This window comes from Chiloscyllium punctatum, chromosome 37 (genome assembly GCF_047496795.1).
Source record: "Chiloscyllium punctatum isolate Juve2018m chromosome 37, sChiPun1.3, whole genome shotgun sequence".
NCBI lineage: Eukaryota > Metazoa > Chordata > Chondrichthyes > Orectolobiformes > Hemiscylliidae > Chiloscyllium > Chiloscyllium punctatum.
The window spans coordinates 42,343,961-42,488,139 of NC_092775.1; the positions used below are offsets into that span (position 1 = coordinate 42,343,961).

General features: G+C 40.8%; 1 protein-coding gene across 6 annotated transcripts; it reads left to right on the top strand.

The window, feature by feature from the left end:
- The first annotated feature begins 311 nt into the window (after positions 1-311).
- Positions 312-61,973, top strand: slc17a9b (solute carrier family 17 member 9b). Of its 6 annotated transcripts, none has more exons than XM_072556673.1 (14): positions 312-680; positions 911-1,109; positions 7,788-7,985; positions 14,714-14,853; positions 21,331-21,430; positions 24,983-25,113; positions 25,239-25,335; positions 30,911-31,007; positions 32,733-32,820; positions 39,750-39,802; positions 39,901-40,016; positions 42,430-42,485; positions 53,246-53,275; positions 59,964-61,973. In XM_072556673.1, exons 2-14 carry the CDS (start codon positions 988-990, stop codon positions 60,104-60,106), a joined length of 1,371 nt encoding a protein of 456 aa, XP_072412774.1. In that variant the 5' UTR covers positions 312-680; positions 911-987; the 3' UTR covers positions 60,107-61,973. The 6 variants fall into 6 exon arrangements, with proteins under 6 accessions (XP_072412774.1, XP_072412775.1, XP_072412777.1 ...); XM_072556674.1 differs by having other exon boundaries at positions 312-536; XM_072556676.1 differs by lacking the exon at positions 312-680 and having other exon boundaries at positions 784-1,109; positions 58,555-60,092.
- Positions 61,974-144,179: the final 82,206 nt, after the last annotated feature.

A 144,179-nucleotide genomic window follows, 5' to 3' on the forward strand; every position in this document is an offset into this window, starting at 1 on the left:
CATCAACTATAACTCCTTACTGCCCCTGGTGGCGATATCCGAACTCGTCATCTTCATTAAGGTCTGCTTCCCAATTTAACTAAAATAATTAAAACAAATCAAACTTTTTTTTTAAAAAAGAGCAAAATGTGCCCCCATTTAATATAGACATTGGTATTATTATTGTGTCGCATAATGACACAGTTGATAATTATTGACCGTCTGTGTGTACTGACAAGTGGGTACAAAAATTGCTACAACAAAGCTACTTCTCTTTCAATGATTGTCCAGTCTTGCAACAGTTGTGACATCTCTGCTAGGACTGTATCAACGTTTGCACGGGATTCTAGTATCAATTTTTGTACAGGACATCTCATTTTCCCGCAGGGAACTTGGAAACCCCCACCTGGCAAAAGCGGACATGACACTCAAATGAAACAACGCCCGACGTACAGTAAAAGTTCTTCGGGCGCTAGCGATGCATGTTGTTGTTGTAACCGAGGGTGTTTTTCTATTTCTGCGAGGTTCATTGTGACACACGCCTTTGTAGTCCCACCGTAAGTGATTTCGTTGGTTCTTTGTCGGCAACGATCAAGAAACTGTTGTAATAACAACAAGTTATCATGAGGCAACGTCCGAGAGAATAACATTGTGCTGGGGCCAAAGGCCTCTTTAGTATCAGAGTGATGGCTCTGTCAGAGGTAATTGTGGCTCGGAACTATGATTCTTCACTACGTTTGCTTCCATATTTTGCGGAAGTCCCTAAATTTATTTAGATGTACCCGGAAGTGCTGAAATGGTTTTCGATGTGACACGTATTACTGGCAGATCCGGATCGGAGGAAAAGGAGGACAGTGGAGTTTGGTCTCAGAACGGTGGAGCAATGCTTTTAAATTGAATTGAATTTGTATTTCTGTTTTACTCCAAGCAGAAGTGACTCCGTGGCTGATGTTTGCTGCTTAGCTTTCCTGGAAATCGGATGCTGTTGTTGCTCGGAAACTTCCTTTGATGGCTCATGCTGTACACGATGGTAGCCTTAAGAATAGCACCATGGGCTTCAAGCATTCGGACGAACGACAACGTGTGCTAGGAAATGCCACAACTAACTCCAATGGAAAATTCTGGTCAAAGTAAGTAAGGGACTTATTACCGAGGGACTCCCATAAGTTAAAAAAACCCCTCTATTTTGCCCGTCTACTTCCCGAATAGGTATCAGAAAATAGCAATCGCTGTCTAGACTGTCCTGTTGATCGGTGGGAACTGAAAATCCCGAGAACTCCATGTTTCAAAAAGGGCAGGAAAAACAACCAAAGAAATTATGGACTAATTTGATCTAATGCGGCCAAGTTTCAAAACTTATTAGGGACAGTGTGAGTGAGCGCTGGACAAATATGAACTGTTCAGAGAGAGTCTACAGGGATCTGTAAAGGCTAAATGAAGTCAAACAAATATTTCCTAAATGTGGAAATCTACGACAAACAAAGTAGATAAGAGGTTATCAGGAAAGGTTAAGGATAATATTATGGAGAAGGCTTTTGATAATGTTGCATAACCCAAAAATCGTAAAGCTAGAGAATAGGTGTTGGTAATCGAAATCCCATATTGACAAGACGTATAAAGATGCCACCCATTTGCTTAGCCCTGATTTTAACCAATCAAAGCCCAGTCAATACACAGCGTTAAACATCAGCCTCCGTGAGTCTAAATGCCCTGAAGAAACGCGCACATCAATTCGTAAAGATTAATAAATGTACAAAAGTGGTCAGGAGGGTTAATGTGGTAGTTAAGAAAGAAAACAGAGCTGGCATCATTTCCAGTGTGTTAAGACTGAGAAACAATGAGGTTGTGTTAAATGAAAAGAAAAACTGTTGGAAATAGCAGGTCAATCAGGATTTATGCAAAAAAAGACCTTTCATTGATCTGAAACATTAATAGTACTGTTTGATAGATTCTGCCGTCTAGTATTTTCTACTGTCATTTCAGATTTCCATTGGCCTGCTTGTCTGTTAGGAGTTATGTTAAACTTATATGGAACCCAGCACAACTGAAAGATATACTTTCAACAACAAAAGTTGAACAGACACAGGATCTTTCTACAGAAAGCAAATGGCTGAGGGATTATCTGATAAAGGTCTTTAAGATAATTAAGGATTGCAGTAGACTGGATATAACAAAAATTATCCTACTTTCAGGAAGTCCAAAACTATCAGTTATAAACACAACATAGTCATTAGTACTATGGGAATTTCAACTGAAGCTTTTTTTAACCCAAATAGTATAAGGATGTGTAATATGCTGTCACACAAAATATAACTTTGGCATAGTGACTCAGTGGTTAGCACTGCTTCCTCACAGCACCAGGGACCTGGGTTCAATTCCAGCTTCGGATGACTGTCGGCGTGGAATTTGCACATTTTCCTGGTGTCTGTGGATTTCTCCTGGATGCTCCAGTTTCCGTCCACAGTCCAAAGGTGTGTAGGTTAGGTGAATTGGCATGTTAAATTGTCCATAGTGTCCAGGGATGTGTAGGCTAAGTGGAATAGTCATTGGGAAATGCAGGTTTATAGGGATAGAGTGGGAGGAAAGGGGAGCAGTAGTGGATCTAGGTAGGATGCTTTTCAGAGGCTCCGTGTGGACATGATGGGCTGAATGGCCTGCTTCCACACTGTAGGGATTCTATGATTTAAAATGAATAGCATGAGGAGATAAGGCTAGAGGGATGTTTTGATGGGGTAGGTTAAAAATGACACAACACCAAATTGTGCAATTTTTAACTTTGTCCATCCCAGTCCAACACTGGCTTCTCCTCTAGATGGGGTAAGAGGAAGCTCGTATGGAGCATAAATGGTGGCATTGACTAGTCACCATTAGACAGCCCATTAAGTCTGTTCCACCATTCAATGGGAACTTGGCTGATTTGCTAATCCTCAACTCTACTTTCTGTCATAATTCTTGTTTCTTTTACTGATTAAAAGTCTGTCTATCTCAGCAGCAAATATATTTAATGAGTCTCATCAGCCCTTTACAGTAAATAATTGCACTAATTCTCTCTCCCCTCAGAGAAGAACTTTTTCCTCGACTCTGTCTTAAATGTGAAATTCCTTATTCTGAGATTATGCTGCCGATCCTAGACTCTCTCACAAGTGAAAACAACCACTCTGCATCTACCCTGTCAAGTCCCCTAGATTATTGTATGTCTCAAGAAGGTTATATTTCATTCTTCTCTATTCCAATAAGTATAGGCCCAATCTTCTTGACCTGTCCTCATAAGGCAATCCCTCCATACCGAGTATGATTTGTTTCTGTGCTGTCAACTGTGTGTGTCTTTACTAACACAAATGATATGTAAATATAATTTGACTATTTAAATATAGTGCACTTCCACTTTTACCTTTGCCTGATTTTACAGTGACACTGCCTTTGTTCTAGAAAAGAAGTCCAAATGCAGCACTAGTCTCATTGTTTGATAGAGAATATTTGACAATTTCTTTAACAAACAATTGGCTAGAACCTACACCACTGGTTGTGCAGTTTTATTATGTTACAAAATGTATAATTTAAGAATACTATTTGTGACATTGCTGAAACAGTGGGAGCAAAAAAAACTTTATAGCAGTTGCTATAGGCAGCAATAATATGTTTGGGCCAAAAGCCAAACCACATTATAATTGGGTTTATCAAACCACGTTATAATTGGGTTCATTTCTCTTTACTGTTCCAATTTTACACTTGATAAATCTTACAATCCATTCTTTTCAATAAAATCCATAGGATTGTTCCATTCCAGAAAACAGGACAATCTGGAGGGGTCAAATACTCACTTGTGGAAGACCAGTTAGTCCAGAGGCCATTATTGATATTAAGAAAGATTTTCTGTACAAAGTGAAGTGTGAGTTTGAGAGGTCTGGTGTGAGGTTGTTATGTTGAGGAAGCCGAGGGCAGCACACGCTTGGATTGAAAGAAGTCACTCACTGAGGAAGTCTTAACTTTCCTTTAACACTCTTGATGGGCTGCAAACAGGTTAACCTGAATTGGGGGATGCTCCACTCAGGAGAAAGTTGAAATTTCATCTTGGCATCAATTTGGCCATGGGATTCTGAACTCCAGAGTACACTGTGAGCCTCACCAGCTGCCAAACAATAACATTGAAACCATTAAAATCTTGCTGTTCCAGGGTGTGACAAGGACAGTTAGCCCGACATCAGATCTTTGTGCAGGAATCAATTGTTAAGGAAGTGTTAACTTTAGTGATTAAGATGAGAAAAGCCAGGTGGACCTCATAGAATGTGAGTTCCCTGACTGGGGCTGTTAACCTGGAGCAATTAAGCAACTCTCCCTGACAGATAAGAACAGGAGTGTCAGACATCCTGTTCATTCTGTGAGCTGGCTCTGAGGGAGATGGACCAGTGTCAAAGACTTTCTACGTGTAAGTAAAAGATGACTTTGAGACAGGATACCGGCCTCTGTGGAGTTATTTCATGAACAGTGTGCTTAGAAAATCCCAATAATATTAAAGTCTGATTTAGAAAAGGGTAACTGTGTTTGACAAATCGATTAAAGTTTTGTGAGCATGTAACTAACAGGGTAGGTAAAAGGGTATCAGTTGGTGTACCTGGTACCCAAAAGACACTCAGTAAGGTTCACACAAACAGTTAATAGCCAAGTTAAGGGCTCATGGAGGTTTTTTAAATGTATTTTCATGGATAAAGATTTTGTCCAATTAATCAATGAGCAGAGAAAAGTGGGACATTTTCAGATTGTCAGACTGTGACAATGGAATGCTGCAAGGATCACTGTTGGGTCCTCATCTATTTACAATCTAGATTAATGACTGAAGAGGCAAAGAGTAATATACCTTAATTTTTGAAACAGTATAAAGATAGGATGTAAAAAAGGCTTTGAGGATGATACAGAGAAGTTACAAAGAGATATATATTGGCAAAATGAGTGGACAACAAAATGGCAGGAGGAGTATATTGCAGAGAAGCATGAGGGTATTCACTTGCATGAACAGAAAGGCAGAATTATTTTTAGAAGGCATCAGATTTGTTCAGAGAGACTTGAGTGTGGTTTTACAAGTAACACTGCTGTGGATCCTGGAAATCTGAATTAAACACACTGAGAATGCTGGAGAAACTCATCAGCTTTGGCAGCATCTGTGGAAAGAGAAACAGAATTAATGTTTTGAGTCCGATATGATTCTTCTTAAGAACAGTGAAGTTAGCTTTCCTATAAAGCAAACAATTAGGAACACAAATGCCATGTTGGCCTTTATTGCAAGGGCATTGAAATTCAAGAATAAAGAAGCTTTGCTGCACATAAACAGGACTATGGTGAAAGCACACTTGGAATTCTGTGTTCAGCTTTGATCTCCATTTTTAAGGCAGTCAAACAGAGATTCAATTGATTAGTCCCTCGGATGACAGGTTTGACTTGTAATGAAAAACTGAATAAATTTGGTCCCTATTTTCTGGAAGTTAGAAGAATGAGAGGTGCTCTCATTAAAATATGAGATTTTGAAGGATCTAGACAGTGTAGACGTTGAGAGATTGTTTTTGACAGATGGCATGGTGTTGGAATAAGGAAATGAACATTTCAACAGAAATGAGAAGAAATTTTCTCATTCAGAAGGTTTTGGTTCTTTAGAATGCTGATGTTTGCGGATGCTCCATCATTGAAGATATTTAAGGCTGGGATGGACAGAACTTCTGTCTCTTGGGAAATCAAGGAATGTGGGGAGTGGGCAGATAAGTGAAGACCAGGCTCAGGCTTGATTCTGTAATAAAAGCAAAAATATCTGGAAATACTCTGCAGGTCTGTTATAGCTACTCACTTAATTTCTTTCTCCGCACAGGCTGCCAGATCTGTAAAAAAATTTTTTAAAAGATGTATTTCTCCAAATATGAAGTATTTTATTTTTATGTTGTCATTGTTGCTATTTGGTTCTAGAAACAGTTCATTCCACCTTTCCATTAATATTAACACAGCTGTGATTGAATGGTTATTAACTTGAAATGTGCACTCTCTTTCTTGCCACAGATGTTGTCTGACTCGCTGAGTTTTCTCAGCATTTTAACGTTGTTATTGTTATCAGTAAAAATCCATCAGCTGAGAAGGAGGGCCATCAAAGTTGTATTTGCCTTTTTTATGTTCAGTTGTTTGTGCCTCAAAATTGGAAACTGGACCTTTTCCATAGGAAGTCCTAACCCTTCCTGTGCTGGGAACTACTGACTGGAATTTTAGGTGAATGAGTTGATCCATGGCCAGAGGGGATGCTTTCTGTCCAGTATGAAACCCTCAAGTATTGAAGGAGCTGCATCCAGCTGGTCCGGGTAAAGAGGAGGAGGGCACTTCCATTTTGATTTTTCCTGTCAGCCATTTTAATAACTTGAAAATGGCCAGAGCCCCCAGGGGTGGTTTGTGGATACAGCTGCCTCTATATAAACAGGCGGGGTCTGAAAGGCTACATGGAATGCTGAGCCACTGGCCTTCTGTTAGGATTCTTGATGAAGGGCTTGTGCCCGAAACATCAATTCTCCTGTCCTTCAGATGCTGTCTGACCTGCTGTGCTTTTTGAGTACCACAGTTTTTGACCCTTCTGCTGGAAAATTCCAGACAACCTCTGATATTTAGCCAGAGTCTTACCTTAGTTGGCTTGTCGCTACTTATGGTGGGGAGTCTTTCTGCCCCAAGACTACATTAGAGAAAATGGACAGGGATGGGATAGTGACAGTAAACGAGCACACAGCAATGTGAACTTACATGCTAATCCACTGCCTCTGTTCTTGCTCTGCAATGGACTGAACATTTATCCCCTGAACATTTATCATTTGGGAGTACCTGACACTCGAAGTGATATTGCTCTTTACTGAATCTTTTATTCAATAGTTATTTTCTGTAACATGGTCACTGTTTCCCTTTGTGCCCTGGCGCACACTACCTGTTCACAGTGTGGAACAGTGTGTATCAATGTCAACACAGCATGATGGAGCATTGGATGAACACATTTTGCTAATTGCACTAACCTGAAGCTTAAAGAAACACTCTAGGATTGGACTGGATAATGATTTACCATTTGGGATGTATACTTCTTAAAAAAAGCAAAGAATAAGTTTGCAAATGTTCCCACGTCTTTCAGAACCCACATGATATTTATTCTGTGAGTTTCCGTGCATATGATTAAATCTTTCACTTTTATTTTGAGAATTATGAAACAGATAAAAACATAACTTCAATCTCCTTCAATGAATCAAGCAATTGCTATTACCTAAACTGTACAGAATAGACGATCACTAGTTTGATTCCTGTCAAAGATTGAATGGTTCAATGTTTTCAGTTGAACAGTATTTGAATATTAAGGCTGAGAGGAATAAAAAAAACGCCTGTACCCTTACTGTTGATTTCCGTTTAGGAAAATAAGTGTAGGCTTCTAGACATTATGTAAGAGCAGAACTGGACCTCCCTGTGATGTTGTTCAGTCAAAATATCGCCTGATGTTCATAGTGTGGGTACGAATCGTAGAAAATTTCATTGACTGCAAGGATAATAGGATACTGTAAAAGGTATGACTGGGGAGAAGAGAATAATAGGTATCTCCTCTAGGACGTGTCTACCTTTTATTATAAACAATACAAGTTATGTTTTCAGTATATGAATAATAAAGCATTTACTGTGAAGTCAGTTAATGTTCACATTCATATTCTTTGGAAAAAGAGTCAACATCACTGCTTGCATCACAGTGCCTGCAGAAATGTTTTCATGGTATCTTCAGAATGATGAAAGAGCTTTTCACTTTTTGATTCCAACAGGTTTGAAGCCAAGTCATGGATTGCCTTTTTGTTTGTGGGCACGTGCCTAGTGTATTGTGTCAGAGTAACACTGCCTATCTGCATAGCTACCATGGCAGAACAATTTGGATGGGACAAGACACAGTCTGGAATTGTACTCGGAAGTTTTTTTTGGGGATATTGCCTGACTCAAATTATAGGTGGCCACATCAGTGACAGGTGAGAAAGAGATCTTGTCTTAGTCATGAAACTTCATATTTGGGTACTTGCATGTTGTAAGTCCTTTGTTTTTAAAATATATCATAAAGCAGTATTTTACCTGCAGAATAATCAAGTAAAATGTAAATTTTTTTATCTGCTTCTGATCACTGAGGTTTTGGACTTACGCTATGGGAGAAATCTTTAATTGCTATCTAACCTCAGAACAACAGACTTTTTTGTACGTGTAGATGGTAATTATTTGGCTTGAACATACTGTACTTTGCAAGTAAGTTTAGAAAGTAAACCATATTTAAGAAAGAAATAAATTGTTTTATCATGCACATGCCACCCTGCATCATATTGGTATTTGGTCTATTAATGATATAGACCAGCAAACAACACAGCTTCTTCTTGTGCCATACTTCTTAGAAGCTTTGCATTTCATTTGTTTTTTTGGATGTGAGGTCATGGGCAAGGCCACCATTTAATGTCTATTCCTAACTGCCCTTGCGACCATGATAATAAGCCACTTTCTTGAACTGCTGGAGTCCATGTACCAACCCTAGGAGAGACGCCAGCATTTTGACCAAGGAACAGTAATGTAGGTGCAAGTTTGTGATTTGGAGGTGAATCTGTAGGTGATGATGTTCAGCTCTGTCTGCTGCTCTTGTCTTTCCAGGTGGCAGATGTAAGTTTGGAAGATGCTGTTGAAGGAAATTTGTGAATTTCTTGAATTACTGCAGTGCATCTTAAAGATGGTACCCACTGCTGGCTACTATAGGCTGTGGTGAAAGATGTAAATTTTGGCACCCTAGCACTATCTTCAGTTAGGCAGGTTATTTTGTTCTAGATGGTGTCATGCTTCTTGAGTGTTATTGGAGCTATAGTGGAGAGTATTCTGTTTTTATTGACTGTGCCTTATAGATGTTGAGAAACTAGAGGGTGAATTTAGGGACGGCAAACTCTCAGATTTGCTGCCACAGCCACAGTATTTATATGGGTTTTCTGATTAAGTTTCTGATCAATGATACCTTACAAGATATTGATACTGGGAAGCTTAATGGTAACAATACTGTTTAATATGGAAGAAAGATTCTTAGATTTCCCTAAAAGTCAATACGTGGCATCTGTGGAGGTGGAGTGGGGGGGCAATGCTGAGAGCTGGGATTGTTTCTTGCCACTTATCAATCCACACCTGAATGTTTCTTGATTCTTGCTGCTCATGGGAAGAGACTGCTTCAGTAACTGAGGAGCAATGAATGATACTGAACACAGCAGTAATCAGTGAACATCTCAGTTGTGACCTTTGTGATGGAGGGAGAATAATTGAAGCATTTAAAGTTGATGGTGCTCAACACTGTAACTTCAGGAACTCTTGCAGCAATATCCTGGGTATTAGGTGACTAACCTCCAAAAATGTAGCCACTTTCCTTTGTGTGAGGTATGATTCCAACTTATAGTTTTCTCCAATTCTATTCACTGCTGTTCACCTGCTTCTTAATGCCACACATTCAGTCAAATGATGTCTTGATGTTAAGAGTAGCCAGTAATACATCACCATTGGATTCTTATTCCTTTGCTGATGATTGAGAGTAGACTGATGAAGAGGATTTGATTTGTCCTGTATTTTATAAATAAAAATAAGCACTCAGTGGTATTCATTAGGTTTGAAAGGCCCAATGGTATCCACCAATAAAAGTGGTAGTACCCCCACCAATACAACCTTTGGGAGCCAAAATGATTTGAGTCCCTATTTGGTGATGAAACCCTACTCCATGCAGGACATTTAATTGCAGAACCCCCTCTACTCCCAAAGCGAAAAAGACCAGGAACCATAACTCTGACAGCTAGCAGTTAGTTCAAGTCTGGCAGCTGTCCTTTATTGATCCAGGGAGTGACAATAGCAATCAATAATATACTTGGGCCATTACTAGTGTTTCTTATACATGTACTGGAGAAAGGTAAGTAGACACTTGGTAGTATAGAACTTTGAATTAGGATGAAAAGTAGAAGTACTGTCAAAGCTTTCCATCTTGCATTCATCAGGATAGATACAACATTCCCACCCCCTCCTCCTCTACATTGATTGTATCGGCGCCACCTTGTGCTCCCATGAGGAGGATGAGCAGTTCATCAACTTCACCAACACATCCCACCCCGACCTTACATTCACATGCACCATCTCTGACACCTCCCTCCCCTTCCTGGACCTCTCCATCTTCATCAACGATGACCAACTCAACACTGACATTTTTTACAAACTCATCACTCCCACAACTACCTGGATTACACCTCTTCCCACGCTAACCCCTGCAAAAATGCTATTACGTAATCCCAATTCCTCCGCCTCCACCATACCTGCTCCCAGGAGGACCAGTTCTACCACAGTACACAGCAGATGGCCTTCTTCTTTCAAGACAATAATTTCCCCACCCACGTGGTTGAAGATGCCTTCCACTGCATCTCATCCACGTCCTGCACCTCCACCCTCAAATCCCACCCCTCCAACCGCAACAAGGACAAAACCCCTCTGGTCCTCACCTTCCACCCCACCAACCTCCACAGAAACTGTATCCGCCGACATTTCCGCCACCTACAAACAGACCCCATGACCCGGGATATATTTCCCTCCCCACCCCTTTCCGCTTTCCGCAAAAACTGTTCCCTCCGTGACTATCTGGTCAGGTCCATGCACCCCAACAACCCACCCTCCCCTCCTGAAACCTTCCCCTGCTATCGCAGGAATTGTAAAACATGCGCCCACACCTCCCTCCTCATCTCCATCCAAGGCCCCAAAGGAGCTTTCCGCATCCATCAAAGTTGCACTTCCACAAATTTCATTTATTGTGTCCATTGCTCCTAATGCGGTCTCCTTTTCATTGGGGAGACTAGGTGCCTTCTCACAGTGCGGTTTAGCGAACATCTCCGGGATACCCGCACCAATCAACCCCACCATCCTGTGGCCGAACATTTCAACTCCCCCCTCCCACTCTGCCAAGGACATGCAGGTCCTGGGCCTCACCACTGGACGCCTGGAGGAAGAACGCCTCATCTTCCGCCTCAGGACGCTTCAACCCCAGGGCATCAAAGTGGACTTCACTAGTTTCCTCATTTCCCCTCCCCCCACCTTACCCCAGTTCCAACCTTCCAGCTCATGACCTGTCCCATTTATCCGCTCCACGCTCCTCTTCGACTTATCACCTTTATCCCCACCTTCATCCACCTCTTGCACTCTTAGTTACCTTCTCCCCACCAGCACCACTCTAATCTTGACACAGAAAAGAGCAATAATTGCCTTGCATGGGGAAAGAGCAGTGATTGGTTGGCAAATTCAGGGGATTGTCATGGCAAATGCACCAGGGAACTATTGCCCCACAATAGTTTCTTTTTAAGAAAAAGGCACAATTCATAGACATTTTCATCTTCCCTACAGAGGACAGGTCCCTGTCTATCAATGTATTCAGCTTCCAGCAAATAAAAGTGAGGCGCATGTGAGCCTATCAATTTTAATGCAGTTCTTAGTGTAATTTTTAGCACAATCCAGATTGCTCAGTAAGTTTTTTTAAAAATTTCAGAATCACATCTAATAGAGTCATTGAGTTGTACAGCACGGAAACAGACCCGTCAGTCTAACGTGTCCATGCTGACAGATATCCTAACCTAATCTAGTCCCATTTGCCAGCACTTGGCTCACATCCCTCTCAACCCTTCCTATTCATATACCCATCCACATGCCTTTTAAATGTTGTAATTGTACCAGCCTCCACCACATTCTCTGGCAGCTCATTCCATATGTGCACCACCCTCTTTATGAAAATGTTGCCCCTTAGGTCCCTTTTAAATATTTCCCTTCTCACCTTAAACCTATTCCGTTTAGTTCTGGACTTCCCCCACCCCAAGGAAAAGACCTTGTCTATTTACCCTATCCAAGCCCCTCATGATTTTATAAAACTCTATAAAGGTCACCTCTCAGCCTCTGATGCTTCAGGAAAAACAGCCCCAGCCTATTCAGCCTCTCCCTATAGCTCAAAACCTCCAACCCTGGCAATATGCTTGTAAATCCTTTCTGAACCCTTTCAAGTTTCACAACATCCTTCTGATAGGAAGGAGACCAGAATTGCACACAATATTCCAAATGTGGCCTAACCAATGTCCTGTATAGCCAGAACATGACCTCCCAACTCCTGTACTCAATGCACAGTCCAATAAAGGAAAGCATACTAAATGCCTTCTTCACTATCCTATCTATCTGCAACTACATTTTCAAGGAATTATGAACCTGCACTCCAAGGTCTCTGTTCAGCAACACTCCCCAGGATCCTCCCATTAAGTGTATAAGTCCTGGTCTGATTTGCTTTCCCAAAATGCAGCACCTCGCATTTATCTAAATTAAACTCCATCTGCCACCCCTCAGCTCCTTTGCCCCTCTGATCAAGATCCCATTGTACTCTGAGGAAGCCTTCTTTGCTGTCCATTACACCTAATGTTAGACATTAGGTTTTGAGTTTTATAGGCACAGGCTCATTGAATACCATCATAAACTACCTGTTTCCAACTGCTAAAGGGATGCACTGCTTGAAGCGATCTGCCAGTCATAGGGATGTCTGACTTAAGTGTTTGGCATGGCACCAGCACTGAACACATAGCACATTACTTATTTGTGTGGTAAACAGAATGTCTTTCTCTTGACTGCTGCATCCTGTTAGTGGCTTATACCACTTGTGTTACTACTCAGTGGGCAGACCCACTTTAGGTATTATTTGCCTTTTTGAGATACTGTATTTAACCTTTAGAGTAATTTGAGAAAGACTCTACTTTTTGCATATGATTGTGGAAGCCTTCAGCTCATTTTTGAGTGTATGTGATATACTGCAAACAATGACCTGAATGGAGTAGGCATTATCCCACAGGACAGCTTTATTGCAGTGTATTTCAGCATCACGTTCTGCTCTGCAGAGTGTCCAGTCTATCTCTAGTCCTTAGCGTGCACCTTTCTATCCAATCAAACTCCGTCTCCTTTGATCTCACTTCTAGGGGACTTTAAAATTGTCCATTAATTCTGTTTCATACTCCACAGATGCTACCTGACCCTCTGATTGTTCCCGACTTTTTCTGTTTTATCTCTGGATTAGTGTTAATAGTTTAGGGATAAATATTGGTCAAAGCATTGAGTGGATTATTATGCTCTTCTTTGAATAATGTCCTTCAAAGATGCAGTCTCTGAGCATATTTTTGTTTAACATCTCATTAAAAGTTAGTATGTCTGGCATCACAGCACTCAGTACTACACTGAAGTGTCCTCCTGGGATTACAGTACAGGTTTTTGGAATTGAGTTTCAAACCACAAGCCTCTGACGTGGGTGAGAATGCTACCAAAGAGAGTTGGAATTTGCTTTGAAGGAGCTGTTATTAAAATGCATTATTAATTTTTTGTTTTTAGTTATGTTCTAATATTCCTTTTGTATTAGGTACACATTACACTGTTGCTTTCTATGTTTCTTTCTCTTTGATCAATGCGGGAATATGTTCCTTCTTTGGGTAGTTTGTACAAATCACCAGTTTGAATAATTTTTATTTTCTGGCTTTAATTATTTCCTGTTTTTTCAGTAACAGTGGTGTCAGCCTTTACTGTGGAAGTCTCCATAACAATAGTTCTAAGCTTGGCTGCGTACATACTACTAGTGGAAGCTAAGCTGTAGTGGTGAGGCAGACATTCCAGGACTGCATTCCAGAATTTTCTTATTTTTTATTTCCAATTAACTTGGCTGGTGAGTTGGCAGGGAGAAAGAGTTGTAGAGCTGATCCCAAACCCCCCCAAATATTAAAATTATAATTATAATATTTTTTGGTAGGAAGAGCTGTGAACAGGGCCTTGCATTAAGGTTTTTGATTGATTTCAAATTGTGGATTAGAATCCACATTTCAACTGTCTGCTTGTTCTGAACATCTGAAAAGTTTCCATTTTGGGGTAGCTTGCAGTACTCCAAACTGTCATACCTCAATGTTTGGTGTTGATGACTGTATTTTATTTATTCTCTTAATACAGTTCCAAATTTCAATCAAAGCATTCAACTTTAAATTTGTGATTTTTGACTTTATGAGCGTCTCAGTGCTGCAGACTTTTATTTTCACTGCTTGAATGCTAATCTAGAGGGTCAGTTTGTATGTTTTTAATATCATTTCATTTTATTGTGCAGCCTAATTTTGTTGGAATCGATCTGCCCAAACACATAACTCCCAGGCAGTGAAGATGAAGTTTTATCTTTTGAAACCTTCCAATGTTATTGTAGCTTGCGTGCAACAGGTATAACAACTGGAGTCAACTTAGTGGTGGTGTGGGGGTGGGTGTTGTTGGTGACAGGGATTTGAAAATTTTTCTTGTCTAGCCTCAAGTAAAGAACCATTATATTGTTACCTCATTAGCACCATACCACATTAAAATTTAGGAAAAGAGTTAACTTTTTTTAGAAAAAGCTCTGAAACTTTAATCTGACTTTTATCTTTCCAGATGCTGTCAGATTCACTATCTTTGTACTTACCTCTGCTTTTAATTTGGATTTAATTCGTTTTTAATTTATATTTGTTAAAGGACAGAACTTGTAATTATATAGCACCTATTAATATGTCAGGATGCCATTATAATGCTTTCACATTGTATGGGTTGCAAGTTATTGTCATGCTTTCTCAGTTAAAAAATGCTATATTTTCAGTAAGGTTCACTGACAAACTATTATTTTTTTACACAGATTGGGTGGTGATAAAATACTTCTACTTTCAGCTACTTCATGGGGCTCAGTAATTACACTCACTCCGCTCATTGTTCACTGGAGCTCGACGCCAATCCTTTTCTTAACCTTATCCAGATTCCTTATGGGCCTGTTTCAGGGTGAGTAGCAACAATTGGCGGTGGAGGTGGGAAATGGGAGGGGGATTTTTTTGGAATTTTAAATGTACTGTAGAGTGGCTGAATGCTGCAGTTTGTTATCCCAACAGTTGACTTTGCTAATTTTCCATGTGGCCAGGTTCTGAATCATGTGTACATGATGTCATCACAAATTAAAAGTCTCAACTGGCCTCAGTCAATTGCTGCCTTCATCATAACAGTCTCAAAAGTCCATTCTTTTTCTGTCCAAGTTCCCGAAGAGGCCCAGAGAGAGGATGTGGAAAACCTGGGAATTAACTATTCCAGTTCATGCCTGCCTTGAATTACTTATCCAGGAAGGATGATCTGGGTTGGGCCAGGTCTACCAGAATGTGTAAATAGGGATGTTAAACAAATACAGAGGAACCTCGATTATCTGAACAAGATGGACGGGCACTATTTCATTCAGATAATTGATTTTACCTTAAACAAAGGAAGCCATACTGATCTAATCCTGAGCTCTACCGGAGAATTTGTTTAAATCTATAATTTTAATGAATCTGCCATTTAAACAAACTAATCCTTGCAGTCTGCAAATTACAGGTTAAAATAAAAAGGACTTACCATTACATAAATACTGTAAGTTAAATCCCAGCATTAAACAAGGTCCCGAACAGCTTCTATGATCGCAAGAGCATTTGTCAGTTGCTGGGAACTCAGTATCATGATAGAAAGACAGAAGCACTGCCTCGCACATGCATTTACATTCTCCGCCTTTTTTTAATGAATGCCCTGGTAAACTGAGGGGAATACAGTACTGTAAAACACTTACTTTGTAACAACCCTTACCTAAAAAATATCCAGTTGCGGATGCTTGAGCTGCTAGAGTTTCTTTGTTTTTGCCAGCGTTTTCACACCTTCTTCAATACAGGTAAATCAAATACACTTACCTCTTTAATGTAATTTTTTTGTGGGACCTTGAAATCTTTTCTTTGGATATTCCATTATTCGGATAATCAAGATTTGGATAATTGAGGTTCCTCTGTAAATGGGTGGGTATTTTGTTGATGGTTACAGTACCCAAATGATAAGTAGAAGGGATAAGAACAAAATTCAGAATACAAAAATAAATGCAGCTGCATGGAATCTGTGGTCAGTGGTGAAATGATATTGTTCGCTGCTGACCTGGAAGAAGACTGTCCACAAAAGACTCTCAATTTTTGTGACATGGATTTCACCATTCCTGACATTTCATTTGATTTTGGTGCCAACTACAGGGGATTTCTAGTGTCCAGCTACTGTGATGATATCAGTGGCTAAGCAGCCAGTTTCACTGAAGAATTCTTACAGACGACAAACCAGAAAATGTAGCTCACTGGAAATCCTTCATTTTTACAAACGGAAAAACATTGACTGGGACAAACATACAGGATTAAGGTAGAAGCTAAAATTCCATAAGGAAGCATAAAAACCCATTATAAACCTAATGGTATTTTATGATAATGGAGATATGACATTCACAATCATCAAGTTGGCATTTCAAGACCAAATAAGTTATTCAGTGATTATGATTTAGTTGCACCCTATTCAGATAAGGCATGACATTTCCTGATTTTTAATAGCAAGTCAGAGCACAAGTGTACTTTCACAAAAAGCATGATTTCTAAAGATTTCTATCTGTGAGGGCTTCAATAATGTCCCTTGTGGAGGGACAGGGCTGACTGCCAGCAACCTCCTCATTTCGTATTTTACTGTATACATGCATCCCCTATCATTGGAACCACAAAATATGTAGCAACATCAAAATTCAGAGTGCAGAGAAAAGTGTAGAGAGTCATAATAAAAACCTGATGAGAACGGAGCAAGAGTTCTGGAAAAGACGGGTATATTGCTTTGTTTGTAATACGCTGGACAAAGCATCAACAACAAACAGGAAGGAAGTGGATGTATTAAGAACAGCAAGTGTTGGAAAACCTCAGTCAAAACATTCCACATTCTCTTGAACAATTGCAGAGTTTTCCCTTGATTACCAGAGTAGATTTTTGATTGGCTGATAAACAAGCCTGAAACGATAAGGCCTGAAATTTCCTTTTGCCAAATATTGTTTGCGAGTCATTAACATATGTCCTTTATGATTGTGCCACTTCTCTTAGTGGTCTGGCTTACTAAATCACCAACTCTTTAATGAACACAATTTGAATTATATTCTCAAAAAGTAACAAATAAAAATGAAAGGCTAAATTGGTGAGGATTTTTTTTTATTTGACTTTTTAAATAGAGGGGTTGATGATAAGACCATAGGACATAGGAGCAGAAATTAGGACATTCAGCCCATTGAGTCTCCTCCGTCATTCAGTCATGGTTGATAAGTTCTCAACCCCATTCTTCCGCTTTCTCTTGGTAACCCTTGATACTCAAGAATCTATCTATCTCAGTCTTAAGTATACTTAATGATCTGGCTTCCATAGACTTCTGTGGTAATTAATTCCATAGATTCACCACTCTCTGGTTGAAGAAGTTTCTCCTTATCTCCTTTTTAAAAAGTCTTCCCTTAATCTAAGGCTGTGCCATCAGATCCTAGTCTCTCCTACCAATGGAAACATTTTTCCAACACCTACTTTGTTCAGGCCATTCAGTATTCTTATGTTACAATTAGATCCCCCCTCCTCCCTCATCCTTCTAAACTCCATTGAGTATAGACCCAAAGTCCTCAAATGTACCTCATATCTTACATTTTTCATTCCTGGGACCATTCTCGTGAACCTCCTCTGAACAGGCTCCAGGTCCAGTATGTCCTTCCTGAGATATGGGGCCCTAAACTGCACACTGTACTCCAAATGTGATCTGACCAGAGCCTTATAGAACCTCAGAAGTAAATCCCTGCTTTTATATTCAAGTCTTCTCAAAATAAATGCCATCATTGCATTTGCCTTTCTAACTACTGACCCAATGTACAAGTTTACCTTCAGAGAACCTTGACTAGAACTCCCAAGGCTATTTGTAGTTCAGACTTCTGAACTTTCTACCTATTTCGAAAATAGTCCATGCCTCTATTCTTCCTATCAAAGAGCATAACATAGAACATAGATCAATACAGTGCAGAACAGGCACTTTGGCCCCCAATGTTGCACCGACCTGTGAACTATTCACAGCTCATCTCCCTACACTATCCCATCACCATTCATAACCTCATACTTTCCCACGTTGTACTCTATCTGCCACTTCTTTGCCCACTCTCCTAACTGTCCAATCTTCCTGCACCCTCCCTGCCTCCTCAGTGCTAGCTGTTCCTCTACCTATCTTTGTATTGTGTGTAAATTTTTGCCAGAATGCTCTTAGTTCCTTCACCTAGATTGTTAATGTATAAAGCGTAAAGTGGTGGTTCCAACACTGAGCCTTGCAGAACACCACCTGTCACCAGCTGCCATCCTGAGAAGGACCCTTTTATCCTCACTCTCTGCTTTCTGCCAGACAGCTAGGCTTCTATCCAGCTAGCACCATACCTCTGACACCATGGGCCCTTATCTTACTTAATAGCCTCCTATGTGGCATCTTGTCAAAGGCCTTCTTGAAGTCCAGGTAGATAACATCCATTAGCTCTCCTTGGTCTAACATGCTCGTTACTTCCTCAAAGAATTCTAGCAGGTTTGTCAGGCATAACTTCCCCTTGATGAATTCATGCTGACTTTGCTCTATTTTACCATACACTTCCAAGTATTCAGAAATCTTATCCTTCACAATGGGTTCCAGGATCTTACCCATGACCGAGGTTAGGCTAATTGGTCAATTTTAATTTGTGCTGTTGCATCTGGTGAAATAGTATGTACCTTGGTGTAGTGGTTATAAATCTCAGGCAAAATCTTGATGGAGACATCACACTTAATAATAAATTATTTGTGTAAAAGGCATTTTTCTGGTTGAAGTTAATGTAGTTCCTCTATCCAGATATCACCTCATCAGAGCCACCTCCTTTTTCCTTCTCCTATTCTTTGCCAGTTTTGGAACAGAGCATTTATTACCATCATTGAATAGCTAAAAATTAGTCCTGTAATAAACTTGGATTCCTCAACGTGAAAGGAATGATAGATTGTGTAACATGTCCTAATTTTGCAGCAAGGAACAAAGAAGTGGTAAAGCATACAAAAACAGAAGTTGCTGGAGAAACTCAGCAAGACTGCCAACATCTGTGGAGAGAAAGCAGAGTTAATGTTTTAAGTCTAGCGCATTTGAAACGTTATTTCTGCTTTCTCTCCACAGTTGCTGCCAGACCTGCTGAATTTCTTCAGCAATTTCTGCTTTTTTGTTTTAGATCTCCCGTATCCACAGTTCTCAGGTTTATTAGCAGAGAGATGGTGTTTTGTATTCATTATGCCCACTGCTGCCTACAGAGTTTCCACTGGTTGCTATGTGGAGATGTGCATCTGATGGCAAATCCAATGTGGTACCTTCTACTAGTCATGTCAAGAAACAGGCTGTTTAACAAATCAGTTTGAAGAATTTCATAGAGACAAATAGCTCACAGGTGGATACAGATATGCCTACACTTTCTCACATCTGGCTGCATGCTTGATGGCTGCCAGATACCTGCCTTTGGTCCCTTTTCAGGGAAGTGACTTCTGCGAATGATTGTATTTGCCTGTCAATGGCTGGTAGGCAATTAAATGCATTCTTCACAATCTGCACTTCACTTCCAATGAGGCTTGTGGTCATTTCGGAATGGTGACAGCCTCCAGATGGCAAGCTGGAGTGGGTGGATCTTGCAAAGTTACCCAATATGGAACTGCTGGGCTGCAACAACCATTGCCACCATTGGCCATCCTTTGGAGGACTTTCCCCCCAGCTGTGACAGTCTGGAAGCTGAGCTCACAGTCTGCTTTGCATTAGTCTTTGGAAGCCGACTCCAGCCCCACACAATCTTGTCAACTACTGTGGCAGCACCCCCTTCTCCTGTTGGAAGTGTTGCTGTTCAGAGCCTCATTATTTCTTCCATCAATAGATTCTACCTGCCATCTGATGGTTGGGTCTCCTGGAGGCACCGTCTTCATTCTGTTCTTCCTTCAAAATCTCTTCCCTGGTCCTTCTGTGGACACTTCTGTTTCACCAACCCATTGGGGTTAGGGCTCTGGAACTAAAATCCAGCCTGCAAAGTATAAGTCAGGAAATGTAAACTCAGTAAAAATCCTCCAATGTCATAAATCATGTTTAAAAAGGAAAAAGACTTTTGGGAAATTCAGATGAGATTAATTAGATAGAAGAAGCACAAAAAGTAAAGGAAAAACATTTTTAAAATGTTCTCTAGCATTAATTATCTTCAAAGAGAATGAGACAGCATATATTCTCACTTGTCCTCAAAATTGATTTTACATATGTGCTGACGTATGTTACAAGCACACATTGCTCACAAATGCATCAGCCTTCAACTTCTCTGTTGTCTTCAGTGGGAAACTAGTCAGCAACTAAGTCACGTTTCATGGTTGTATTCATAATTGCAACAGTACACCCTGATGAGGAGCAAGATAGCTCTGGAAACAACACCTGGTTTTGCATGCGTGTGGACAGCAGAATTGCTGTGCTGTTAGCCTCACTATTAATCTAGTAAGAAAATCCAGTCCATTATGTTTTCTTTGCTTTTTGGAAGTTAAAAAGCATTTAAAAACATAATTGAATGTTAAACTTGCTCTTCCTGTGCTGCTTTTTTCTCATGACTCTCTACCCTAATTTTAATGGCTAGTTTATTGTTCCATTGGTATCCCAGCATTTTGCTCAAATGACTATTCTTTGTTTGAGAATTTGTGAGATATTAATCCCTGGAGCTCATATAAATTGACGACAGCTTTATCCTTGCTTGATAACTTAGAGTAGTGATTAAATAGCAGGAGCTGGAACAATGCTGATTTGTTTTCTCTCTCACTTTATACTGAGTTAAAAATTAATTCTAATCAGTCATCTTGCTAATTATGGTTTAGTAATGCACTGCATGGTGTATTCACTAGTGGAGTTAAAGGAGAAGTGCTATTGTACATGTTTTTAATACTTTTTTAAGCAGCATCACCGTTCGTCGTTTTGAAATGCATCAAATTTTATTGCACCATAGCCCAACACATAAATTGAGATAATGTTGGCAGTGATTACAGTGTATGTTAACAGTACAAACATTGTTGCAAAACTAGCAAAACTCAAATCACCGAATAGGGCCAATCAACATAGATAACACTTCAGATTAAAATCCCCATTCCAGTTTGGAGCATAGTTAGAAGCAAGTGCTAAGGTTAGTCACAGAATTGGACCAGAGTATGATAACCTTTCTTCAAAGCTGTATCCTCAGAATGAAGACTCAGCAGGTAGGAACAGAGTCTTGCAAAATTACCTCTTGTATGTTGAGTATCTATGCTTTAATTCTGAGAATATTTTAATTGTTTTGACTTCAAAAAACAATTATATTTGAGTTAAATAATAATTGAATAAAATGTTAAATTTTGTATGTTTCTTGGGAAAATTTAGGTGTGTTTTTCCCATCTCTGTCAAGTCTATTCTCCAATAGAGTGCGAGAGAGTGAACGAGCATTTACCAGCAGTGCGGTGTGCACTGGCTCCCAGGTTGGGTAAGTCACATCTTCCAGGTTTATTGCAAAAAGTCAAGTTCGTAGGTTGGGGTAGAAAAGACACTGTTAGCAACAGATGAACAAACTGTGTGCATTACCATAAAACTGAATTAATCAAATAAGGTTATCACTGGCATCACAAAAAATTAATAGCACACTTAGTTGAAACATTGTAGGCTAGAAATTGCCATAACTATTATTGGTACATTCCTGAGATCCTACTTCTGATACAATGATGTAATTTCCTGAAATATAAAAAGAAATGTGCTGGAGAAACTGAGCAGAATATGGAGAGAGAAACAGAGTAAACATTTCAAGTCCAATGTGCACTGGATTAAAAATGAGCATAAGTTTGGTTCTGAGACTCTAGTGTCCCTTCTGAAGCAGTCACTCAAAGGTACAGACAATGGATTCATGTCGGGCTTTGTTTGCCATTGTCCACTTGGATGAACAGCACTCACCTGGCTCCATTTTTACCTGTCGTGGCTGGAGAATTACCTTTAAGTTCTGACAATTCTACATCACAGACTGATGCATTTGTGGCCCCTTGTCATTCTTAAATGTATGATGCCTGAAAACACTGTCATTGTTCACATATACATTGATGACTCTGAGTTCGATCTCGCCATCACCTTTCTCAACCATTTCCCTCTCCATAGATTGCTTCCCTCATGTTCAATACTAGATGGTCAGAAATGATCATTGACTAAGTATTGGAATGACCAAAATCATTGTCTTCTGTTCCTTCTCAATGGCACATTCTCTCTCCCTGACCACAGTTTGTGACTAATCCAGAGTGTATGCAGCCTTGGTGTCATTCTTAACAGTGCGATGAGCTTCTGCACACATAACCATCACCAAGACTGAATATTTCCACCTCTGTAATATTGCCTGAGCCTTAGCTTATCTTTGGTGATAAGGAAATTTTGAGAAACAGTTCTTTAGGTTAGACTTAATAGTCATTTGGAAAAATGTGACCTGATTTGGAAGAGCCAGTATGGACTTATTGTGTCTAATTAATTTGCTGGTGTTTGTTAACGAGGTAACAGAGAAGGTGACAGAGAGAGTGTCGAGGACAAAGCTGTTGATGTGATATTCGTGGACTTCCAAAAGACATTTGATGTAGTGTCACATAACAGACTTGTGAGGAAAGTTATAGGTCATGCAATGAAAGTGACAATAACAGCATGGATGAAACATTGCCTGAGGGATGTAACGGAGAGAGTAATGGTTAATGAGCAACTTTTTGGGCTGGAAGAAAGTTTGCTGTGAGATCCCCAGTGCCTGTTATTGCACCTTTGCTTTTCCTGATTTTTATAATTGATCTAGGTCTTGGTGTGCAGGAGATAATTTCAATGTTTGTATTTGACAAAACAAAGATTGCAACATAAAATCTGGAAACATTGTGGACAGTGAGGTGAATAGTGTAGACATTCAAAAGGACATTGACACATTGATGAAGTGATAGATAGGAAGCAGATAAATTTAAGTGTGAAGGAGCATGCAGTCATTTGGTACAAAGGACATAAAGAGACAGTGTAAAACAAAGGGTACTATCCTAAAAGGTGTATAACAGCAGAGTGACCTTTTTGTTTCTGTACATCTGTCAGGTATCAGGTCAGGTTGAGAGACCTGTTAATGAATCAAATAGTATTCTTGGTTTCATTAATTGGGGCATGAAGTACAAGAGCCTGACAGTTATGATGATGCTGGTTAGACCTCAGCTGGACCATTGTGTACAGTTGTGGGTGCCACATTATAGGTAGGATATGATTGCATTGGGGAGAGTTCAGAAGACATTTACAAGAATGGTTTCAGGAATAAGACACTCCAGTTATGAGGACAGATTGGAGAAATTGCGAGTGTTTTCCTTGAAGAGGAAAAAGCTAAGTGGAGATTTGATAGAAGTTTTCAAAATGATGAAGGGCCTGGGTAGTGAATAGGGAGAAACCGTTCATACTCATAAATGGGTTAAGACTCAGGGGACACTGTCTTAAAGTGATTTGCAAAAGAAACAGATGCTGCCAGACCTGCTGAGATTTTCCAGCATTTTCTCTTTTGGTTTCAGATTCCAGCATCCGCAGTAATTTGCTTTTATGCAAAAGAAACAAATGGATGGTGACAAAATCTGTTTTCATACAGTGAATAGTTAGGTTATTGAATTCCTCCCTGCAAGAGTGAGGGAGGTTTAGTTGAGGTATTTAAGAGGGCATTGGATGATTATTTATAATGTACAAGGGTTATAAGGAAAATGCAGGAGATTGATAGTAAGTTAAAATATTCAGAGGGCTAGTACAGATATGATGGGTCAAATGACCACCTCCTGCACAGTAACAATTTTGTGATCTGCTACCAGGCTTGGACTATTCCAACAGCCTCCCAAATGCTATTCTTTGTAAATTCGAGGTAATCCAAAACTCACCTACCCATTTCCTAACTCCTAACACATCGTTGATTAAACATCCTTCTACTCCATGACCCACATTGATACCAACTCAAACAATGCCTCTTGTCTTTCTTAATTGTTATCCTTTTTCTCAGATCCCTTATTTACATTGCCCCTCCCAATCTCCATGATCTCCTTCACCCCCACCACTCCTCAAGGTAAATGGGTTTCTTTAATTCTGGTCTCTGAGGAACATCCTTGATTTTAATTCCTTCACCATTTGGAGCCATGCTTCAGCCAGGAAGTTCCTATGCTTTGGGATTCCCTCCCTAAACCTCTCTGTCCTCTATAAGTTGCTGTTTAAACAGGTTTGATTTAGATTTCTGTCACCTAACCTAATATCTCTGGGTTTGGTTTGGTACCCATATATGCCTGATTCTGTTCATGTTAAAGGCATTTCAAAAAGAAAACCGTAGTTATAGTTTCAGTTTTGTTTACATGATATTACCATGAATTGTATTAACGTTAGTACTCTACTGACATTTTTTGATATTCTTCTCAAAAATTAGAATTCATTGCCACAGAAAGCTGTGGATGCCAGGTCATCGATTATATTTAAGACAGAGATAGATAGGTTCTTGATTGTCAAGAGGATCAAAGGTTACGGGGAGAAAATGGGAGAATGGGGTTGAGAAACTTATGATTGAATGGCAGAGCAGACTCTATGGTCTGAATGGCCTAATTTCTGCTCCTATGTCTTATGGTCTCATCATGTCAAATAATTCAATTAAAATAATCAGTTTTAGTAATTGTGTTAAAGGTGTCACTGATCAATAGTTATTGCAGTAAATGTGCCTTGCAAGCGTTACTCGGGCAGGGGAACTACATACAAATTTATGATCATTTAGGCCCTCAAATCTGTCTGCATTCAGTAAAATCATGGCTGATCTCATTGTTTCAAATTCCACATTCCCATTTACCCCTGATAAAATTAGCTAACGAGAATCTATCCACCCTGTCTTAAAAAATATGCAATGATCTCTGTCTCCACTGCCTTCTGAAGCAGAGAGTTCCAAAGCTACACAACCTTTGGAGAGAAATTGTTGACTTTGCAGTGAATAAACGTTTGCCATTGTATGTTGATGACCTATTTTTTTATCCTATAGGACATTAATAATCGGAGCTTTTGGCTCAGTTTTGTTGGACTGGTTTGGCTGGGAGAGTGTGTTCTACTTTTCTGGCATCCCTTCAATTCTGTGGGCCTACTGTATGTGGAAATACTTCCTCAAAGGAGAAGGTAAATAAACATTATCATTTTGTTATCGTTCCTGCCTTATAATTTTATTGTCAATGAGATATTCTGTTCCTTTGTGCAAATACCTTCATATCATTATGACTTTCATAACAATTTATGTCATGTAGACCAGATTATATCTTTGGAAAGTTTGGGCAACAGTCTAGTGAATTCAAAGGACGATAAAGTCGCATGGAGAAAACTGTTTAAAAGTGCTCCTGTCTGGTAAGTGACTGTAGTGCTTTTTTCTGGATGATAAAAGAAAGGAAGAAACAGAATTTTTTTTTGTGTAGCTCTTTTCAAAACCTGAGGTATTAGTATTTCTCAGGACATTAGGAATTGCCCATGGCCTTCTTCAAATTGCACCTTGAGATCTTTTAGTTTGGTCTGGAAAAGCAAATGAAGCACCTGATGATAATAAGCATCTCATCTGGAAGCCGGAACTTCTGATGGTGCAATGCTTCCTTGCTATAGCCCTAAAGTAGTATCTGGATTGTGTATTCAGGGCCTGGAGTGGGCCTTGAACTCATGACCTGCACTTTAATTTAAATATGACCTTAAAATATGACTACTTGTGACAAGAGATTTATTATGATTAAGAAATTTATGTTTTCACTCTCTGAGAGACTTTTATGACATTCTGGAAACTAATAAAATAAGTGTAGAAATTTGGAGATCCTATACCCTGTGTTAAAGTGACCAGAATATGAAGGGAAGCACTATATCTCCAAAGGTGAGTGCTAATGGATTTCTAAAAACCCTTGTAATGTATTTAAATTTGAACATGTGATGGTACAAAGATAAACTATTCAATTCTGCAATAGATATTTAAGAAAATGACATTACAATTAACTTTATTAACAAGTTTAAGTTGTGCTAATTTGCATAGTTACCATATATACCACAAATCTACAAGGAACCTTTTGATTAATCACTTAATAGGATTTTCCTTTCTTCTGTTCTATTTTCTTGCTTTTGGCTTGTATTTTTGAATTGTTGTAAGAAGGGTTGCAGCATGTGAGGGCTGTTCTGTTAGTGTTGATAATCTATTGGTTTCAAATGACATAAATCCTTGTTGAGATGATTATACCCCTTTTAATGTTTACCTTCAGACATCTATATTAAAGGTGCTATGTAATGTATGTTTTGTTGATTATAAAAGAGTTAAGTTGTATTGATCATCTGCCAATTCGCCACTAGATTTTTATTAACAAATATTTTATAGCACAATTCTGCACACATTGGAGATATCACATTATTGCATGTATTCATAACACTGGATACCAATTAGCAAAGGCATAATATTCAAATATTACCAAACAACATGGCACATGTAAAGTAATCTTTGGTGATTTATTTTATCTATAGGAAATGACATTTCAGGAGATGTTGTGATTAAGTGTGTGGAAAAGTTTTTTTAAGTGAAATTTGAACTTCTTGTACTGCATTGTATTACTGAAATAAGATTTCCCTTTGTCAGAAAAGGCTTTGGATGGGGTTTCTAGCCTCTAGATGGCAGCATTTACATTATAATTAACATAGTTACATACTTGCAGAAGCACTGTCGTTGAATTGTTTTGTGAATGAAAAGAATGATATTAAGAGTTTGTATCTGTAGCTCAGTTGTGGCACAGCGATCAGACTTTGGACATTTCTTTTGTTATCCATAATGTTTTAAAGAAAGTTAAAAGACTTTATATGCAAATATGAGATGTAGCATTTCTTCTCATGTATTAAAAAAAGAATACATTTGCCTTTTTTAAATTGATGAAAGAAAGTGATCAAGGGTTAAAGGTAGAGGAAGAATACATACCTAATTACACTATAGACTGTGAACCAAAAGCTCTTATTGTTTGCTTCGCTGCATAGATGTTCTATATTCCACGTTTGAAAGTCCTCTCTGTCTGGTGAAAATCAGGCAGGGTAGTTAAAATGGAGTGGGGAATTTGCCTACTACTCCCCTGCCAAAATTTTAAATCTGCCCAAAGACAGTGATTTTTGTTTATGAATATACAGATCAGACTCTGATAATACAGTTGCCTTCTGTTTACTTTCCTAACTTAAGAGCTAAGCAGTGGCAAGACCTGAAGAACTCTGGAAAACTGCATTTTTCTTCTCACAAATGACATAAAATTCTGAAAATAGGTCTCACAGCATCTGCAGAATAAGAAATAATGTTAACACTTCAGGCTAATGACCTTTTCATCAGAACAAGAAAGAAAAGTAAGATGCAATAGGTTTTAAGCAAGTATTGAGGATGAGAAAAATCGGGAGCTGGGAGAAAGAGAGTCTAATGATGACTGTGAATCCTTTGTTGATTGTTGGAAAAATCCATCTGTTCACTAATGTTCTTCTAGGAAGGAAACTTCCATCCCTCTCTGGTCTGGACTACATATGACTCCAGACCTATAGAGATATCATTCACTCTTGACTGTCCTCTGGAATGGGCAATCAATGTTAGCCTAGCCAGTGACACCCTCATCCTGAGAATTAATTTTAAAAATTAAAAGAGAGGGCAAAACTGATAAAATGGCAAGAGGGCTGAAAGGGCTTTGTAACAGGATTGGGACAAGTGAAAAGAAACAAAAGTTGTATTTGGAGGAAATGCGAATGGAAATGGCAGAGTCAATGCTAACTGCTGTCTACAAAGCAAACAAGAAGTGGGGCAGAGGTAATGATCTGAAATTGTTGAATTTCATGTTAGTTCCAGACTGTTGTAAAGTGCAAAATTGAAAGGCGAGGTGCTCCTTGAGCTTATGTTGAGCTTTATTTAAACGATGAGGCATCTGAGGATAGAATGAATTTAGTGGGAGTGGAGTAAGGATTTAGTATGATAGGCAACTGCAAGTTTAGAGCCACTTTTGTGAACTGAACAGCTGCTCAGCAAAACTGTTACCTTTTCAGTCTTTGGTCTCTCGCATTTTGAGCAGCAACTACTGTAATTTGCTGTTTCACCTGAGAGCAGCTTTTTGGGACAGAAGACCAAAGAGCAGAAACTGCTGGAAAATCTCAGCACGTCTGGCAGCATCTGTGGAAAGAAATCAGAGTTAAAAATTCAGTAGGGATGGGTTTTATACAGAAGATGAGGAGGGGAGAGTGTAAAATGATAGGTGGAGGTAGAGCCCAAAGAGAGAGAAACAATTGGACAGATGAAGGAGTGGGTAAAGATCAGAATGGGGAAATGAATAGTTACTAATGGGGACTATTAGTGACTGGCAATGGATATTGTGGAAGCAGCCTATGTGATGCCAAGATCTGGTACGTGGGGGTGGGGAAAAACATGGAGATGGGTGCTCAAGTCCTAAAATTGTCGAGCTTGATGTTAATTCCAGAAGGCTGCAAGGTCCCCGAACAGAAAGTGAGATGCTATTCTCCCAGCTTACGCTGGGCTTCACTGGAGCACTGCAGCAAACCTGAGACAGAGACGTTGGCCAGAGAACATGGAGGTGTGTTGGAGTGGGAGGAAACTAGAAGCTCAGAGTTTTCTTTGTGGATAGAGCACAAGTGTTCTATGAACTGCTCACCCAGCCTGGGATGCTGGATGGTCTTCTGGATAATGAAATGGGGATAAACCTGAAAGCCATGAATTAAGCGCTCAGCTGTGTTAGAGGCTACAGGGATAAACCTGACATTTTCACCGAAGACTGCTAACTAAGGCCAGAGAGGAGAGGGGATATTGGAAGAAGAGATGGGTGCTAGAGGAAAATGAATGATATTGGTATGCTTTTTCCTCAATTAGGGATTCCTCTCCATTGTGGTCAACAGAACCTGCACTGGGGAAACCAAGTATAGATTGGGTGATCATTTTTAAGAATACTTATAATTGCCTGCCAGTGTGGACATGAGCTTCCAGTCACGTGTTATTTTAATTCTCTGCCCCACTTCGTCTCTCAAGTGTTTGTCTTCACAATTCTACATAATTCATATGAAGTTCAACATAAGTTGAAAGACCATCGCCTCATGTTTTGATTTGACAATTTACAGCCTTACAAACTCAATATTAAAAACAAACTAGAATGACGGGGAACGGGAACATAAAAAAAGGAGACAGGAATAAGGGAAGCAAGGTTGAAAATGAACAATAGAAAAGGAGAATGAAAAACTGGAAGGTAGGAGAAAGGAGGGCGAGCACCTAGAGGGTGGAGAACCTGTGGAATTCTTTATCACAGAATGCTGTGGGGGTGACATCACTGAATATATTTAAGAAAGAAATAGATTTTGAGAAGATAAAGGTGTCAAGTGTATGTTGAGAGAACAAGAGTGTGACTTTGAGACAGGAGATCAGAATAATCATGTTGAATGGTGAAGTTGGCTCATTGGCCACGTGACCTACACCTACCTCTACTTTCCATATTTCAACAAATATAGATCTAAGTCTCTGCACTTTGTTTTTGGGCAACACTTATGAGTGATTCTGTAATCACAATTTACATCTTCTCTGATCATATCTTAGTGTTTCTTTACTTGTTCCATACCCATTTCCTTTTGTCATTGAATCTTTCCTGCCTTCTACCTTATTCCTGACTTTTCTCAGTCCCAGCAAAAGCTCACTAGGTTGCATTCCCATTCATCATTTTATGTTAACCTCAATCTTCCATTCAAGATGAATCTGAGGTTGTGTGTCCAAATACAGCAAGAGATTCTGACTAATACTTTAGTGCACGGTCAGTTAATGGTGGTGCTGCATGAAACAGTTGCTATCATTCATAGAATTATTGAATGCATATATTGATCAGCTGTCAAAAATAAAATCTACATTGATTCCCTGAGTAACTGAGTGACATCTAACTGTTGCAGAATGATGTTCTATCTCTTGCCCCATCTTTGCCTTCTACCATTTGTCATTGACCAACTGAATGAACAATAGCTTCCTTTCTCAAGCATTTCAAAAGTTGGTTGTGTGTGCTGTGGCTGGATTTGTATGTAAAAGCGTAGGAGTGAGAAAAAAACTGTGTGACCCATTGAACTCTCCCTTTTCATTAGTCGGATATGTACAGTCCACATTCATTAATTGACTTCATCCACACCCAAACTTATATTCTTAAAGAAAGATTTGATAGAAATGGTCCTTAACTGGCAAAGATGATCAAACCAAGCTCTACAATATCTGCGTTTGGAAACTAATCATCCTTGGTTAGCCAACTTCCAAAATTAAAGCAACCTGCTGACAAAACAGAAGCTATCTTACTCTCCCCTATCATTTCAGCGCATTAATTGTCCGCAATCTTCCAACTATTCTTAGCTAGATATTAATTCACTGATTTTGCAAAGCTTCTTAATTAAGCATTGACTTTTGTGCTGATGTTGTCTTTCACATCACTAAATATGGGGAGTGGAAGTTGTTTCCTCTATCTATCTGATTGATCCTGTTCATTTTAAACCAATGCCTTGCAGTTCTCTGCTCACATTCAAAATTAAGTAGATGGATTATATCTACAGAATCAATAGGAAAGCATTGTGTTTTTTCTTGTGTTTCATTTCATCCTACACCTTTGTCAACTCCAATTAAAACAACTTCTGTTAAAATATGGACTGAGGTCTCCAATAGTTGTTTTTCTCTCCCTCACGGGGGCGGGGGGTGGAGGGGAAAGCAGTTTCATCCGTCCTTAATCTCTCAAAGCAAATGTACAGTTTTGATCACCTTAGCATTGGAGTTTCATTGATTTTGACTCTCTTTATGATGTCTTCCTTTCTCATTGTCAATTTGATTCAGAGTTATGGTCATTTTCCATCACTGTTACATTTATATGATTTAATCTGTTGCACGTCATTCTTTTAATAATGTTTGTCTTTTTAACAGGGGTGTCATTGTAGCTCATGTTTGCATCAGCGGTACTTTTTTCTGCCTTTTGTCATGGATGCCCACATTCTTCCATGATTCGTTTCCTGAATCTAAGGTGTGTTGTCTCTAGCCTGTGAACTCTATCAAGTTCTTTTATAAGATGTAACAATGAATTAAGTAAATTATATTTCAATTTTAAAAAATCAGAATTTTGTGATTACATGTGCTACTATTTTCTAACTAAAACAGGATCTTCAAAACTAAGGGTTAAAGCAGAAATAATTTCTATCTATCCAATGTTCTGTCCATTCTATCATTATTCTGTGTAATCTGTAATGGTGACCATGGTGATGAGGTTCTGATCTACTTCATAGCATCAAAAGGAAGTAAATCCTTGTGGTTTGGTGTTTCCCCCTCAAGGAAGATAAAAATCCTGAGTATGTGCAAACGGTTTTCTTTTTGGCACTACTTTTTTAAGCATGTGGGTAGAGTTATATTAGCAGAGATTTGAATGCTGTTTCTGTTGAAGAATGTTGCATGCTATATGAAGAACAATGGAAAACCTGGAATAAGATTAAAAAGCTAATAGTTGTACAGGCTCATTTTAATAGGTGGATCTATGCAACTGTGCATAAATATTAAAATTTTAATCATAAAGTTGACCAAATCTTTAAAGTCCAGAATAGCTGTAAAACATTTTTAATTTTAGTAAAGTTAAATCTTCACATATGCTGAACTGAAAAATTGTGATTGAGCAACAGAAAACATTTCTCTGTTTTCTACTTCTAGGCCAGTAAATAAAGGGCAATCTATAATGATTTTTTAGCTTTTTTTTAGAAACTATTAAATCTAATTCTTTATCAGTGCTGATTTTCTCACATCATTGCTACTGAAAACTGGCAGCAGATTTGCTTTATCAATATTGTAAAGTCACCTCTTTTTTTTTGGTCAAGGGATTGGAGCCATATAATTGTAAATTTAAGGAAATAGGTTATTTTTGTTGTTGCCCATCTTCAGACACTGGGAAAGTTAAGGGAGCAATGGGAATATTTTGTATTTATTCCAACATATGGCTGCTTTCTTATGAAAAAAGTTACTTTTTTTTTGCTTCTGTAGCTTTGCAATTGGCTGGAAAACCTATCCACAGAGAGGAAGCAAAATCATCATTTTCACTGAGGGAATTTAAAAGACATGTTGGATTAAGCGTGGCAACAGATTAAGCCTGTAAAATAATTTTTTTGCTTCAAGTTGATTGTCAGATTCCAAGAAGCTACATTAACTTGTCATAGTCCTTGTTAAAGTATCCTTTGATTGTATATAATTTTGGAAGATGTTAACACAGCTGCAGCTCAGACTCTGAGAGCACAATGCAACATATGTATGGAGTTGAAATTTTAAATGCCTTTGTCTATTTACACTTTGCTGCTGGAAGAGATCAACCTTCCTATTTAACATTGCAGTAAACACCTACTTTCCATTATACACTACCACATGCAAGGGGCTTCACCCGCAACACAAAGTCAGAGAACTATCCATGTTGATACAATAGGGTTTTGTATCTATTACAAGACTCCTCATTGAGAATATTGTTATCATTTCTGCATGGGTTTCTCTTTGATTCTGAGATGTACATTAACTTTATATAATCTCTCTTGCGCTTCCTTTGTGATTGGAAAAGAGAATACATTAGTATAACCAGGTGAGCAGCTGACAATATGGGAGTTTTTCTTTGATTATACATTTCTTGGACATTCAGATACTAAGATTGAATGAATAATTTTTGGATTTAATTTGAAGAAAAAGGTTCTCATTGAGACTGCATTCTGTCTTTGTCTTTCAGGGTTGGATTTTCAATGTAGTTCCTTGGGCTGTTGCAGTCCCCTTCTCATTGTTTGGTGGCATTCTGACTGATCATTTGGTCAAGCTTGGTGAGAAATTAGCTTAGCCTTTCTTGTGAAACTGTATGAATAAACAGAAAACAAAATAATCTTCAACTGAAAATAATACAACATGTTTTCAAGGTTGAGTTTTCGTGGAATAATAGAATTGAGGAATTTAATTAAGCCAACATCAATATGACTTGATCTGCTGAGCATAAATTCATGGACCTACGTATATGAATGAGGTCAAATCAGCAACTTTCTAGTTATACATCGCTTATTTTCATATATTGTTGACACTGAACCAATAAAAACATAGGCATACTACTCAAACACACAACTCTTCGCCTCTCCAAGTGTCCCTCTTTTTTTGTGAACCAGTTGACTTTCCCATCACTCAACTCTGCTTCATCCACCAGCTCAATCCTTCCTAAACCCTTAACCTTTAATTAATACTCTTAACCTAATGCCCTTCATCCTCCCCCACCCCCGCCACCCCAGTTTCAATCAATGTTTGGCCTTTCGCACACAACTTGATCGTCCCTTCAGGCTTTGTGCAAAACAATGAGCTATCACTTCGTAATGTTTGTTCAGGATTGGTGCGGTTAGTACAGTAGAATCACGTAAGCTTATCTTGCTTCAGAAACTTCACAAACCACTTTATAATGGAAAACATTGGGTACACAAACATTGGGAGATTTCCTTTCCATTTTCTGTTCCACCACCAGACAATTAGTGCTGTACTGTAAACATTGTTAATTATCCTGTAATAATGAAAATCTAAAGAAACAAATTTCATTAACAAATAGGTAATTTACTGTTCTGATATACGGTCCCAATCTATTTCCAATTTTGCTTGAATAGTTGATCGGTGATGACGTATGCATTCATAGAATGTTATTGGGAGAGCTTCTGAGAACAATAGGTTTCGTATGAAACATGGGAATGTGCAGTCAGCATAATGAATGTTCTGAAATGAAGGCAGCCCTAGGTAGCAGCAACCATTGTATCTTTTATTCAGTTTGAGGGAGAGAGGAGTGGGTCTGAGCCTATTTTACTATGTAAATAAGAACAGTAATGAAAACATGAATGCAGAGCTGGCTAAAGTGAATCAGCAAATTATTTAAAGAATCAGTCAATAGAAATGTACTGATATATTAAGTGGCTATTTCAAAATATATGGAATAGTTTGTTCCAATGAGGAAGAAAAACCCAAAGGATGGGCCTGCCATTTGGGGTTAACTAGGTAGAAGGTGATTAACTACTTTAACCAGGTTATAGGTAGTATCACACCTAAGGAAAAGCGTAAATTGTGCAAAGACAGGAGGCAGGTCAGAAGTTTAGATAGAATATAAAAGAAAACAAAGAACAATCAAATTTTAAAAAGGAGTGTACAAGAGAAAGCTTCTGAGAAATATGGAAAATTTCTATAAAAATTAAACAAAGGATAGAGGTGACAGAGTATTGGTCCCATAGAGAGTCAGACTTGAAAATTAAGAATGGAAAATAAAGAATGACATGAACAGATATTTTGCATCAGTCTTCACTGTAGATGATACAAGTAATATCCCAAAAACAGCGATAGATAAGGCAATGGAAGGGAAGAAGAAGCTCAGGGTACCTCTCAGAGAAGGAATACTGAGTAATTGTTGGAGCTGTGGGCTGACAAGTGCCTGAGTCCCGAAGATATAAAAAGAGATGTCTAGTGAGGGAGTTGGAGCATTAGTTCTAACTTTCCAAAACTTTCTTGAATCAGGGACAGTCCCATTAGATTGGAAGATAGTGATAATTGCAACATATTTGGCCACTCTTCTAGCCTTTCTATATATTTTGTAACCTCATGTTCCCTTCACAACGTACTTTCCTACCTATCTTTATGTCATCAATAAATTTAGCAACTATGCCATCTGTCCCTTCATCTAAATCATTTCCATAAATTATCAACAGTTGAGATCCCAGCACTAGTCCCTAACCATATCTTCATATCTTCCTAACCTGAGAAAAGGCCTATTCATACCTATTGTTTACTTCCTGTTTGTTACTCCATTTTACAAAAAGGGAGGAGGAGAAAAATCAGGCAACAACAGGCCAGTTAGCTTAACAATGTCAAAAGCTATTATGAAAAAAAGGTAAAGTATCATACTTACAAAAGTTTTAGTCAGTTACAGCCAGTCTAGTTTTCTGAAAGGGAAATCATGTTTGACCAATCTATTGGCATTCTTTGAGGAAGTAACCCATAATGTGGTTAAAGGGAAACCAATGGATGTAATGTACCTAGTTTTCCAGGAGGTATTTGATAAAGGGCTGCATCGAAGCTTATTGTGAAAAATAAAAGCTCTGGGGCAACCTATTGACATGGATAGAAGATTGGTTAGCTAACAGGAAGCAGAGAGTGTTTGAGAAAATGTAACAAATGATGTGCCACAGGTATCAATACTGGGACCCCAACTGTTTACAATTTATATAAATGACTTTGATAAAAAGATGGAAGGTATGGTTGCCAAATTTGCTGGTGAAACAATCACAGGTAATAAGTTGTGAAGTGGACAAAAGGAGATTATACAAATAGTAAATGAGTGGACAAAAATGTGACAAATTGAGTATAGTGTGGGGAAATATGAAATGGTCCATTTTGGCAGGAAGGATGATACAGAGGCATGTTATCTAAATGGAGAGAGACTGCAAAGCTCTGAGATGTAAAGCCATCTGGGTGTCCTTGTGCATGAAGTATAAATGGTTTTTATGTGGTACATAAGTCATTAAAAAACCACTAGAATTTATCCTGAAGGTAATTGAATACAAGTAGGGGGGTTATGCTTCAGTTATTTAGAGTACTGCTGATACTGCATCTGGGATACTGTGCACAGTACCCCGGTCACCTTATTCAAATGCTGTAGAGGCAGTTAAGAGATGAATTTACTAGACTATTACCTGGATTGGATGTGTTATGAGAACAGGTAGCACATGCTAGGCTTGGAATTTTGTCCATTATCAACATATTGAGGTGGGGGGTGGGAGCGGTTAACATCAACCAGAAACTGAACGGGACTATAGATACAAGTACTGTGGCCACAGTCATGCAGAAAGCAATCCACCCAAGGACTTCCCAAAGCCTGTCCACCATCTACAAAGCGTAGGTCTGGAATGTGATGGAATACTCCCCACTCACCTCAATGGGTGCAGCTCCAGGAATGTGAAAGAAGCTTGAAAAGCTCACTTGATTGGCACTACATCCACAACATTCACTCCCTCCACAATTGGCACTTAATACCAACAATAAAAATCAATCATATCCTGGCTCAACCCATCCATTCCCGACTGTGTACTTCAGGCTAATGGTTTTTCTAACCATTGTATGGACCGTACAGTGTCCTCAGGTAAGTCAAAGGGTGGAGGGGTTTGCTTTTTAATCAACAACTTGTGGTGCATGGACATTGCAATCCTGGGCAGCCATTGCTCGCCAAACCTTAAATTCCTCACCATCAAATGCCGCCCTTCTATCTACCATGGGAATTTGACCGCTGCTATACTAACCGCTGTGTACATGCTACCACAAGCAAAGGTTGAGGAAGCTCTGGATGTGCACTACTAACACCCTGGAGACGGAACAGTCCGAGGCCCTGTTTATTGTAACTGGTGACTTCAATCAAGCCAATCTAAGGAAGGTGTTGCCCAAGTACCATCAGAACATCACGTGCCCCACCAGGGGCCTGAACATTTTAGGCTACTATTACATCACTGTGAAAGATGCCTACCACTCCATCCCCTGCCCTCGTTTCAGGAACTGTGACCACATGCTGTGTTTCTTCTCCCGGCCTACAGGAAAAGCTCAAGCAGGAGAACCCCTCGAGGATACACATCCAGTGCTGGTCAGAGGAGACACTCTGATGCTGTCTGGAATTGGCTGATTGGGCAATGTTCAAACAGTCTGCAGGTACCTTGAATGAGTATGCCACTGCCGTCATAGACTTTATCAGTAAGTGTGTGGATACCGAGGAAGTCAGTCCGGGTGTTCCCCAGCAGGAAACCCTGGATGAATCAGGACATACAGAACCTGCTAAAAACCAGGTGTGAGGCCTTCAGATCAGGAGACCCACTCAAATATAAGGAATCCAAGTATGACCTTTGCAGAGCCATTAAGATAGCCAAGGACCAATATCGATCCAAACTAGAGACGCAGATAGACAACCGGTGACGATGGCAAGGACTGAATGACATCACAGGTTCGAAAAAGAGACAGTGCATGATAGCAGACGATGACATGTCCCTCCCAGATCGTCTCAACACCTTCTATGCTCGCTTTGAGCAGAATTTCAGTGGAGAGGCAACACCATTTCCGACAAGTCCTGACGAACCTATCCCAACAATCACTGCATCAGAGGTCAGATCAGTTTTCCTTTGTGTGAATCCAAGGAAAGTGACGGGACCAGACAGAGTACCAGGCCGTGCACTCAGAGTATGTTCAGATCAACTGGCAGAGGTCTTCTCTGACATCTTCACCTTCTCCCTGCAGCAGGCCCCTGTCCCTGCCTGTTCAAGAGGGCCGACATCATCCCTGTGCTGAAGAAGGCTCATGCAGCATGTCTCAATGACTACCGCCCAGTTGCCCTAACCTTGGTGGTCATGAAGTGCTTTGAAAGACTGGTCATGGCGTTAATCAACTCCAGCCTCCCCACTACTCTGACCCACTCCAATTTCCCTATCAGAGCAACAGATCCACGTCAGATGTCATATCACTTGCCCTTCACTCCTCCCTAGAACATCTTGACACCAAGAATATCTACATAAGAATCCTACTCATTGAGTACAGTTCAGCCTTCAATACTATTATCCCTTCGAGACTGATTACTAAACTTAGTAATCTTGGATTAAGCCCCACTCTCTGCAACTGGATCCTCAGTTTCCTTACCCACAGGCCACAATCAGTGAAAATGCAGGGCAATGTTTCATCGTCACTAACAGTCAACACGAGAACCCCCAGGGGTGCATACTCAGCCCTCTACTGTACTTACTGTATATTCATGACTGTGTCACCAAATACCAGACTGATGCCATTTACAAGTTCGCGGATGACACCACCATATCTCAGATGGCAATGAAACAGACTACAGACAGGAGGTGGAAGACCTGGAAAAATAGTGCACTGAGAACAACCGAGCTCTCAATGCCGGCAAAACCAAGGAACTCATTATTGACTTTTGGCAGGATGTTACTCATGCCCCCCTACACATTAACAGCACAGAGGTGGAATGACTGGAGAGTGTCAAGCTCCTGGGAGTGGTCATCAACAACAAGCTTTCTTGGACTGCTCATGTGGACGCACTGGTTACAAAGGCCCAACAACTTCTCTTCTTCCTCAGGCAGCTGAGTAAATTTGGCATGAAGGCGAATACCCTTGCCGACTTTTATAGGTGCGCCATCGAGAGCATTCTGTCTGGATATATCACTACCTGGTATGGCAACTGTACCATTCAAGATCAGAGATGGTTACAGAGAGTGGTGAACTCGGCCCAGGCAATCACAAAGGTCATCCTCCCTTCTATAGAATCCATCTACCAGGCCCGCTGTCAAGGAAAGATTGCTAGAATTCTCAAAGATCCATCCCACCCTGCCAATGTTTTTCTACAACCTTTACCATCGGGGAGAAGGTAGAGAAGCCTGAACACACACACCAGCCGGTTTCGTAACAGTTTCTATCCTACTGTTGTTAGAATACTGAATGGACTCACAAACTCTTAGCATTCGCCTGTACCTGTGTTTTTATTTTTGCCGATGTTTACCTATTATTTACTTATCTATGCTATTTAACTATGTGATTTGCCTGTATTCCTCGCAAGACAAAGCTTTTCACTGTGTCTCAGTACACGTGACAATAAATTCAATTTAGTTCAATTCAGAACAGATACACCTCAGAAATTCACCAAGGTGTCTTAGACAGTGCCTTCCAAACTCATGACCACTACCATTGAGATGGACAAGGGTAGCAAATACATAGGAATGCTATCACCTGCAAGTTCTCTTTCAGCCTTGAAATAGCTTTCTAATCATTACAGGAATCGAGGGATGACCCAGGAAGGTAGAATTGAGATTTATCGGATTAGCCATGATCTACTCGAATGGCAGAACAGATATGATGGACCAAATGGCTGATTGCTGCTCCTACAAGTTACGGTCTTAAGCCACTCACCAAACTGACTTGGAAATGTATCTTTGTTCCTTCTGTGTTGCTGGGTCAAAATCCTGGACCTCTCCAAAAAAAATAACATTGTGATTGTACTTACATTGAATGAACTACATTCATTCAAGAAATCAACCCACCATCACCTTTTTAAGGGCATTTGGGATGGGCAATAAAAGCTGGCAGAGCCAGCAATACCCATGTCCTGTGACTTGATTGAGACATATAAAACCCTGAGGGACCTTGACATGGTAGATATGGAATGGATGTTTCCTCTTGTGGGAGTCGCTGTTTAAAAAGTAGGGGCCATTTAAAACAATTTTCTTTGGGCAATTGTCTATCTTTGAGATTTGTGTGTATTTGGAACTCTCTCCTTGAAAAAGTGAGGGAGGTCAGTAACTGAATATTTTTAAGGCAGATGAATGTAGATTTCGGTTGATCAGGGGTTGAAAGATCGTTGGTAGTAAATGGGAATGTGGATTGGTGGTTACAGTCAGCTTAGCTATTATTGAATGACTGAGCAGGTTCGAGGGGCTGAATGGCTGAAATGATTTCCCTGGTGAACAACTAGCTCAAACTTTCTTGTGAAACCATGAATCAACGGAAAGCAATGGAAAACAAGCTTTGGTTTTGGTGTCATAAATGTTTTGAAATATTAACAGGTCTATTAATCACTAAGTTTTAGAAAGGAAAAAGAAACTGTAAATTGAACTGAACACATGGAGGAAAATATTAATGTGAATGCAAAATGTATACAAATATTTGCTAGTAGCGATAATTCTGTCTTTGCATATTACAGAGTTTACTCTTTTTTTAGGGTTTGACACTGCTAAGGTGCGTAAATTAATGCAGGTATGAAGACTAGTAGTTTATTTAAAATATTTTTTAAATTGTTTAACTGTATGAGAGAATACAATTAAAACCAGTTTCTTATATTTTCCTTCAAACAGGTGATTGCCATGGGATTATCCAGTATCTTTACAGCATTATTGAGTTACTCAGGCAGCTATTACCAATCCTTACTGTGTATATCAGCTAGTTTAGGACTTCAGACCTTCAGTCACAGGTAAGCTAAGATTAGATACAGTATATTTTCACATCTTGGGCCATCTTTGACACAGTTTGATATTATACATTGTCGACTTAAGTTATTAGCTTTGACTCAGTGGTTTGCCTGTCATTGCTGAGCGAGAAGGTTGTGCGTTCAAGCCATACCTGATATTATCTGCTCAGTATTCTACTGGCAGATGTGCCAATTTTTAGTAAGTTACAAAACTGAGGCCCAATCTCATGTGGACATAAAAGGTCTTTTCTTTTTATTTTATACTTTATACTTTATTCATAAAAAAACTTTATGTATACATAGAGTCAAATGCAGGTCAGTTCTATACAATAGCATATGAAGAGAACAAAGCAAACATTGGAGTTTGACTCTATTAAACAAACAGACCTAAAGCATCTCTTCCTTGTACAAAAACAAATGCACATAAAAAGATCCTATTGTATTATTGAAAGGTGAGCAGGAAAGTTTTCACAATGCCCTGGCTAATGTTTTCCTTTCCAACAATACCTAAACTAGGTGTCATTTAGATCATAGTTCTTTGTGGAAATTTTGCTATATGTGATTTGGCTGCCCCAATGTTGACAACACAGAGTACATTTCAAGAAGATACTTTGATGCATCTGAAATGCATTTAGGATTTCTGTGCATGTGGCTGGCATTATGTAAATGCAGGTTGCACCTTGATTTTCCTCAGTCTAAACAATAGCTATTATCTTTTAGTATGTGGTGAAAAGACCATACACATACTGCCTTCTTTAACATTTTACCTGGTTTTACCTTTAACATTTTACCCTCTTTAGCTGAACCTCATTTTTTCCAAATCTTAGAAAACCTTTGGGCTCTGAATTGATTTTCAATCCAATATTTCTTCATTTCATCTCGAACATCACTCATCACCATTCTTGCCTCAGTCCATCTAAGACTGAAACCCTGCTCCATACCTTTCTTACCTCCAGATTTGATTGTTGAAATGCTCTCCTCCAATTTGCTTTCAACCAAAGTGCTGCTCCCTGTTTCCTGTGCTGCTTTCCTAAATTCCTGCGCTGACCTGTCTTTCTTCAGTGGGACACCCGCACCTACCAATCCCATCACCCCGTGGCCTAACAGTTCAACACCCCCTCCCACTCTGTCAAACCATTACTACCGGATGCCTGGAGGAAGAACGCCTCATATTCCGCTTTGGGACCCTACAACCACATGCAATTATTGTGAATTTCACCAGTTTCCTCATTTCCCCCTCGCTGCACATTATCCTGGTCCCAAGCCTCTAACTCAGCACCGCCCTCCTGACCTGTCCATCACCTTTCCCATCTATCCATTCCACACTCCTTGACCTATCACCTTCTCCCTCATCTTCATCTACCTATCACATTCCCAGCTACGTTCCCCCCAACCCAACCCCCCTCCCATTTACCTCTCAGCCCTCTGACCCACAAGCCTCATTCTTGATGAACAGCTTATGCCCGAAACATCGATTCACCTGCTGTGCTTTTCCAGCACCACACTCTCGCCTCAGTGGTATCACTGACTTCTGTGTGAGAGCATTATGGATTCAGGCTACATTCCAGAATATAAATATGTAATCTCATCTGACATCTCATCCCTTAGAGGGATTGCTAGATTGTTAGAGGTGCTCTCGCCTTTCAGTTGTTACATTAAACTGAGGTTGCTTCTGCCGTTGAGGTAGATGTAAAACATCTCATTTTAAAGTAAACTGGTATCACATCCAACATTAGTATTTTAATCCTAATCTATTCAATCAGAGGATGTGGGTATTTATTGCTTTCCTATTTCTGGGCATTTGTGTGCAAAATGGCTGGTATGATTGCCTGAGAAAATAACATTTCAAAGATCAGTCATTAGCTGTGAAGTGCTTTACATGTCTGGATTACATGAATAATGCTTTTAACTGCAAGTCTCTCTTATCGAACATTACATTGAGATATTGCGTACCTGATCAGGTGGTCAGGGATAATTCCACGGTATTTTTTTCCCCTCAAACAATGACAGTAAAAAACAGATTATCTGGTTATTTATCGCAGTTGCCATTGTGGGATCTTGCTATTTTCAATTTGTCTGCCACATCCCATAATAGCAAATGCCCTGCAGGAATTCCATTGATTGTAAAGCACTTTAGAATGCCTGAGAATGGTTAAATGTACAACAGCACTAGCTTGTTAGTTTTGTGTAGATAGTAACAAATCATCTTCACAAGTAATTCAAAATATTAAATTGAGTTCTAATTTTGAAATTGAAATTTTGAATAAATGACTAAAGGAGCTATTGTCTAAAGGCTTGCAAATTTTATTTACCTGATCGAGGGTTAGTGCTAAACAGATTTAAGTTTATTCTAGATGAGTGCGTTGTGCAAACAAGTAATGGTTGAAGTATTGTTCTGTTCTCTTTGTTTTCATAGTGGGGTATCTGTCAATGTTCAAGATTTAGCACCATCCTGTGCTGGTGCACTGTTTGGTAAGTAACAGTTACAAAAACATTTGCATAGCTATGCATATCTTCTACATTCTGATGTGATAATAGATATATATCAGAGGTTAATGATCATTCACAAGGCCCAACCATCATTCACCTACTTTCTAATTATGAGTTTACAGTGTGTGAAGTGATGTGTTTGAACCTCCATTTAATCACTTTGGTAAAAAGCATGATAGGCTGAAATCAAAGGACAAAAAGGCCAATCAGTCCATCACATTAGTATTGTCCTCTGTAAGAGCAGTTCAGTTAGTTCGATTACCCCCTCCTTTGTTGTGGTTCTGTTTGCCGAGCTGGGAATTTGTGTTGCAGACGTTTCGTCCCCTGTCTAGGTGACATCCTCAGTGCTTGGGAGCCTCCTTTGAAGCGCTTCTGTGATCTTTCCTCTGGCATTTGTAGTGGTTTGAATCTGCCGCTTCCGGTTGTCAGTTCCAGCTGTCTACTGCAGTGGTCGGTAAATTGGGTCCAGGTTGATGTGCTTATTGATTGAATCTGTGGATGAGTGCCATGCCTCTAGGATTTCCCTGGCTGTTCTCTGTTTGGCTTGTCCTATAATAGTAGTGTTGTCCCAGTCGAATTCATGTTGCTTGTCACCTGCGTGTGTGGCTACAAAGGATAGCTGGTCATGTCGTTTCGTGGCTAGTTGGTGTTCATGGATGCATATAGTTAGCTGTCTTCCTGTTTGTCCTATGTAATGTTTTGTGCAGTCCTTGCATGGGATTTTGTACACTACTTTGGATCAAGACACTCTATACAATCACACAGGAATTCTTGGATATCATCAGAAATATACACATAGACAAGGAAGAAACCATGGTCTCATTCGATGTAATGGCACTGTTCACCTCTATCGACAAAACCCTAGCCAGAGAAACAATAGCCAACCTGCTGGATATACAGAACAGACAACAGGACATTGAACCTATCAACAAAGACGGCATACTCAAACTACTGGACCTGTGCCTCACAACAAAGTTCACATTCAACAACCAAATATATGAACAAATCAATGGCGCACCCATGGGCTCACCCATCTCTGGACTCATAGCAGAAGCAGTAATGCAAAGATTAGAACAAACAGTCTTACTGCAAATTCAACCCAAACTCTGGGTCAGATATGTGGATGACACCTTTGTAATCATTAAAAACACAGAAATAGAGAACACACACCGGATCATCAACGCCACACTCACAGGAATCCGATTCACGAGAGAGGAAGAAAAGGACAACCAACTCCCTTTCCTAGACGTGATGGTAGAGAACACTGAACGGAGAATTCACCACAAAGGTATACAGGAAAGCCACACACACAGACCAAGTCCTAAACTACAAAAGCAACCACCCCAACACACACAAAAGAAGTTGCATCAAGACACTATCAAAAGGGTCACAACACACTGCAGTACACCAGAACTGCAAAAAGAGGAAGAAGAACACCTATACAATGTATTCGCCAAAAACGGATACCCGCGCAATTTCATCAACAGATGCCTAAGGGAAAGACAATGGAATGAGGACATGCCGCAGCCCAAAGGACTGGCCACACTACCATACATCAGGAGCATTTCCGAACTAACAGCCAGACTACTGCGACCATTAGGACTCATAACAGCACACAAACCAACAGCCACTGTCAGACAACAACTCACCAGAACGAAGGACCCAATACCCAGCATAAGCAAAACCAATGTAGTGTATAAAATCCCATGCAAGGACTGCACAAAACACTACATAAGACAAACAGGAAGACAGCTAACGATACGCATCCATGAACACCAACTAGCCACGAAACGACACGACCAGTTATCCTTCGTAGCCACACACACAGATGACAAGCAAAATGAATTCGACTGGACAACACTACTATTATAAGACAAGCCAAACAGAGAACAGCCAGGGAATTCCTCGAGGCATGGCACTCATCCACAGATTCAATCAATAAGCACATCGACCTGGACCCAATATACCGACCACTGCAGCAGACAGCTGGAACTGACAACCGGAAGCGGCAGATTCAAACGACTACAAGTGCCGGAGGAAACAGCACAGAAGCACTTCACAGGAGGTTCCCAAGCACTGAGGATGTCACCTAGACAGTGAATGAAACGTCTGCAACACAAATTCCCAGCTCGGCAAACAGAACCACTACAACGAGAGATGGCATGGTGGGCGGCATGGTGGCACAGTGGTTAGCACTGCTGCCTCACAGCGCCTGAGACCCGGGTTCAATTCCCGCCTCAGGCGACTGACTGTGTGGAGTTTGCACGTTCTCCCCGTGTCTGCGTGGGTTTCCTCCGGGTGCTCCGGTTTCCTCCCACAGTCCAAAGATGTGCAGGCCAGGTGAATTGGCCATGCTAAATTGCCCATAGTGTTAGGTAAGGGGTAAATGTAGATGTAGGGGTATGGGTGGGTTACGCTTCGGCGGGGCGGTGTGGACTTGTTGGGCCGAAGGGCCTGTTTCCACACTGTAAGTAATCTAATCTAATCTAATCTAAAACGAGCACCCGAGCTACAAATCTTCTCACAAACTTTGAACCCACTCCTTTGCTGTAACTCTCAAATTCGTTATCCAAATGCCCTTTAAAAGCCACTATTCAATCTGTCTGCACCAATCACTTAGTGCATTCCAGGTCCTAACTATTGCATAAAAATGTTTTTTTCTTCTGTTGCCCTTTGTTCTTTTTGCTCGTTCCTCTGCCAAAGACAATAAGCTTTATTTCTTCTCTCTTTCTTTCTGTGTCTCTCATCTCTTGGTCTTTCTTGATCCTCACCCCCACTGTCCAATGTTCTCTCAACCTCTTCTCTTTTAGGAAAACAAGTCCTACTTTTTCAGTCTATCTTCGTAATGACCTAGACCTTATTGTTTAGGGTACAGTTTCAAAGTTTACTAACTACACAAAAATTGGAACTACTGTGCATTTTGAGAAGGATAGTATGGAACTTGAGAAGGACATCAATAGTATTGGGTATTGGGTGGACAAATGACAAATGAAACGTCATCCAGACAAGTCTTTCTTTGAAATGAAATCTTTCAGTTTAGATAAAAGAATGCAGTGATATGATATAATATGATAGTTTAGTTCTAAAGAGGATCCAGGAGCAGGATCAGGAGGACCTGGCTGTATATGTGCATAAATCATACAAGGTAGCAGGAAAGTATACATTAAGCTAGGCTTTATTAACTGGGGCAGAGTGTGCAAAAGCTAGGACATTTTGTTAAACTTGTATAGAACATTGGTACAGCCTCAACTGGAGTATTTCATCCAGTTCTGAGGGTCTCACTTTAGGAAGGATGTGAAATTAGTAGATGGGCTGTTGAAAAGATGCATAAGAATGGTTACAGTGGTGTGGAACTTCAGACACGGAGATAGATTTGACAAGTTAGAATTCTTGGAGAAAGGAAGGTTGAGAGGTGGTTTGATAGAGGTGTTCAAAATTGTGATTGGCCTGGACACAGTAGATAAGGAAAACTATCCTCAGAGATAGAAGATTGAGAAACAGAGCACAAGTTTATCAAAGTAGAGTCACTTCAAATCTGGGCATTTCAGTTAGTAGAAATTTACTCCAGTACCCACGAAACTTTTATAGGTATTGTCTTATTTCTTAAATAATTTCCCCCACTTTCAGTTACACCAGTTCACCTATGGATTCAGTGCTGAACTTAAGCACCAGTACAATGTATTATATTTCATGGAAGGGTGAACTGTTGCCTGTCCTAGAACCACTCCTCCACTGATTGCAACAAAGGTTGAAATTTTAAAAAGTGTTTAAAAGGAGTTCTGTATCAGAAACACACCAGCCATGTTTCTTTAGTGAACAAGCACTGTGTGGTTTATTATAAAGAAAATTTATACAAGCAAAGATACAAAGGTTATTAACAAAAGAGTTTGAATGAGCAAAAATATATTAACTACCCTTCTTGAAAACTTGTATGGACACATTGAAAAGTCCTATGTATGAGAAAAAAGACACTGCAAGATGTTATCTTAAAAATACTTTGGCCAAATGACAATTAAACTCAGCAAAAATAATTATTCCTGATTGTTCCAAGTATCAATTTGTAGCGAAAGACATTTTGTATACACTAACTATTGGCACTGAGATAAGTTGCTGAATTGGTGGCTGATTTCTCTTTACTGGTGATAATAAGTTTGATTCCAGAATCTTCTTTTAGAACCCTCCACGAGTGGTGAAAAGGTCTTTAAAGTGTTTATGGGTCTTATGGGTGACACGGTGGCACAGTGGTTAGCACTGCTGCCTCACAGTGCTAGAGACCTGGGTTCAATTCCTGCCTTGGGCAACTGTCTGTGTGGAGTTTGTACGTTCTCCCTGTGTCTGCGTGGGTTTCCTTCGGGTGCTCTGGTTTCCTCTCACAGTCCAAAAATGTGCAAGTTAGGTGAATTGGCCATGCTAAATTGCCCGTGGTGTTAGTTGGAGGCATAAATGTAGGGAAATGGGTCTGGGTGGGTTGCTGTTCGGAGGGTCGGTGTGGACTTGTTGGGGCAAAGGGCCTGTTTCCACACTGTAAGTAATCTAACCTAATCTTAACGTGTTAAAAGTTAATTGAGTGCTTAAATGCCACCTACGTGATGATGTCTTTTGATCAGACTCAAGATGAACTTGTATGAGACAGACCTGAGGCAAATGCATACCTAATAGTCTCTATAATATTGTAGACAATGGTTCATTATGTGTAAATAATTGCAGTGTTGCAATAAACTTCATATTCGAGTCAAAACGTATGGTGCTGGAAGAGCGCAGCAGGTCAGGCGGCATCCGAGGGCATAAGCTTTTCATCAAGAATGTGGAGGGGCGAGGGGGCTGAGAGATAAATTGGGGTTTGGGGGTGGGGGGGAAGGTAAGTGGAAAGGCGATAGGTGGATGCAAGTGGGGGTAATTGTGATGTGTTGGTGGGGAGCGTGGAGCGGCCGGGTGGGAAGGAAGATGGACAGGTATGACAGGTCAAGAGGCTGGTGCTGAGTTGGAGGGTTGGATCTGGGATGAGGTGGGGTTACGGGAGATTTGGAAACTAGTGAAGTTGATGTTGATGCTATGTGGTTGGAGGGTCCCAAGGTGGATGATGAGGCGTTCTTCCTCCAGTTAGTGGGTGGCTTGGATTTGGCAGTGGAGGCAGCCCAAGACTTCCATGTCCTTGGCAGAGTGGGAGAAGGAGTTGAAGTGGTTGGTCACATGGCAGTGGGGTTGTTTGGTGCGTGTGTCCCAAAGATGTTCCCTGAAATGCTCTGTGAGTTGGTGTTCTGTCTCCCCGTTGTAGAGGAGACCACATCGAGAGCAACGGACACTATAGATGAGGTGGGGGGATGTGCAGGAAAATCTCTGCTGGATGTGAAAAGATCCTTTGGGGCCTTGTACGGAGGTGAGGGGAATGTGTGGGTGCAGGCTTTACACCTTGTGTCATGGCAAGGGAAGGTGTCAGGTGTGGAAGGTGGATTGGTGGGGTTGTGGACCTAACAAGGGAGTCCTGGAGGGAATGGTCTCTGCAGAACGCAGATAGGGGTAGGGAGGGAAATATATCCCTGGTGGTGGTGGTATCTGTCTGTAGATACCACTGCTCGAGCCACCGAACCCACCGCGTGCCTTCCAGCTATCTCCCCCAGCTTCATCCCCATCCCCTATTTATCTGTCAGCTCCCTTTCCCCTCCACATTCCTAACAAAGAGCTTATGCTTGAAATATCAACTCTCTTGCTCCTTAGATGCTGCCTGACCTGCTGTGCTTTTCCAGCACCACCCATTTCAACTTTGATTCTCCAGCATTTGCAGTGCTCACTTTCTCTTAATTAATATCACATTATTTACTCAACAAGCGTCTTCTAGTTAGGCCAGAATCTATCCTCTCTCCACCCTGCAGGCACTCTGCCTCTATTCCTGGTGAAGGGCTTTTTCCCGAAACGTCGATTTTCCTGCTCCTTGGATGCTGCCTGAACTGCTGTGCTTTTCCAGAACCACTGTAATCTAGAATCTCACACACACACACACACGCATTGTGGTATACACAGTGACTAGCAATATTTCTAAATGGTGCAAACTAAAAGAAGTTAAACAAAAATAAAGTACTGAAGATACTGGAACTCTGAAATAAAAGCAGAAAGTGCTGGAGAAACTGAGCAGGTTCCACAATATCTGTGCAAAGAGAAACCGAGTTAACTGTTCAGTCCAATCTGACTTCAGTGAGAAAGTGGTAGGTTTGTAGAAAAAAGTGGGGTGGAGCAAGTGGAATAGAAGGGAAGGTTAGAGAGTGTGACATTACAGATTATGTGGGTCACAGAAGAAAGGATAAAAAGAATGATAATAGTTGTAGAGATGAGGGGTGTGTCTCGAGTATGTGTTAATGGAAAAACATCTGTGCTGAAGGCAGAACAAAGAAATCTAGACACTAGGGAGGGGGAATATAAGGGAAGGAAAATGGAGGACATGATGTTCATTGTCTGAGCGTTTTGATCTCACTGTTGAGTCCAGAAAGTTACAAAGTGCCTAAGCAGTAGATGAGATGCTATTCCTCCAGCTTTTGCTGGGTTTCAATGGAACAATGCAGCAGACCTGGCACAGAAAAAAATGGGCATGGGAGCAATGCAGTGTCTTCAAATGGCAAGTGACCAGAAAGTTGCGGTCATGCTTGTGGACTGAGTAGTGGTCTTTCACAAAATGGTCACTCAGTCTGTGTTTGATTGCTCCAATATAGAGGAGTCGGGACATTGTGAGCAGAGAATACAGTAGACTGAATTCAACCTTCTTTCAGTCTATTTGTGACAATGTAACAAAGACTTGGTCAGAGTAAAGAAAAAGCAGACAGACCTGAGGCAATTGTACTCTGAGCCATCTCTTTAGTAATGTAAGTCATATTCATGCAATCTGTAAGCAGTTGTTGAAAATCAATTGAGTTCATATTGTTTACTCATCTAAACACTGTCTTCATCCATGCTAGAATCACTAAAGCCTTGAAGGCACCCACACATACAAAGCTATCTGGTGTGTTTTCTTTTTATGAGGATTTTCAGAGAAGCAGAGAGAGAGTGTGTGAAGGTTTGTTGCTCTTTAACCAAGTTATCTCTGCCAATGTATTCAAAATTCCTTGCATCCACAAACTGGATAATGTGATCTAACTATGACAGTATTGTAGATGTGCAAATTATATAATCCTTACACTGTGGAAGCAGGCCATTTGGCCCATAAGTCCACACTGACCCTCCGAAGAGCATATCACCCACCCACCCTGTAACCCTGCATTTACCATGGCTAATCTACCTAGTCTGCAATCCCTAGTCACTATGGGACCATTTAGCATGATTCTGGATTAGTGGTGCTGGAAGAGCACAGCAGTTCAGGCAACATCCAAGGAGCAGCGAAATCGACATTTCAGGCAAAAGCCCTTCATCATGGCCAATCCATCTGCACATCTTTGGACTGTAGGAGGAAACTGGAGTACTCGGCAGAAACCCACATAGACACAGGGAGAACTCCACATGCAAGGCTGAAATCAAGCCTGGGTGGCTGGCGCTGTGAGGCAGCTACCATTCTCATTGTCATTGTAGTGTCTTTGCTGTTGCAGCCAGTACCTTTTGCTTTGAAAAGTATCTATTTTCAAAAATTCAAGAAATGCATTCAGTTCTATTGTACATTAATATTTGGATCACATATCTTCATAACAAAGTATCACAATCTTCCAAGTTGTCATCTGTACATTTTGAAATTGAGTCTTGTACACCCATCCCTAAATTCTTAATGTACATCAAGAAAAAACATTGGTCTTGATACTGATCAACTACACCATGAATATACTGGACCATTCTGTTCAGACTCACAAAAATGAATGTATTTTCGAGTGACTACCTGGAACTTGATAATGGATTATTTTTCATTGTCATTAGGCAACTGAAATCTACTAAAGATTCCTATATTTGCGCTAATATCTAAAAGCTATTACTCCACAGTGATTACTATACTCAGAACAGCTTTCAGAATCAGGAAAGCCAAAAGAATATGTAGGGAAGACAGAACATAAAGAACTTCCAGTGTGCTATGAATATAAGTTTTGTAAGATCATTCTGGATTTTAAGATTTGTTTTGCTTGCACCAATTGAATTTTGTCCAGTTTACTGCTGAAAGGCAGTTCTAAAATACTAATTTAGTAGTCTTTAGACAGGCTGTGTTATTTTATAATTCAGTTTACACCCCACCAGCACTTGTATAAACTTGTACAAATGTGGAATTTTAAAGTACCAATTTTTCCCTGACTATTAAGCATGTATTCAGTGGTGGGATGTTCATTTTTTCTTCCTGACATCGAACTAATAATTTTATTCCTGCTGAATTAGTAAAATAGTTAAGCTGGTTATTGACAAAGAAAAATGCAGTTGCTGGAAATCTTGGATAAAAAGAGAAAATGCTGTAAATATTCAGTAGGTCTTGCACCAACTGTAGTAATAAAAGTGGAGTTGACAGGCAGTATTTAATGCAGATGATTGAGAGCTTGCTCACTGGTTAGAGAGCCTGTGAAAGCCTTTTGTCCCTCTTTCTGGAAAGACCAGTCACATTAAATGCCAATCAGGCATGTAGCTGGGTAAAGGGCCTTTCCCAGGATTGCAAATGCTGGGGGCGCAGGTCCTGCACCAAGATCAGTGGTCGGCTGCTCTATATTGCTGAGCAGCGTCACCAAGGACACAGTGGCTGCTGTCGGTAATGCATCCACCCAAAGTCAGAATGTAGAAACGACTAGGCCGAGAGAGTCCTGCAGCAGCAGCAGCAGAAAGCTGACATTTATTGGTCTGCCTTTTTGCAACCCATGATCACCCTTGATCAAGACATATACCTTGACCCACCTTGACCCCTCTCCCAACAAAAGCATGTGACTCTGGCAGGTTTTGTATTTCAGACTTCCCATATAGTAAGACCTGCTGCCCGCTGTTGTCTGTCTAATAATGGTAGGTGGTTGTGGCCTTTAAGTGGATGTAAATTGCCCACTTATGGCGCAATTTGGGTGATGCAGGAAGTTCATCTATGAGCCTTCCCATTCCAGACTTCACCAGCAGTGGGGTCCTTACTCATCTATCTCCCACCTGATTAAATGCTCTCATCCGCCACAAAACCCAATACCAGGAAGAGTCATAGAGTCATAGAGATGTACAGCATGGAAACAGACCCTTCAGTCCAATTCATCCATGCCGACCACATATCCCATCCCAATCTAGTCCCACCTGCCATCACCCGGCCCATATCCCCCAAATTGTTCCTATTCATATACCCATCCAAATATTTCTTAAATGTTCAATTGTACCAGCCTCCACCACTTCCTCTAGCAGCTTGTTCCATACACGTACTGCCCTCTCTGTGAAAACGTTGCCCCTTAGGTCTCTTTTATATCTTTCCTCTCTCACCCTAAACCTATGCCCTCTAGTTCTGGATTCCCTGACCCCAGGGGAAAGACTGTCTATTTACCCTATCCATGCCCCTCATAATTTTGTAAACCTCTATAAGGTCACCCCTTAGCCTCCGACGCTTCAGGGAAAACAGCCCCAGCCTGTTCAGCCTCTCCCTATAGCTCAAATCCTCCAACCCTGGCAACATCCCTGTAAGTCTTTTCTGAACCCTTTCAAGTTTCACAACGTCTTTCTGATAGGAAGGAGACCAGAATTGCATGCAATATTCCAACAGTGGCCTAACCAATGTCCTGTACAGCTGTAACATGACCTCCCAACTCCTGTACTCAATACTCTGACCAATAAAGGAAAGCATACCAAACGCCTTCTTCACTATCCTATTTACCTGCGACTCCACTTTCAAGGAGCTATGAACCTGTACTCCAAGGTCTCTTTGTTCAGCAACACCCCCTAGGACCTTACAATTAAGTGCATAAGCCCTGCTAAGATTTGCTTTCCCAAAATGCAGCACCTTGCATTTATCTGAATTAAACTCCATCTGCCACTTCTCAGCCCGTTGGCCCATCTGGCCGAGATCCTGTTGTAATTTGAGGTAACCCTCTTCGCTGTCCACTATACCTCCAATTATAGCGTCATCTGCAAACTTACTAACTGTACCTCTTCTGCTCACATCCAAATCATTTATGTAAATGACAAAAAGTAGAGGACCCAGCACCGATCCTTGTGGCACTCCACTGGTCACAGGCCTCCAGTCTGAAAAACAACCCTCCACCACCGCCCTCTGTCTTCTACCTTTGTGCCAGTTCTGTATCCAAATGGCTAGTTCTCCCTGTATTCCGTGAGATCTAACCAGTGAGGAGATTAAATTCTCTCGTGGTTCAGCTCAATAACATTTTAGAATGATCCATCGCTGTTCTAATGAAAAGTTAAAAAGTTGAAATGTTGGGTTGAATTTATGGGTCGTCCATGGGCAGGAAACCAGGTGAGGGACCCCATGAATTAGGGCACTATATGCCATTTGGCATGCTCTCCATGGTTCCACCTTGTGGCAGGTGGGTGTGTCAGATGGGTACCTGACCTGTCACCCAATTGATAACCTTAAAACAGTGATTAATGCCTAATTACATCACTTTGCCTCTCTGGTTGAATGGTGTTGGGTGAACCAACCTTCAGCATATAATCCAGCTCATTAACTCTGTTTCTGTCTCCACAGATACCATCAATCTGATTACTTTTTGTGATGTATCTCATTTCTAATGTTTTTCTATCATCATTATTTAATCATGCTTCTTGGAGAGTAAAGTCAAAATCTGTAGATCTTTAACCTTTTTTTTATAATTATTTAGGTGTTATGAACACTGGTGGAGCGTTATTTGGTGAGTTTTGTTTTTACTTTTACATTTGGGTTACCACTATATTTTGCATAATTGATTTTATACATACATAATATCCATCATTAAGTCCACAAAAACATAGACTGTAATGTATTTATAGAGCTGATATATCCATTCTCACCGTTTTGGTATTTGAAATTTGTGGCCACAATGATTGCTTCCTTTCTTTCCATTTAAAGGAATTACTTAGTATTGCTGCAACATGGAACCATAACAACTCATCCCCAACTGGTCTATGCTGGTATTCATATGCCACAAACATCCTCCTGCTTTTAATTATCCCTCTGACTCTGGTATTATGTCTTCATGCTTGGACTGACTATTAAGTGTGTCAATGCTATCTGGTATCAGGTACTCCATGTGGCAGCATGTCCTAGTTTCTCAATGCTTTCTGAATAGAGAATTGTTTCTAAATTCTTGTCGATCTTTTAGTAGCTGTCATATTTATGAGGCCTTGTTCAGTAGTCATGCACAAGTTAGAGTAGATTCTCTTTTGGATTCTTTCATACTCATAAAGACCTTTATCTCTCCTCTCCTTATTTTTTATCTATTTCAGGATTAACGTGACAGTCTGTATTGCAAATTATGTTGAATAATTTGTTTCTGGTGATAATATAGAAACTATCTTGACAAAGTATATTGAGTGCAGTCAGGTAATTTGGGGAACTGAAGGAAATAAATGTTATAGTATATATGTGATATATGTTCTATAATTGTCCAGAAAACCTACAGCAAACATGTGATGCTGCAATGTCCAGAAAATCTCAGACACTGTCTCATGTTCCTTGCTCTCTATCATATAACGCCCTGTTCCAAAAGCCTGAAAGACAGCTGGCTGGTTTGCTGTATTGGTGCACAAACAAAAATTAGTATAACCTTTAGGAAAAGTCACTTTTAGTCTGTAGTAGTTAGTAATATTCTTCCAAGATGATAACTTCTGAATGTTATTTATGAATTTTTTTTAAAAAGTCTTATTGGCTTGACCCCCACATTGTGTATTCATTTATTGCATTTAATGATATATTCCCAGATGCTTTCAAGATCACATTCAATAAATACCCTTCTATATAAATTTTCCGTTTTCGAAGAAATCTTAAATAATATACACTCTCTCCGAATTGCACATTTGGAGAGTGACTTAGTGCAGCATTCCTGTTTCCAAGCAATGGCTAGTAAGAAAATGAGGAAGGAGCAGGAAAAGACAAAATAGGTTTTGTGTCTTTTGAATTCAATTTTTTTTTCTTTTAGGATGACCTCCAGACAATGAGCACTTAGAACATAGTAAAGTACAGCACAGAACAGAATCTTCAGCCCACAATGTTGTGCCGAGAATTAATCCTAATCTAAAACAAAATAACCTAACCTATGCACCCCTCAATTCATTGCTGTCCATGTGCCTGTCCAGCAGTTGCTTAAATGTCGCTAATGATTCTGTTTCCACCACCACCGCTGGCAATGCATTCCAGGCGTTCACAACTCTCTGTGTAAAGTACCCACCTCTGATGTCTCCTCTTTCCCTTCCTCCTAATATTTTAAAACTATGGCCCCTCGTGGCAGTCAATCCTGCCCTGGGGAAAAGTCTCTGGGTATTGACTCTATCCATGCCTGTCATTATCTTGTACACCTCGATCAGGTCACCTCTCTTCCTCCTCCTCTCCAGAGAGAAAAGTCTGCAACAGCCTCGATACTATTAATGGCAGCTCTAACTTTTGTGTCATCGGCAAATTTGCTAACCCCACCCCTCAACCTCCTCATCCAAGTCACTTATAAAAACTACAAAGAGTAGAGGCCCAAGAACAAAGCCCTGCAGGACACCACTCTCCACTGACCTCCAGGCAGAATACCTTCCGTCTACAACCACTCTCTGCCTTCTGTCAGCCAACCAATTCTGAACCCAGAGAGTCAAATCTCCCTGTATCCCATACCTTCTGACTTTATGAAAGAACTTACCATGGGTATCCTTATCAAATGCCTTACTGAAGTCCATATACAACACATCCACTGCCCGACCTTTGTCAACCTATCTCGTCACCTCCTCAAAGAACTCAATAAGATTTGTGAGGCATGTCCTATCCCTCACAAAGACATGCTGACTGTTTTTAATCACACCATGCTTTTCCAAATAGTCATAAATCCCATCCCTCAAACTTCTTTCCAAAACCTTGCTGACCACAGACATAAGACTGACTGGTCTGTAATTGCCAGGGATGTCTGCATTCCCCTTCTTGAAAAGAGGAACAACATTCACCTCCCTCCAATCCTCCAGTACGACTCCCATGGAGAGTGAGGAAGCACAGATCTTCGCCAGTAGCTTAGCAACCTCCTTTCTCGCTTCCCGGTGCAACCTAGGCTAAATCTGGTCTGGCCCTGGGAACTTATCAATCTTAATTTTTGCCAACTTCCTCAATCTCAATCTGTTCAAGCCTGTTTCCCGGCTCCTTGAAGTTCTCATTCACAACAAGGTCCCTTTCCTTCGTGAAAACCAAAGCAAAAAACTCGTTTAGGGCTTCTCCTATTTACTCAGACTCCACACACAAGTTCCCTACCTTCTCCCTGATCATTCTCTTATTCCTCATGTATGAGTAAAATGCCTTTGGGTTTCCTCCAGGTGCTCTGGTTTCCTCTCTCAATCCAAAGATGTGCAGTTTGGGTGAATTGGCCATGCTAAATTGCCTGTAGTATCCAGGGATGTGTAGGCTAGGTGGAATAGACATGAGAAAGTGAGATTTATAGGGATAGAGTGATTGGGGGGAGGTGAAGGAGGCAGTGGCGGGTCTGGGTGGAATGCTCTTCATAGACATGATCGGCCGAATGGCCTGCTTCCATGCTGCAGGGATTGGTGAATTGGCCATGCTAAATTGCCCATAGTGTTCAGGGATGTGTAGGCTAGGTGCATTAAGTTAGTTGAAATGGAGAGTAATAGGGCAAGGGAATGGGTGGGATACTCTTCAGACGGTCAGTGTGGACTTGTTGGGCCAAATGGCCTTTTTGCACACTGTAGGGATTCTATGGTGATTCTATGATTCTATGATCACTGTGAAGCAGAAGTTATCACAGACAAAATTAACAGTGGTGCTAACAGGCCACTGTTCACAAAACTAATGCAGGATCACACAGACTGCACATGGCGTGCAGCTGATTCCCTCTCACCTTGAACTGAAAGTATTCTGCAACATGCTCTGTGCAATGCTGCCTTTCAGTGATATGTCACTGGGTATGAGAAGATTTCAGTAACATAGAAAACATAGGAATAGGTTTAGGCCACTCAGCCTCTTGAACCTTTTCCGACATTGACTGAGATCATGGCTGATTGTGACCTAACTCTACCTACCTGCCTTTGGCAGGTACTCATACAGCACTGACAATCACCCACTGTTTCTTTGTGACATGTCTGACGCTGCATTCCTTGGAATCAAGTCCAACTCGAAGTCTCATGGAGAGGCATTCCATGGCCCACCTTGTCGGGGAGCTCCATTTCTGACTGTATGGGGCAGCATGTGAAACTTTCATCAGACAGTGATGTGAAGGCTGGCAGCTCACATTACAAAGACCTTTCTTATGTTCCACACACAGGTTCATTGAAAATGTGACTGATGGATCCAGCCCCAGTAGGGGCTATATCACTCTTATTGTAATGCAACAAAGATGCAGGGAAACAAAAGATGAACAGATGTGTCAGCAAACCCAGGACCAGCAGCAACTCCAGCAGATGCTGAACAGCATTTACTTAAAGAGGTTATAGCTGCTGCGTGCAGCAGGATGACAAAGGAGGCATAGGAGGTCCAGAGTCCATCATCTTCAACGAGTTTTCTCTGGATGAACAAAATGCAGTGTTGCCAAAGACTGAGGATGTCCTAGACACCACTATAGACAAGGCTGAGTGCTGGAGTGGGACAGACCACCTGAAAGGGTGGGTAGTCATTCTATCCCAGTGGCTGTCAAGATGATTGTTACATTGAACTTCTATGCAACTGGCTGTTTTCAAGGAGCCATTGAGAAATTTTGTGAGATCTTTCAATTCTTCATTGCATTTCCCCTTGATAAGGGCAATGCTGAGTTCAGGCAGTAGGCTTTGCCAGCCTAGTTGGCTTGCCATGTTCAGTGTGCTGTAGACTGTACACACACACACTGAGGGTACTATATCATGAGGCAGCTGACTTCATCAATAGAAAAGGGTTTGATTCCATCAAAGAGCAACTCATCTGTGATCTTTGTTACCACATTCAAAGTCTAAGTGAGGTTGGTGGGGGAAGGGCTTGCTGTTGAACGCAGACAGAATGTGCAGCCTTACTCTAGCACGCTGTCCTCAGCACAAAGCAGGCAAAGCAGGGATGTGATGGAGGCTGATGAGCTGGGAGAGCAGGAATTGTTCTTTGAGGAAGAAGGTAAGGAGGAGCAGCACCTTCAGCATGAGAGTGCTGCTTCATCAAATGCAACAAGCCTTACATGATTGAATTGACACTCGGGGGTTTCAGGTAGATGAGAGCAGAGTGCAGTGATCACTTATTGATAGTGAATTGGTTGTTGCTTGAAAAGAAGCCGTCTGTTTCTGCTCTGTCCTGACAGTCAGAAACAGCTTCTGCTTGACTTTGTTTTGTTTGTTTCTGCTGTTGCTGAATAAAAATGAATGTTTTGAACCAATTGAAGGCTCTTCAGAATATAATGGACCCACACTGAGCAATGAGAAGATACTGGCCTAGGCTGGGCATTGGAGAAAAGGTAACACTCACTTAGACATGATTGTAAGATGGGATGAGGCTAAGGACAGGTAAATTCTTAAAGAGCAATATATGTAAAACAATGCAATGAAACATCAACAATGCCACCTGTGTCTTCTGAGATGCATTGGTTGCAGTTACTCTCCCTCTATGTGTACCATGAAGACAAATTTGGCCTGCCAGCACTTGACCAGGTATGTGGCTGAGCTCTAATGATGGCACTGGTGCCAAGGATCCTAAGATCTTCCATTGCTGGGACAACTACTTACAGTGAGTGGGAGAATAGGATGAGTGCAGCATCATAGGGGCATGATAGATAAGTAGTGAGGCCTAAAATCTCTCTAGGCCTGACACAAAGTAACACTCTGAAAATGACATTCAAACAAATTCTGGTAAGCCTTTTAAACTTATAGTTTAAATTTTTTAAACTTTTAAATTCAATTTTTCTAGAAACGGACTAGTTTCTCACTATCTACTCTGTCCCAAATTCTTATGATTTTTGGTATCTCTATCAAATCTTGTCTCAACCTTCTCTTTTCGCAGGAAAACAATCTCACAGAAAGAGTGGAGAATTTGGATTTGAAGTCCATCATCTTTTCTGCACCCTCTCTAACCCATTGCCATCTTTTCTAAAGTGCGGTGCCCAACTCTAGAGACTAGGTTTAAAGCATATTTATCATTACTTCTTTGCTTTTGTATTTTGTGTCCTTCTTCATAAAGCATATGGTGTTGATGCTTTAATAACTTTTTTCTTGACCTGCCTACCACCTTTGATAATTTATGCAGATATACACCCAGATCTGTCTGCTTCTGCATCTTACTTTGAATTGTAGACTTTATATTCTTTCTACTAAAATAAAACACTTCATGCTGCTGCGAAATAAAATCCATCTACCATCCTCATCCATTTCATCAATGTGTGTACAGTGTGGGCGGCACAGTAGCTCAGTGGTTAGCACTGCTGTCTCACAGCACCACATTCTAGGTTCGATTCCAACCTCAGGCGTCTGTGTGGAGTTTGCACATTCTCCCCATGTGGTTTCCTCCAGGTGCTCCAGTTTCCTCCCACAGTCCAAAGATGTACAGTTCAGGTGAATTGGCGATGCTAAATTGTCCATTGTGTTGGGTGCATTAGTCAGAGGGAAATGGGTCTGGGTGGGTTACTCTTCGGAGGGTCGGTGTGGACTGGTTGGACCGAAGGGCCTGTTTCCACACTGTAGGGAATCTAATCTAATCCTTTCGAAGTTCTGCCTCACAGCGCCAGAGACCCGGGTTCAATTCCCGCCTCAGGCAACTGACTGTGTGGAGTTTGCACGTTCTCCCCGTGTTTCCTCCCACAGTCCAAAGATGTGCAGGTTGGGTGAATTGGCCATGCTAAATTGCCCATAGTGTTAGGTAAGGGGTAGATGTAGGGTTATGAGTGGGTTACGCTTCGGCGGGGCGGTGTGGACTTGTTGGGCCAAAGGGCCTGTTTCCACACTGTAAGTAATCTAATCTAATCTAATCTAGTCCCATCACAGTTCAAAAAACCTGCAAGTTTTAGATCATCCACAAATTTTGAAATTGTGCCCTCCACTCAGATGTAGGTCATTAATATATCAGAATGGGTAGGGTTCCTAACATTGACTCGTGGGGAACTCCACTATTAATCTTCCTCCAGTTTGAGGAAGGAAGTCTCTTTTAAACGTAAAGGTGTAACAAATTGTAGTTGAACTGTGCCTACTTTCTGTAGATGGACTCTTGTATCCTGACTTGAATAAATGAGTTTTCGATCATCGACTTCAAATTTTGTTACTAATCTTGTACCAATGCATATGAAAATCATGCCCGATGCAAAAATGGCAGAACGACCAACTTAAATGGGGCACCAGAGATTTATGTTGAGCTACTACACGTGCTTTCTTTCTTCTGTGAACACCAACATAGTTAATTTTATTTTCTCTTCATTACAGGCGTTGCTTTAGTCTACTTTGCAGGTTACCTCATTGAAACTTCAGGATCCTGGCCATCAGTTTTCAGCTTGATCAGCATAGTCAACACATTTGGCCTTTCTATCTTTATCATCTTTGGTCAGGCTACACGAGTAGACATTTAATTAATGGCAATATTTCAGACTGAATTTCAAAGTTGCTGAACACAGACTTCAAGAAGAAAGAGAGAATATAGTTTTTAAAATATAAAGGTTCTGACCAGTTATACTTGGTTTGAGGAACTTATTATTGTAATTTGTTTATAAACAAATTGCTGCTGAAGTCCTGTTTTGAAAAAAAAAACAAGACTTAAATATACACAAAATCATTTATGCTATTTTTAGTGATTTTATTTGTTGGAGAGATGCTATTTTTACATGAATAAACTATTTATGAGAAATAAATATATAAACTTATAAATATATAAACTTGACTTGTCAGAAGACGTGATACAAGATGTGTCTTCTTAAAGGTGGATGCTGACAGAGAGCCAAGCATAAATTCTGAAAAGATGTAACTGCCCTATGCTGTTCTTCAGTTGTATCAGCTGTTTTTTCATTGACTCCATGCTTACAAGTGCACATGGAATTTTTATTTCCAATTAGCATAATAACCTAATACCAGCATTAGTAATAAATGTTAGATTAATAAGAATTTTCATTTCTGAATCTTGCAGCTTACAAGTTTATCGTTTTTATATTCCAGTTTCTGGACCTATAACTTGTGATGAAAGCAGTATATTATACGATTTGGATCCAAACAGAGGCTGATAGCTAAGAGTCAGTTCTGTGAAGTTTTTTTGTAAAAGGTTAAAAAGCAACTTAGAACAGTGACTTAAATACATAATTTCCAGGAAGCATATGATGGCAATTAGGTGTCTGGTAGAACCCTGTAATATTAGTGAATAAGATGTTTATACTATTAGGTTTATGGAAGGTAGAGTAAACACATTAAGGCAATTGGTTTAGTTTTACTTTAGAACAGAGGTTCAATTTTGTTTTGGATCAGAAGAACTCAGACTTCCGTGCCAAACATAAAACAGTTTCACCTCGCAAAGCAATTAAGTCAGTTCACAGGATCCAGTGAGCTCACAGAAATCCTTTTTAGTGTATGAAGCTTCAAAGCCAGGAGATTCTGGATAACTGCTGTTAAGTTGTGCAGATTGAAAAGATTTCAGTCATAAGAATTTTGAGAGGTTAATGCCAACAGATTCAGAAAGGACAAAACTATCTCAATAATAGAAGTGAAAGAAACTGTAAAATGCCAATTAAATAAAGTTTTAAAAAAACTGAGATAGGAGTGATATTTCTCAGGGATTAAGTCTCTGTAATAGATAGTAATGGGAACAGGTTGAAACTTTCCCTTAAAATTTGTCCCTTTAAAATCCACTCATGCAGTTAATTATTATTATGCACATTCCAGAATATTTCATTTAGTGTTTATCACTGAGTATAAAAGCGGCAACTGTCTTTTATGTGTCCTGGTGATAAGAAAGTCTGGCACCAAGCAGCTATCCCAGTCCAATTTTTATCATATTTGCGTGTGGTATTTTCTGACTGTTGCCTTGTCAACTCAGTGAAATGCAGTTCATTTACAGTCTATGTTACATGTATATCACAGTATGAATTGAAATGTGCAACTTTTAAAATTTATTTTTGCATGCTTTCACTTTCTGCTTTTGCAATGGGAACAGCAAATCCACATGGCAACTTCAGTTTTAACATCGGATTACTGCATAAAATAAGAATAACTAGTTTCAATCCACTGTGTTTGTATTTATAAATATCTGTATATTCAGAATCAAACACTTATGTTTAAATGCTATCTGTAATTATTCAACTTTAACTTGCTTGCAGTTGTAAGATGCTTAAATAATAAATCATTTCTAAATCATTAACTTTGCAGATAACGATTTATCTTCTGGCCAAGTTGAAATATTTGAACTGTTGCTATTTTGTAGAATATTGACAATAAAGTTTTAATTGTATCTTATGGATTGCTGAATTTAGAGTCTGTCCAATGACATTTTTTTTGCAGATTTACCATATTAAAAATTTACAACTGATCCTTCATGCTTCATTTAAAAGAACACCTTTAATCATTTGAAATTGTTTTCAATGTTATAATACTGCTGAAATTAATACTTCTTAAAAAAATTAGTGTCAGTAATTCTTAAATCAAATATGCTTTTTGAAAATTCAATGGACAATGTAATATCTCAGTGTAAAGTATTCCTTAAAGGATGAACAGTGTCAGTTCATTTTACTTTCCAGAATGGAAAAAGTTGAATTCACCCTGCCTGATCTGGAATAGATATAGGCCCCTCAAGGAGGCTATCATTAAAACTGTCTCATTTTCATATTTTTCTATATACATGTGTGCTGTCTTTTTGACAGTTTGTAATTTTTTTAAGCTTTAATGACTGATACTGCTTATCGTTATCTGATTGAGCTTCATAATAAAATGTCCCCTATATTTTTGCTATATAGAGTCATAGAGATGTACAGCATGGAAACAGACCCTTCGGTCCATCCCGTCCATGTCGAACAGATATGCCAACCAAATCTAGTCCCACCTGTCAGCACCCGGCCCATATCCCTCCAAACCCTTCCTGTTCATATACCCATCCAAATGCCTTTTAAATGCTGCAATTGTACCAGCCTCCACCACATCCTCTAGCAGCTCATTCCCTACACATACCACCCTCTGTGTGAAAAAGTTGCCCCTTAGGTTTCTTTTATATCTTTCCCCTCTTGCCCTAAACCTATGCTCTCTAGTTCTGGACTCCCCGATCCCAGGGAAAAGACTTTGTCTATTTACCCTATCCATGCCCCTCATAATTTTGTAAACCTCTATGAGGTCACCTCTCAGCCTCCAACGCTCCAGGGAAAAAGCCCCAGCCTGTTCAGCCTCTCCCTATAGCTCAAATCTTCCAACCCTGGCAACATCCTTGTAATTCTTTTCTGAACCCTTTCAAGTTTCACAACATCTTTCCAATAGGAAGGAGACCAGAATTGTCCGCAATATTCCAACAGTGGCCTAACCAATGTCCCGTACAGCCACAACATGACCTCCCAAATCCTGGACTCAATACTCTGACCAATAAAGGAAAGCATACCAAACGCCTTCTTCACTATCCTATCTATCTGCGACTCCACTTTCCAGGAACTATGAACCTGCACTCCAAGGTCTCTTTGTTCAGCAACACTCCCTCGGATCTTACCATTAAGTGTATAAGTCCTGCTAAGATTTGCTTTCCCAAAATGCAGCACCTTGCATTTATCTGAATTAAACTCCATCTGCCACTTCTCAGGCCATTGGCCCATCTGGTCCAGATCCTGTTGTAATCTGAGGTAACCCTCTTCGCTGTCCACTACACCTCCAATTTTGATGTCATCTGCAAACTTACTAACTGTACCTCTTATGCTCGCATCTTGAAAGACTGATACAAACTAGTTATCATATGTTGAATCTGGGGCATTCTTTTCAGGAGCAGACAAAACCCACCAGAAATAAATTCACAGGACATCTGTTCTCACACCATTATGTTATTTCATGTAACATACCAAAATAAAACATGCAGTCTACACAGTACTGCTATATATAATGATTTTGACTTCGACTTCTATGCTTTTGTTATCTGCTGCAATTTTTGGTGTCGAACCCCATGAATAGCCAAAGCAAAATATGCTTTCGTTGACTGGAGAACTACACCATACAGCATGTAAACATTTTTTTCTGTCTAAGCTCCTTGGAACTTTTCGTATTTTTTATATCTGAGAGCTTTTACGTTGCCCTGTTCCAATCGAAAAAGTAAATTTTTTAGCCTTTCTTCATAGCTACGATATTTGATTCCTGTAAAGTTCCTGTGCCATGGTTATAATGTCCAGCCTATATTGGATGCATGTATTTCACAAATTGTCACTAATTAATATCTTACATAATTTCAACACCATTTCCTTGCATTTATATCCAATACCTCATGTCCATTTACTTTTTTTGTATATGAAGTTGAATCTTTAAGAATATTTGTATTATTATTCTTGAATGCCTATTCCTTTTGCCAAAGTGTATTACTTACATTACCTACCTGATTTGTGAAGGTATATGCTGACCTTCCTTACAGTTTATAATGTTTTCTAACTTGAAATCAGCAAATCTGATGCAAGGAAAATTGAAATTAAGGCTAGAGACTTGTAGGTACTGCTGAGCATCTGAGGAGGGTCTTAGTCCAGTAAGATTTCAGATCATTCAATTTTAATGTCAGTCAGGAACTTTGATAGCACAATTTGGGATTATTGTGGGACACAGAGGTGAAACTAAGTGTTGATATACAGAACAACCTTGATAATCTAAATCAGACAGGCGGGTGTATTTTGTTCAGATAACTGACTGCTCGGATAGCTGATTGTTATCATGTTTTTACGGGACCTTGAGATCTTGTTTGGATAATCTGAAATTTGGATAACCGAGGTTGTTCTGTATACATGTTGAACTTTAACTTGTATAACATTGCTGAGTATCAGCACATTAATGAAGAGGGCATGAGAAGGAACCTTTTGCCACACTAGGTATAATTGTGTAACAGGTGAAGAGAAATTGTTGGAGAGATGTGTTGCCTTCACTGTGAAAATATGCATGAATTAGGATTCAGGGCTGTGTTGAAAGTGAATAGTAGATGGATTGTTTGATGGCAGTACTGTTCTGAGAGCAGAGTTACCCAGGATTTTACTTCTGACCTTCTTTAAGATTGTTGTACAGGTGTACCCCCGTATCCGCAGGTAATACATTCCATGACCTACCGCGGATGTCTGAAACCCAGATAGTAGCAAAACTCCATCATTGAAATGAGAAACTTATCTCCCTGGCAGCCCCTGGCATTATTTTTGAATGTTCAATGTAATATTTTCGAGCTGTTGTAAACTGTGGATAACTGAAACCGCGGAAACCGAATCCGCGGATTTGGGGATTCTACTGTATATGTACTCTTGGGTGTCTTTTCCTTCGTTCCAAATTTGGTTACCTTCTTTGAATTTGTTGCATTCCCCTCATGTCCCCCAAAATATACTACTTTGTAATTCCTTGCATTGACTGTCAGAATGCAATGTCTAAAGATAATTATGATTCCCTCCTAAGAGTTATCTAATTCAAGTTGTGAGGTTGGATCAAATGGGATCCAGGGAAAGCTAACCAATTCGATACAAAATTGGCTTGATGGTTGGAGAAGGAAAGTGGTGGTGAAGGGTTGCTGTTCAGTCTGGGGGTCTTGACCAGCAGTGTACCACAAGGATTGTGGCTGGGCCTGCTGTTGTTTGTCATCTATATAAATGATTTGGATGAGAAAATAGAAGGCATGGTTTTTAACTTTGCGGATGTCACCAAAAATTGGTGGTATAGTAGACAGGTTATCTAAGAGTACAATGGGATCTTGGTCAACTGGGCCGTTGGGCTGAGAAATGGTAGATGGAGTTTAATTCAGATAAATGTGAGGTGTTGGATTTTAGTAAGACAAACCACGATAGGACTTACAGTTAATGTTATGGCCCTGGGAAATGTTATCGAACAGAGACACCTAGAGGTGCAAGTATATAGTTCCTTGACCAGGCCATCACAGATACACAGGTGAAGAAGACGTTTACCATATTAACCTTTCTCAGTTTGAGCACTGAGTACAGGAGTTGGGAGGTCACGTTACAACTGGCCACATTTAGAGTAGTGTGTACAATTCTTGTTGCCATGCTACAGAAAGTATGTTATTAAACTGGAAAGGGTGCAAAACAATTTACAAGCATGTTACCAAGACTGGAGGGTTTGAGTTGTAAGGAGTGGCTGGAAAGGCTAGGATTTTTTTTTAACCTGAAGAGGTTGAGGGGCTATACAGGTTTATAAAATGAGGGGCAGAGATAAGGCTAATGTCTTTTCTGGGTAGAGGAACTAGAGATCATAGGTTTCAGTTGAGAGGGAAAAGATTTAAAGGGTACCTGAGGGGGAACTTTATCACATAGGTTGGGTGCATATATAGAACAAACTGCCAATGAAGTGGTAGAGATGGGTACAATTACAACATTTTAAAGACATTTGGACAGGTACATAGATGGGAAAGGTTTAGTAGAATATAGGCCAAACTCAGGCTTGTAGGACCAGTTCAGTTTAGGAAACCTCATTGGCATTGATAAGGTGTGCTGAAGGGCCTGTTTCAATACTGTATGCCTCTATGACTGTAAGTCATTCAGTCGATTTTGTTGAGTACAGGGAAACATACTTTTTTGCATTCTTCATATAAACAAGCTTTAATAAAATAAACTGGAAAGGAATCAAGATTATTTTTATTTGACAGTCAGAGAAAAACTAGTCTAACCAGGAGTTTTGAGAGTCACATCGGACTCAAATTTCTAACTTTGTTTCTCTCCCCACAGATGCTGCCAGACCTGCCAAGGTTCCCTCGCACTTCTTATTTTTAACCAAAAGGAATCTGCTTTGACTGCTTCGCTTCTAATCAATTCATTACACTGAGTTCTTTCCTTAGTCATACTCATATCGAAACCAAACTTACATTGGAAATGTCAATTATTTCAATAGGTTTCATGGATGTTATTTTAATTATTTTCTAGCTTTCTTTACTTGCAGTTTAAATTATATATTTGTATTTATAGCTAGATCATGACAGTGGGAAGTATGATTTAGAATGGGCCAAAAATTAAACAGAATTGGCCCTAAGATAGAGGAGCCCAAGTAGACAATTTGACTCACTGAGTATACTCCATCATTCAGTTAGATCATGGCTAATCTAATAATCTTCAATGCTACTTTCCATCCTTACCCCCACAACCTTTGTATTCTTCTATGTTTATGTCATGCGATATTCATCTTTTTTTTACACAGAGGGTCGACGCACATGGAATGAGCTGCCAGCAGAAGTGGTTGAGGCGGGTACATTGCAACATTTAAAAGGCATTTGACAAATACTGTACAGGATAGGAAAGGATTAGAAGGATATGTCCAACTGCATGGAAACGGTGTTAGCATTGATGGACATTTTGGTTGGCATGGAGCAGTTTGGGCCTGTCTCCACTGCTGTAGGACTCAAAAGATTTTTTTCATTGAGTTTAAGTTTAAGGAAGTTAAAAATCCAAAGATATAATTTGAAACTTCTGAATAAATCAAATAATTCAATTGTTTAGAATGGGGAGGGGGGTGGGGGGGGGGGGGTGGGGAGGGGGATGAATGATGTTGTGAAGATTTGAGGGGTCTAATTAACCATCAATGAACAATGTGTCATTTTAGTCACACATTCTGAAGAATGGCCGTAAGTCCCTAGAAGGATTATACAGTTTATTAGGTAAATGTAAATTTTGAAAAATAGAGCATCCTGGAGTCAAAAGTCCCATAACCGTGTGGCTTCGTGGTTAGTGCTGTTGCCTCACAGTGCCAGGCACCCAGGTTTGATTCCAGCCTCAGGCAAATGTCTGTGTGGAGTTTGCACATTGTCCTCGTGACTGCGTGGGTTTCTGCCAGGTGTTCCGGTTTCTTCTGAAAATCCAAGGATGTGCAGGTTAGGTGAATTGTTCATGCTAAATTGCCCATCGAATAGGTTAGGTACACTAGTTGGGGTAAATATAGGGAAATGGGTTGATGTGGATTTGTTGAGCCGAAGGGCTTGTTTCCACACTGAAGGGATTCTGTGATTCATGTAAATTATTATACAATATAACACACACTAACTTTATTATTTTTGTCTTCAGTTTACACGTTGTAACTATGGTGGAACGTATCCAGCCTATTTTCATCCAACCAAACGGGAAAAATCTTGTGCAGTGATAGTGTTCTTACTTCCGGGTTCAAGTGGCACCTGCTCCAGGGCTGTGTACTATCACCTCTAGCTCGACAGGCTGATTGGGAAAACGTGCGTACGGGTGGGTTGCTCTTCGGAGGGTCGGTGTGGACTTGTTGGGCCGAAGGGCCTGTTTCAACACTGTAGGGAATCTAATCTAATAGGAAAAAGAGCAGGAGCATACTTAAAGCAGAATTCCAGCATTTTCCCATCTGGTAATGCCGACGCTGCGATTGCAATCATTTGGTGATATTTTTCGAATGGACCTTAAGGCATATCAGTACACACCTCCAGGACTTGGACCTGGACCCCCATGCTCAAAGGTTGAGACATTACCCTTGCACAAGAGCATCTGTAAAACTGTCTTAGACGCATATAAAGCACTTCTGTTTGAAGCTGGAGAAACCAGCTAGCAATTCTCAGAGACACAATCTGTACTGGTCCACGCTGTTCCCAAAAACCAGAGAAAGTTGTCGGCTGTGTTTTTGAGGAGCTGGAAAAGTGGAAGTATTTCTTGTGGCTGCAGAAAAAAAAACTCTGGCTCGCCTCATTCCTCAGCACCTAAACTCCCCTCACACCTCCCTGTTGTACAGATGGGCGGTAGGTTGCTGTTAAAAACAGCTGCCTTGGGGGCAGGCAGGGAGCTTGCAGCCCCTTCTGTTCTGATGCTGAATGATATGAGGTCAGACCAAAGTTGAATTGTTGACATACAGTTTCCATTATCCTTATAGCTTCAACAGGGCTACGCCTGAAATAATTGAGGATTCATACATGTCAGATTTTTAAATCCGATGATTTTCTAGAAACTTTGTGGTAATGTTATAAAAAGAACGCGATTTTCTTTCCATCCTAAAGCAGCTACTGTATAGAAAGGAGCGGGAAACTCAAGAGGAACATTTTGGATTGTTCCAACAGGTTGCTTTGCACAATTATTATAAACTGTACCCGCCAACGGAGGACTGTTTTTTTTACCAGTTTTTTTTTAAGTTCATGGGAATTTAGGTCTTAAAAATTTTGTGTAAACTTGCAATGAGAATTTAAATTCCCGTTCGTATCTGTCGACCTTTCGGCTATAGCGTGGTCCTAGTGTCAAATTAAGCTATTGTTAAGAGATGTGGTTTTAGAACAGTGTATCTAACTTGTGAACAGTCTCATCAAATGTATTTTCACAAGAACATTTAGCAGCTTTCACGAGAAATAAGAAGTTGTTAATTGAAATAGCAAAATGCGCGGTTTGGGAAAACGTGCCTAAATTCTTAATAGTTGGCTACCAAGAGTATTGTCGGTTCGTTGGGCTAAACTCCCAGGTCGAGAGGGTTACAACGCAATATGTTCCCTTTTCATCGCGTAAAGTGGCACTGTCCTGCAAATGTGTATGCACCTCACACAGTAATAGTCATGAGGTCAATTTAGTACCTCACTCTAATCGGCGCAAACGGGCAATGTCGGAGCTAAAGTGGGCGATTCATTATTTTCAGACTCTGGTTTCTGCTAGCGTGCTGGTGAGGTTCTCCAGGAATTCGATGACTCCCGCACCTAGCGGTGCTTAGTGTTTGTATTATTTGAAGTGTTTAAATGGTTGTCCCATGGTGTAGATATGACTTCCTTTGAGGAATTGAAGGCAAACAGTGAGCATACTTCTCCACTCAGTAATATATTCCGCGGCACTGTTTTAAAGACCTTTGAAGAATTCCACCTGAAACAGCATCCCTGAAACTTGATCATTGTCACGCTGCTGCTTTTGGCGTCTTGCTGTGCACTGAAATTTCCGATGTTATAATGACTACACTTTCAAAAGCTCTCAATTGACCGGAAGGTGTTTTGAGTAATCTCGAGGTCATAAATCAACGTAAATATTTCTTTTTAATAGTAAAGCTAGAGTCTTGGAGGTGTACAGCACGGAAACAGATCCTTTGGTTTAACTGGTCCATGCCGATCACATATCCTAAATTAATCTAGTCCCATCAGTCAGCACCCGGCCCATATCCCTCCAAACCCTTCCTATTCATACACCCATTCAGTTACCTTTTAAATGTTGTAATTGTACCAGCCTCCACCACTTCCTCTGACAGCTCATTCCATAGACACACCATCCATTGCATGAAAAAATTGCTCCTTAGGTCTCTTTTAAATCTCTCCCCTCTCACCTTAAATGTAGTTTTGGACTTCCCTGCCCATGGGAAAAGATCTTGAGTATTTACCATATCCATGCCCCTCATGATTTTATAAACTTCTATAAGGTCACCCATAGCCTCCAAATCTCCAGAGAAAATAGCCCCAGCCTATTCAGCTTCTCTCTTTAGCTCAAACCCTACAACCCTGGGAATATCTTTGTAAATTCTTTCTGAATCTTTTCAAGTTTCACAGCATCTTTTTTGTAGCAGGGAGACCAGAACTGAATGCAATATTTGAAAACTGGCCTAACCGATGTCCTGTACAGCCCAGTGGAAAGGCCCTGGAGATAACTGTGAATGGGTGTGACCTTTAGTTAAGAGGAACAGAGGGCTTGGCTACAGACTGAAGTACCAGGCCACATTTTACTTGAACAGATATCTTGTGATGTGGAGAAATCTTTCCGCAGACTTCAGCTTGAATTATATGTAAAGTGTAAAAATACAAATGAATATTAGTGCAGTGAAGTTAACAGGATCTTGGGAGTCTCCGTGAATGAGGGAACCAATGGCTGATCTACTTAGTTACTGAATTGTAAAGACTAAGAAAGAAACAGGTAAACCTGGGAAGCAGTGTGAGTTAGCGTCAGATTAGGGACAAATAAATAAAGGGGTTTGAAGGATTAGATTAAGGGACGCAGGAATGAATCGGTTCAAACTGATTACATTCTGAATTGGCAGGTTTACTGGCATTGTGTTAACAATTGTTACATTATTAAATGTGTCATTTACTGTTAAATATGAGTCTTAATTTTCTGCAGTACTTTCAACTAAAATGGAAACACCTCAAGTTCTTAAAAAAAATGGGGCCAGCAAAAGGTGAGTGCCACTTGTGTGAAACAAATAACATAAACAATGGCAATGGGCCAGCAGGTTGTGGCAGTTTGTGATTTATCACTGAGTCCACTGAACTCCTTCCTCAATTTCTGCTATCAGAACAGTTTGCGACTGTTGTTTTTTCCCAATACACATTTCGTCCATTATGTAAAATAAGTTGTGAATTAAAGATTGATTGATTGAATATAGACATAAAGCGAACTGCTGAGCGTTAACAGATTCATAAACTTGTGGGGAATAAAATGTCTTGTTATTTTTAATAGGAATGATTGAGTATAATTGAAATGGTTGGCAGAGAATTTATTCAGTTCCTTTGTACAGTTTAGGCCACTAGAGGGCGCCTTTTCCTTTAGAACTCCAAAGTTAGGATTTGATGCCATGAAAATATATTCATTCCGATAATTTTGGATGATTTCGTTCATTTGGTCAATTTGAATCCATCCATTTGGAGAGGTTCTAATATAATACCAACACAAACACAGTTCATAAAGTCTAAGTTTATCCTCCAGTATTGATTAGGAAGTTTGTTTCATGTGCTACCCACTCATTCACCTGGTCTTTAATTTACCTGATCCAGTGAGTGTGGGAAGGGAGGTGCTGAGAATTTGGGAATTGGAGAGGGAGAGAGATAAAGACAGGAGCTACCAAACCCAAGATCCTGACCAGTCTGAAGATTGGAAATCTGGGGGATAGGCAGGTTATCAAGGAGTGCAAGGAACAGGTTTCTTTGTGGTAAGAACATAAGAGGCCTACAAAGTGGGATAGGTCTTAAAGGAGATTGGCGGCCACCTGGAGAAAGCCAGGGTTAGGGCTGCCCAGCCATGGGTGGAAATTGATTCACTTGCAGCATCTGGCAATCCTCCACCCAAAGCATGTTGGCCAACCATCAAAAAGCACTCTGAAGATTTTTTAAAAATTCAGTCTAATCTTCTACTAGTTTAAACCTAGGTGCTTTTCAGTTACAGAATTGCTCTGATGCAGGAGGCCATTCAGTCCATTATTGCTCCATCTTTCTGAGCATTTTGACTTTGTTAGTTCCTTGAGCATTGTTTCTGTTTAAATTTTCTATTTAAATATTTTTTTAAAGTCTCAATGGAAAGTGCTACCACCATACTTCCAAGAAGTGTAATTCAGACCTTAACAACTTACAGTGTGAAAAACTTGGCTCACCTCATATTTGCTTCTTTTGCAATGCTCTTTATATCTGCCTTTATTAATTCTTGACCCTTTTTAAGAGTGGAAACAGTTTCTCCCTATCTGCTCTACCCATACATAGTACATAGAACAGTACAGCACAGTACAGGCCCTTTGGGCCTCGATGTTGTGCTGATCTTTTATCCTACTCTAAAATCAAACTAACCTACATACCTTTCATTGTACTATCTTCCATGTGCCTATCCAACAGTCACTTATATGTTCCTAATGTATCTGAATCTACTACCACCACTGGCAGTGCATTCCACATACCCACCACTCTCTGTGTAAAGAACCTATCTCTGATATCGCTCTAAACCTTCCTCCAATTACCTTAAAATTATGTCAGCTCATGCTAGACATTTCTGCCCTGGGAAAAAAAGTGTCTGGCTATCCACTCTAACTATGCCTCTCAACATCTTGTACACCTCAATCAAGTCACCTCTCATCCTTCTTCGCTCCAATGAGAAAAGCCCTAGCTCCCACAACCTTACTTCATAAGACATGCCCTCCAGTTCAGGCAGAATCTTGGTAAATCTCCTCTGCACCCTCTCTAAAGCTTCCACATCCTTCCTAAAATGATGCAACCAGAACTGAACACAATTTTCCAAGTGTGGCCTAATCGGGGCTCCATAGAACTGCAGCATAAGCTCATGGCTCTTTAACTCAATCCCCCTGCTAATGAAAGCCAACACACCACATACCTTAACTCGATCAATTTGGGTGACAACTTTGAGGGATCTATGGACATGGACCCCAAGATCCTTGTGTTCCTCCACACTGCCAAGAATCCTGCCTTTAACCCTGTGATCTGCATTCAAATTCGACCTTTCAAAATGAATCACTTCACACTTTTCCAGGTTGAACTCTACTTGCCACTTATCGAACCCAGCTCTGCCTCCTGTCATGTCCTGTTGCAACCTATAACATCCCTCAATACTATCCACCACCCCACCAACCTTCGTGTCATCTGAAAACTTACTAACTTACCCTTCCACTTCCTCATCTAAGTCATTTATAAAAATCACAAAGAGCAGAGGTCCCAGAACCAATCTCTGCGGAACACCACTGGCCACCAAGCTCCAGACTCAATACTTTCCATCTAATATTACCCTCTGTCTTCTATGGGCCATCCAGTTTGGTATCCAGCCAGCCAAATTTCCCTGTATCTCATGCCTCCTTAATTTCTGAATGATCCTACCCTGGGGAACCTTATCAAATGCCTTGCTAAATTCCTTGTACACCACATTCACTGGCTACCTTTATCAAATAACTCAATAAGATTTGTGAGGCATGAGCTGCCCCTCACAAAGCCATGCTGACTATCTCTAACCAAGCTGTAGTATTCCAAGTCATCATCAATCCTGTCTCTCAAAATCCTCACCAATAATTTGCCCACCATAGATGTAAGATTGATTGGTTGGTAGTTCCCAGAATTATCCCTATTCCATTTCTTGAACAAAGGAATAACATTTGCTGCCCTCCAATCATCTGGCACTATTCCAGTGGACAGTGAAGATGCAAAGATCATCGCCAAAGGTGCAGTAATCTCTTCCTTTGCTTCTTGTAATAACCTTGGGTATATTCCGTCTGGCCCAGGGAAGTTATCTTTCCTTATATTTTTCAAAATTGTTAGCACTTCTTCCTTCTTAACATCAACCTATTCGAGCATATCAGTCTGTTTCACACCACTCTCACAAACATCAAGGTCCTCTCAGTATTGAAAACTGAAGCAAAGTATTCATTAAGGACCTATCCTACCTCTTCAGACTGTAGGCACAAGTTCCTCCACTATCCCTGATCAGCCCTACCCTCACTCTGGCCATCCTCTTGTTCCTCACGTAAGTATAGAATGCCTTAGGGTTTTCCTTAATCCTACCCGCTAAAGCTTTTTCATGCCCCCTTGTAACTCTCCCAAGTCCATTCTTCAGTTCCTTCCTGCTATCTTGTAACCCCCTAAAGCCCCCTGTCTGATCCTTATTTCCTCAACCTTAAGTAAGCTGCCTCACAGTGCCAGAGACCTGGGTTCAATTCCTGCCTCGGGCAACTGTCCATCTGGAGTTTTCACGTTCTCCTTTGTCTCTGCATGGGTTTCCTCCGGGTGCTCCGGTTTCCTCCCACAGTCCAACGATGTGCAGGTTAGGTGAATTGGCCATGGTAAATTGCCCGTAGTGTTAGGTGAAGGGATAAATGTAGGGGAATGGCTCTGGGTGGGTTGCTCTTCGGAGACTTGTTAGGCCGAAGGGCCTGTTTCCACACTGTAGGGAATCTAGTCTAACCTAATCTTCCTCTTGACGAGATGTTTCGCATCCCTTCTCACCCAAGGTACTTTCAACCTACCATCCCTTCTTTGCCTCAGTGGGACAAAGCTTGTCTAGCAAGTGCTGCCTAGACAACCTCCACATTTCTGTCATGCATTTCCCTGAGAACACCTGTTCCAAATTTAGATGCACCAATTCCTGCCTAATAACATTGTAATTCCCCCTCTCCCAATTAAGTACTTTCCCACACCATCTGCTCCTATCCCTCTCCTTGAATATAGTAAAGGTCAGGGAGTTGTGACCACTATCACCGAAATGCTCTCCCACTGAGTGATCTGACACCTGGCATAGTTTGTTGACATGCTCCAAATCCAACATGGCCTCCCCTCTAGTCGGCCTACCTACACATTGAGTCAGGAACCCTTCCTTGACACACCTAACAAAAACTGCTCCATCCAAACTATTTAATCGAAGGAGGTCCCAATCAATATTCGAGAAGTTAAAGTCACCCATGACAGCAACTCTGTTACTTCTGCACGTTTCCAAAATCTGCCTTCCAATCTGCTTCTCCGTGTCTCTGTCAGTATCGGGGGAGGGGGTTGGTTGGTGAAGATCAGTAGAATACTCGCAATAAAGTGACTGCTGCTTTCCTGTTTCTGGCTTCCACCAATACTGACTCTGTAGACAAACCCTCCTCGATGACCTCCCTTTCTGCAGCTGTGGTACTACCTCTGATTAGCAATGTGACTCCACCACCTCTTTTACCCCCCACAGTTCCTTTTGGAACATCTAAACCCTGGAACATCCAACAACCATTCCTGCCTCTATGATATGCAAGTCTCAGTAATGGCCACAACATCATAGTTCCAAGTACTGATCCACGCTCTAAGTTCATCACCCCTATTCTTGATACTTAAAATAGACACACTTCAACCCATCGGACTGACTGATCCTTTGCCCTATTAACTGTCTGTCCCTCCTCACAGACTCTCTGCATGCTGTATCTGTTTGTTCACTAACTACTCCATTATCTGATCTGTTGTTGCAGTTCCCGCCCCCCCCCTGCCAATCTAGTTTAAACCCACCCAAAGAGCTCCAGTAAACCTCCCGCCCAGGATATTGGTGGCCCTCCAGTTCAGGTGCAACCCGTCCTTCTTATACCTCTTCTGATTTTGAAAACTTCTGTCAGATCTCCTCTTAGCTGCATTCTCTTCAAGGAAAACAGTCCTGAATTCCCCAATCTATCCTCATAACTAAGTATCTCATCCCTGGAACCATTCTTATAGACTGCTTCAATATGCTGTCCAATATGTTCACATCCTTTATAAAGTATGGCTTCCAGAACTGTAGGCAATAATCCATCTGAAATCTAACAGAAGTCTTATTCAAATAGCATAATGCTTTATGTTTTATTAATGCCTTTTCCACCTGTCCTGCAACTGTTGATTATTTATGCACATATGCACCCAGGTCTTTCTGCTCTTGCACATCCTTACAAAATGTAACTTATTCAATACTGTCTCAACATGTTCTTTGCATTAAAATGTATCACCTCCTCCTTCTCTGCACTGAATTTAATCTTCCACCTATCCACCCATTTCACCAACTTGTTGGTGACTATTCTGCCTTCATAATTTACAATGTCCTAAAATTTTGTGTCATCCCTAAAATTTGAAATTGTGTCTGCACACACAGGTGTAGATTATTTATATCTACACTCGGAAAACAAGGATCCCAATAACCACTCCTGGGGAGTTCCACATCAAATCTCCTTCCAGCCTGAAAAACAAGTACCCATTGACCATTATCCTCTCATTCCTATCTCTCAGCTAATTTTGTATCCATGTTGCTACTGCCATTTTTATGTCATGAACTATAACTTTCCCCACAGTCTGTTGTGTGGCACTGTATCAATTGCTTTTTGGAATTCCAAGCATGTGGCATCAACAGCCTTGCCCACATCAACCTTCTCTGTTACCGCTTCAAAAATCTCCAAGTTAATTGCGCATGATTTTCCTGAACAAATCCATGCATCATTCTTCCGAATCTGCCCACATTTTTTCATTTGACAATAATCCTATTGTGAATAGTTATTTGAAGAGGGGTACCAAACTCCACAGTGGGAAGTGATTGGTCTGCTAATACTAGGCCTCCGATTACAATCCTTTTTAGAAAATGGTATAATGTTTGCAATTCTCCAGTCTCCCAGCACTACCCCTGAATCTAGGAATGTTTGAAATATTAGTTTGTTTTACTCCTACAATTAATCCAACTGTATCTACATACTTAGCAATCTCTTACAATTCCGTAATGCAATTTCCCAGGCACCCTCTTTCCAAGCTGAGAATCCCAGATTTCTCCAGTGTTGCCGAGTATCAGTGATTTGAGTTTTATCTGTCTCAATGCATGTATTTGCACCGCTCGCAGTCCATAAATGACTCCCCGTTTCTGGGGCTTAAGATTGGTATGGAACTCAAGGTGTGATCTGAACATAGCATAGTCCAGTCTTGTTATTCCATCTTTTAACTATGTTCAATTGGCCACATTATGTGAGACAGCATGTAGTTTGCTTTGTTGATTGTTGCTGTGTATTGGTTGGACATACTTAACATCATGTGTAGACCAGTCAGTTTTATGTTGGTGGTGGGCAAATTATTGGAGAGGATTCTTAGAAATGGCAGATGGAGTTCAAACTGGAAACATGTGAAATGATTCACTTTGGAAGGTCAAATTTGAATGCAGATTACAGCATTAAAGGCAGGATTCTTGGCAATGTGGAGGAACAGAGGGATCTTGGGGTCCATTTCAATTGATCCCTCAAAGTTGCCACCCAAGTTGATAGGGTTGTTAAGAAGAATTATGGTATATTGGCTTTCATTAGCAGGGTGATTGAGTTTAAAAGCTGTGAGCTTATGCTACAGCTGTATGAAGCCTTAGTTAGACAACACTTGGAGTATTGTGTTCAGTTCTGGTTCCCTCATTTTAGGAAGGATAAGGAAGCTTTAGAGTGTGTGCAGAGGAGATTTACCAGGATGCTGCCTGAACTGGAGGACATGTTTTATGAAGAAAGGTTGAGGGAGCTAGGGCTTTTCTTATTGGAGTGAAGGATGAGAGGTGACTTGATAGAGGTGTACAAGATGATGGGAGGCATAGATATAGTGGATAGCCAGAGACATTTTCCCAGGGCAATATTGTCTATCATGATGGGGCATAATTTTATGGTGATTGGAGGAAGGCTTAGGGAATAGATCAGAGGTAGGTTCTTTACACAGAGCAGTGGGTGCATGGAATGCACTGCCAGCAGTGTAATAGAGTCAGATACATTAGGGACATCTAAGCTACTCTTGGATAGGCACATGGATGATAGTAAAATGTAGGCTGTGTAGGTTATTTTGATCTTAGGATAAACAGTCAGCACGACATTGAGGGCTGAAGGGCCTGTACTGTGTTGTCCTATTCAATGTTCATTCAGTACTTCGCTCCCATGCCAAAAGAACTTATTGGATACATACTATTCTTAGTTTTCAGCCAGTTTTTATATTCATTGTTAAGATGTGGGAGATAGATGATCCTTCTACAAAGCCTTGATATTTGTCGAAAGAGCTTCTTACCATGTGCAGACCTCACTAATACCTTCAATCTCATGCTTAGAGACTGAAAGTCCATTTATTTTGAGTCGATTTGGTGACAGTGTGGGGTACAACAAACAACCATCAATTCCAAAAAACTCCCAAATAGAAGTGAAATCCAAGATGGATGAAGAGCCAACCCATGAAGAGATTGAAGTCACTGCAGTGTAGTTAACATCATTCAAAGGCCTAGAATAGATGGGCTTCCAGCCAAGATCCATGAACAAGGAAGTGTGATCCTTGCAAGTTTACAGATCAGTGGGACAATGAGATTCAGTAATTTTGTCCAACCAAAACAATGGAGATAAGTCTGACTGCTCTAACTACATAGGCTTGTGCTACTTTCCATTGCAGATAAGTTCTTGGCTGCAATGTTTCTAACCCTAACCTTAAGCCTACCTAGACTTATTCTGACAATAGTTGAGGAATCCTCCTGAAGTGAATGCGGATCTGGACCCAATAGGTAACTACAGATTTTTGTGTTGAGGTAGAAAAGGGGAAATTTTGTGAGCAAAACATGAACCGGTACACCTGTTCACGATATTGCCAAGGCCTTCGATAAAGTAAGCTGTGACAGAGTTGGGAAATTACTGTCATTATTAAAGTATCCTCCATTCTCCATCAATAGCATGCAAGTTAGAAAAGTTGAGTCAAGCAAAATGTAGCTCTTCCAGGGAGCTTCCCTATCTTGGTGTTAAGCAAGCATGTATTCTAGCTTAGAACCTTTTCTCCTTCATTGTGATGCTTCAAAAGGCAAAGGCAAGCTTTAAAGAGAGCATATTCATCCACTTCTAAACAAATAGCAGACTCCTCAACTTGCAAAGACTATACCAATACCATAGAAAAAATTCTCATGGAGCTGCCTGGCATAAATGCAGCAGACAATGTGGCTCATTTTAGTGGTTACTCTGAGGCAGCAGACTTTGGCCTTTTTAATATCCCAAAGAAACCAGAAGTGCTGTACCAACCAGGGCACTAAGAATATTGTAATATCTTTGGGCAGATCTATAGGCATATAGCCCTTGTCCATGGACATTAGCATCTGATATGTGCCAGTGTTAGGACACCAAAACAGATGAACCAAATCAGCTTTTCGACCTTTGTATTTAAAACACAATAAAAGTAAAACCTCCAAAATTGACCTGAACAGTTCCTAACTAGACTTTTGAATAACCAATTCCGGACTGCAAATAATTGATTATCATTTTGTACCTTAAACAAAAGACTTAGCCATTTATTAAGAATCCAATCACTATAATGGAGCAACATTAAACAACAAAGAAATCTAATTGGTCTGTGTTTAAACTCAAAAACTTTCATTCACACAAAAGACAGACAGATTAAAACAGTTAAATAAAATGACAAAATCAGCCAGACTACATATGTGGTTTTGACAATGTGCTGTTCCACAGGTAGATGATGGTTTCTTCCTTAAATTTCTGAAGATGTTGATCCATGTCACCATTATTGTTTACTTGGATAAAGGCAATAATACAACTTGGTTTTCTGAGCTTTCCTAAGTCTAGAAGGAGGTTAGACTGGGAGCTTTCAAAACTTCATGCTGTAGCAACAACAGTGAGATTTCTCCTTACAGAACATACATTTCAAAACCCAATTCAAACTCTTCCACTCCCTGATAGACTGACCCTCACTTCCATGAGGCTTTAGTTACCATTCAACATCTGCCATCAGCTTGTGCATAAGGAATTTTCCAAACTTGCTGGAACCAATTTCCAGGTACTGATATCGTTAATAGCCAACTTCTGTGATCGGTTTAAACATGATGCTGTTCCCCAGTGATGAAGCAGCTGTGGAATCTTTTGATTAGGTACCAACCTGCGGCTAACTTCCAGGCATGGCCTCACGAATAAACAAAACCCGATATGGGCTATTCAGAAAAATAATGAAAAGTTAATGAAGCATCTACTACCAGCCTCACCACACTCTTTAGGCATATCCCTGACCTACTTGCAAGACGATTCCATGTTTTGATGTTGCACTTTGGAATAGAGCAACACTTTTCATTGCCATGCTGCTGGCATGACAGATTGTATCTCAATCTCAGTCTCTTGGTGCTCACTCACTTTATGCCTGTTTGGATGCTCACAGCATTCCTATCTTGCCTTGCGTTTTTGCATTTTGCCCTTTCAGCCAGAGTTTACAGACTGTCAGCATTTTTATTTTGCCTTGCCTTTTAGCACAGACACAAAGACAGGCAACTTTTCGAGGAGGTCGATCAAGGAGTGGATATGCTGCTGTATGGCAGTTTCGCACATGTAATATGGGTGCCAATGGTGTACATGCTAAATACACTGCGTATGATTCAAGCAAATGACCATATCATACTCTTAACAAGAATGAGTCCCTTGTCATGTCAAGGGATCTAGCACAGTAATTCAAGAGTAGCCTCTGATATAAGTCCAGGAGCTTGGGTATGGTCAGTTGCATACTTGGAACATTCAGGGCCAGGGGCCCACATCTGTACTGTCTGGGAAGTGGACCACAGTCTGTTCTGTCCAGCAAGATCTGTGAAGTGATTTGCAGGAAGTCAGTTAGGAGCAGTGTAGATATCACTCCGGGGTCTGGTCCCTCACTATTTGGAGCTACTGATCTAAATCATTAAGGGGCTTGGTCACAATCAGCACTGGGGATGCATCCACTAAATGTCAAGATGGGTTACCAGGGGCCACTGTTGTGGAGAGAAGCTGGGGAGCTTAATTGTGTAGTTTGGAGCCAAAATGTTGGGATTCAGGGGGAATAGCAATTGCGAGGTGGTGGGTGCGGGAAGGAGGGGGGGATGGGGTGGAGTCAAAGTAGAGGGAGATGATTGAGTATTAAAGGCAAAGGAGTAATGCAGGAGGGGGAGGCTTTTCCAGTCACTCTGGTCTTGATGCACTATTACATCAGGCATATTTACTCAATAACTTGGGGCTAGGGATGTAAGGTACAGAGGTGAATGTTTACATGGATGGTTTGGGTGGGAATGTGAGTAAGTTCAAAGCTGATAGAGTTGGCAGGGAGATCTACTAAGAAGAGACTGTCTACATTTGAGGGTTCACCAAGGGTAAAAGGCCAAGCCTGAGATTCGTTTGCTGTTTCCTTCTATCGTGATACAAATAACCAGTGTGCAATGGAGCTGAAAATAGCTGCCACCACATCTGAAGTGGGCAGAGTAAGTGTTTCATTCTCTGAGGAAGAGGGCTTCATTTTTGAGTGATAAGGCCCGATAATTGGCAAAAGCATGACACACATTCATGTAGTACAGGTGAAATACATGTAAACTGAGGCATTAACTAACTATGTAAGTTACCAGTCCTGGCCCAAAGCACTCTTGACCAGCCATTCAAGAACTCAATTTGTCTGATGGTTGTGATATACTTCAGTGTTTGATGGCTTGGAAATATTTGCTCTTGATGCCAAAATTGCCAGTACTTTGCAAGTTCACACAGCCTGCACCTCACACACAGGACCATAAAACATCATGTGATGCTTAGGGTTATGAGCCTCAATAGCTTCAATCTTCTCGGTGCTGCTCGACATATGTTAGCTTAAACAGCTGATCATGAAAAGTGACCATATTTTTAGATGAGTGATGACTTCTTTACAATGAAGTGTCATCAGTGCCAACCATCAGCCTTCAGAAGGTTTCCTTTCTTTCTCTACAGCTAGGTAGAAGGTATCCTGCCCAACAGTCCGGCCCATGTCTGGGAAACTCAATCAGGGTGTTTATATCTAGGTGGCCTAGACATCCTGTATGTGTCCTGCCCAGAGACAGGTACACCCTCTTTGGCTTGAATTTCCACAGGATGGCAGGCAGGGTGGAGGTGGAGGGCCTGGCCACCTCTGGAATGTCCTGACAGGAAATATCTGGTGTGTTTGGGTTTTCCTCCAGCTAGACACCTACTGGCACTGCCCAGTCTCCTTGTGAGGAAGGGCAGCTGGAGTGAGGTTAGGATCCCTTGTTTCTCATGTCGTCTAGCTATTGGTGGTAAACACTATTAGTTATTGCAAGAGAGTGCAAGCCTCTGAGCATATCCACATGAGAGAGCTTGACCTGGCTCTCAAAGGCTGTTGCTAACATGTCCAGGGAGGTAGCCAGATCCTCAGGGCATTGCTGCACTCCTGTAACCTCTGAGCCAGGTTGCACAGTTTCACTGATAAACCTGCCTGCAGAATCTGTGTCTACTTGTTGTTGTTTTTTAGGGGTTTGTGACCTAATATAGACAGTGGATGATTTATAGCAATTTTCTGATTGAGAATGTATGACCTATGGTTTTTTTTTATTGATTCTACTATGATCTTTACTGATCCTGGAGCTGTCCTGTACCATGGAGGAGTAGGGGCAATGCATTCCCATGTCCCAGTGGTTTTACGCCCTTTTGGGATGGTCTCTGTACCAACAGGCTTTGTTCTTCCCTTGGACTGATGTAGTGGAACTTCTGGCTCACCTCCCTGGATCTTCTTGTCTCTTTGGCCCCTCTTGTACCTATTAATATTCCATATTTTGTGTGCTGGCTATTAATGCTAGGTCAATCACCAGTCTAATGCCTTGTGGCCAATGGCCATGAGATGGCTACTCATGAATCAGATAATCGTTGTCTCCCTGCCCACCTCTTCTTGAAGATTAGTTTTCATTCATTCTGAGATCAAAACCACCTTATTTTTAACTCACTGCATTGTAATGTAGTAGGATGGGCCTGATAAATCCTTGACATAAGTCAAGACCTTGGCAATTCTTATGACATCTCTGTTTTTGTGTGGAGATTTTGTTTCAGTTTGCAGGAGGCTAGTTACTAATTTGACACAATTACATTAGGTCTCATGCTACACAGCAAACACCAAATATGGAATGCTGTGTTAACACAGTTCCCAACATTGTGCACTTCAATGAAGCTGTTAATGGCTGACACAGTGAGGTCCTCTTCTGTCCTGGGACGAGCTATTGCTTGGTGCCCTGACTGCTGGCAGCCTGGGGTATTTATTCCTCAGCCAATTGCAGAGGTGGCACAGTGGTTCAGTGGGTAGCGCTGCTACCTCACAGTGCCAGGGATCTGGGTTCAATTCCAGCTTTGGGTGACTGTTTGTGTGGAGTTTGCACGTTCTCCCTGTGTCTGCGTGGGTTTCCTTCAGGTGATCTGGTTTCCTCTCTCAGTCCAAAGATGTTCAGGTCAGGTGAATTGGCCATACTACATTGCCCATAGTGTTAGGTGCATTAGTCAGGGGTAAATATTGGTTAGGGGAATGGGTGGGTTACTCTTCAGTGGGCTGTTATAGACTTGTTGGGCCAAATGGCCTGTTTCCATGCTGCAGGAATTCTAATATGGCAGTGGCTGTGCTTACCAGCATGTACTTCTTACTTTTAATCGAGCAAAGCCTGCCCTCTGAGGTGCCACTATCTGAGCTGAAGGGGAGAGCAGAAAGCAGCCTTCATGATGCTTCCCCTGAGGCATCCCTGCTTTTTTCTCTCAGGTGAAAGGGGAGATATGTTGTGGCATGTTGGACACTAGGGCCTTGTAGATGCCACTCATGCCTGCAGGAGACAAAAGAGCAAAGGTGTCATATGTTCAGGCATGTTAAGGTATGTTCAGGCATGTTAAGGTATGTTCATAGTGAGGTAACAGGCGAGTAGCAAAATTACAAAGCAGTGTAATTGCTGGGTGGATGTTTTCCTTCATGGGAGAGTTTAGGACTGGGGGCGTACTCTTGTAATAAAGTGGTGCCAATTTAAGACTGAGATGAGGAGGAATTCTTCTCTCAGAGGTTTGTCGATCTTTGGAACTCCTTGCCACAGAGAGGCAGAGCCCTTGCGTATATTGAAGACTGAGATAGATTCTTGATCAGTAGGGGAATCAATGGTTATGGGGAAAGGGCAGGCAAGTGGATGTGAAGTATGTCAGATCAGCCATAATCATGTTGAAAGGCAGAGCAGGCTTGAGGGTTTGTATGTTCCTATTTCTTAAGGCCTTTAAACACTGGACAATGCTTCTTTCTGGGTTGCTGGGACATTAAGATTTTGACATCACCACAAGAGCTCTCCTGGTATTTTCCAGCCAATAACAGGATCATTTCCTTCTAAGGAATGAGGAACTGAATTTTGGGCACCTCGCCATTCCTCTTGGCTCTCCATTCTCCTGGAATGAGACAAAAGAAGGGATTGAGTGAAATGAAGGTGACTGTCATAGCGGTTTGTGCTGCTGCAAGTCCAGGAATGATGGTGAGTGTCCTGAATGAGTGAGTCGGCAGTTCAGATGACCTGCAGGGTTAGTAGTGGGAGCAGGGAGGGAAGCTGGAGGAATGGTGAGATAAGAGTGAGTGAGAGAAGTGGGTGAATACAACAGAGAGTCTAATATGATTCTTCAGATGCTGCTGGATTTGGAGTTTCCACAGCATTTACTACCATTCAGTCAATCAAACCTGTTTCATCATGTAATGGAATCTTGGATAATCTGTAGCCTAATATCCATGCTATTGATCCATATCCCTTAATACCTTTGCTGAACAAAAAAAAAGTCTATCTCCGATTTAAAATGAACAACGGATCTAACATTAATTGCTTATTGTGGAAGAGTGTTCCACATCTCCACCACTCTTATCTGTAGAAGTGCTTCTAACATTTCTCCTGAATCGTCTGGCCCTAATTGTCTGATTATGCCCCATAGTTCTAGACTCTCTACCTGTGAAAATAGTTTATCTAACATATTTTCCTGTTACTGCACTGAAGACTTCAATCAGATCACTCCTTAACCTTCTACCCTCCTTTACAACAGTTTGTTTGTGTTAGTATTTCCTAAAAAAAACATATTGTCTGCTTTATGCTGTTATTTTTGCAAATGACCCTCACGTATTCAACATAAACTGACCTTCAAGACTTTAGAGCGTGGTTATTAATTGTCAACATCAAGTGCTTAGCATTCTAATGAGGAAGATTTTAATTAATGAAGCACTAATCTGCAAGTTTACAACAACAGAAGGAGTATTTTGGTAAAGATTTGTATCTGTTAAAATTCAAGTCATACTTGGAGTACAATATATTTAATTTTATTGCTTAAATTTAAAAATAGTACTTTTCTTAAAAATATTGTTGTTCTAAGCCTTCACAAAATCTTACTCCATAACCATCGATCTTATTCAAAAACCTGACTATTGATTATCAACCTGAAATATTAATAATAGTATTTGAATAAAAGTGGCTGTTCAGACTTGGAGCATAATCACACTCGCAAACCCAGATAGTAAGTTAAAACAACTTTAATGGTAACTAATATTTGTTATTCAAAAGAATTATACTTCATCACTGGTTGCCCATGTAGCAAATGTAATAAAATTTCATACTGAGCATCCTGTTTATGGATCTGATATGATGTGAAACAAAATTGAGCTTAAAGTATTGGAATTATTAGAATAGAGGGATAATGCTGTTCCCATCGAGGATCCATATCCCTGATTGGAGAATCAGCAGGAGGCCTGTGTTGCTACTGTGGGGAATGTCTGACATCATTAAGCAAGTGTCAGGCACTCATGGCCAGCATCCCTGGACCTTCCTGAGAGCTCGCTCCCTGACCACACTGCAGATCGAGTGATAGACTTCCATGGTTCAAAAAGGTAACTCACCATCACCTTCTCAACTGTCACTAGGGGTTGGCAATAAATACTGGCCCAGCTAGCAATGCCCACATCCTGTGTATGAAATTAAACAATAATCCTCCCTGTAGCCCTACTGTTTTAAGTGTTTAACTAATTTCCTTTTAAAAACCACAATTGAGTCCATTTCCAGAACATTCAGGTAGTGCAGTCTGGATCCTAGCCACTGGCAATGTTAAAAACATTTTTCTTTACTTCACCATTGATTCTTTTACCAGTCATCTACCAGTCATCTTAAATTAGTGCACTCTAGTTCTCAACATTTCCATCAAGGGAAACAAATTTTCCCATCTGCTCCATCTAAATCTTGCATAATTTTGAACATCTTTATCAAAAATCTCCTCAACTTTCTCTTTAACGCCTGTCACATAATTGAAATCCCTCATATCTGCAACCATTTTCTGCTCCTTCACATTCTTTATAAAGTGTGATTAAACACAATATTCCATTTGAAGTCAAACTATTTTGTAATAGTTGATCATAAGTTTTTATTTTTGCTTTTGTAGCCATGAGTTTGTTTATAAAGCCCAGAATTCTAAGTCTTTTAAATCAATTTCTTAATCATTCATACTGCTTTCAATGATTTGTGTCTATATACACCATACCAAATCTCCATTTTCCTGCACCCCCTGTAAAAATTATACCTTTTGGTTTTTTTTAATGCTTCTCTTATTTTGTCCCACCAAAATATATTATTTCACCCTTCTGTCTTCAATTTTATCTAACAGGTTCATCAGTCTTATTCTCAGGATGATGGGAATATCCGATGAGGAGAGTCTGGGGAAACTGGACTTGTATTCTTCAGAATTCCAAAGAATGAGAAGTGGTCATATTGAAACTTACAAAGTACCTACAGACAGGTAGATGCAGGTATGGTATTTCTGCTGATTCTAGGGGGGTCAAGAACCGGGGACACAGTTTACAAATAAGCGTGTCTGAAATGTTGAGGAATTATTTTACTCTGACAGCTGTGAAACTTTGAAATTAACTGCCTCATGGGAACATGAAGATTTGATAGTTGAGCATGTTTAAAGTAGAATTTAATACAGTTCTGATTATCAGGTTTATGGGGATGGGATGAGTAAAAGGCATTGAAATGTTGATCAGCCATGATCAAATTGAATGGTGCAGCGGGATCAATGGGCAAAATGGCTATGTTCCTATACATTCACTGTCCCACCAGCCTGTCAGTATCCTCTTGCAGTCTATCAGTTCATAATGCTTCCAAAGTTTATGTAATCTGCATATTTTGAAATTGATACCTAAATCTAGGTCATTTTATAAATTAAAAAAAATAATCCCACCATCTTTCAATTTCCTGCCACTCATCCAGTCACTGTTGTCCTTTTCATTCAATGATATTTTACTTTATGTCAAGCCTCTATATGGCACTTTAATAAACACCTTTTGGGCATCATGGTACACCACATTTCTCACATTGCCTTCATAATTCATTTCTGTTGCATTTTCATGAAGTTCACTCAGGTTATTTAGATATGAGCTAGGTTGTAACATTTGCCATCTTTTAATTCTCTAGCACCACTCCTGTTTCCACGGAGAATAGGAAGATTATGGCCAGTGGTCTGCCACTTCCACTCTTTTATCCCTTCAACATCCTTGGATGCATGATATTTGGTGGATTAGCAACTTTAAGTTCAGTTATTCATTTGAATACTTCTCTATCAATTCTTAGCCTGTCCGGTATCTTAACTGCTTCCTCTTTCTTTGAATTTGGCAGTGTCATCTACCTTGGGTAAAAACATACAAAATATTAATTTAATACCTTGACCATGCTTTCTGTCTCCATACATAGATCTCTAATTGGCCTACCTCTTCTCTTCCTACCCATTTATGTACATTTATTTGATGTTTGGGATCTCTTTATCTTAGTTGTCAGTTTCTTCTCTATCTTTGCTTCCATGAATTCCATTTTCACTTCCTCTCTGAGATTCTTGTATTCAGTTTGGTTCTCACCTGTACTATCACTTAGGCATCTGTCCTTTACAACCTTTTTCTGCTTCATCGTTTTTAAATTTTGTCATCCAGGGAATTTTGACTGCCCTACTTTTCCCCTTACAGAAGTGCACCTAGGCGATACCCAAACCATCTCTTCAAACTCAGCCTATGATTACCATTCTGTTTGTCAATCTCTGCCAGTTTACCTGGTATGGACCATTCTCCCTCAATTGAAAATGACCCTCCCTGCAATTAAATATGTTTATTCCAGAATGCTCCTTGGTCTTTTCAAAATTGCTAATTCAAATCTTAACCTTATTAAAGGTGCTCGTTCTCAATCATATTCTACCTGATGAAGAAGCAGCGCTTTGAAAGCTCGTGCTTCTAATTAAACCTATTGATGTGGTGTGATTTTTTTAACCTTATTCACCCCAGTCCAACACTGGCACCTCCAAGTCATATTCTCATTTTATATGGTAAACAATTCCTGTTTCGATGAATAGGCCTTTAAATCTTACATTTGAAGAATATACATTGAAAATATTTGCTTCAAAATTGTGCCCTTGAATAAAAGTATGTGCTTGCTTAATACATTAGTCTATAATCTGTTCCTGGATATTTTAACTTGTTGAAAATAGATGGAGAGGAATTTTAACTTAATGTATTAAGTGATTCCATTTTTGAAAATGTTCTTCTTGGGACATTCTGGCAAAGCTGTAATTATATTAGAACATAGAACATAGAAGAATACAGCGCAGTACAGGCCCTTCAGCCCTCGATGTTGCGCCGATCAAAGCCCACCTAACCTACACTAACCCACTATCCTCCATATACCTATCCAATGCCCGCTTAAATACCCATAAAGAGGGAGAGTCCACTACTGCTACTGGCAGGGCATTCCATGAACTTACGACTCGCTGAGTGAAGAACCTACCCCTAACATCAGTCCTATATCTACCCCCCCTTAATTTAAAGCTATGCCCCCTTGTAATAGCTGACTCCATACGTGGAAAAAGGTTCTCACTGTCAACCCTATCTAACCCCCTAATCATCTTGTACACCTCTATCAAATCACCCCTAAACCTTCTTTTCTCCAATGAAAACAACCCCAAGTGCCTCAGCCTTTCCTCATAGGATTTTCCTACCATACCAGGCAACATCCTGGTAAACTTCCTCTGCACCCGTTCCAGTGCCTCCACATCCTTCCTATAGTATGGCGACCAAAACTGCACACAATATTCCAGATGCGGCCGCACCAGAGTCTTATATTCTCTGTTACTGTTTCCCCAAGGTGATGTTAGGCCTTCTCCTTGAACTGCTATCGTTCTTGTGCTGATGTGACTGTCACAATGATGTTAAGTAGGGAATTTCAAGATTTTGATCTGACTGGATGAAGGGACAATGGGATATGTTCATTTCAGGATGCCTGTGAGTTGGAGAAAATGCAGAGTTGAGATATTCCCATGACATTGCTGATCTTGGTCTCTATACATCAGCTAAATTGCAAATCATGTAGAAGTGGACCTCTTTACCAATGGATTCTGCTTCACACAACATCTATTGCAAGTATTAGACTATTATAATCACCTACTCTCCACCACAAAACATAATGATAGCATGCAAAGATAACTGTCCAAGTAATGGACTAATTCACTTTCAGGATAAGTCATTAATGTATTGATTGGCTCTTATCCTGATTCCTCCAGTCTGCCCTCGCCACTCAAAACAATACTGCAGATGTGAATGGCTCATAGTATTCTGATTTCCAAGTTCAAACTGCATAAGTCAAAAAGGTGACAACCAAAAAGAATCATTTATAACATAAATATTCCAGAGGGTTTTTAAAGTGTCCAGATTCATATCTTCAACTCTAAAGTTTAGCATTTTTATGAAGCTTAATTTTAAAGTTGCTGAAATGTAAATAATTGTCTAAGCATACTCATTAAAATGTGAGCAGAAGGAAAAATTCCTTGAAGATTATCTGAAGTAGTGAAGGTAGGCATTTCTAAGAAAACCTAACTTAAGATAGAATCCCTACAATGCAGCCCATCAATTCTGCACAGACCCTCTGAATAGCATCCACCCAATCCCTGTAATCTTGCATTTGTCATGGCTAATCCACCTACCCTCCACAATTTAACATAGCCAATTCGCCTAACTTGTACATCTTTGGACTGTGGAAGGAAACTGGAGGACCCAGCAGAAACCCACACAGACTTGAGGAGAAGGCTGGAATTGAACCCAGGTCCCTGGTGCTGCGAGGCAGCACTATTAGTCACTGAGCCACCATGCTACCCATAACCTTGGAGTTATTAGCATCATGCTATAAGCATCTGAGCTAACCAGTCAATGTACCCCAAAATGAAAGCTTTGAGTATTTTAGCAATAGCTAAACATTGATGGGGTTTTTATGATTAGCACAAAAGTTGCTTTCTCAGAGAAGATTAATTATAAATGTTAGTTTGTAGTCCTCCAAAAAACAGACTTTGAGTCGAATCTTTTTTTTTGATTAGGTGTGAGTTGCATCTAGTGTTTTGGAGGGATTTTTGCTGCAATTCCTTGTGAAATTACTCGTTGTATCTTACCAACCCTGCCCTGATGACATCTCTCCTGTCTGATTTGTGCCACATTTTACCATGCACCATTCCCGGAACAAGCCGCCATTCCCTGGATATCTGCCAGGAGACTAGCATTCTCTGACACCAGGCCATAGTTAAAAGGCCACATGCATCCGGACAAGCACTGGTATTCTGAAACTACCCATCCCGGTCAAGAACAGAAGCTGAACATGTTGGAGAAGGGGAAAATAGTGCTGCAATTCTCTAACAGGGACCTGAAGGTCCTGGTCAAAGGGATGTTACAAAGAAAAAGAGTCCTTTTCTTGAAGGACCAGTGGAGGTTTCCCCACAACCTCCTTCATCACTAACCCTTGTATGATTTCTGCACTGCCTAATTACTACCTTGGAACACCTCCTGCTCCTGCACCAGCACTAACAGCTGGACCACCCACTTCCACCTCACTCTGTCCCAATGACTTTGTAATTCCAGAAGAAGACCTACCACACCAGTCAGAAAGGGACTGGATGGGTGGAGGGTGTCTGACATTTGACTGCTCAGATTCTATGAGCAGAGAGTCTTACTCCTCACAAGAGACAATGGAGATCCCTCCTGCAGGGATGTCAAGACATCCATGTCCCCTCAACTGAATGGATACTATTCATCATTACATTGAAACTCTCATACTAACCCCACTAATAGTGTCATTCACTGCACACCACTTCTACCTATTGGCCATCATACCATCTGTCTCTTGAGTTGCAGGTACCAACAGGATGTCAACCACCTCTGCACATAAATGGCTGGCTCCCCTAAGAAAGTTACCTCTGGCACCCCACCAGTTCAGATCCTGACACTCACTGAGAATTTCAGTCCTAGAAAGTGCAGGAGCACTAGCTGGTGAGTACTTCACAAAACTGGCCAAGAAAGGAACACCCCAGGCTGGATGTAGGTTTGCTCGCTGAGCTGGTAGGTTCATTTCCAGATGTTTCAACACCCTACTAGGTAACATCTTCAGTGAGCCTCCAGGCGAAGCACTACTGCTGATTCCTGCTTTCTATTTATATGTTTGGGTTTCTTTGAGTTGGTGATGTCATTTCCTGTGGCAATGTCATTTCCTGTGGTGATGTAATTTCCTGTTCTTTTTCTCAGCTGATGGTAGATGGGATCTAACTCGATATGTTTGTTGATAGAGTTCTGGTTGGAATGCCATGCTTCTAGGAATTCTCGTGTGTGTCTCTGTTTGGCTTGTCCTAGGATGGATGTGTTGTCCCAATCAAAGTGGTGTCCTTCCTTATCTGTATGTAAGGATAGTAGTGAGAGAGGGTCATGTCGTTTTGTGGCTAGTTTTCTGTCTGTTTGTCCAATGTAGTGTTTGATACAGTTCTTGCACGGTATTTTGTAAATGATATTGGCTTTGCTTGTTGTCAGTACAGGGTTTTTCAAATTCATTAGCTGCTGTTTTAATGTGTTGGTGGATTTGTGGGCTACTATGATGCCAAGGGGTCTGAGTAGTCTGGCAGTCATTTCTGAGATGCCTTTGATTGAGGGGAGACTGGCTAGGGTTTCTGGACGTGTTTTGTCTGCTTGTTTGGGTTTGTTGCTGAGAAATCGGTGGACTGTGTTCATTGGGTATCCATTCATTTTGAATACATTAAAACAGAAGATAATGAACTTGAAAGACCCTGTACAGACAACAACCAAAACTAATGACATTTACAAAGTACCGTGCAAGAACTGTAACAAACACTATATTGGACAAACAGGCAGAAAGCTAGCCACCAGGATACATGAACCTCTCTCGCTAGTATCCTTCATACAGATAAGGAAGGACATCATTTCAACTGGGACAACACATCCATCCTAGGACAAGCCAAACAGAGATGCACATGAGAATTCCTAGAAACATGGAATTCCAACCAGAACTCTATCAATAAATACATCAAGTTAGACCCCATCTACTACCACCCCCTGAGAAAAAAAACAGGAAATGACATTACAACAGGAAATGCCATCACCAACCCAAAGAAACCTAAACATATAAATAGAAAGCAGGAATCATCAGCAGTGCGTTACCCGGAGGCCCACTGAAGATGTTACCTAGTAGGGTGTCGAAACATCTGGAAATGAACCTTCCAGTTCAGCGAGCAAACCTACATCCAGAATCTCAACCTGAGCTACAAATCTTCTCAAAACTCGCTAACACCCCAGGCTGCTTGCACTGGAGGACTGGAGAAGACCAAGTACCTGCTCCACCTCAGGCCAGAGAGGAGCCTGTGGTTTCAGGGACTTAGGGAGGATCAGGAGCAGCTGACAGGGATGTGGGTCACTACAGGCCTCATTGCTCAGAGGCTGCAGTGGGCAGTGATTCAACAACCGTCTGGCTGTCTCCATGGACAGGTTGGTGACTGCCATGGAGACTCAGGCCCAGCACCATCAGGGTCTGCTGGAGAGGAGCACACAGCTGCACTCCCATCTCCCCAGCTACTGATCCTCAGGACCGAAGGCGTGGTGACAGGGGCATGTCACATTCATGAGGAGATAGGGCAGTGCCAGGAGGCAACCATATAGAGGAGGATCCACACACACGCACCACAGAGGACATTCCAGGCCCTGGTAGTCAGGCCCTTCACCTTCACCATGCCTGTCCCCATGTAGCCATTGGAAACCACAGCTTTGGAGGGCCGTGGATTAACGTCTGTGTAGACAGCCTGCTGCAGCTTGTGGTAACAGCATAAACAAGGTGCATATAGGGGAATGGGTTCTGCTGACACCATTGCTCCTTGTAGCCAAACACTCTATTCTCACCCTGACATCTGTGTCCAAACATGTTGGTGTGAATGAGGTGCTGTGTGATGCCTGGAACAGGGAGTCAATGCATTTGGATGACCAGGGATTAAGGACCTCACAGGTCTGTGTCCTGTACACTGCATGGGTCTGAGTGTAATGCTCTTTCCTTTTAAGGTGCCTTGCTTCACTGGATCATCCAGCCCCCTACTTCACAAGTCATTCTGAGTGTGGTCACAGATATTTTCTTCCCCATTGCACACTTTTGATATTCAACACTATTGAAGGTTCTTCAGCCAATGGCTTCCATGTGTGTCAATGAGGTCCTGCGCAAGCAGATTCCTTTTCTGATTGCCCTTCCCATGAACCCCATAGGCTTCGCACCTCCCAGTCACTACCCAAACTGTCTCCATGAGCCTATATTTGACCATTCCACCCCAACCCCAACCCCATAAAGCCCTGATATATGAAGTGGCAATTCCAGGCATGCCCACATTCATTGTCCCACCCCTTTGCAACCAGGGTGCTCTTGACAGTGGGTGATTCCACCCCCCCCAACCCATATTAGTCCATTCCTATCCATGTTGTACCATGTTGACAGTTGCTCATGATTGTCATTCCACTCCTCTTTCCCCCAGCCTGCAGCCCCCAATTCTAAGGGATAGATTCTTGAGTCATTCCTGTAGCTGAATTCCCTCTTGCTCCCCCCGCCCCAGCCCCCTTTACCTTAGATTCTGTGGACGGACATGATGGACTCACTGTGGTGCATTCCCTTGAATAACTTAGCTGAACAGTCCAGTGTGATAAGTGCCCAGACCCCTGACTGGTGTTTGTACATTACCCTGTTTGTGTTAGCCTTACTCCATGCACTGGCTGTGTGGAGCCACAGGATTGACCATGATCCACACACACTCAGACTGCAGAGGCACAGATCCCCTGACCAAGGACACCTTTACTGGACACCTCGGTACAGCCTCATATTGGAAACTGCTCTTGACCAACTGTACCAGGATCCCCCTCCCACTGAACTTCATGGTGAGGATTACTCCTTGAAGATTTAGAGACATGGCTGCTTGCTTGTTGCATATGCAGCATTAATGCTGGCACAAGATGCAAGTGTGTGACATTGAGGTAGTACACAGGGTCAATCTGGCTGTGGGCCATGGAACATATCTGAGATGTTGAACAACGTGAAGGTTCCTCACAGCCATTGGTGAGCTGAATTCTTCAGGAGCCTGTTCTCAGATCTGTGTTGAGATTTCTTGACATCTAGCTGGTAGATGTGTTTGGGAAGATAAACTGAATGTTAATAAGGTCAGTTGAATCGAGAAGGCATTTATCAGGCTATAAATACCTTTTAATTAGCAACACCCCACTGTCAAAAAAAGAAACTCACTTTGCTACTTGTCAAAAGCAGAAAAGATGTAGTAAGGTGCTATTGACTTCAAGATAGCCCCCATCAAACTTCTTGTTCAATTCTGCCACGCATCTCCTCATAGCCCACATTGCACAGGCCCCACTAAGATTCCACCCACAGAATAGTTTTACTTTTCATGAAATGGTGCTTACTGTTCAACCAGGTGTTATTTTTGGTGGCTAATCCACTCTAAATGGAAACGTGCCCAGAATGGTTTTGCATCTCTACTCCAGATCTCGCTGGAAGGCACTGCTGAGAATGATCCTGGTGAAGGTACCTGAATCACATCCCTTAAATTGTCAAACCTCTTTCTGATCAGTAATATCTGCACCAACCTCTCGGACAATATCATGGGAAAGATTTCTATCTTGCAATCACCTCTTACCAAATGGTATCCAATCTTAGGGAAATGTTTGATTTTTGCATATTTGCCATGCATTGAAGCAATGGCTTTAAACTAGCTTCACTGTTTTGTTGCTTACAACTTATTCTATTGCTCTAAAAATGTTTTGTAATTGTTTAACTTGGTGCAATTTCATATTTTATATGTTTGACTACTTAAAATATTTAAACAATCATTTTCAGCCTGCTTTAATTACCTGTGCAACTTCCAAACATAGAACATTGTTCTAAGTACAATCATTTTCACCATAAATATTTGTGAATTACATAAACAAAACCATATTTATTGAATACTTTTGAAGTGTATAAATGTACAAAAAAAGTGTTAATCTGACAATATTTGTGCTTTGAATTTTGCCATTGTGTTTAAAACTAGCGTAGTTTGTTTTATAACAGATCTATTCTTGATCAAACCTGGAGTGCTGAATATAGATTTCAAAGAGTTTCTCAGGCTCAGGCTGAAATTAGCATTATTTTTCCAGTCTTAATCTGCACACTTTCTCCATTGAATGGTTTCAAAGAATGAGAGCTGCACTGTCACCGAACGTATTGTTTTAGATCCTTCCAGCGAGAGCTGAAATAAGCTTCTTATCCCATAGAGAACACTGAGTGTTTAACTGCCTCTGACACTTTCTGACCTCTGTTACAGTGTGTCTATTGAGAGTGAGATAGAACAAATACACCTGGCACCATAACAATCTGATTTTGTTTCATTCTGGTGGTGTCTTCCATAAAAACTTGGCTGTTTTATTTAAAATAAATCGCATTAATCCTCTACCACTGAGCTTACTTTGTTTCTTAATGTTACACCAAGTCATAAATGTAATTAAATTTTAAAAAAGGAAGGAGGTAAATACAATATTCGTAATAAATTTGAAGCTGATCTCAACTCTTTACTCCTAGTCTTGAGAATCACTGGTGAAGGATCTTGGTAATTGCAGCTATAGCTCGTGAGGATCTGGGCATACTGTGAAAATTGTGCTGGAAAACCTACACTGAAAATGTCTAATGTAAACAAGGAAGTGCATGATATTTTTATGTTTACACTTTTGGTACTCAAGTGGTTGTTGGCTGAAAGGCAAAACAATAAATATATTCAGCAATGTAAATTTTACAAGCATATATATTTGGATGTCAGTCACAAAAGCTGGTGCTAAATTTCCTTTAGCTTCTTATAAGGCACAACAGTAATTTGACTTAATTTCTTCCTAATACAGTATTCATTGCAATAGAAATACATGGTATGATTTTGAAATACTCAAATCTGTGTTTTGACCTAATTTATGGAGTTTAAATACGCAAACAATACTGATATACAAAATTGGTTGCTAAAATATTGAAAACAGAACAAACTGGAAAAAAACTTGATAAAATTGCTTATTCTTTTAAATGAGTTATTTATCACCTGGTCCTGCAGTGATGAATGAATCAGGTAGGACTAGTGAGTACTGATCGAACAAGGAACTCTTGATTTTTCCAACCGAGAACTCTAATGGTTTCTACATTTCCTGCACAGAGATAAAGACCCATAATGTGTGCATGCATTTGCCATCTGGCTCTGTACTTGTGAGCCTTATGGAGATGCAGGCTGTACAATCTGTAAGTGGTCAGGAGCCAGCAGGCTCTCCCCAGAGGACACTGCATATAGTCAAGGTGACAGATGGCATGAACGTTGCTCTGGCCTCAGAGACAAGATCAGCATCACCTTCAGCAAACATAAATTTAATTGTTGGACAAAAATTCTTTAAAAAGACATGGCGTCCATCAAATGTTAATAAAGACTTTTGCATAGATCAACACCACCCCCCCTCCCCCCCGCAACCCCCACTACAGTGACCAAACCTCTTACAATGATCTTGCATTTCATATAAATTTACAAAAGTAACGTTGTAAAGCTTGCCAAAATGTTTAATGCATAGCCTTACTGAGACATATTGGCAGCAAGGTCTTTTTAATGCGCAACATGCTGGCAGGCGTATGAGCAATCAGGAAAACAGAGTATACTGAAAAAAAGCATGCTTATATTCACACTGCAAATTGGAGAAATGGCAGTTTACAAACTGAAGAAGAATTAAGTAAAAAAGGCTTTGTATTTAAATCGCTTTTGAGATACAGGTAGCCCCCACCTTTTGACCGTTGCTTTACACAATTATGCTTTTATGAAAGACTACATCGGTACCTGTTTTTGTGAATCGGAAGAGGATTTTCACTTTTTTGAAAAACAGCAGTAGTTTTTCTTATATAAATCATGCATCTTTGCTTTACACCATTTTTTGGTTTATGAAAGGTTTCCTAGGAATGGTGTACTTTCAGATAGTGGAGGGCTACCTGTAATCAGAAAATGCAAATTGTACTTCGTTGAAATTGGAATATTGTAGAAGCCTAGAGCGTGTAAGAAGGCCATTTGGTCCATTGAACCTGTAACTGCTCTTTGAAAGAACTATCTGATTTAATCCAACAACCCAGCTTCTTTTTCATAGCCCTACAAGTCCAATTTCTGTTTTCTAGCTCATGTGAAATCTGATTATAACATTATTCTTGATCTTAGTAAGCACTTTGTCCACAATCCCCTGTTTCTTTTGCCAATAATCCTAAGATTGTGATTTTTTGGTTGCCAACACACTTATCAGAGAAGATCATTTTTGTATCACTACAATTACCATAAGATCATAAGAAATAGGAACAGGAGTAGACCATTCAGCCCCTTGAGCCTGCTCCGTCATTCAATAGGATCATGGCCGATCTGACACTCCTCACAGCCACTTTCCTGCTGTTTCCCAATAACCCTTGATTTTCCTACTATTCAAGACTTATCTTTCTCTATCTTAAATATATAAAAGACCTGTGTCCCAAGCTCTCTGTGGCAAGAAGTTCTGAAGACTCTCAATCTTCTGAGAGAAGACATTCCTCCTCATTTTATTCCTAAACTGGTGCCTCTTAATTCTGAGACTGCGCCCTCTGGATGTGGGTTGAAAGGGACCAATAACGTACAGGATTATGGGGATAGTGTGCAAACGATAGCAAAGTGTACAATCGGCCATGATCATATGAAATAGTGGCACAGCCTCAGTGGGTTGAATGGACTAATCATGTAGCTTTGACAATGATTAATTTCTCCCTACTTTACCTAATGAAGATTTAAATATTAGATCTCCCCTCAACCATTGCTGCACTAAGCAGAACAATCCCAGCTTTTGCAATCTTTCCACAAAACGAAAATTTGAAAGAGACAAGTGACAGGGTGTCCCCTCCAGATTTCTGGTCTCTATGGCCAACCTCAGGTAGAGGTCAGAAAATCATACTCTAGTGAGAAATAGACTCAAGTGAATGGCCAGACAGCAGGTTTCCCCATCCGATTAAAGATGGTGATTGGATCTCAGGGTTCTATAACCTTCCAAGCTGAAAGCTAGGAGTATGATACATGGCGGGTAAATGAGTGAGAGGATATTTCAACATCGAAATGTTCCTTCTCCAATCTTCTCCATGTAAATAATAAATGGCCTTTGTATCTGGGCCACTGCATTAGAGGGCTGAGTGGGAGGTGTGGTGGGGAGAGGGTGGACAATCCTTGCACCTAGTAGCCTGTAGCTAATGCTGCATCTGGGCAGGCAGCAGGGGCTTTGAAGGCTGTCTAAGACACTGCCCCCCCCCCACCCCTCCCTGTGGTCTGTCACTGAATTAATACTTTTAATACTTTAAAGTAGCAAACCTAGCTCCACTCACCTCTAGGAACCTGGAGGTTGATTGGAAAATTCTAGTCAGCCTCCTTGAATTGGTCCTGTCTGATGGTTAACCTAACTGCATACCTGTGCGCAGACAACCCTTCCACATTCCAACGCTGCCTCCAGGAAAAAGGTCTGGCATGCAGACTGGAGCTGGGAAACTGGCATACAGACTAGCTGTGCTGTTTCAGTATCTGCCCACTTCTGTTCCTGCCTCTGGCAGGAGTCTAAAAGCCCAAACCAAGTTAATTTGACATCTCAGAAAGGACCATCTGATAGAACTGAATTCTGGTAACTATCAATGAAAGGACACCCTAAAACATTCACATCTGTTTCCACTTTCAGTTGTTGTTGTAAATGTTGTGTATATTGTAGAATTTCTGCCTCTGTTCTTTCTGATAATGGTGATTTTCCTTTTCAGTTCTCCAATTTCTATTACCTGGCTTACGATTTGATCTCACCATCAATGCAGATAATTCAATGTTAACCTTTAGCTCAGCTTGATTTAGAATATTACTTTAAATTTAAAACATTTTTAAGACCAAAAGCACCTTTTACATAGCACATTCATGGAAAAATAGTAAATGCAATAAAGCATTTTAACACTATTCCAATAATGGCTAAAATTGTCAAAGTTGGGACAAATCTAATGCCTAGACTTTGTGAATGCCGCTATTAACATTGTAACCATCTATTCACAAACATATGCAGAGACAACAGAAGCCACTTTGCAGGGCTAACTATTCTTCCATTAAAATACTAAATTCTTTCAAAGGATACATGTTGTATTTTGGACGCTGTTGTTTGCAGCTTGTAAATCTTGCTATTCCATAAAAATCTTACAGCCCACTTCTGTTGATATACTGGGCTTAGAGGAAAAGAGAAAAGCTTGAGAAAACGAAGAATGAACAGCTAACTGTTGTTACATGTGACACCCAATAAACTTGAGAGGACACAGTGACATTGAAGTAGAGTGTTTGCAGAAAAGCATTGTACACTGTAGCTTGTCCTCTGAGACTTGCCATAGTCATGTGACCTCTGAAGTAGTTGCTTTCTGCATGAGACAAGTAGAAGCCATTAAAGTCAAAACATAGTGTTAGAAATGTGCAGCTGAAAGTGTGTGCATCTCGAGAGCTATAAAGGAGTTAGCTATTATACGAAAAGTCCAAGAATGATTTGAACTTCAGTCTGCAACTTTGTAGTATTGGGTGAGTCAGTGTGGATTTGACTTTCCGAGTCTCTGTTGCTGAGGCAATGAAAGGTGATTTGAGACATAATTGAAACTGCTTCCAGACTAAGTGGCAAAAGTATGAGATAGCCATAGAGTTTCAAAGAAAACCTGAACAAATAAGAGTAGCAACTCTGTTTCAGAATGTTTAGAACTGATAACAAACTATAATGCACCCTAGACCTCAACGAGGAGCAGAAAAGCTAGACTTGAGAAATTTTGAAGGCCTTGAAGTGCTATTTGAAACCCTCTACTAATATTATTTAAGAACAGTATATGTTTAACATCAGCGGTCAGAAAGAGGGGAGAATATTAATGCGATTACATTGAAATATTTCACAGAATCTTGTGAATTTGGGCAATTGAAAAATGATTTTTGTCAGATATATGATCAAATTGGAAATAAAAGCTTTCACAATGAAAGCAGACCTGCTGAGAGAAGAGCAGCCTACTGTCAAAAAAGCTAGCGGTTCATGTGAAACTCAAGTTGTCAACCATCAGTTGAAGAATACTAATGGGAGAACTGATGAGGCTTTGTGTTAGGCTGAGCAATAGTCCAGGCCTGACAAGAACAGCACAGTGGAAAAAACAATATTTCCAGAAGGGCCAGCAGAAAGATCAAGGCCAGAGTACTGGATGTAAATATTATGGAGGACATCATGTAAGAGAAAAGGAAACATCTCCAGCATTGGGAAAGCAGTGCTCTATTTGTCAGAAGCTGAATCACTTCGCACACAAAGTGTGTTTTTGCCAAAAGCAAACAGCACGAGCTTGGAAAGACAGCTGCTGGAGAGATGTCGGATGACGATTCCAACAAATTGGTCTCCACCATAGAACAGTTTGGCACTGAACAGTCTCAAGGCGTTAAATGGTTGTGATTGCTAGATTATTGACTGCAGAAGGACAGCATTAGTAAAAGTGAAATGTCAAATAGACAATGGCAATGTTATGAGCTTTACAGATTTGTTTGAAGTGTCTCAAGCTGAGTACCCAAAAATAAAGCTATCAAGGGTAAAGTAGAATGGTGGAATGATGGAACAATGCTTGATCGACAGGGACAAACTAAGCTGAAAGCCATTGTTCTCTGAAGAACAAATGTCTTCAGTTCCAGACAGTTGACACTAAAAGCAAAATCTACTCATTTGAAACTCAGCTAAAACTTGAATTGGGAACCCTATTGCTACAAACATGTTATTTGAAATATGAATTTAGAATATTATTGACTAAATATCTATATTGTAGATTTTATTTTAGAAAAACACTAGAATTCAAAGAGTGTAATCAGAACGGTTTCTGAGAGCAATATGTTGTGGACCCAATCAGGGATCAGGCTTTTATTGGACCTGATGATTTCTATTGAGGCCGTTTTAAGAAATGTATCAGAGTAAAAGATCCTCTCGGAAACAATGACCAAAACATGGTAAAACTTAGCAATCTGTTTGACAGGGAGGAATTAATAAATATCTTGTACTAGTTTTCACCGTAGAAAACACTTATAGCGTACCATAATTACTAAATATTGTTAGAGAAACTTAGAAAGAATACATGTGACAATAAAGCTAATTCAATTCAATTATTTATGTGCATTGTTTGTGTGTGTACAAGTTCACAGTTCAGCCCAATTTACTATGATTACTTAATTACTGCACAGAACTGTAGTTAAATATACTACAAGGTTCCTTCCTTTCAAATTTTAACTACAGACACTCAGTGCAAAAACTCAAGATATGTTCCATACCCTGGATTAACTGGAAAAACTCCCCATTGCTTGTAATGAAAAAGGAAGATGGTAATTTCCTCATTTGCTTTGCCACCATTAGTTTAGGATATTGAAGAAATGTCAACAGGTTTCTGATTGTATACAGTGCAATTTCATCACGCTGTAATGAGCAAAGCTATAATTTTATTCAAAAACTTAAATATAATGAAAATCAAGAAGCCTGTTTTCTCTCTATCCATTTTATTGTGAATATACAAATTAACAAAATGGTCAGCTTGCAACCTGAACTTTTGGACAGTGAAATCTTTCAGTTGAAGCTAGTCTAATTACAATCAGTGCAAGGACATTAGCAAGTATTTTGCTTCAATAAATGTCTTTCATTTGTTTTATGTATTTCTGATGTGCAAATATATACTGTAATTAAAGTTACAACATCCCTTTTGGCCACTCATAATGCATGCACTTTGCGTGCAATTTCATTAAAACATGTCTGATTAATAAGATGTCTATATTAAACATAAGTATCCATATAAAAGATTTGCAAAAATGGAAAAGACAAGATGCTTTCAAACATTTAATTTGTTATTTTCTTTTCAATCTTTTCAAACGTTTCATTGTTGATATTATTACTTATGAATGGCAGCAATATTCAGACAGAAATATCTTCAAACATTAGAAAACTGACCTTGATGAAATTTGCATTCTTTTGCTGCATAATTTTGATCTTGGATTGCCATTAAACATGTACAGGAAAACCAGCCTTTCAATCACTGGTAAGGAGTAGTGTAATTTGTGTCATAAGTAAGAATGGATGGATCCCAGTTGGTAATCAAGGTCAGTAGTGCATAGTGAATGAATGTAAAATTACTCAAATCACAATTAGTTTTAATTTGATCTGTTGTAAGGCAACTTCAGTACACTAGGATGAATTGCTCCCAGTCATGCTTTCTAACCAATGCACCCTGTAGGTGCAGTTTCCAAACGAAGATCACTCCTTTAAAGTTTTGCACATAACTCTCACTTCTTGTCAAGGTAACACTTACATTCCTGTAACATTTTCCTGGCACACCGTCACTGTTAAGATAAATCTGTTAATCTTACATGCTTATCCATATCGTCCAACTACACTCCAAGATGGATGGTACAGTTCCTCCTGTTTCTCTCTTTTCTCCTCTTCTCAATCACAATAAAAGATGATGTTATGGTGATGGATCAGAACCCTAAAATATTTCTCGACCTTTTTTTCACTTTTAAATTGAATTTGTGCTGTTTTTAAATGGAGGACTGCTCTGGAACAGCTGTGTAATTAAATTCAGTGACTGTCTTGGAGAGACCATTTCTTCTGTGACTCCCTTCTCAGATCCACTCCCCCCACTCCTGGCACCATCCCCTGCCTCCACAAGAAGTGCAAAACATGCGCCCACACCTTTCCACTCATCTCCATCCAAGGCCCCAAAAGATCCTTCCACATCTGACAGAAATTTACTTGTACTTACACAATTGCCATCCATTGCATGGCCTCCTCTACATCGGGGAAACAGGATGCCAACTTGTGGATCATTTCAGAGAACATCTCTTGGACACCAGCACCAACCAACCCCATTGCCTGAACGCTTCATGTCCCCCTTCCACTCCACCAATAACATATAAGTTCCTGGGCCTCCTCCATTGCCAAACCCTAATGACCGGAGAAAGAACGTCTCACCTTCCACCTTGGGACCCTGCAACCACACGGGATTAATGTGGTTTTCACCAGTTTTCTCATTTCCCCTCTCCCCACCTTATCCCAGTCCCAAGCGTCTAATTCGGCACCACTCTCTTGACTTGCCCATCATCTTTCCCATCTATCTGCTCCATCCTTTTCTCAGACCTATTATCTTCTCCCCTACCTTTATCTACCTATCATATTCTCAGCCACCTTCCGCCCAGTCCCAACCCCTCCCACTTATCTCTCAGCCCACCTGGCCAACACACCTCATTCCTGATGAAAGGCTTATGCCCGAAACATCGATTCTCCTGCTTCTCGGGTGCTGCCTGACCTGCTGTGCTTTTCCAGTACCTGGAAAATATGACCAGTATGACACTAGTCATATTTAAAGAACAGTTTCCTAGTTACCTCTTTTGTGTGGGTAAAGACTCTCTTTCATTCTGAGTGCTGTAGATCACTAGCAACATCCTGGAGAATGCCATTGACCAAAAACTGAACTGTACTATTCATATCAACGCTATGGCTACAAAAATAGGTCAGAGGCTTGGATCCCTACAGTGAGTAACTTTCTTCCTGACTCCCCAAAGCCTGTCCATCATCTACAAGGCATATGTCAAGAGTTGATGGAATACTCCTTATTTGCCTGGATGAGTGCAACTCCAACAGCATTCAAGAAGCTTGACACCATCCAGTACAGAGCAGCCCTACTGACTGACATCATGTCCACAAACATGCACTCCCTCCACCAACAATGCTCATTAGCAGCAATGTGTACAACCTACAAGATGCAATGTAAAAATTCACAAATCCAGAACTATTACCATCTAGGAAGGCACAAGTAGCATATATGAGAACGGCTTCATCTGCAAGTTCACCTCCACGCCATTCACCATCCTGAGTTGGAATTATAATACAATTCCTTCAGTGTTACTGTAGCTCAAACAATCAACCTGAGACTGAAGCTAAGATGACAGTTTTGCGTGCAGTCCCACCTGTTAGAACTGAAGAACATAAGAATAAGGAGCAGAAATAGGCAATTCAGCCCTTCGAGCCTGCTGCACTACTTAGGGCAATCATGGCTGATCTCATTTCATTGCGGCTTCACTTTCCTGCCCAATCTTCACAACCTTTCAACCCATTACTTTTTCAAATTCTGTCTATCTCAATGTCCCTATCTCCACCATACTGGAGTAATGAATTCCACAGATTTTGAGAGAAGTGATTTCTTCTCATCACAGTTTTAAATCTGCCAGCCCTTGTTCTAAAACTATGACCTCTTCTTCTAGATTGGCTCACATGAGGAAACATGGTGCCTATGTTTACTCTGTCAGTTCCCTTTAGCACCTTATTTACCTCAATTAGATTTCCTCTCAATCATATAAACTCCAAAGTGTATAGGCTAAATTATTCAATCTCTCTTCATAAGATAATCTTTGGAATCAATCCAGTAAAACTGCTCTGAACATCCTTTATCCCAACTCTCTTCTTTCTGTTGGTTAGCCAATCCTCTGTCCAAGCTAATGAATTATCCCAAACCTCATGTGATCTTACAATCCCATGTGATCTTACCTTGTGTATTATTCCTTTTTGTTGCACCTCATCAAATGCTTTCTGAAAGTCCAGGTATTCTACAACTTTCAGATCCTCATTATCCACTTTGCTTGTTACATCTTCAAAGAACTCTAACAAGTTAGTCAAACATGATTTACCCTCCATAAAACCATGCTGACTCTGATGGATTGTGTTTTGACTTTCCCAATGCCCTATTATTACCTCCCAAATAATCAATTCTAACAATTTACCAAACTAACTGGTCTACAGTTTCTTACTTTCTGCCTCCCTCCCTTTTTCAATCAGGGTATTCAGTAGGATTAGAGTTTGAGGAAAATTTGAATGTAGAAGAAAATGAACCAAATGAGGTTTGCCAAACTGCAGGCCTGCCAGCAGTTTGAATGTAGTGACACTGCCACTTTGCCCAAATTGATGATCAGTCATGTGTGACAAATCTTGATGGTACATGGTCAGGACAAATTCAACAGCAACAATTTCTTTAGTAATTCTGACCAATAAAAAATCCCAACAAATTATGTCAATGGAAAGGAAATGCTTCATCAATGGCTACAATATTCCATGTCAAAGGAGTTTGAGCTTTTCTTCGGTTTGAAGCTGTTTCTTAGTCGTGTGTCATATCTTTTCTGATAAAGTTTTAAAACAGTAGAAAACATATCTGCAATTCTAGTAGTGCACAAAAGTAGTCTGAACATTTGGAGATTCCTACTACCTGTGAGTTTGATCATTTATAGCAGTTGTATGACTGTATATTCATGTTTTAAAGTGGGAACTCCAAACTGGAGGTGCAGATGTAGTCAACTTTAAGGAAATTAAAGAACTAGTACTTTAAAATTATCAGACATTACTGTAAATAAAGACAGTAAAATACCCAAAATAAATTACCTAAAAATCTAAGTAATAATCCTGAGTTCACACCTAACCATTTGAAAAAATTAATTCTTTCAATGCGTGGCATTAAACAACAGATGTAACCACACTTCACCTATTCCAGTTAAAAGTTCAGTGTTTAGAATGGACTGATGCAAATTTTCAACTCTATTATCCAGACCCAGTTAAGAGTCAGGCAGTTGGACTGTCTGTGTGATAGGTTATCACTCTGACCTTTATCCTCAAACACAGTGGGGTGGCACGGTGGTACAGTGGTTAGCACTGCTGCCTCACAGCGCCGGAAACCCGGGTTCAATTCCTGCTTCAGGTGACTGACTATGTGGAGTTTGTACGTTCTCCATGTGTCTGCGTGGGTTTCCTCCGGGTGCTCTGGTTTCCTCCCACAGTCACAAAGATGTGCAGGTCAGGTGAATTGGCCATGCTTAAATTGCCCGTAGTGTTAGGTAAGGGGTAAATGTAGGGGTATGGGTGGGTTGCGCTTCGGCGGGTCGGTGTGGACTTGTTGGGCCGAAGGGCCTGTTTCCACACTGTAATATAATCTAATCTAATCTAAAACGTAACTGGTGCAGAGTCTTTGCCATTGTATAAACAATACCTTATCACCCTTTAATTTCACCACTCACATTGACTGTTTGATGGCTTTGAAGTCAAGATGGTTCATAATTACTATATACCTACATGTTGGCCAGCAGTCCACTACCTTTCTTGCCATGTTGAATCATTTATAGTCTATCAGTTAATGAAATATATTACTTACCAGTCAGAACATTGCTGACAGTACTTTTGAGTGACTTAAAACCCATTGCATTAGAAAAACCTCAGTTTATTTTTCACTATCATAAAAAATAAATTTTCCCAATTAAAAGAAATGTTCTTTTACCTGAAAGTATCAAAATATTTTATCTGTGGTAAACATGTTAGACAACTTTGAGGAAAGACATCAGGTACTGCATCTTTAAGTAGTTTTGGAACTTTATCCATACAAACTTTTACTATCAATGAAATCATTTTGGTTAGTGCAATTAAATTAAAATTAGATTCAATTAGAAATCCTAAACTCTTTGAAACACCATGAATTGCATGAAACATTATTATCCTCAGAGGAAGACTCACTCATGCTGTTGGGAAGGACTTAAATTAGCTTCTCTGGGGGGTTGGGAACCTGTCAGAGAACTCAGAATAAAAGCAAAGCCAGTTGTAGGAATTAGTAAGCTGTAAATGAAAGTAGGAAGCAGCAAAATCAAGTTCCACAATCAACTAGGATCAAATTAAAGAATCCTGTTAAAAATACAGAATTACAAGCACTCTACCTGAATGCAAACAGCATTCACTACAAGATAGGTAAATTAATGGCTCAGGTACAAGTAAATTGAAATTACTTGGTTGCCATTATTGAAACATGGTTACAGACTGACCAAGACTGGGGCCTCATTATTAGAGTATATTCAACATTTAGGAAGAGGAAGTAGATAACAAACCTTTTGGGGTAGTGTTGACAATAATGGATGTGATCTACACATTAATGAGAGAAGATCTTAGCTCAGAAGAACTGGGTGGAGAACATATTTGGGTAGTGCTATGATATGGCAGAGACAAAAAGTATTGGTGCAAATTGTTTATAGGCTGCCAAATAGAAGTACTTGTAGTAAGGGGAATGATGGGTGACCTCAATCTGCACCAATGCTGTGGAGGAAAAATTTCTGAAATGTTTTGGAGATGGTTTTCTGGAGCAATATGTTGAGCACTCATCTAGGATACAGACTATTTTAAATCTAGATAACGGAGTTTTACATGAATTTCATGCAGTTTTTGAGCACAGAGTTTTCCATGAATATGTGCAGTTTTTGAGCAAAGTACAATGTAACCCTGAAAGTACAAATTCACCCCACAAAATATATCTGTGCATGTGGGTCTTTGTCTGTGTGTGTCTGTCTGTCTGGGTTGGGGGTTTTGAGTGTGAGAAAGTGTATGTGTGCAGTGAGTGTAGAGTGTCTTAAGTCTGTGATGGGGTGCATGTGTGAGTGTGGGAGGGTATGTGTCTGTAAGGGTGTGTGTGGGTGTCTGTGTGCACATCTGTGTATATGTGTGTCCGTGTGTATGTGTATACAGGAGTGCCTCTGTGTGTGTGAGAGTGTGTGTGTGTAGGAGTATCTGTGTGTGTATAGTGCAATGGTGGTCACCTGTAATGTGACATGAACCCAAGGTCCGGGTTGAGGCCCTTGGGCCTCCGTTATCTCACTTTTTAGATTAGAATCAATCTAAACATCATGGCATAGACAGAGAACACAGGGGGCTAACACCTTTAACATATTGTCTAGCTATCACCCATTGTTAACAGCAAACCTGAGAATGCAACTTTTAAAAAAAGGTTTTGTGATTTACACATGAAAGAAGTGAAACTGTCATGGTATTCAAACAGATGAAAGACTTAACAATCAATTTTTCAATGTATAATTTCAGTTACATCACACTGTAAATCCTTGCTATAAATTCTGTTAGGATTGAGCCCTCCACTACCACCTGACGAAGGGGCGACACTCCAAAAGCTAGTGTGCTTCCTGTTAAACCTGTTGGACTATAACCTGGTGTTGTGTGATTTTTAACTCTGTTAGATTGGAAAATACATTAAGAATTTTGATGTTAAATAGGCAATGGCTAGTACTTAAAGAATTTTTTTATATAAAAGAGATTACAGGAAAATCCAGAGATCTGTAGATAACAAGAGAAGCTAAGGATAGTATGAAATCAAAAGTGGAGGCTTATAAAGTTATCAAAAAGGTTGCAAGCCTGAGAGCTGGAAGAATTTTAGAATTCAGCAAAGGAAGACCAAGACACTAGTTTTTAAAAAAGTGAGAATAGAATATGAATGTGAACTAGCAAGAAAAATAAACATTGATTGTAAAGCTTCTATCATTATATAAGAAATAAATGATTAGCAGAGACAAATGTAAGTCCATGCAAGCATGTTATCCACAATAGAGAATCAGGAGAATTTAGAATGGGAAATACAGAAATGGCAATAAAACTAAATTAGTAATGTGTATCTAACTACAGGGAGAAAGAAACAAGAAGTCTCCATGAAATAATTAAGATCCAAGGGTCTAGCGAGAGTGTAGATCTGAAATAAATTAGCATTAGTTAAAAAGCATTATTGGAGAAATTAATGTGACTGAAAGTTGACAAATCCCTGGGACCTGATGATCTTAATCCTAGAGCATCAGAAGAGATACAACAGACATAATCTGAATAGTGATGATAATCTTTCAAAATTCCAGTAATTTTGCAACAGTGCCTGCAGATTGTCGCAAATATAACCCAGCTGTCTAAGAAAGGAGAGAGAAAAAAAAAACAGGGATTCAGAGACTTGCTAACCTGATATTAGAATTAGGGAAAATACTACAATCAGTATTACCAGATGTGCTTGCTGGACATTTAGAAATTAAATACCTAATTGGAGAGAATCAACATGGATTTGTGAAGGAGATATCATGTTTGACAAACATGATTGAGAATGTTACTAGCAGAGTTGATAAAGGGGAAACCAGTGCTTGTCGTATATTTGGAATTTGAAGGCTTTTAATAACGTGCCACACAGGATGTTACTAACTAAAGCTGAAGTGCATAGGATTGTGGATTGTATCTCAGCATGGATTGAGGATTGGTTAATGGACACATAACAATCAGTAGGAATCAATGGATGACTCACAGATTGGTAGGCTGTGACAAAGAAGCTTCAACAAGGACCTATTGCAATATTTTCAAGTTTGTGACAGACACAAGACTTAGCAATGTGAGTTGTGAGGAGTTTGCAAAGACAATTCAAGGAGACCATCCAGAGGTCCCAACATAACAGATGCCAGTCTTCTGCCATTTCAAATTAATCCAGAAGATATAAAGAAATGACTGGAGCCACTGGATACTATAAGGGCCTGTGGGGCTTTACAACATTCAAGCAATAGTCTAGTAGAAGTGTGAAAAATTGCCTGGGTATAGGTGTTGGGAAAATTAAGTGATAAAATAAACTATGAAGTATTGAGGGAGATTCTTGAATATTTTAACTTTTAAGTGGGGAATGTTTATTCTAAAGTATAAATTGCCTGCTAACATAGTGTTCAATTAATTTTGCTTTTAGTTTGTGTGGTACACTAAAAATCAGTGGTTCTTTCAGCCATTCACTGGAAGTTCAAATTTCTATTTGTAAATTATTGGTTTCAACCAGGACTGTAACATTTTTGTTTAACTAAATTGGTGATTAATTCCATTAAAACATTCAAGAGGGAATGCAGACAAATGTTTAAATGTCTGACAAGTTAGTCATGACATAATTGAGGGTTTACTTGTGGCCAATGTTGACCGCTTACAATAATTCTGATGGATTCTTTCTTACGTCGTGTACAACAATGTAGGTAAAATTAATATCACTCGTAATGCATATAAATTTTGTAAACAGTTTCACAGACGTACAATCAGAAAACAAATTGTGCACAATGTTGTTTGTTAACTACAAATCTTCATTTTTGCTGGAGTCTGTTCCCCCAAATTGTGGTTGCTGTGTCATTTGATTTCCTGAACTTCTGATATCAAATTCTTTACCTCTGTCTCAGACACACCACAGAGTTTTCCTTGTTCTTAACTTTCATCCCACTGGCCTCCATATCCAATTGAATCATCCTCCCATACCTGAACGCCCAGCATGATGCCACATCCTCCCTTTTCAGCATTCTGAAAGGACTGTTCCCTCACAATAACTTGGTCTATCCTCAATCACTGCCAACACCAGTTACCCTTTCCATGGCACTTTCGTGCAGTGATTCAACGCTTGCCCCATACCTTCCAAAAATAAGAAAAGACATACCTTTTTCATACAAAATGTAAGATTACAGGCAGCAAGAGAGCACATACTTTCAGCCTGAGACAGAATTCAGGGGAGCATCCAGGATTGGAGCAAACAAGTCAAATCTGACTTAAAGGAAATTTGGAAAGCTAAGGTGAAAAGGGCCATCACAAAAGTTGCTGAAACAAAAAAAATTATGAATTACAGCAATAAATTATGTGAATACTAACAATAGGAATTAAGATGGTTTACTTCAACTTCAAAGCATTCATGCAAGAGAAGGAATTTAGGCTAAACTCCCATCCCTAACTAAAAAAGGAGATTGTATCATACAAAACATACTTATTACAAGTCATGACAGAGCTTATACATCCTGTTTATGCTCCCACCTTTTCTGCTTGTTCATTTCCTGAGAATCTTCCCCCATTTCTACATTTTCTGAGTTTTGCAGAAAGGTCACAGACCTGAAATGTTAACTGCCTCTCTCCACAGAAGCTACTGGACCTTCTGAATATTTCCTACATTTCTTTTTTACTGGTTCAAATTTTCAATGTCCAAAGTATCTTGCTTTTATATAGAACATACTGCCTTCATTTGCTGTCAATTTGAATGTTCACTTCCATTAAAAAGATGCACCTTCTAGGTCCATTCTCTTCATCTTACAGCAAATATGGTAAAGAATGCCAGACTAGAGTGGGGACTCTTGAACCACACCAGGCAATCTTCAATAGAATTTGAGCAGCATAGTGTAAAGCATCATCTCATGAGATTAAAGGCTGCCAAAGAGTATTAAGGTGGCTATATTTTACATCACTCACCACAGGCAGAAGATATTGTTAGTGACAATGTAGTAATGAGCCTAGGAAGTGGATTCTTCACTAAGCAATTGATACCAAATCTACTGGTGTTACATTTGATTATGAGCCTAAAATATTTTTCTTCCAAAATTTTTTCTAAGAAGTTTCAATGTTCATATTTGTTACACTTTCCTTTTAACAATAACAAACTCATAATTAGAAGTAGACTTCAAACTGTTTAACTGATTAACTTCAGGGTGTTGTAGTAATGCAGGCCCTAAACTTGTAAAGTGCTTTTGCTTTTCTTGCTGAACACTGGCAATTGCAGACATGGATCCTCGGTGAGGGGTGTAGTTGTTTCATGAATTGGTTCTAATGGCAAGCTGAAAGCTGTAAACCTGAAGCATTTAAAAATGACCAAGGCATTCCATGTAAACATTGATGGAAGTTTCCAAAAGTAAAAAGGCGACCCAGGTAGCAGGTTTAATCACATTGCTGTGGAATAATAATTATTTAATGCAACTATTATGTTAATATAATTCTTGGCTTTTTTTTATTCATTCATGGGATGAGGGTGTTGCAGGCTAGGCAGCATTTGTTGCTCATCTCCATTTGCCCAGAGGGCAGTTAAGAGTGAACCACATTGTTATTGTTCTGGAGCCACTGGTAGACCAGACTGAGGTAAGGATAGCAGTTTCTCTCCCTCAAGGACATTAGTGAACCAGATGGGTTTTTCCAGCAATCAACAATGGATTCAAGGTCATCATTAGATTCTTAATTCCAGATATTTATTGAATATATTTTCCATCATCCACTGTGACAGGATTTGAACCCATGGCTCCATATTATCTGGGTTTCTAGTTTAACAGTCCAGCAATAATATTACTAGGCCATTGCCTCCCCTATTGGTGTATATTTAAATCAATAAGAGAAAATGAGAGAGGCTGTAAAATATTTCAGCAACATGAATAGCTTTCCTTTTTTATTTGATAGGATTTAGTTTCTTGTTTAATTGCTACTATCCAATTTATATTTTACCAACCTCTAAAATTATGAATTGCTGCCAAATATGACATTTCAATTATCCAGGAGATGGTGCATTGTAGGATTGTTGTGGTAAGTGTGACAGAAGTGAGGTTAAGGAATTATGGAAACAAAACAAAAAGAGATCTGTGGTTGCTGGAAATCAGAAACACCAACAGAAATTGCCGGGAAGATTCATCAGCTCTGGCAGCATTTGTGGAGATAAAGCAGAGTCAATGATTTGGGTCCAGTGACCCTTCTTCAGAACAATTCTGAACAAAGGCCACTGGACCCAAAACATTAACTCTGCTTTCTCTCTCCAGATGCTGCCAGACTTGTTGAGTATTCCCAGTAATTTCTTTATGCATAGTGTTACTTTGATGTATTTTTGGAATTGTCGATACTGGTGTTAATGGTAAACTCAACTACAGGTTGCTGGATTGATGTCTTATGAAATACATAACATATTATTCTGCTGCTAAGATGAACTATGACTTTGTAAAGGCTAAGAGTGTAAATTTGCATGAATAAAAAAAGTTTGTGATCATTCCATACCTAATCATTTTTTCATTGATGGAATTTTGCAGATTGGACACTGCTCATCAATTTCAGGTTTTCTTTGAGGGGTACTCAGCATTTAAAGATAGATCTGTAACAATGTGATATGTCTAGATCCGAAGTTTGTACGTGCTGACTGAGTTAGATTTTCACTGTAGGAAATCCTTTAATGGTAGCCTTTGGTCAGTCCTAAACCTTCATTAATATGGGGTGAGAGCAGAGCTTTTGACTGAAGCTAAGTTGGCAGGAGTTATGATGTTCTATTAGTGTATGTTTAGTTTTGTCAATGTGTTGCATTTAATTTAGCAATGTGTTCAAATCTTGGAGGCTTGGCAACATGATTGGAACTGCGTCAATTGTACAAATAGAAAAATGCCATCTATTTTACTGAAATGTTACAGATGGCTTTGAGATAGGGTAAAAGCCACACATGTATTGTTGGAGAATTCTCCAATGAGAGACCACTGCAGTGATTAATATACATCTCCTCCATGATAACTTTTTGGCTTTGGAACAATGACAATCATTTCAACTCACTTTAAAGAGAAGAGATTAAAATCACACTACAAGTTAAATGAGAATGTGTATTTGTGTGGCACAGTATATTTGAATGATTTAATGTCTTTTGTATTTTACAGTGAAATATTATTATTCAGTAAAATAAGTGCCACAATCTGGTGCCATTTTGAATAATTTAGGAATAAAAAGAATAAAAAGATTTAGCTGAAAAAGAGTCCATCTTCTTTCCACCACCTCCGCCATGCATCTTGAGCCTTGAACTGGCTCACCAATGACACCTGCACCTTCACCCTTCCCCCATCTCACTACTGCCTGTGCTAGACCCACCAATGTAGGAGTCACCACTAGTTAGGTGCCATCTCTTCACTGCTCGGCCCACTCTAGCGACACCACAGGCCATGCTAAATTCACTGCTGGACCCACTCTTGGCTCGTAACCAGAAGTCACCAGCTCACCAGTAAACCAGGAGTCCCCAGCTCTGGGCCTACCATACTAGGAGCTGCTGTTGCCACCTCACTGATAACCAGGAGTCCCTGGCTCTGGGCATCCCACGACTGCAACCAGGCATCCCTGTCTCTGCTGTCTCCTTGACATCGCGAGTCTCCACTCAGGGCATACTATGCTGCTGCCACCACCTCTGATTTATGAATATCAAGAGGCCACTGTGTTCTGGACTAGGCCAGACCACTCAAGACATTCTTAAGCAGGCAGCCCAGACCATAATTTTGCAATTTGTTTTGGTCAGTGTACAGTGAAAATTACCCAGGGTAAGTTAGCTAGGTTGACTACTAGGTTTTAAAACAGACAGAACTTTATTCACAAAATTACACAACGAAACACAAAGAACAGAATAAAGAACACCTACAGAACTGCTGTTCCAAATATACACAACAGTCCCAATAAACACACTCCCTTTAAAAACCAGTATAATTGGAACACATGCATACAGGTTGAAGTTGAAGGGCAGAGAGAGCGAGAGAGAGTTTCCACATAGCTCACTATTGAACTGTTCACCAGTTCAAGACTGAACTAAACTGCTCAGCTAGAGGGCTGACCACTCCCCTTTCATTATACAGGTCACTTCTAAAACATCACCACTTCGGCCTGCAGTCTCATCTGTTTATATATAAACAAAGGCCTCTCAAAATCCTTCTCATCTCTTTACCAAGCCAGACTGATTGGAGTCTGGCTGGCTTATTACCTCTCTGAAATAAATCAAGGATAGAGTATCCTTGAGCGAAGGAACAGTTTTTAATTAAAAAAGGGACTAACTTTGTGACACATGCTCTGGGCCTAGTGTAACCAGGCCAGGCCAGGCTGCCTCCTCCACCTCATCAAGAGTCCCGGTTCGGCTATTCTCATTGCTGCTATTAGCTGATTAAGGAAGAAATTAGAGCATCCTTTGTATAATAAATGGAAACAGAATATGAATAACAGAAATCTTACGGGAATAAGATGGGCAAAGTAAGCAAATCTTTACCAACTTATTAATTATTGAGTGTCACAAAACAATCATGAAAAGACTAAGGACAAAACTCAATATGGAAATGCATACTTTTGTAGATAATTTATGCACCTTAAAACATACAGAATCACATAACTAACTCTCAAAGTAATAAAATTTAGAAGTATAGAATAGTGGTACAGAGGAACCTCGATTATCTGGCATTCGATTAACTGAATTCAGATCATTCGAACAAGATCACAAGGTCCCGATGCGAGGCTAACTATATTATCCAGCATTCAATTTGCCGACTAAAATACTCTCTACCTGTGTCCTTCGGATAATCGAGTTTCGTCTGTATTTTGGCACTGTTACAGGATGAGTAATCCACAGGCTAAAACTGTTGGTCTGGAGAGAAGTGTTCAAATTCTTTCATATTGGCTAATGGAATTTAAATTCAATGAATTAATAGCTCTGGAATAAAATAAAACTATGAAAGCACGGCCGCAAAAACCACTGGATTGTCAAAATAAATCCATCCACCTCACTAATGTTCTCCCTAGGGAACACACGACCAAATCAGGAGAGCCATCCCAGAGACAAATCAAGCAAAAGTCTAACTATACATACTCACTGGATCACACCTTACAGTAAATGTCCCAAGCTCCATCACCATCCTGGAGGTGGTGATTGGGACAGGTGTGGAATACCATCTGTAAGGTGAGGCCCTATGTGGAACAGGAAAGCTTTGATAGCAAGCAGATAACTGCAAATGGAGCAACAAGTCAGAGAAAGAGCTGTCGGTTTATGTAGCACTCAGGCCTTGGTCCAGAAGGTCATGAGGAGAAGAGACACCATGTTTCAACAGGATTGAGAAGGCCCTGAAGGCATATCTTAAAAATATCTTGGCGCAGGTGGTCAGTGTTGTGAATTCCTGAAGCCTGACTCCACAATCTGCCTGCAGTGCTAGAAAACATTCAGTAGTCTCACAAGGGTGGTAAGACCCAATGATAAAATACTGCTAAATTTATTACAGCTTCATAACTCACTCATTAACAGTCTTGCTTAAAATTCTGATGTTCCGCCTCATCTTCTCATACTTATTAATATTGCTAGCTTTGTGTGCACTATCATTGCCTCCATGTAATTCCAGCTATTCAGGCACTCAAACATGCCGCAATTTGATCACTGACATTCCTTCTTCCCTCTTAGAGGCAAAGTCATGCATAACAGTAGACAGCAGCAGAGAGCTGGTGAAGGAAGTGTATGCCCTCATGTCCTGAGTCACTTGGAGGTGACAATTTTCCACACAATATTCCTGTAAGACCAATGTTTTTGTCATTCAATTTCTTTTGTTCCCCCATACTATCACAGGCTTTTCCTCACTCCTTGTCCCATCTGCCCCTTGATCGCTATAAAAGTATAAAAAGTTGAGCATTGAGTGAGGACCCCAAATATAAATAAGGAGAAAGAGTAATATTGAGGAAGGTATTACAGTCTACTCAAATGTGATCACCAACTTCCTTTTGATGTCATTGAGAAATAGAAGTGATTTGAAATTTCTGCCATTTGAGGTTGATTCAATGGCGATTTGAGTCTGACTTGACATTGGCATAATAAACACAGCAGTATGAATGTTTTAAAAAAAGTTGATTCTTGGATTTGTACTCTTTTCTTCAGATTGTATCCTCTTTCAGCTGAGGCCCACAACATTGTGTGTTTTTATTATGGGCTTTTTGGCTGCTTTTCAAAGTAAAGGATCAGCACTTAATAGGTGGATGTGGACTGAGAAGAGGAGGAAGTCAGAAAATGCTATTGAGAATTGGTCAAAAATATGAATTTGTGTACTTATGGCTTTATTAATTAACTATAGTGTTCAATCATTGGAAGTAAAGCATTGAGGTTCAATCTGCCTTTAGAATAATCTTTATGATGTCTAAGAGCAGGGGACTAAAGTGAATTGGAATATAATGCTTTCACCTTTGGGACCAGGAATAGAATTGAGTCCAGACAGATGGCCTGAACATTTTCTCCTCCTACTGCTTGGGTTTTAAGTGGTTTTAGGCTGTTTCATATCAGCTTCCATAGGGTGCTAATCTACAGCACAAAGCAGGATATAATTTGCAATTATTTAAAAATTTCTAAGCCATTAACGATACATGTCACAGCAGCAAAAACATTTGAAAATAACAAGGGGTCTTAGATGAGACAGTGATTTACTGAACTGTGTTCTTTGCATCTTGTTTCAGTTCAAATAATCCTAAATTTGATTGAATGAAAACATTCGCTATCCTAACTGGCTTTAATAGTGAGAGAAGATAGAAAATTGAAAGGTGTTACTTTTTGGCTGTCTTGAAAACTTGTCAAAGGAGAAGCACATGATAAAAAGCAAAAGAACTGTAGATGCTGGAAATCAGAAACTAAATTAGAAATTGCTAGAAAAACTTAGTAGGTCTTGCGGCATTTATGGAAAGAAAGCAGAATGGTCCAGTGACCCTTCTTCAGAACACAAGCACAAGATGTCAGGGAAAATGTGGAATTCTATCTGTCCATAATTTTAAAGGGTTGAAATTTGATCTACTTGTGCCTATCTTCCATTTAGAAAGAAGTGCTAAAACTTTTTATGTTTTGGCAATGTGTTGTATTTGGCGGAATTTAAGGCAGGTATTCTATCTTTTGCAGTCCTACGGAGGAAGGGTGGAAGTGCTGGCTGTGACCAGGACTTTGCAACATTCATGATGCTGGCACCATAGTTAAAGCCCATTTGCACACTGTTCCAGGTGCTATAAGCCAGGAAACTGCCCAATACACTGCAGTGCTCAAACATTATCACTGAGAGGATAGCGTAGAAAGGAAAGGTCACATCACACATTTTCCATGGGGAGCTGGAGGTGCGAGAGGATGAAAGTCCATTGTCTTGCAGACAGGCAAAGGATATCCAACACCAAATCCAGCCAGCCTGGACCAAAATAGTTGATTTGATCAGCTCTCAGACAAATTAAAATGCCCTGCAGTGTAGGAAGAACCATAGAAAGAATACAGCACAAAAGAGGGCCATTTGGCCCATCTTATTCATGCTGACCCAAAGACACCCAGATGCCCTTTCTCATTACATCTTCCTACACATGACCCACAGTCCTGCAGCTTACAGCACTTAAGGTGCAGATCCAAGTACTATATAAAAGATTTTAGGGTCTCCACTATCAACTCAGGCAGCAAATTTCAGACAACCTCTGCATATCACCTCTAATCTTTCCCCTCTCCTCATATCCCCTCTAATCCTTCTGCTACTTAGCTTGAATCCATGACCCCTGGTTTTTGAACTCTGTACCAAGGGAAACAGGTTCCTCCTGTCTACTCTACCTCTACCCCTCACATACCTCAATCATATCATCCCTTAGCTTTCACTGTTTCCTGATGAAGGGCTTTTGCCCAAAACGTCGATTTCGAAGCTACTTGGATGCTGCCTGAACTGCTGTGCTCTTCCAGCACCACTAATCGAAAGTCTGGTTTCCAGCATCTGCAGTCATTGTTTTTACCTTCAAGGAAAGCAACCCTACCTCTCCAATCTCTTCTTATAGCTACAATATGGTGGTATGGTGGCACACTGGTTAGCACTACTACCTCGAAGTGCAGTGGACTCAGGTTGCCTTGGCCGACTGTCTGAATGGACTTTGCACATTCTCCCCATGTTTGTGTGGGTTTCTGCCACATCTCTGATTATTTCCCATAGTCCAAATACGTGCAAATTAGGTAGATTGGCCATGCTAAATTGTCTGTAGTGTCTAGGGATGTACAGGCTGGATGGATTAACCATGGTGAATGCAAGGTTATGGGTATAAATTGGGATCTCTTTGAAGAGTCGATGCAGACTAGATGGAACAAATGGCCTCTTCCTGTACTGTATGGATTCCATGATTCGATTCTCCAGCTCTGGCAATATTCTTGTAAGTCTTCTCTGCATCCTTTCCAGAGCAATTATATCCTTCCCTTTTATATGGTGACCAGAACTGCAACAATACTTCAGTTGTGGCCTCCAAATGTCTTATACGGTTTTGATAAGGATGTGCTGGTGTTGGACTGGGGTGGACAAAATCAGAGGTCACACGACACCAGGTTATAGTCCAACAGGTTTATTTGAAATCACAAGCTTTCTGAGCACTGCTCCTTCATTAGGTGAAATGGAGGGCAGTGCACAGACACAGGATTTATAGGCAGAGAGATTATTGTAAGATAATTCTAGGTAATTAAGAGTCAAAATATAGTACAAATGGTGTGAGTGGAGTGTCGACAGGCTGAAGAACAAGTTCAAGTGCTGTACAGGCTGAACAAAAGTGTCAGCTGGTGTGAGTAAAATCTTCGAGGAGAAAGTGAGGACTGCAGATGCTGGAGATCAGAGCTGAAAATGTATTGCTGGAAAAGCACAGCAGGTCAGGCAGCATCCAAGGAACAGGAGAATCGACGTTTCGGGCATGAGCCCTTCTTCAGGAAGGTCTTTATGCCTGAAATATCGATTCTCCTGCTTCTCGGCTGCTGCCTGACCTGCTGTGTTTTTCCAGCACCATACTCTCAACTCTGATCTCCAGCATCTGCAGTCCTCACTTTCTCACAGTATGGTGGGGTTACATGTAGCCTGACATGAACCCAAGATCACAGTTGAAGCCATCTTCATGGGTACGGAACTTGGCTACCAGTTTCTGCCTAGCAATTTTGTGTTGTTGTGTATCTCAAAGGCCGCCTTGGAGGGCACTCACCTGAAGATTGGAGGCTGAATGTCCTTGGCTGCTGAAGTGTTCTGGGCTGGAAGAGAGCACTCCTGCCTGGCAATTGTTGCGTGGTGTCCATTCATCCATTGCCATAGCATCTGTATGGTCTCACTGAAACACCATACCTCAGGACCTGCAGCGTAAGAGGTAGACAACATTAGCTGAGTCATGTGAATACCTACTGTGTACATGGTGGGTGGTGTTACCATGTGGGATGTTAGTATCCCTGTCAATGATCTGGCATGTCTTGCAGAGGTTACCTTGGCAGGGTTGTGTGATGTCGTGGTCGCTATTCTCCTGAAGGCTGGGTAATTTGCTGCGAGTTTTGGTGGTTGTTTAAAAGTGAGAAGTAAAGGCTTAGGGATGGCCCTGACAAGATGTTCATCATCATCGATCTGTCCTGCTACCTTAAAGGACCTGTCAGTTGCATGACAAGATCTCTCACTTCACCTATCCCTCTCAGTATATTCCAGTTTATTGTGTATTCTCTTTTGCTGTTGAATCTTCTTAAATGCATAATTTGACATTTATCAGAATTGAACTCCATCTGCCACTTTCCTGCCCAAAGTCAACTATCAACAATCTTTCATGCTCTGCAAGGTTAAGGGGCACCTCCGCTTACCTCACTCTCACACTGACTCGGCTATTGCGCAGTAAGCCTACGGTGCTCAGTATTGTGTGCAGCATCTCTACTCAATGGCTCTCACCCATCTCCCCTTCCCAAACTACTAACACTCTCTGCCAGTGGAATTTTCCATTCGCTCCTTTGGCAGCCCTCGCCATTTGTTCTGCTCCTGCACCACCATTTCTAGTCAATTTCATTTCACGCAATCCCTCCTTTGATTCATTGCATAAGAAACTGTCACACTAAAGGGTGCAGAAGGCAATGACAAAGGTGGCTGACATTTGGCTCCTCACCCCCAATGATGAAAAGATCCTGGAGATGGCCGGAGATGATTGAAACCCCTCATGTGGGGATGCTGAATGCCCCATGTGCAGCCAGCCCAGTAAGCTTCACTGTACTGTGCTGTTCTCCAGTGTTAATTCTTAAGATGTTTAAGCTCAGATTGTACAATTACATTCCTCTCTTTTCTTATGTAGTTTCCAGAATCACAATACAAATGCTGCCCTGAAGAGGCCAACACTTGATCTTAACAGTTCCCTCTTCGCCTTTGTGAAGCAAACTGTTGAATTCTCAGAAGGTACATTGGAAAAGTTTCCTCCTACAACTATCCACCAGCTCAGAGAATGTTACCTCTGTGAATTCAGTATTTATTAGACTCAACAGTATAACTTGGTGAGCACATCAGTGACACATCTTCAGAACTCATTGAAGCAAAAACCATACAAGGTCACTGGCATTCAGAGAACTGTCAAAGACCAGGCACCCGCTCAGGCACAGGCAGAAGATGATCCAATGGTGTTGGCCATTAATAGTTTGTGCAAATGCATAGACAAGCAGATCTGGAATAACAGGCAGGTTTAGCAGAGGAAATGGTAAACATGATAGAAGATTGAATGAGTCCAATGTTATGAGAACCATGATGCCTCTTTCTGTGTTGTCTGTCTAGGGCTGTTTTGTAATTTGTGTTGCTGTTCCTTTTGAACCCATCGACTTTCAAGCTCCCCATTTTCCAGTCCAAACTTTTCATTTGACCATAAATATTTCCATTTCTCCCCCTCAGTCCTTTGCTTCTGGCGTTGCTATGCTGTATAGCGATGTATAGTCATCCCACTCAATCCAGAGAGATGGTGACATGAATCCCTGTCTCCTACCTTCCACAGTAACCTGTGAACTCACATGTTTTTCAGATGCCACTTCCCATTGCACTCCTAAAGGAAACTGTATTTAAACAGAAGTCAACTCCACATTTTTTCTGTGAGGGTTTTATTTCAGTTAACCACACTCCATAAAGCCCTCTTACCTCACTGATCACTAGTTGCCTATATTTGTACATCAGTTCAAACTCAATTAACTCTAAACTAATATATCTACACCTGTTCCCACATTCCATTAGGTCTCAGGCATTTCTTCAGGCCATAATAGATGATAACCAAATTACCCATTTTTATTTCAGATAAATCAATATATAATAAAAAAATTGGCAACAATTTAGATACTTTTTTTCTTTGTACATTAAAGTTCAAAGTCATTTTTCCAGACTGTTCAACAGTTTCTAAAGCTTCCTTTCACATATCCTATTGTTAAAAGAGCTTTCTGTTGCTGTATTCATTGCTATAATGCCAATGATGACATTCATCGCATGTCATATCTCTGAATCATCATTAGCAAATCCACTCCCCCACTATCAGTGAGAAATTGTGCCTGTGTTTCATGTCCATTCCTATTCCCCCTATGCACTTTTCCATCATATCCACAACAATTTTCTTATCTTACCCCTTATTATTGTTGGCTGACAATTGTTACATGTACAAAATGAAAATGCTTTTATCTCTATCTCATACCTTTTAATCCATGGCAACTACCTCACTGCTAAGGGTAAACTTACTATAGGTTGTGAACGTGTCCTTCAATAATTTTTACAAATCTCACATCTAACACTTCCTGTAAGCTTATCAAACTCCCTATCTGATTATTTCTGCATCCTTTATTAAAGGATTTAATCTTTATGTAATTTTAACACAATTGATTTTTGGTCTTCTCAACTTCTACCTCCTAATATAACATTTTAGGACATGATAACGTCTGAATGTGTGAAATGCAATATGACAGGTTTTCTGAATACAATATCTCTCTCGTTTTCCACATTCAATTTTATCTGTGCTTTCATGGATAGTGTGTTTGAAAACATAGGTATTCTACTGGACACCACATCCATGCTAATAGAGTAATTGATTTTGGCTATACTGCAAGGAATAACTACTCTGTTGAAAGATTTCTATGTATTATGGTCCTTAAATCTGAGACAAGTGGACTTCTCAAAAATATCATTGCATTTCTGTCCTCAATTGTGTTCTCCTTTCACCTGTGACATCTATCTAACTGGTTTCACAAGTTGCTAACACTATTTGCTCCATTTACTGTCATATTGTCCTTTTAATATATTTATTCATGGGACTCGGGCATTACTGTCTGGGCTAAAGTTTATTGCCAATCCTTAACCGCCACTTGAACTGACTGGCTTGCTAGCCCCATTTCAGAAAACAGTTAAGAGTCAACCACATTGTTGTGGGTCTGGACTTACATGTTGGGCAACAGATTTTCTTCACAGTGGTCATTAGTGAACCAGATGTTTTATAATGACAATCAACAATGGTTAATCAACATGGTCACTATTATGCGAGCTTTTAATTCCAGATTTTCATTAATTCAAATTTCACCATCTGCTGTGTCAAACCCCTGTCCCCAGAGCATTTGCCTCAGTCTCTAGATTATTAGTCCCAGTGACCATTCCAGAATGCTATCATCTCCTCATTTGCTTGTTCCCTTTGTGATATGAATGCTGCTGGGAAGGAATGCTTTCCTCGGATTTTTTTTCAGTGTTCTATTGTCTGTTCTTGTAATGTATTTTTACCTGAAAATTTAATTTACTTCAAAAATAAGATGTGATGGTCTGCGGTGGACAAGGAGAAAGTGAGGACTGGAGATGCTGGAGTACCAGAGTTGAAAAATGTGGTGCTGGAAAAACACAGCAGGCCAGGCAGCATCCAAGGAGCAGGAGAATCGGCGTTTCGGGCATAAGCCCTTCTTCAGGAATGAGGCTGGTGTGCCAAGTGGGCTGAGATAAAAGGTAGTGGGGAGGGAATTTGGGAGAGGGGCGCTGGGAATACGATAGGTGGAAGAAGGTGTGGTTGAAGGTGATACGCTGGAGAGGGGGTGGGGTCGGAGAGGTCAGGATGAAGATTGCAGGTCAAGAGAGCGGTGCTGAATCCGAGGGTTGGGACTGAGATAAGGTGGGGGGAGGGGAAATGAGGAAGCTGGAGAAATCTACATTCATCCCGTGTGGTTGGAGGGTTCCTAGGTGGAAGATGAGGCGCTCTTCCTCCAGGCGTCATGTGGCCAGGATCTGGAGGAGGCCAAGGACCTGCATGTCATTGGCGGAGTGGGACGGGGAGCTAAAGTGTTCAGCCACGGGGCGGTTGGGTTGGTTGGTGCGGGTATCCCAAAGGTGTTCCCTGAAATGTTCCGCAAGTAGGCAGCCTGTCTCCCCAATGGAGGGGAGACCACATCGGGTGCAGCGGATACAGTAAATGATGTGTGTGGAGGTGCAGGTGAATTTGTGGCAGGTATAGAAGGATCCCTTGGGGTCTTGGAGGGAGGTGAGGGGGGAGGTGTGGGTACAAGTTTTGCTCTTCTTGTGGTTGCAGGGGAAGGTGCCGGGAATGGAGGTTGGGTTGATGGGGGGGTGTGGACTTGACGAGGGAGTCGCGGAGGGAGTGGTCTCTCCTGAATGCTGCTAGGGGTGGAGAGGGAAATATATCCCTGGTGGTGGGGTCTGTCTGGAGGTGGCGGAACTGACGGAGGATTATACGATGTATCTAGAGGTTGGTGGAGTGGAAGGTGAGGATCAGTGGGGTTCTGTCCTGGTGGCGATTGGAGGGGCGGGGTTCCAGGGCAGAGGTGCGGGAAGTGGAGGAGATGCAGTGGAGAGCGTCGTCGACTATGTCGGAGGGGCAGTTGCAGTCTTTGAAGAAGGAGGCCATTTAAGTTGTTTGGTAGTGGAATTGGTCCTCCTGGGAGCAGATGCGGCAGAGGGGCAGGAATTGGGAATATGGGATGGCTTTTTTACAGGGGGCAGGGTAGGAGGAGGTGTAATCTAGGTAGCTGTGGGAGTCAGTTGGTTTGTAGTAAATGTCTGTGTTGAGTCGGTCGCCTGAGATAGAAATGGAGAGGTCTAGGAAGGGGAGGGAGGAGTCTGAGACAGTCCAAGTAAATTTGAGGTTGGGGTGGAAGGTGTTAGTAAAGTGGATGAACTGTTCAACCTCCTCGTGGGAGCACGAGGTAGCGCCAATACAATCATCGATGTAGCGGAGGAAAAGGTGGGGGGTGGAGCCAGTGAAGCTGTGGACGATGGACTGTTCCACATATCCGACGAAGAGGCAGGCATAGCTGGGGTCCATGTGGGTGCCCATGGCTACTCCTTTGGTTTGGAGGAAGTGGGAGGAATGGAAGGAGAAGTTGTTAAGAGTGAGGACCAGTTCAGTCAGTCGAAGGAGGGTGTCAGTGGAAGGGTACTGGTTGGGTCGGTGGGAGAGGAAGAAGCGGAGGGCTTGGCGGCCTTCGTAATGGGGGATGGAAGTATATAGGGACTGGAAGTCCATCGTGAAGATAAGGCGTTGGGGGCCGGGGAAGCGAAAATCGTGGAGGAGGTGGAGGGCATGGATGGTATCCCGAATGTAGGTGGGGAGTTCTTGGACTAAGGGGGACAGGACAGTGTCGAGGTATGCAGAGATGAGTTCGGTGGGGCAGGAACAGGCTGAGACAATGGGTCGGCTGGGGCAGTTGGGTTTGTGGAATTTGGGCAGGTTGTAGAAACGGGCGGTGCAAGGTTGTGGGACTAAGACATTGGAGGCAATGGATGGGAGATCTCCTGAGGTGATGAGGTTATGGATGGTCTGGGAGATGATAGGTTGGTGGTGTGAGGTGGGGTCGTGGTTAAGGGGGCAGTAGGAGGATGTGTCCGCGAGTTGGCGTCTAGCTGCAGCGGTGTAAAGATCGGTGTGCCAAACTACCACTGCACCTCCCTTGTCTACCAGTTTGATGGTGAGGTTGGGGTTGGAGCGGAGGGAATGGAGGGCTGCGTGTTGTGAGGGTGAGAGGTTGGAATGGGTGAGAGGGGTGGACAGGTTGAGGTGGTCAATGTCGTGGCGGCAGTTGGATATGAAGAGATCGAGGGCGGGTAAGAGGCCAGCACGGGGTGTCCAGATGGATGGGGTGTGTTAGAGGCGGGAGAATGGGTTGTCAGAGGGTGGGCGAGAGTCCTTGTTGAAGAAGTAGGCGAGTAGGTGAAGGCGGTGGAAGAAATGTTCGATATCTAGCTGCGTGTCGAACTCATTGATCCGGGAGTATAGGGGGATGAAGGTGAGGCCTCTGCTGAGGACTGATCGTTCATCCTCAGAGAGGGGGAGGTCTGGAGGGATAGTGAAAATATGGCAGGGCTGGGAGCTAGGACCTGGTGTGGGACTGGTGCTGGGAGTGGGGGCGGAGTTAGTTGTGGGGTGGAGTCGGTCGTGGGGGTGGAGATCGACGTGGGGGCAGAGATCGACGTGGGGGTGGAGATCGACGTGGGGGCGGAGATCGACGTGGGGGCGGAGATCGACGTGGGGGCGGAGATCGACGTGGGGGTGGAGATTGACGTGGGGGCGGAGATCGACGTGGAGGCAGCATGGTCCTTGAGCAGGTGAGTGACGTCACCAGGGCGGAAGTGGCATGCCAGGCAGAAACGGCGCTGGTCCCGGTGGCCATGGATCCCGCGGCAGCCGCGTATCTGTCGGCGATGGTCTTCCTGGTGATCGTGGAGGCGGTTGTCTGGGCGGCGATCGCAGAGGCTCCATGGTCGGTGGTGGCTGTTATCCATGCGGCGATGGGGGCGGAAGTGACGTCACCGTTCACTGTGGTGGGTGGTGGCTTCAGCGGCCACGTGGGCAATGGCGCCTGAGTGGTTCTGGAGGTCGCAAGAAGGTTCTGGAATGGTCGCTTGGCACACCAGCCTCATTCCTGAAGAAGGGCTTATGCCCGAAATGTTGATTCTCCTGCTCCTCGGATGCTGCCTGGCCTGCTGTGTTGTTCCAGCACCACATTTTTCAAGTGCGGTGGACAAGATCAGAAGCCGACAACATCCTCCGTGACTACCTGGTCAGGTCCACGCCCCCCCTACAACCCACCCTCCCATCCTGGCACCTTCCCCTGCCACCGCAAGAACTGCAAAACCTGCGCCCACACCTCCTCCCTCACCTCTATCCAAGGCCCTAAAGGAGCCTTCCACATCCATCAAAGTTTTACTTGCACATCCACTAATATCATTTATTGTATCCGTTGCTCCCGATGCAGTCTCCTCTACATTGGGGAGACTGGATGCCTCCTAGCAGAGCGCTTTAGGGAACATCTCCGGGACACCCGCACTAATCAACCACACCGCCCTGTGGCCCAACATTTCAACTCCCCCTCCCACTCTGCTGAGGACATGGAGATCCTGGGCCTCCTTCACCGCCGCTCCCTCACCACCAGACGCCTGGAAGAAGAATGCCTCATCTTCCGCCTCGGAACACTTCAACCCCTGGGCATCAATGTGGACTTCAACAGTTTCCTCATTTCCCCTTCCCCCACCTCACCCTAGTTCCAAACTTCCAGCTCAGCACTGTCCCCATGACTTGTCCGGACTTGTCCTACCTGCCTATCTCCTTTTCCACCTATTCGCTCCACCCTCCCCTCCCTGACCTATCACCTTCATCCCCTCCCCCACTCACCCATTGTACTCTATGCTACTTTCTCCCCACCCCCACCCTCCTCTAGCTTATCTCTCCATGCTTCAGGCTCACTGCCCCTATTCCTGATGAAGGGCTTTTGCCCGAAACATCGATTTTACTGCTCCTCAGATGCTGCCTGAACTGTTGTGCTTTTCCAGCACCACTAATCCAGAACACCAGGTTATAGTCCAACAGGTTTATTTGAAATCATAAGTTTTCAGAGTGTCACCTCACCTGACAAAGGGGCAATGCTCTGAAAGCTTGTGATCTCAAATAAATCTGTTGGACTATAACCTGGTGTCATCTGACTTCTGACCTGCAAAACTAAAAGCCTGTCCATACTTGATTCTTTAACACAGCCTAATAACTTAAATGCCAATACAAATTGGCAAATTTCCAAATTAAATTTCTGTAGTTTTACACGTAAGCTACTGAATTCCCGAATTTTCTCTCCCATAGCATTGTCCCCATTCCTTCCAAATTTGTCAAAAACTGACCACATCTCATAAACAGTCAATAAATCATCTTCTTGATAATTTTTGTCCATGAAAGTGAATCATCTGTTCAAACCTTTACCTGCGTTCAAGTCATCAGCCCCAAATTCTGAAATATAACTTTGCTTCTGACTGTGGCCAATCCCAGTACTGTAATTGAACCAGCTTCCATTTCTGAAACAAGTAAAATCACAATTTGCTGGCAAAACCCCAAACCAGAACTAATGTTTCGTATCCAATGACCTTCCTTCTGAAGCTTGACTGACTGTGGTGACACACCCTGACTGATCATAGTCTCCTTTCACCCCACTAGGAACTGCTTTGACTTTCAGACATGACCATTTAATTGAAGCATATGCAGTGTGTTTACTCAGTAAACTGGTGGCACATGCTATCGGTGTGACGCTGACAACAATGTGCCACGTGGCACTGTATTCACTCCGTTCATTGTTCCGTGCTGCCATGCCTGACAAGCTGCCTACCTTTCAGTCTACACTAAAAGCCTATGCAAACCAGTGGCTTTGACAACATGTCATTGCTCATTGAAGCTACAATGTACTAAAAAAGCTATGCAAACCAGAAATACTGGGAGCCTCAAAGGAAGTGCAATAAATGAGTGATAAGAAAGCAACCTAAGAGGCATACCATATGTAGATGCGGCAGATGTATGTGTGTCCTTGCACACAAAGCAACTTGGCTGAAGCATGCAACACTTAAGTATTCATAAGTCTGAAAGGGCTGAAGCAATCACAGAAGTTGAAATGTTAATAAACTGTAGAAACTAAGCAGGTTTGGCAGCAGACAGAGAAACAGAGTTAACATTTCAAGTCCGTTAAGGTTTCTTCAGAGGGGTTCTTAAGGAGGATCACTGGACTGGAAACATTAACTTTGTCTCTCTCTCTGCGAGTGCTGTCAGACCTGCTGAGTTTCTACAGCAACTTCTAATGTGCCGCGTGCTAGTGAGATAGGGAGAGAGCAGTTGAGTATGTGGCTGCAGGGATGGTGCAGGAGGGAGCATTCAGATACCTGGATAATTGGGGCTCATTCTGGGGTAGGTGAGATCTCTACAAACAGGATGGTCTGCACCTGAACCAGAAGGGTACCAATATCCTGGGGGAAAAAAATCGCTAATGCTGTTTGGGAGGATTTAAACTAATTCAGCAGGGGAATGGGAACCTGAATTGTAGCTCCAGTGTACAGGAGGTTGAGAGCAATGAGATCATGAATAAGGTTTCAAGGTTGCAGGAGTGTACCAGCAGGCAAGAAGATGGTTTGACGCACGTCTAATTCAACGCCAGGAGCATCTGGAATAAAGTGGGTGAATTTGCAGCATGGGTTGGTATCTGGGACTTTGATTCTGTGGCTGTTTCAGAGACATGGGTAGAGCAGGGACAGGAGTGGTCATTGCAGGTTCCGGGATTTAGATGTTTCAGTAAGATCAGGGAAAGTGATAAAAGAGGGAGAGGTGTGGCATTGTTCATCAAGGACAGCATTACAGTGGCAGAAAGGACGTTTGATGACGATTCCTCTACTGAGGTAATATGGGCTGAGATTAGAAACAGGAAAGGAGAGGTTACCCTGTTGGGAATTGTCTATAGGCCTCCAAAAAGTTCCAGAAATGTGGAGGAAAGGATTGCAAAGATGATTCTGGATAGTAGCGAAGTAACAGGGTAGTTGTTTTGTTGGACTTTAACTTTCTAAATATTAACTGGAAACGCTATAGTTCAAGTACTTTAGATGGGTTAGTTTTTGTCCAATGTGTGCCAGAGGGCTTCCTGAAATAGTGTAGCTAGGCCAACAAGAGGCAAAGTCACATCGGATTTGGTACTGAGTAATGAACTAGGCCAGGTGGTAGATTTGAAGGTGAGCACTTTGGTGACAGTGAGTATTCACATAGTCAGTATTCACATAGGAAAAAGACAATGTGGTTGAGGAGAATACGGAGATGCAAGCTATTAGACTAGATGGGATTGAGGTTCATAAGGAGCAAGTGTTAGCAATTCTGGAAAGTGTGAAAATAGATAAGTCCCCTGGGTCGGATGGGATTTATCCTAGGATTCTCTGGGAAGCCAGGGAGGAGATTGCAGAGCCTTCAGCTTTAATCTTTATGTCATCATTGCCTAAGAAATAATGCCAGACAACTGGAGGATAGCAAATGTTGTTCCCTTGACAAGAAGGGGAGTAGAGATAACCCTGGTAATTATAGACCAGTGAGCCTTACTTCGGTTGTGGGTAGAGTGTTGGAAAGGCTTATGAAAGATAGGATTTATAATCATCTCGAAAATAATAATTTGATTAGGGATAATCAACGTGGTTTTGTGAAGGGTAGGTTGTACCTCACAAATCTTATTGGTTCTTTCAGAAGGTGATTAAAGAGGTGGATAAACTAAATTAGTTGATGTGGTGTATATGGGTTTCAGTAATGTATTTTATAAGGTTCCCCATGGTAGGCTATTGCAGAAAATACAGAGGCATGGGATTGAGGGTGATTTAGCAGTTTGGATCAAACATTGGCTATCTGAAAGAAGACAGGGTGTTATGGTTGATGGGAAATGTTCATCCTGGAGTTCAGTTACTCATGATGTACCAGAAGGATCTGTTTTGGTGCCACTGCTATTTATCATTTTTATAAACGACCTGGATGAGGGAATGGAAGGATGGCTTCATAAATTTGTGGATGATACGAAAGTCAGTGGAGTTGTGGATAGTGTGGAAAGATGTTGCAGGTTACAGAGGGACATAGATAAGCTGCAGAACTGAGCTGAAAGATGGCAAATGTAGTTTAATGCAGAAAAGTGTGAGGAGATTCACTTTGGAAGAAGTAACAGGAATGCACAGTACTGGGCTAATGATAAGATACCTGCTAGTGTGGATGAGCAGAGAGATCTCAGTGTCCTGTGCATAGATCTCTGAAAGTTGCCACCCAGGTTGTTAGAGTTGTTAAGAAGGTTACACAGTGTGTTAGCTTTTATTGGTAGAGGAACTGAGTTTTGGTGGTCATGTTGCACTGTACAAAACTCTGGTGCAGCTACACTTGGAATATTGCGTACAGTTCTGGTTACCATATTATAGGAAGGAGTTGGAAACATTGGAAAAAGTGCAGAGGAGACTTACTAGGCTGCTGCCTGCTATGACGGGAAGGTCCTATGAGGGATTTGAGGCTCTTTTCATTAGAGAGACGAAGGTTATGAGGTGACTTAATTGAGACAGACAAGATGATAAGAGGATTAGATAGGGTGGACAGTGAGAGCCTTTTTCTTTAGATGGTGATGGCTAGGACAAGGGGACATAGCTTTAAATTGAGGGCTGATAGTTATAAAGTTCTTTGAGGATGTTACTAGACAAGTTGATGAGGGTCGAATGGTGGATGTGGTGTATACGGACTTCAGCAAGGCGTTTGATAAGGTTCCCCATGGTAGGTTCATTCAGAAGGTCAGGAGGAATGGGATACAGGGAAATTTAGCTGTCTGGATACAGAATTGGCTGGTCGACAGAAGACAGCGAGTGGTAGTGGAAAGAAAGTATTCTGCCTGGAAGTCAGTGGTGAGTGGTGTTCCACAGGGCTCTGTTCTTGGGCCTCTACTCTTTGTAATTTTTATTAATGACTTGGATGAGGAGATTGAAGGATGGGTTAGCAAGTTTGCAGATGACACAAAGGTTGGAGGTGTCATTGACAGTATAGAGGACTGTTGTAGGCTGCAGTGTGACATTGACAGGATGCAGAGATGGGCTGAGAGGTGGCAGATGGAGTTCAACCTGAATAGTTGTGAAGTGATGTATTTTGGAAGGTCGAACTTGAAAGTTGAGTACAGAATTAAAGACAGGATTCTTGGCAGTGTGGAGGAACAGCAGGATCTTGGTGTGCAGGTACATAGATCCATTAAAATTACCACCCAAGTGGACAGGGTTGTTAAGAAAGTATATGGTGTTTTGGCTTTCATTAACAGGGGGATTGAGTTTAAGAGCCACGAGATCTTGTTACAGCTCTATAAAACTTTGGTTAGACTGCATTTGGAATACTGTGTCCAGTTCTGGTCGCCCTATGTGGAGAGGGTTCAGAGGAGGTTTCCAAGATTCTGCCTGGAATGGAGGGCTTATCTTACGAAGAGAGGTTGACTGAGCTCGAACTTTTTTCATTGGAAAAAAGAAGGAAGAAAGGGGACCTAGTTGAGTTGTACAAGATAATGAGAGGCATAGATAGAGTTGATAGCCAGAGACTTTTTCCCAATGCAGAAATTGTTAACATGAGGGGTCATAGTTTTAAGCTGTTTGGCGGAAAGTATAGAGGGGATGTCAGAGGCAGGTTCTTTACACAGAGAGTTGTGAGAGCATGGAATGCGCTGCCAGCAGCAGTGTGGAAGCAAGGTCATTGGGGACATTTAAGACACTGCTGGACATGCATATGGTCACAGAAATTTGAGAGTTCATAAATTAGATTTACCTTACATGAGGATCAATGGTCAACACAACATAGTGGGCTGAAGGGCCTGTTCTGTGCTGTACTGTTCTATGTTCTATGTTCTAGATGTCAGAGGTAGGTTCTTTACTCAGAGAGTAGTAAGGGCATGGAATGCCCTGCCTGCAACAATAGTAGACTCATCAACTTTAAGGACGTTTAAATGGTCATTGGATAAACATATGGATGATAATGGAATAGTGTAGGTTAGATGGGCTTCAGATTGGTTCCACAGGTTGGTGCAACATCAAGGGCTGCTGTAATGTTTGATATTCTATGTTCTATCCTCAGTCCTTTGTTTTATTTATATTTATTTATATATCCAAAAAGGCTGGAGTGGAGTGTGCACTTTTTGAAAGACAGCCATGATGATGAGATGAGGCTGATAGTTCAGTAGTTCAGTCCTCTTCCTCCAGGACTGGCAGAGGAGGCTTTGACACAAGACCCTGATGGCCTGGCCTGAGGTTATCACCCAGCTCGGTGTGGTATATATGGTCTGGAGGAATGCCTAGCAATGCCTCAACAAAGTCAATAACATTCTCCATTCTGTGCTGGGAAGTGCCACCATCTTTTCTCTGGTACTAACACTCTCACCACCTCTACTACTGTACCCACCTCCCACCAAAGCTCTCAAGATCTACCACTTTCACTATTTCATGCAGCATCTTCCCTCACTCACTGTTATTCACCCCAACCTCCCCCAGCACTAATCCTGCATGGCCTCTGTATTGCCCAATCACTCAATCACGCCAACTCACCACCTAAACCAGTTGTAACAGCCACTTCCATCTCACTCAAATCCTTCCTTTGTCTCATTCCAGAAAAAAAATGTTGCACATAGAGAGAGCCAAGATTGGTGGTGGGGTGCCTGACGTTTACTCTTTTGACTTGTATCTTTTGGGTGTCTTTGCTGCTTTTGCCCTTTGAAGGATCTCACAGTGCATGAAAGTGGAGCCCCGTTTCTCACTGAAGCATCTGTTTCCATGCTGTATAACTCGATGATTCAATGATTCACTCAGTGTGACAGCAGCCATTTCCCCTTGCAAACTTGATGTTTGGATCATAACTGGAAAGGAAAGAGACAGATGCCATGCTTTATGCAGTGAGTCTAATAGAAAGCCTCTCAATCTGGGTCTTCACCAAATGTTCATATTCCCTTTTCAATGGATCTCCCTGTTAACCATGTCACCTTTGATCTTCCCTACTTTCATTATCAACTCATTCATTTAACTGTTCATCTCTGCACTTTACCTCCTGAGTCCTAAACGTATTGAGTCATCATGCCAGACATGTTAGTGTACCAACCCCCATTGAAACCAGGGTGAGGCTGACTGCCTGACCTTCCCTTGCTCCTTACCCCTTTCCCTCCCATGCTCCATCATCTCCCTCACAGTCAAATATTGAGTTAACCTCATTTCATGATTATTATCCCATCTGCTTCCTAGAATGCTGATCTTAGTTCCCAAGATTGAGTCCTCCAGATCCCCACCCCCACAGCAGTAGCCCCTGATGAAGCCCTCACCCAGATTTTAGCAGACAGATTCCCAGGATTGACCATGGCCCACTCATTTGAGTGATTTGGATGGACAGCCCCTACTGATAACTTATAGGACCCCTAACCAATCACCATGCAGTTCCCTGAACTGACATCCCATGGCTCTCTGGACTGGTTGTGCTGACCGTGGCCTATTCCCCAGACTGTCAAAGTGCGCACTCCCAAGTGACTGACTGACAATGCCCAAGTTCCTGTACTGATACTGGAGCCTGCCATTGACATACACTGCCCAGAGCTCCTGACTGGAGGGTGTCTCCCTTGACTTGACTGAGGACTGCTCCACCTAGACTTTGAGATATGGCCATTTGGTTGATGTTCATACAGTGTATTTGTCAAATAGACTGCTGGCACATGTAGTGCAGATGTGAGATTGATCTGGGATGGTAAGAGCAACATGTCCAGCCTTTTGACTAATGACTGCTGAAAGCCATGAAATGATGCCTGGCTTTGTGCCTGAAATAAACAGCGAGGCAAAGCAGAAGTACTTAGTCTGTAGCTGAGGGAGCAAAACCCAAAGAGGCAAGGTATTTCAAGATAAAGCATGGTGAAGCAAGCGGCAAGGAGCAAAATAAATGAGTAGCAAGGGAGCAGGAGAGGAGCCCTGAGATGCACCCTAGTCTAATCCATGAGCTGAGTGCTTAACCTGCCTACAAAATGTCCTGGTAGCAGAAGTGCAGAACAATATTAGAAATGAATGTGCTACCATGATGCGGTCAGACTGCTTTATGTCCGATGCCAATATTTGTGGATGTCACTGCCTGTTGGTGTGCCTGAGCTTATGTTGCCTGCTATCCATGATGGAGACCCAAAGGCTAAAGTGGTAAGCTAGAGTTGCCACTTAACGTCTCTGAGATGTTAATGCATGCTAATGTCTAATAATAGACCTCTCACTGTTAGCTCTTGAGAATCTCATTGTTCAATACTTTGTTGGAAAATGAGACTTCTTGCTTCAATGTCTAAATGATCCTCACTGTTGCTCTTGCATGATATTTCCAACTTTCTCACAAAGGCACAAGTTGTTTGGGTGGGGTGGGGGGGGAGGTGTTGTGGGGGAGATTTTCCTTGCTGTCATTGACATCCCTTTCCTCTTCAAGGTTTAAACTGTTTATTGAGCACAATTGACCATTAGCTCTAAATGCTGTTTGCTTTGAGACAAATGAGTATTCTTAATGCATCACTCTTGCTAAAATCTTTGATGATTGATGGTAACAGAATACAGCCTGGTCCAATTTGCATCTAATAGCCACCTTCAGTAAGGATCACTGGATTGTGAATATCTTGCTCAAGTCTTTGGACCTCAGGCACAATGATAGAATGCCCTCAAGCTGACCTGGTTAAGATTAGTTAACTCAATATAGACCAGGAATTGAATTTAAGATCCTTCTGAGTTGTGAAGATTAGGTATTCACACCCTAAACCAGCTGAGCTATTAGGGAAACCAGTGAGAGACTTTAAAGTCTATTTTTCATCATTTAATGAGTACGTGCTATATTAAATATAGCACAATATATTCTAATATGGTATTAAGCAAGTCATTTTAAAATTCTAGCTAACACAATCTTACCAAACGTAAACTTAGGGAACAGTTTGCTGAGCATTGTATCTGGGACAGCAGTGGCTGGCCAGACCTTCCTGTCACTGCCCATTTTAATTCCCCTTCCCACTCTCTTTCCGCCATGACCATCCTTGGCCTCCTCCATTGCCACAACGAACCAAACCACAAATTGGATGAACAACAGCTCATCTTCCGCCTGGGCAGCCTACAGCCTGGAGGACACAACATTGAGTTCTCCAATTTCAAAAACCTCCCTTCCCATCCCTTGACTTCCTTTCCAGCCCCTCCTTCTCCCTTCCACTCCTCCCAGCCACCTAGCGGATTCATTCCTCCCATTGACCAACCAGGCCGTACTCTCTACCTGTCTTCACCTATCCCCACTTCACCACTTGCCCCCACCACTCCCTTTAGCTGCAGCTCCCCCTTATACTCACCCCCAAGACGTCGTCTTCGCCACCTTCTGATGCTGCCTGGCCTGCTGTGTTCTTTCAGCCTCCTGCTTGTCTAACACAATACCTGTCGCATTGGAGGGAGCTACTGAGGCTGTTTTGTCAAATCCACACGAACTAAAGTGTATCTGTTTCTGTTGCTTTGGAAAGATGACGATAAAACCTTGTTTAAAAGTACAATGAATTTTTAAAAAATGTTCTTGACATCCCAAAGCACTTCAAACCTATATTAACTGTTGGAGACATTGTTTTTATTCTTTCATTGGATTTAGGCATCATGGGCAAGGCCAACATTTATTGCTCCTGAAAATGTGAGTGTAACATCAACTTGTACATAGCATGACCAAATAACCTGTTTAGTGACAGTTTATGGGATAAATATTAGCCAGGACACCAAAAGAACATATTGACAGTACTTCAAATAATGCTATTTAATTATTTGCATGTAGCCAGGAGAGCAGACAGGACCTTAGTCTTACATTTCACCCCATAGACAGCACCTATAACAGTGCAGCATTCCCTCACTTCTGCAGATTAGTATTAGGATCAGCTATTGACTCAAGTTGCTGTATTGCAGTAGGTTTTGAACCTATGAATTTCTGCCTGAGAGGAGAGAATACTATCACTGTGTCAAAACTGATACCAATCACACTACACTGCTACACATAATTTTTAATGGGGCATGAAAGTGTTCACTATTATGGCATCCCACTGTGCATGTGACTGAGACTAATAATAGCTGTGAGGTTGCATCTTTGTGGTTAACATTTGATGAAAAGATAGATTAATAGACACAAAAAGTCACATTTGAACTTTAGGGAATTCACACTACAATAACTGTCAAAATAGAAAAAATGTCATCATTAAATTACATCAGCCACACAAATTGAGAAAATGAAACATTTATGAGATTGGTAGCTAGGAAATGAGGAATTATTATAACAACACCGATCCAACAAGAAGATATTCGAGTTAGTTTATCTTTGCCTGAATGATTACTCTATATTGTATCATTAAGTTAATATCACATAAGTATTGTTTCCTGGCCCCATTATGCAATTCCAAATTAATGCAGCATGAATAAGGAAGTTATTGAGAACTTATCTGAATTTATTTAGCGTGCTTTTGAAATATTATTGAAATTCGTTCATTGATATACAATGAGAGTAAAATGTAGTTTTAAACTATCACAGACAAGATTTATAGATTCTGTAGTTGTATTACAACTGAAACTTGCACACAGGAGCTCACAGAAATCTAGCTTACATACTAACAATGTGGGTTTTCCTTTTATTTAATTTAGGACATGGGCTAGCTATCAGTACTAACAAGCATCTTAAATTGGTATGTTCATTTATAAGCAACTTAAATTACTATACTTATTTTCAAAATTGAATTTTCTGATAGTTTACAAATGGAATTGGGATTGGCTACTTGTAAAGTATAAAGTATTGGAACTTCACAAGTATTTTATAATCTTTAAATAGCCATAGTTTACAACCAGAAAATATAGAAATGTGACATTCTGTATTGTACTAGCTAATGTTGTAGCACATCTCATTGACCTAATCAGGTTTCAACAATTTGGTGGATTTAATTAAATGAACAACTTGAACAACCTCTCAGAGTATGACAGAGATCTATTATAGAAGTTAGAATTTTCTATTAATATAAATGTTCCCATGGGAAATATACCATGCTTGACCAGGGCATGCAATATTCAATTTGACTTCGGGTCACCATTAATGCATGGGGAATATATTAGAAACTGTAGTTGGATTCAGAATTTATCCTATAACTGATGAAACAGCTGACAGTATAATTTTAGCACTTTTTTAACACTAATTTTGCTCTTTTGTTTTTATCTGTGGCTGATGATATGACCTGTGGGATGGCCATGGATAAGTTCACCTATTTTGATTCAATATTTTTTTTCTTAGTCTGTAGGAAACATTAGCAAAGGAGCATTTTTTGCCCATCTTTAGTTACCCTGAAGGTACTGCAGCCAGGCACATGATGTGGAACTGGAATGAGATATAGACAAGATCAGATAAGGATAACAGCTTCACTTCCCTGAATGATATGAGTGAACCAGATTAACAAAGAATTTTGCAGTTCTCAATTCCTTGTTCCAGATATATGGAATTGTATTTTTACAATTTGTGCAATTGGATTTGAACACTCAATTTTTAACTAGCACTTCATGAGCATCATGATAATTATTGAGTGGTCTTACACTTGTCCTCACAGCCTTATAAAAACCAAAAACGATCAATCTGAAATGTTAACTTTGCTTCTTTCCCCACAAACACTGCCTGACTGTCCAAATATTTCAAGCATTTTCTATTTTTATATCAAGTCAGCTGGTTCAAGAAATCCCAGTCAACACTTCCTCGTGTCACTGTGGTCAGTCTTATAAAGATTACAAAAGGGTTAAGTTTAATAATTTCTCACACAGGGGCATGGATTAACTCCAAGTTAACTCCAGGAATCATTTGAAATAAACAGCTGCAAATTCTGATCCTGGTTCTGGAGCTTGTATCTCATGAAACATAAAATGCATTATCGAACATTTAGAGTTTGACTTTCAAGCCAAGTGTAAACAAGTCAGTTTGAATTTAACATTTCGAATGTATTTGCTGGAAAAGCTCAGGCAAGTCAGCAAATCAGGCAGCATCTGTGAAGAGAAACAAAGTTAAATTTTCAAGTCCAAGGACCTTTTATCAGAACATTTATTGTCATAAACCAAAATCGATTTGTGGCACTTGCTCAAGATCACATTCATTGATGTAATTAACTTTGTTAATCAAATTCTGTAACTCGCACACAGCAGTGGATATTAAATTATGAAAATGGAATTTTTGCACTTTAGTTACTCAAATCTCATTCTCTTTGAAATGCATTTGTAAATATTATTTTCCTTGTGCACATTACAAGATTAAAACGTGATTTCAATAGGTGGTATTGTTACTGTAGAGTTTCAGTCCCATTCAAGATTCATCATGGACAATGCCATCACTCTGCTAAGATATTAGTTACAGGTTAGCCAGGAAAGACCTAAAGAGAGAGTTAAGAAGAGCCAGGAGTGAGCATGAGAAGTCATTGGCAGATAGGATCAAGGAAAACCATAAGGCTATCTATAGCAATATCAAGAATAAAAGAATGACTAGAGTAAGATTAGAGCCAATCAAGCATATTAGTGGAAAGTTGTGCATGGAGTCAGAAGAGATAGAGGAAGTGCAAAATGAAAACTTTTCATCAGTATTCACACTAGAAATAGACAAAGTGGTCGAGGACAATACTGAGATATAGGCTTCTAGACTAGATGGGATTGAAGTGCATAAGGAGGAGGTGTTAGCAATTCTGGAAAGTGTAAAAATAGATAAGTCCCTTGAGCCGGATGGGATTTATCCTAGGATTCTCTGGGAAGCCAGGGAGAAAATTGCTGAGCTTTGGCTTTGATCTTTATCTCATTATTGTCTATAGGAATACTGCCAGGAGACTGGAGGATAGCAAATGTTGTTCCCTTGTTCAAGAAGGGGAGTAGAGACAAACCTGGAAATTATAGACCTGTGAGCTTACTTCAGTTATGGGTAGAGTGTTGGAAAGGGTTATAAGAGAGCGGATTTATAATCATCTGGAGAGGAATAATTTGATTAGGGATAGTCAAAATGGTTTTGTGAAGGGTCGGCTGTGCCTCACAAACCTTATTGGGTTCTTTGAAAAGGTGACCAAACAGGTGGATGAGGGTAAAGTGGTTGATGTGGTGCATATAGATTTCAATAAATTGTTTAAGGTTCCCCACAGTAAGCTATTGCACAAAAAAACAGAGGCATGGGATTGAAGGTGATTTAGCGGTTTGGATCAGAAATTGGCTAGCTGAAAGAAGACAGAGGGTGGTGAATTATGGGAAATATTCATCCTGGAGTTCAGCTACAAGTGGGGTACAACAAGGATCTGTTTTGGGTCCACTGTTGTTTGTCATTTATATAAATGACGTGAATGAGGGCATAGAAGGATAGGTTAGTAAATTTGCGGATGACAGTAAGGTCGGTAGAGTTTTGGATAGTGACCAAGAATGTTGTCGGTTATAGAGAGACATAGATAAGCTGCAGAGTTGGACTGAGAGGTGGCAAATGGAGTTTAATGTGGAAAAGTGTGAGGTGATTCACTTTGGGAGGAGTAAAAGGAATGCAAAGTATTGGTCTATTGGTAAGATTCTTGGGAGTGTAGATGAACAGAGAAATCTTTGTGTCCAGATACATAGATCCTTGAAAGTTGCCACCCAAGTTGATAGGGTTGTTAAGAAGTGTGTTAACTTTTATTGGTAGAGGGATTGAGTTTTGGAACCATGAGATCATGCTGCAGCTGTACAAAACTCTGGTGCGGCCACATTTGGAGTATTGCGTAAAGTTCTGGTCACCGCATTATGGGAAGGAATTGGAAGCTTTGGAAAAGGTTCAGAGGACATTTACTAGGATGTTGCCTGGTATGGAGGGAAGGTCTTATGAGGAAAGGCTGATGGACTTGATGCTGTTTTCGTTAGAAATAAGAAGGTTGAGAGGTGACTTAATTGAGACATATAAGATAATCAGAGGGTTAGATGGGGTGGCCAGTGAGAACTTTTTCCCTCGGATGGCGATGGCTACATGAGGGGACATAGCTTTAAGTTGAGGGGTGATAGATATAGGTCAGATGTCAGAGGTGGTTTCTTTACTCAGAGAGTAGTATGGGTGTGGAACGCCCTGCCTGCATCAGTAGTAGACTTGCCAAATTTAAGGGTATTTAAATGGTCATTGGATAGGCATGTGGACGAGAATGGAATAGTGTAGGTTAGATGGGCTTGAGATTGGTTCCACAGTTCAGTGCAACATCGAGGGATGAAGAGTCTGTACTGCACTGTAATGTTCTATGTTCTATGTTCTAAGATATCTAATAGAGATGGTACTGACTTTGCTGTTATGTTTTAACTTTTACCAGAAAGAGTATATTAAGTCTATTTATATTGTAGCCAGTATTACCTCGTCAATCTTTTCTCTCTCTTTTTGAAGGTTACATTTTCTATGCTTTGTCTTCCTGTTCTTGCATGATACACCTGGTGCCTGTTCAGGTCACATTTGTGAATTCTTCATTTGCATCTTCTGCAGTATGTCCTTCACCAAGATCTTGGCTCTCTTTGGCAAAGGTGATTAATAACCTGGCCGATATTATCCTGTCCACCTTCCTGTGATTTAGCTGCAATACCACAAAGACAATATTTTCTACTCTCCGTATCATCACTGGAGTGCACCCATGCTTCAGTTTATCTCCTATTGCAACCTTCATAGATACCTTTATTTCCTCCAGGTTTAAGTATGCCTGGCACTGTGAGGCAAGTGTGCCATTGTGCCCCAGTTGAGCACTTAATTATTCAAATTAGCTACACGTAGCTGCCTGTTGGATGAAGACAGCCTTTGAACAACTGACTCAAAACCCACATATCCAAATTTCCTTCTGGTTCTGCCTTTAAGTCAACATCTGCAATGTCCAGCATGATTTTGTCCCTTGTATATAGAAAGATAAATAAACAAAAGCTTGTCATACTTCATATATGTGTAAAAGGCATCAGTTTAGACCTATTATGCCTGATTGTCATTCAGCAGCACAATTCTTTTGACAAATTAAAAGCAAAAATGTGGAGTTTCAAAAGGAAAATAATTTTGTTTGACAGGTGTTTGCATTCATATGGGAAACAGATGCTAATAACTTTCTCCCTTATAGGTCATTACCAATCAGGAGCTAATTTTTCCTTAATGTACTAGTCTGTCAATATCCAATTTTCTTTTTAGACTCTGAAAGTTCCCCTGTCAATCAACCATTGCTTCAGGCAATTGGAGCCAACTGAAGCCCCTGAGGGAGCAAGAATTCCAAATTAGTTTTAAATCAGAATTTAGAATATTCATGTTTTCAAACTTCTAACAGTACAATGTTTCTTATCTGGCCTGATAAATATCAATGTGAGGTTTCAAGGTCTTTAGCTGAGCTTTCTGACTAATCTTTCACGTAGTTTGGGCAACCAAAACAATCTCTAGAGGGTTGCAGCAGACGCAGGTTTGAAATTCAAAAACTGAGGCAGTTAATTAATGAACAGACCAAAGGGATTCATTTTAAATAAAGGTGATGATCTGTATTTCTGATGTAGAAGCAAAGCTACATTTCATGAATTTCATAAAGTGCTTTGTCAAATCTTCTGTGCAGTTATTTATTGAAAATGCCAAATTATTCCTTGTCTTCTCCTAAAATGTTTTACAATTTTAAAAAAAGAAAACTAAGTTTGCTGTGAATGTCATATGATGCTAACTGTCTATCTTACAGCCCTTTCCACAAATTCATTTGCTCTTAATTATTTCCTGTAAAACTTATTAAAGGTTATGTTGGGGATAATGAGGAAGTTTTTTTGGTGACTGAATTTAAATATTGGAATACAGGTAGTTAAATCGGAAAAGATTCAGATTTGATGAAAACTGTGTCAAAGACGGTGATAATTGTGCACTTCAGCTCTGTCTCATAGCTCCTTATTTGTTGCTTTGCAAATATTAATGTTGTTGATTTCCAAAAAAATTGATCTGCACTATGCACTGCTAGCAAGTCCAAGTCAGGGATCTTAGACTCTCTTGTCCCATGATTTTTCTTCGAGGACATAAGATTCTACCCAAGGACAGCAGATTGCATTCAGAAGTAATCAACAATTTAAGCATAATTTCAATAACATCTTGCTTTTATATAGCAATTTTAATGTAACTTCAACCTTTAACTTAGAAATACAGTTGCTTTTTCTTTGTACTCCACTTTAAGTAACCTCTTCAGGGTTTTATAAAAACTTTTCTGGTCTGGGCATAACACTAACCCCACATTCTCAGGTACCTTAGTTCGCTATGTTTTCTTGTAACCTCTTCTGGACACCCTCCAATGCCAGCACATCCTTACTTAGATATGGGCCCCGAACAGCTCGTAATATTCCAAAAGCGGTCTGACCTGAGCCTTATGCAGCAGCAGCAGTACATTTCTGCTCTTGTATTCCAGCACCCTTGAAATTAATGCTAATATTGTAATTGCCTTTTTTGAGTGCCATGTGTTCCTCTTGCTGGCATTTGGAGGACTGCTGTAGACCAAGCACCAGCTCAGCCACAGGCAGGAGAGAAGCCCACAGTGTTGACAATTCAGAACTTCACAGAAGTGCAGAATCAGACAGAGAAAATTAGGCAGATTTGTCAGAGGCACTTGGCAAATTGACACAATGATTGCAGGACTACACCAATACTGTTTGTACCATGCTGCTTCTGGCATGCAAGTGCCTGGACAGGTCACAGCTGCAATGGAGATCGAGGTCCAGAACACTCATTGCCTACTGGATATGTGCACAAAGTTGCATTCTTTTGCTGTAGCCATTGGTGACTAGTACTAATGGTAAGGGGATTAGGGAACCTTGAGCTTACTCCAGGTACTCCTTACACACAAGAGTCAGGGTAATGTCAGTAGGCATTCAGGCAGAGGAGGGACAACATACTGGCCAGCTAGAAGTCTTCTTTCAGGACAGTCCAGCAGTGGTAGAACTTTCCTTCCATCTCCAACCAGCTGCCACTGTCAGCCCAATGGAAGTCAAGGTGAGGAGGGTGCACCTGCCTCTGGTAAGCCACACTCAGCATGTTTAGGCTCTAGCCACAAATGCCCCTGGATTGCCAAACCAAAACTCTGAGGTTAACACTGTTAGCTCTCTCTAGTAGGTTCCTATCTGCCTTCATCTCAGCTGTGGACCCTGGCAATGCACTTAGACGTAGTGAGAGGGAAAGAGGAAGCGAGCACATAGATACCATGGGCGACAATTATTTGTAAACATATTCCCATATTTGTAATTCATGTCTCTCTTGCAGCAGCCAAAGATTGATGGTAGGGAGGCTAGCCATGCTTAGCGCTACATGAGTTTTAATTATCCTTACCCTTGGAGAACTGTCAAATTTACACCTCCACTCTTTTGGCAGCCATCTCCATCTACCCTTTTATCTTTGAACTTACCTTTGAAAATGGGACTACTCACTTTTAACATCAAGAAACTCCTCAATGGCTGTCTTAAATTATTTTCCCAATTTTCTCAAAAATGCCCACATCATTACAGAACTGGAAGATTTCACCCAAATCTTTATTCAATAAAGGAGGGAGACAGAATGTAGGAAACTATCGCCCCATTAATGTGACATCCGTGCTGGTGCTTGGTCTACAGCAGTCCTCCAAATGCTAGCAAGCGGAACACTTGGCACTCAAAAAGGCAATTACAATGTTAGCCTTAATTTCAAGGGTGCTGGAATACAAGAGCAGAATATTACAAGCTGTTCAGGGCTCATATCTAAGTAAGGATGTGCTGGCATTGGAGGGTGTCCAGAAGAGGTTACAAGAATGATCCCGTAGATGAAGGGGTTATCACATGAGGAACAGTAGAGGACTGTGGGTATGGACCCGATGAAATTTGGAAAGATAAAGGGGAATCTCATTGAAGCTTACAGAATATTGAGGGGCCTAGATTGAGTGGAGGTTGCAAATATAGCTCTTTCAATCTTCTTCTCACACTCATTAGAATGGCCAGCTGTGTCCATGAGCTATGGATATGTGAACTATGGCTCATCCCTAATCCTGCCCTCAAGAAGCTGGGAACTGCAGAGTTTGGGAGCAGAATTTATCATTTCAAATGCCTTCCAATATTTTTGCCACATCAGAGATAGTCTTTATTGTGGCAGAAAGTTGGGTCAAAAGGTCTGATTTACCTCAC

Bases quoted from the DNA above. Each gene is read 5' to 3' on its own strand.
- slc17a9b (XM_072556673.1), top strand. From the start codon at position 988: ATGGCTCATGCTGTACACGATGGTAGCCTTAAGAATAGCACCATGGGC. The intron at 31,008-32,732 runs GTGTGTTGTCTC...TTTGTCTTTCAG, and splicing joins ATTCGTTTCCTGAATCTAAG to GGTTGGATTTTCAATGTAGT. The intron at 53,276-59,963 runs GTGAGTTTTGTT...TCTTCATTACAG, and splicing joins CACTGGTGGAGCGTTATTTG to GCGTTGCTTTAGTCTACTTT.